Source organism: Pipistrellus hanaki, assembly GCF_964339955.1.
Source record: "Pipistrellus hanaki genome assembly, chromosome: 9".
NCBI classification, from domain to species: Eukaryota; Metazoa; Chordata; class Mammalia; order Chiroptera; family Vespertilionidae; genus Pipistrellus; species Pipistrellus hanaki.
Window position 1 is genome coordinate 45,289,519 of NC_140511.1, and position 144,179 is coordinate 45,433,697.

General features: G+C 39.1%; 14 protein-coding genes across 15 annotated transcripts in view; 4 read left to right on the forward strand and 10 right to left on the reverse strand.

Moving 5' to 3' along the window:
- Positions 1-5,281: 5,281 nt before the first annotated feature.
- On the forward strand, positions 5,282-6,229 carry LOC311627737 (olfactory receptor 51Q1-like; the record flags this gene model as incomplete). Its single annotated transcript, XM_084894297.1, has 1 exon — positions 5,282-6,229. One exon carries the CDS (start codon positions 5,282-5,284, stop codon positions 6,227-6,229), a length of 948 nt encoding a protein of 315 aa, XP_084750423.1.
- Positions 6,230-12,458: 6,229 nt separating this feature from the next.
- LOC311627712 (olfactory receptor 51Q1-like) lies at positions 12,459-13,427 on the forward strand (the record flags this gene model as incomplete). The annotated part of the gene is made up of 1 exon (XM_084894272.1): positions 12,459-13,427. One exon carries the CDS (start codon positions 12,459-12,461, stop codon positions 13,425-13,427), a length of 969 nt encoding a protein of 322 aa, XP_084750398.1.
- Positions 13,428-19,039: 5,612 nt separating this feature from the next.
- Positions 19,040-19,990, reverse strand: LOC311627734 (olfactory receptor 51I2-like; the record flags this gene model as incomplete). Its single annotated transcript, XM_084894294.1, has 1 exon — positions 19,040-19,990. One exon carries the CDS (start codon positions 19,988-19,990, stop codon positions 19,040-19,042), a length of 951 nt encoding a protein of 316 aa, XP_084750420.1.
- Positions 19,991-25,722: 5,732 nt separating this feature from the next.
- On the reverse strand, positions 25,723-26,661 carry LOC311627537 (olfactory receptor 51I1; the record flags this gene model as incomplete). The annotated part of the gene is made up of 1 exon (XM_084894044.1): positions 25,723-26,661. One exon carries the CDS (start codon positions 26,659-26,661, stop codon positions 25,723-25,725), a length of 939 nt encoding a protein of 312 aa, XP_084750170.1.
- Positions 26,662-39,090: 12,429 nt separating this feature from the next.
- On the forward strand, positions 39,091-40,029 carry LOC311627768 (olfactory receptor 51I2; the record flags this gene model as incomplete). Its single annotated transcript, XM_084894328.1, has 1 exon — positions 39,091-40,029. One exon carries the CDS (start codon positions 39,091-39,093, stop codon positions 40,027-40,029), a length of 939 nt encoding a protein of 312 aa, XP_084750454.1.
- An 8,190-nt stretch (positions 40,030-48,219) lies between these two features.
- On the reverse strand, positions 48,220-49,164 carry LOC311627746 (olfactory receptor 51I2-like; the record flags this gene model as incomplete). The annotated part of the gene is made up of 1 exon (XM_084894306.1): positions 48,220-49,164. The coding sequence occupies one exon, from the start codon at positions 49,162-49,164 to the stop codon at positions 48,220-48,222; it is 945 nt and encodes a 314-aa protein (XP_084750432.1).
- Positions 49,165-57,335: 8,171 nt separating this feature from the next.
- LOC311627743 (olfactory receptor 51I2-like) lies at positions 57,336-58,280 on the reverse strand (the record flags this gene model as incomplete). Its single annotated transcript, XM_084894303.1, has 1 exon — positions 57,336-58,280. One exon carries the CDS (start codon positions 58,278-58,280, stop codon positions 57,336-57,338), a length of 945 nt encoding a protein of 314 aa, XP_084750429.1.
- A 9,386-nt stretch (positions 58,281-67,666) lies between these two features.
- Positions 67,667-68,623, forward strand: OR52D1 (olfactory receptor family 52 subfamily D member 1; the record flags this gene model as incomplete). Its single annotated transcript, XM_084894283.1, has 1 exon — positions 67,667-68,623. The coding sequence occupies one exon, from the start codon at positions 67,667-67,669 to the stop codon at positions 68,621-68,623; it is 957 nt and encodes a 318-aa protein (XP_084750409.1).
- Positions 68,624-73,956: 5,333 nt separating this feature from the next.
- On the reverse strand, positions 73,957-75,432 carry LOC311627682 (ubiquilin-1-like; the record flags this gene model as incomplete). Its single annotated transcript, XM_084894228.1, has 1 exon — positions 73,957-75,432. One exon carries the CDS (start codon positions 75,430-75,432, stop codon positions 73,957-73,959), a length of 1,476 nt encoding a protein of 491 aa, XP_084750354.1.
- Positions 75,433-86,448: 11,016 nt separating this feature from the next.
- On the reverse strand, positions 86,449-88,473 carry UBQLN3 (ubiquilin 3; the record flags this gene model as incomplete). The annotated part of the gene is made up of 1 exon (XM_084894231.1): positions 86,449-88,473. Exon 1 carries the CDS (start codon positions 88,420-88,422, stop codon positions 86,449-86,451), a length of 1,974 nt encoding a protein of 657 aa, XP_084750357.1. The 5' UTR covers positions 88,423-88,473.
- A 7,164-nt stretch (positions 88,474-95,637) lies between these two features.
- Positions 95,638-101,624, reverse strand: LOC311627685 (olfactomedin-4-like). The gene is made up of 6 exons (XM_084894230.1): positions 101,490-101,624; positions 100,114-100,266; positions 99,088-99,309; positions 98,746-98,911; positions 98,226-98,385; positions 95,638-96,442 (listed from the first exon to the last, which is right to left on the reverse strand). The coding sequence occupies exons 1-6, from the start codon at positions 101,556-101,558 to the stop codon at positions 95,764-95,766; spliced, it is 1,449 nt and encodes a 482-aa protein (XP_084750356.1). The 5' UTR covers positions 101,559-101,624; the 3' UTR covers positions 95,638-95,763.
- A 7,674-nt stretch (positions 101,625-109,298) lies between these two features.
- LOC311627736 (olfactory receptor 52H1-like) lies at positions 109,299-111,750 on the reverse strand. The gene is given in 2 exon segments (XM_084894296.1): positions 109,299-110,749; positions 110,753-111,750. Coding segments are annotated over 2 exon segments (945 nt in total). The 5' UTR covers positions 111,209-111,750; the 3' UTR covers positions 109,299-110,260.
- A 7,412-nt stretch (positions 111,751-119,162) lies between these two features.
- Positions 119,163-125,140, reverse strand: LOC311627735 (olfactory receptor 52H1). Its single transcript, XM_084894295.1, has 2 exons — positions 124,261-125,140; positions 119,163-120,608 (listed from the first exon to the last, which is right to left on the reverse strand). The coding sequence occupies exon 2, from the start codon at positions 120,583-120,585 to the stop codon at positions 119,638-119,640; it is 948 nt and encodes a 315-aa protein (XP_084750421.1). The 5' UTR covers positions 120,586-120,608; positions 124,261-125,140; the 3' UTR covers positions 119,163-119,637.
- Positions 125,141-128,259: 3,119 nt separating this feature from the next.
- LOC311627681 (E3 ubiquitin-protein ligase TRIM22-like) overlaps positions 128,260-144,179 on the reverse strand; it is a 19,175-nt gene continuing 3,255 nt past the window's right edge. Inside the window, exons 2-8 of one of the 2 annotated variants that reach the window (XM_084894226.1) lie at positions 142,644-143,126; positions 141,984-142,079; positions 141,144-141,374; positions 132,309-132,331; positions 129,976-130,073; positions 129,669-129,695; positions 128,260-129,406 (exon numbers count right to left, since the gene is read on the reverse strand). In XM_084894226.1, the coding sequence (XP_084750352.1) occupies positions 128,811-129,406; positions 129,669-129,695; positions 129,976-130,073; positions 132,309-132,331; positions 141,144-141,374; positions 141,984-142,079; positions 142,644-143,057 (1,485 nt within the window). In that variant the 5' untranslated portion in view covers positions 143,058-143,126 and the 3' untranslated portion in view covers positions 128,260-128,810. The remainder of the gene's footprint in view (positions 129,407-129,668; positions 129,696-129,975; positions 130,074-132,308; positions 132,332-141,143; positions 141,375-141,983; positions 142,080-142,643; positions 143,127-144,179) is intronic. The other variant, XM_084894227.1, reaches the window with a different exon arrangement.

Sequence of the window (144,179 nt, forward strand, 5' to 3'; positions counted from 1 at the left end):
CCATGTCTGAGAAGCAGCCCTGGGGCATGGGCAGGCGAGGAGCAAGCCATTCTGGGCCTGGCCGCTGTTGCTCCGGGACTGGCCTCCACTGCTCCAGGCCTGGATCCTGCTGCTCCGGGCCTGGCTGCTTAAGACCCGGCTGCTCCGGGCCTGGCTGCTGCTGCTGCTCTGGGCCCTGCTGCTTCTGGCCTGGCTGCTTCTGGCCTGGCTGCTCCAGGCTTGACCGCTCCCTGCCGGCTGCTCCGGGCATGGCTGCTGCTGCTCCGGGCCTGGCTGCTTCCAACCCGGCTGCTCCAGGTCTGGCTTCTCCGGGCCCGGCCGCTCTGGGCCTGGCTAAATTTACATTTTAATGAAAATGTTCTTGACAATATTAGACATTCACAGAGTTAAATTTTTCTATTTGAAAATATGTACTGTAGTCACTATTTTAATAATTCTGGTCCTTCCCCACAGTCAACAAACGTATTTTGTTTATTGTATTTTTTTTTTTTTTAGGAAAGCATTTATATGTAAACAAGAAATTATCTACATTTATACTTTTCCTAGTAAAAATTATGCACTGTTCTTTGTTTGAGTTTTAATATACACATATATCTTTGAGATAATTCATAGCCAGTACATGAAGAGCATCATCATTTATTTTTACATTTACATAATATCCCCTTTATCTATCCTGGTACCTTGTCTTGCCAAAATTTGCTTGCCAGCTTCCAGTTGATTAATATTTAGTTTGTTTGCATTTTTTGTGCTTTTATAAATAATACTATAGTAAATAATCATTCATATATATATATATATATATATATATATATATATATATGCCAGTTTGCACACATGTAAATGCATTTGTAAACTAAATTTTTAAAAGAGGAATTGCTAAGTAAATAATTTTTGGAGTTATACTTTTTATAGCTACAGTATTGTCATGTTAGTCAGACATTAATATTAACTGTCCCTCAGCAATTGTGGAAGTACTTCTTTCATCAGACCTTGTCAACAGTCTAACATTTTTTAAACTTGGGTAATATAATGAATAAAAAACTATCCCTATTTTACTTCAATTACTATCTACTTTAAGTGAGAGTGAACAGCATTTCATAAGATCAAGAAATATTTGTATCTCCATTTATATATCAGAGGGCCAGCATTTTTTTTTTTTTTTTTTTTTTTTTTTTTTTTTGCAAAAGGCCAGACAGCAAATATTTTAGTCTTTTGGGCCATACAGCTTCTTTCAAAGCTATTTAATTATACCCTTGTATTGTAGAGGTAGCCATAGAAAACACATAAATAAAGGAATATGAGTGTATTCCAATAAAGCTTTTTATATGGACAGTGAATTTTGAATTTAATATAATTATCATGTGTCACAAAATATTGCTTTAAAATTTTTTTATTGATTTCACAGAGAAAGAGAGAGAAAAACATCAATAATGGGAGAGAATCATTGATCAGCTGACTCCTACACACCCCCTACTGGGGCTCGAGCCTACAACCCAGCCATATGCCCCAGCCAGGAACCTCCTGGTTAATAGATCAATGCTCAACGACTGAGCCACACTGGTCAGGCTGCATTTTGTTTTTATTTTATCATTTAAAAATGTAAAAACAAACAAACAAAAACAAACAAAAATGTAAAAACAATTCTTATCTTGTAAGGCATTAAAAAACACATGCATTTACTATTCCATTTTCTTAGACAGGGTCTGCACTCTTACTAAAGACAGCAATAAAATTAATGGACTTCCCAGTCCACCACCATTATCTTTCTACTACCTTATTTTTAAAACATCTTATTAGGAAAATGTTCAAATATGAATAGAATAAAGAATATTATGAAGAATTTCCATGTACTCTTTCTTCAACCTTAACTTCAAGAATTATCAATATTTTGTCAACTTTGAGATTTTTCTTTTATACTAGTGAATACAGGGTTTAGCTCAATGCTTTATTTTTCTATTTTAAATTATGTCTTTTAAACCTTAACTACAAAAGATGGAGTAATCATATACTTAATGCTACACCCCAAATGCAATATAATACTACATTCCCAACCAGATTGTGTTCTTTACCTAACTTCTACATTTCCAAGGTTTATAACTTCATAATCAAAATCTCCTTTTGGAAGCAGTGGGAATTATATAGTGATGGATACTTCTTGGAGCCAAACTAGGTGCTATATTACAGGTAAACCAGATATGGGATGAAGACAAGCCATGTTTGTGAAAACTCTGTGCCTTGGGTGGTAGAAACCAAAAGAAATGTTCATGGTTAACACCCAAACAGCTGCTGATTTCCAGTGTCCAGAGAGAAGTTTAATCCAAATAAAGTCCCATATAAAAACCTAGGCTATTTGTCTCTTGATGGCGCACTCATCACAGCCCCTTCTTGCCTGAGTAGAGATCCAGCCTTCCTGGGGAATAAGTAAAGGACAATGTATGCCAAGGCTAATAATGTAAGACACTAGAAGAGGAAATCCTATTTTCCTCATTTTACCTTTTGACTTTCCCCCAAATCTTCAAGCTATATCAAATCTGAGTTTGGTCATATTTAAGATGACATCAAAGGGTAACTGTTCCAACATAATAGTCTTTTTCAAAACCACAGAAGCTGCTGTAGGAAGCAGAAGGGAACTAATAATTACTGAAAAACATATCTACCAGAATACAGACTGTCTTTTCTATGTCATCTAGCAAAAGTGTCACATCACCACAAGTCAGCTACCTCAATTATTGGCAATGCTTAGCATTCAGTAAATGTTAGAAGTGCTGTTATTTTTCCTGGTTCTGCCCTTGGGGCCTCAGGTCTCAGAGCACAAACTCTATATTGCTGCAAGATTCCTATAAGAGCCAGAGGCTACCCCACCCACCTCCTGCATTCCATTTTAGGATATTCTGGAACATATGCAGCATTCAGCTGCAGAGAATGGAATACAAGACAAGCGGGCATTGAAAGAATAAGAAAACATAAAGGTAAGGCTGGACTGCTCTATGGATGATGAGTATTTAGGGGAGGGGGACACCTGGGAAATGAAAACGGGACATGCTCCATGGAGATAGGGAGAGAATGCAGCCAACCAATGTCAAGGATATTTTCATAGGAGATGGGATAAGGATGTGACAGGTAGGGAGCATGAAATTAATTAATTCATCAAGAGATGCATCACTGTCCTCCAACTGAGTTCAAAAAGTAGCCCTGATGCCAATGTTCTCATTTACACTGAACCTGTGGTCCTCAAAAATGAAGATTTCAGTATGTGATGATAAGCATCAGCAGATCATCTATCAACAACCCCTGCCCTAAAAATTGGCCTTTTCTGGCTGTATCCCCTCTGTCCTTATTTTTACCTGTCCTTCTCTCTGCCCTGCAAGTGGATCAACAAATCTCAGAAAAAGGTAAGTTCAAGGAAAGCATGAAAGCATCTAATAAGGAATGAACAGAAAAAGAGAGAGAGAGAAAGGAATCGCATTCATATAACTTTCATTATAGTACATTGTAGTAATTGTTCTATTTTATTATTAGTTATTGTCATTAATCTCTTACTGAGCCTAATTTATAAATTAATCTTCATTATAAATGTATATATATAAAAATTAGTGTAAAAGGGTTTGATAATATCTGTGGTTTCAGACATCCATTGGGGGTCTTAAGTATCCTTCAAGGATAAGTGAGGACCTATTATGCCACATGCATGAAAAAAAAAATTGTGCCTGTTATCTAAACAAAAAATAATGTAGGGACCCAAATTGTGGTAAAAAATTTCTGGACCAGAACAAGAATGCCATGAACAAAGAAATGTTCAATAGTCCCAAGTTATGTGGCCTCTTGTAGCATCATGTAGATGCCATTTCCTAGAGACATGAATAAGATCTGCCCAACACAGTGCTTGGATGGGCACCACCACTATTTGTCTCTAGTATGTTCTTTCTTTTATGCTTTTGCAAATAACCAAACATCTCTTTGATTAGCATGTTCTTTATTTCAGAAGTCTTAACAGCTCCAATCAAGTCCACTAAGACTCAGTGCTAAGAAGTTTTAAAAACCTTTGCAATGGCCTCTTATATTTTGATTTATAGTTTAAGTATTAAAAGACACACACATTCCTATTGTGTACTAATTTTTATTACTAACTACTCAATGGCCTCTACAATTTATCTACAATTTTGACAATCCCATTATGTTTCATTTCTAAATATTTTCCCACCTTTCTTTTCCTTGATTAGATTTTCTAGGGGGTTTCACATTACATTGATTCTTGCAAAGAATAATTTTTAATGTTTTTTACCCTTTTTTTGTTTGTCTAATTCAAATTAAATGTTCCTTTATCTTCTTTTTCATTTTTTTAAAACTTCATCTTGTATATTTCATAAATTCTTGAATTTAATGATTTTTCAGCAATCCTTAGTTTGGCTTTTATGGAAATTTTAGGGGGAATATACTTTAATTTAATAAATAATAACCCATTAATCACTTTGTGTATTTTAAAGAATAAACATCTGTATTTATTCCCTATGGGGCAGGTTAGCCCTCTTCTTTAGAACATATAATCTACAGAAATTGTCTCCAAGTCTTCAACTTAATTCACTACTCAGATTACTTTAGTTTAGCTTATTCTCCTACCATCCTACTGAAGTTCCTTCCCAAAAGATTACTACCTACATCAAAGCCCTAAATTGAATAGACACTTTTCAGTATTTATATTACGGAGTATCTGAGAAGCACTAAACTCTGGTGAATACATCTTTTATATTTTTTACTTCTATGACTTCTATTTTCTTTGTTTTTCACCCACTTCTCTGAACATTTTTTTTTTCTTTGCTTCTTCTTCTACATCTAACAAACTGCTAAGTTTTACATTTCTTTATAAAGCTGAGCTCAGTTTCTTTCTATTCTCACTCTAAATTTTTGCCTACATTAACATATAATCTCCTAACTTCTCAGCTACTCAGTATGCCATGGTCTCCCCTATGCCAGCAGGCTTATTCTCTGGCTTGGATGTCATATCTATTTGCTTAGTTTTCATTTCTCCAGAATAGCTGTTATGACCATCAAATCCAATTGTACAAACTGAACCTGTGATCTTTTCCCCAAAATCTGCTTCTACTCCAATACTCCAAGTAAAAGGAAGTGTTATTATTTTCAGTATAGTTGCAGAAGATTCCTCAGTTCTGTGTGTTACTGCTCTGGCTAACTGGATCCTGGATTCAACAAAGAATCTATGGCAGTATCACACTGAAGGAATTCTAATTTCAGAACACAGATTTTGGTTTTGCATTCGTCCATCATGTCCGAGATAACTAATACCACCAAAGGCCCCTTTTACTTCATCCTCATGGGCATCCCTGGATTTGAAGCTTCCCACATCTGGATCTCCATCCCCTTCTGCTGTCTCTACACCATCTCCATCATGGGCAACACCACCATTCTCAATGTCATACGCACAGAACCATCCCTCCACCAGCCCATGTACCTATTTCTCTCCATGTTGGCCCTGACTGACCTGGGTCTCACCCTCACCACCCTGCCCACCGTTATGCAGCTCCTCTGGTTCAATATTCGTAAGATCAGCTTTGAAGCTTGCTTTGCCCAGTTTTTCTTCATCCATGGATTCTCCTTTATGGAATCTTCTGTGTTGTTGGCCATGTCCTTTGACCGCTATGTAGCCATCTGCCGCCCCCTCCATTATGCCACCATCCTCACCAATGAAGTCATCACCAAGATTGGGTTAGCCATCATTTGCCGCTGTATTCTGGCTGTTCTTCCCTCCCTTTTCCTGCTCAAGCGCCTGCCCTTCTGCCACTCACACCTTCTCTCTCACTCCTATTGCCTCCACCAGGACATGATTCGCCTGGTCTGTGGTGACATCCATTTCAACAGCTGGTATGGATTTGCTCTGGTGTTGCTCATTATTGTGATGGACCCTCTGCTCATTGTGCTCTCCTATGCAATGATTCTGAAAAGCGTCCTGGGAGTAGCCACATGGACAGAGCGGCTCCGGGCCCTCAATAACTGTCTATCTCACATTCTGGCTGTTCTGGTTCTCTATGTTCCCATGGTTGGTGTATCTATGACCCACCGCTTTGCCAAGCATGCCTCTCCACTGGTCCATGTTATCATGGCCAATATGTACCTGTTGGCACCTCCTGTGATGAACCCCATCATCTACAGTGTAAAGACTAAGCAGATCCGCCAAGGAATGTTCCGTTTACTCTTCCAGAGGAAAGTGCACTAACTATTTGAATTTAAGTTTACAAAAGTAGTTTTAAATAAATGCATGGAGTCAAGAGCAGGAATACTACCATCAAACTGTAAGCAGCATACATTGGATTAGCTTCTGGATAAGAAGGTTCTAATATAAAACAAAATGAATCATTTTTCTTTTACTAGAAATTAAAAGACCTAAAGTTTTTTATACTTTATTTATTCTTCAATAACTATCAGACTTTGAGAAAAATGTTTTTAAAATATACACAATCTCTGTTCTGCTTTATTCACAGAGATGTTGTTATTAAGATATGGTAAAGTATAAAATTATACATTATAAATTTAAAGCTCCGGTTACTGTATAAAGATATATATGGAGGCTGTAACTTGTTCACACCTTGTAAAATTTCTTAAGCAAATGTCAGATTTTAATTAAAAACGCATGCTCTTGCAACCTCAGTCTGCCATAATAAAAGAGAACATTAATAAACTAGGAGGTCAAATAGAAAATAGAAGGACCATTGTGGACATCAGTGCTACTTGGGGGAAAATAAATATCAAAGACAAAGTGCAAATAGCTTGGGGGTTTTGAGAAACTGTTGAATTAATATTCACTGCAAAGTTCAATTAAACTCAAGGGTAGAGTTATGATTCACAGAAATGGAAACTACTGCTGAAAGAAGATAGTAGATAGAGGTAAAAGTTATGAGACAGACAATATCTGGAAGATAAACATCAAATGAGCTTGAATGTTGAGTGTGAATGTGTAAAAATAACTATGATTTGATTGTGATTAGACTTGTTTTCTGAACTGGCTGAAGTTGTACCCCTATCTTGTTGTGAGCCTTTGACTAGTCATCATGACTTGTTAATAACTGAGCTGATAGAGTTGTTTACCTCTTCAGAGTCACACCTTCTTTTATCATAAAATGTACAATTATGCCTCCTTAATTAGTATTATGAGCATTACATAGAAAACACTGGTAAACTGCCTTAAGTGTGCAGGAATACTTTTGCTAAAGGAACACGAAGTAATGAGGAGGAAGCATTCTCAGTAAAAGTGTAAATAATTTCAGACAGGGGTAAGGAATGAGGGATATATGTAAATAAAGAAACACAACTGTTTGGAATATAGAAAGCTTCAAATAAAAGTTATTTTCTTCCATTCATTAATCCCATTGAGTGATGTTTTGATTTTTACCCTAAGGTATGTGTATATACATAAAGGGTCTAGGGCAGTGTTTTTCAACCTTTTTTGGGCAAAGGCACACTTGTTTCATGAAAAAAATCACGAGGCACACCACCATTAGAAAATGTTAAAAAATTTAACTCTGTGCCTATATTGACTATATATAAAGTAATTCTCTTGAATAGGAATCAAATAAACACAAAGAAAGTATTTTATAATTACTTTATTATGAAATATTAAGTAAACAAAATAGTGAAAAATTATAAAATTCTTGTCTTGTCTGCACCTACGGCACACCAGGCAACATCTCGTGGCACACTAGTGTGCCGCGGAACAGCGGTTGAAAAACGCTGGTCTAGGGATTCCCACTAAACCAACTAGTAGATCAAGGATATCTCCTGTGTTACAATTCTTACCTCTCACTTCTCAGACACCCTAAGCAAGATTATAACAACAGAAACAATCCAGGAATAAAAAGAATTAAATCTCAGAACTATGTGTAGATTAATAATCCATGTTAAAAAAAAATAATCTTTTAAGAGTTTATAATACACTAGAGTCCCACTACATGAAAATTCATGCACTGGAGGAGGGTCCCTCAGCCCAGCCTGCCCCCTCTCACAGTCTGGGAGCCCTTAGGGGTGGGAGGCAACCCGGTGATCAGGGGCAGGCGAAGTCCCATTACACCTCTGCTGCTGCCACTGCTGGCAGCACAAGCCTTGGTTGGCCCCAGATACCTGAGCCTCCGGTGGCCCTGGGAGGCTGGACAGTCACCATCAGAGGCTTGCCAGGCTTGCCTGCACCTTGGGCATCGGCTGGGCAGCTGCCATCCGAGGCTTTCCTGCCACTCAGGCTGGCCCTGGGCAGCTGGGGGCCTGAGGGGGCTGGGGAAATTCGGAGGCAGGCAAAATGTATTCCTGCCACACCTGCCACCCCAGCAGGGCTCAGAGGACTGGGTGATGCCATCTTGTGGCTGTGTGTACCATCATCTTTGTGGGTGTGGCAGTCAATTAGTATATTACCTCCTTATTGGCTGTGGGCACAGCCAGCTTTGCGACAAAGTGAGGATCAATTAGCATATTTCCTCTTTATTAGATAGGATTTTTAAATAAGTGTCTCACCACATATTTAGGTTTGTCTCAGAATATGTTCCTATGTTTAATGAGATTTCATCAATAGAGTCAGGGCCACAATCTTAGCACCATTTCAAGAGGGATGTTTGGGACTTGAATTGGTATTAGAGAACAATTCACTTAGGATGTGGCACACATCGATTGTCCAAGACTAATGACCCATCTCCCAAGTTATGAAATCAGATTCAATAGCTCATCCTAAGTTATGTATTTTTAAAACTAAGTTTATTAAAAAGGTGTCTTTTCATCACTATATAATTTAATTTTATTGTGGATCAAAGAACAGATACACTGAAGTAACAACAATAATCTGCTGCTGAATAAAATATGCTGTTGTCACAAAAATAAAAGCATTAAAAAGATGTAATTATTACATTTCTCATGGCTCTGACTTTCTCTTTTTTCAAAGGGAGATTAATCATAATAGATTTAGCTCAGCCAGTTATTTGAGCATCAACCCAGAAGCCAAGCAGTCACCTGGTCAGGGCACATGCCCAGGTTGTGGGCTTGATCTCCCATAGCAGGCATGCAGGAGGCAGCTGATCAATGATGCTTCTCTCTCATTGATGTTTCTATCACTAAATACCTCTCCCTTACACTCTCTCTAAAAATCAATAAAAACATATTATAAAAAATCATAATAGACTTAGAAAACAACAAACTCTCAAACTATATGGGATGTCTTTGTCCCTCCTCATTATTTATATACTGCTAGTGGTACTATGTTGTTGTTATTGTTGTTGTTGCTGAGTAGGTAAGTAAGCACTGATAACTGGTATGATACAAGTTAAAGTGTTATATCATGACAATAGCTGCAAGAGAGAGAAACATATAAAATGTAAAAACTAGGAGTATTAATCTCAGGAAAGTAAGTAAACTTTTCATTGTTACACAGTGAGCAAGTGGCATAATTTTCAGGAATCACCCTGGGCCTTTGTTTTCTTCCTCTATCTTTTTTTGTTAGCAGTATCCTTGACCCTCACAGCATCAATTACTTTATAAGTATATATAACTCCCAAATCTTTATCCAAAGATTAAAATTCTTTAATGATCTCCAGAATTATATATATAATTAGTGTCCTGGTGCATGGATTCATGCACATTGAAAGGAAATTTATTAGAAGAAATATTTGAATATCACTATTCATGTCTTGCTAATCAAAAGAAAATAGAATTCTACCGAGTCTCCTATCTAGAAGTCTCCTACTCCAGGACTTCTGTGAGGATCAAATGAGATGTGGCATGGGAAAAATGCTTCACAGACATTTGGTTAAAGTGTAAAATGTTTCTACCTGGCTATAAAGCAAGCTGTGTTCCTGAGCTGAAGAAACTTTAAGGATCCTAGTCACTAGGGAGAGGAAGCCAGGCATGGATACTTGATGTCATTACTCAGCGCCCACTGCCACCGTTTCTGGGGTGGGCTGGGCTGTGGGCCGAATTTTGCGCCATGGGATCTTGGCAGTGTTGGTTGCGATTTGGTGGACTATTGCTCCAGGGTGGTGGTGGGGCTGTGTCCCACTTGGGGGAAGCCAAGTGTTGGTTTGGTGGTGCCAGGTCCGTGGTGCCATTTATTTTTAAATTGCTAGTGCACATCATGGTAGCTCCTGCATTGAGTGTCTGCCCCCTGGTGGTCGACGCACATCATAGCTATCAGTCAGATGGTTGGACAGTTGGACACTTAAGATTTTATATCTAAATATAAATAACACTAATATATATGTGTATATATATGTATATATACACACCAATCAATATATGCATATTACATGCATAGTAAATATTAATGCATATGAATATATAGATAATATTGACCACTTAGTTTCTTTCTACTTTTTTATTATTTTGTTATAAAAAACAAATAACTATTTTTAAGATAAAGTTTTAGTCTCATTTAAAATAATTTCCTCATCATTTAATTCCAGAATTGAACTTTATGACTCAAAGTGTGTGAATGATATCATATGGTAATTGTGCTAAAATTGTTTTCCAGAAATTGTTATGCATATTTTACTTCCTTAGGAAAGTACAAATACTCCTCATTATTATGGCCTTATCTGTACAGCATGATGTTATAAAAAAAATAAAAAATAAATTTTAAAAAAAGCCTCTGCTATTTTGAAAGGTTTAAAACATTATTTATAGTATTTAGTTTTTTTATTATTAAATTCTTGGGTAAGGTGGTTTTGTAATACATAGTATTATATTGTGAAGTATATTGAAATATGCTTGCTTATAATTATATTTCCCTATATGTTGTGAACTTTGTTATGGTCCTTCCTATTAATCTATTGTGCTACTAGCAATGCTAAATATTAATACATTTACTTTTTTATATTTAGGATATCAATTATTTCTGTAGCATGTTTTCATAAGTGGTTTTGAAATTGTAAATTTCTCCATTTTTTATTACAGAGAAAAATGTAATGTTTTGTGATTCCACCTACTCATCTTTTCATCTGTGATTTGTTTCTATTGCTGTTATGTTTATAGTCCTTCTCAATGAAAATTAAAATGCTTATATTGTTTCCTCTAATTTTTTTATTGAATTACATTAAATTATTTTAACCACTGGAATATAATTTTGTGTGAATCATTAAGTGAGCCACCAAAAAACTAATAAACAATTTTTCTTTCTAGTTTAGTTTTGATATACCTATCAATATTTCCTTATTGTATAAATATATTAGAAAAGTTGATCTTTGTGGTTTCCAGAGGTTCCTGCAAGGCAATTGCTTCTTGAAAGTGGTGCATGACTTTCCTTTTACCTGTAGCTATCCTGTCCCTTGTAGTCCTGCCTCAACTTCAGACTGCTTACAGAAGAAAGTTTCTTGGAACTGAATTTTTAAGAGATTAAACATTTCAAGCATCAGCATGTATTTTCAAATCATATTTTAAAAATTCTAAAAAACAAAAACAAAAACAGGACTTCCATGTGGTATTCTGATTTGCTGCTCAATGAGGATACTGGGGGCAGAAAAGGCTCTTAGGGACAGAGCTGACATCCTGGCTTCCCAGTGCGCCCCAAGTCTCAAGATGCCTCTTCATTATAAACCTAAGGGACATGTCATAATCCCTCTTCTTCTAGCCTAGAGATTTGCAAAAGCTTATAATTTAGCTATCCTGTGGGTCAAACACAGAAAACAAAATCTAAATATAAAGAAGAGGGTACCAACCACCAGGCAGGAGAAATCACAGGTAAGCCTTCTCTGTGAATGTTCAGGATAAAGAAGGAGAGGATGGTGAGTACTGTTAGAAAATGCAAAGAGTTAATACCAAGGAATGCACTTAGGGCAGTAACTAAACATAGAAAGCAATCAATAAGTGTGATAGTCCTCATCTGGGCTCTAGTCTCACTTCTCTCCTACACACTCTGACCTTTGCTTCAGCATCAGATGACATTAACTCATGAGAATAAGAAGACAGATCAGAAATTAGCACTAACCTAGAGTAAATTTGACCTGCATGTATGATGAAATGAACAAGAAATAAAGAAAGAAATAGTGATGACCTCAGAAAAAGGGAAACAGGCAAGGATGCTGTTATCCAAGAAAATTTAAAAGGAGACTCGATTAAAAACAAATATTGGCCATTACATTTTCATTTTGGAGTTAATTTTAAGTCTTTGTGAGAATTGTATTGGTAGCAGGATTTGGATGAAAGGCAGATGCCATGGTTCTAAGAACTAAACAGGAGTGGTAAAACAGAAGCAGGAGAATTAAAAAAGTGTTTCCCATGAATTAATATGTTGAGTTTTCAGGGAATAAGGTTTGAGTGAAAGCAACCTCTGCAGAGATGGACTAAAAACAAGCAAGCATTGTGTTCTTCTATCTCTCCTTAGTTGCCCAACCATTCTGAACCTTTATTTGGGAAAGTTAGGTCCAATAGGGCAAAAACAGAAATCATATTTGTGTTCTCTCTGAGCAAAGACTCTGAACATGAAGCCACATTCCTCAGTCATGTTTGAAGTGACTAACACCACCAAAGAAGCTTTCTACTTCATCCTCACGGGCATCCCTGGATTTGAAGCTTCCCACATCTGGATCTCCAGCCCCTTCTGCTTTCTCTACACCATCTCCATCATGGGCAACACTACTATTCTCACTGTAATCCGCACGGAGCCATCCCTCCGCCAGCCCATGTACCTATTTCTCTTCATGTTGGCCCTGACTGACCTGGGTCTCACCCTCACCACCCTGCCCACTGTCATGCAGCTCCTGTGGTTCAACATTTGTGAGATCAGCTTTGAAGCTTGCTTTGCACAGGTATTTTTCATTCATACATTCTCCTTTATGGAATCTTCTGTGTTGTTGGCCATGTCCTTTGACCGCTATGTGGCCATCTGCCGCCCCCTCCATTATGCCACCATCCTCACCAATGAAGTCATCGCCAAGATTGGGTTAGCCATCATTTGCCGCTGTGTTCTGGCTGTTCTTCCCTCCCTTTTCCTGCTCAAGCGCCTGCCCTTCTGCCACTCACACCTTCTCTCTCACTCCTACTGCCTTCACCAGGACATGATTCGCCTGGTCTGTGGTGACATCCGCTTCAACAGCTGGTATGGATTTGCTCTGGTGTTGCTCATTATTGTGATGGACCCTCTGCTCATTGTGCTCTCCTATGCAATGATTCTGAAGAGTGTCCTGGGAGTAGCTTCCCTGGTTGAGAGATTTCGAGCTCTTAACAACTGCTTGTCCCACATTCTGGCTGTTCTGGTTCTCTATGTTCCCATGGTTGGTGTATCTATGACCCACCGCTTTGCCAAGCATGCCTCTCCACTGGTCCATGTTATCATGGCCAATATGTACCTGCTGGCACCTCCTGTGATGAACCCCATCATCTACAGTGTAAAGACTAAGCAAATCCGCCAGGGAATTATGCGTCTTCTTTCCCAAAGAAACAGGCATTAAAGATGAAAGAATTATTGGTTAAATTACTAAGGACTTTGATTTGTAAGCTTATGGAAAAAGTACAGTAAAAATTGCTAAATGAAGACTGAGACTGTGAAATAAAATGCCACCCTATTTTTAAGGCAGTATGACATGATTTTTGCTTTCAATGGATGTTAAGCTTGGACGACCTGAAAGTAAGTATTCTATCTAAAAAAGATTCAGATATGAGTTGATTCACATCTAACCCACTTTATCAACTATGCCAGTGGGATGAGCTTCATCAATTAATATATATCTGTTTAAGTTGTGTGTGTTTTGTTTTGTTTGTTTTTTGTTTTCATTTTTGTTTTTCCTCCTGGATATTCTACTCTCCCATGGGGTTGGTTAAATAAGTAAGAAGGGAACATTTTGTTGTTGCTCCACTACCTGTTCTCTTAGCTCCACTTAAGGTGATCAGGTAAACACTAGCTCTATGGCCCTGGCTCCCCCTACTGGCGGTGTGCTTTGACTTTCTCTTGTGAAAGACTGGGAAATCTTTGAAGGAGAATGGATCCACAGGAAGTTTCTTAGCTATTCAGGTTTGCCTAATCAACAACACACATCATGATTTCAGCAGACCTAATGTCCACGTGCAGAGTCTAAATCGGGGCAGGGTGTTTAGATTCCCCACAGCTGGAACAAGATTCCTGCCTTGCTAGAAGTTCTTAGTGTATAGAATTTTTACTAAGTCTACAGATCATATTTGTAGGAATAGAAACTCATTTTTCTGAACAAAACAGATTTTTAAAAAATATCTCAATGTCCATAATAAGACTTAATTCCTAGGGGCAGGTTCCCCTGAGCATCATGGATTTTGTATTAGAACAGGCTCCTGTAAAGGGATGCAGCCTTATTGACTATAAAATTTTTGTTGAAACCAGGTTAACTCTCTCAGAAATATCCGTTTGAAAGGCAGCCACAGTAATGGTCACAACTACTCATTACTGAATTTATGGGTGTCCAATAATAGGACTAACTTATATTTGAATAAAAATATGCAGGGTTTCCATGGAAGCATAATGGATTAAGAGGTTAAAGGCAGAGAATAAGTGAAGAGGGGATCTCTTCCTTCTCTAATAACCTTTCCTCTCTCCACCTCTCTGTTCCATGTCTTTTTCCAGAGCCTAGAAATTAGCATGTTTCTTTTGAGAACAATGAATCAGCTGGTATAGGTAAATAAATTATAGAATCAAAAGCATAAGCAATGTCAGAATATGAGAAATTAGGACCAAGAAATCTAATGTCAAAAAAAGTCAAGGAAATGTATCAAATGAGACTTTTTTTTTTAATTTTTCAATGGATGCTACAGGCTTGATAATGTCCCAAAACAACATAAGGTGAAAAATACATCTTGGGATTATGCCAGTTTCTTTTTAGAAGGAGCATATGATATCAATAATAATCTCTTGTTCAGAGCTATCTATCAACTGAATTTTATTTTCACAGATCATTACCTGCAGACAATGCACAAATTTCTTAAAAATATATTTTTATTAATTTTACAGAGGAAGGGAAATGGAGAGAGACATAGAAATATCAATGATGACAGAGAATCATCGATTGGCTGCCTCCTGCATGCCCCCTACTGGAGATTGAGCCCACAATTTGGGATTGTGCCCTGACCTTGAATCCAATTGTGAACCTCCAGGTTCATAGGCTGACACTCAACCACTGAGCCACCCAACTGCACCAATGGCCAAATAAAGATTCAATCTGGAAATCGGCCCTTATGCTTTGTTCTTCTACGTTTTCTATTGTTTTCTTTCCCTAGACAAAAATGTTTATTTTCTTTTTGTGAGTTTAGGTTTACATAAATGAAGCTAAGTTCTAGTCATTAAAATCATAGTTTGTTCCTCTTTCATATATATATATATATATATTATCTATCAGATAAATGCTGATAGATAATTTCAAATTCATACTCTATTTCATTATAATTTTGTCAGTTTTCATATTTTAACTCCTAAGTTGGTGCTATATAATAAATATATAATACAAGCACACATTAGTTATAATTTTCTAGCAACAACATTAAAAAGCAAAAGAGATATAGGTAAAAATAACTTCAAGGTACATGTTGTTTAATACAATATAAATATAATGCCTTCATTTCAATGTGTAACCTATTAGAAATAATAACATATTCTACATTTTTTTAAATAATAATATTTTTTCATGTTAGGTCTTCAAAATCTGGTCATATGTCATTACTGTACATGTGAATTAAAACTAGCCACATTTCAAGGACTCAATAGCCATATATAGCTGGTAGCCACCATATTAGTCAGTGTACCTTTAAACTTAACCTTAAGGTTTAAAGGCTGCAATATCTGGATTTTTTTCATTTAGAAATTATTCCTCAAAGTCATAGTCTTTGAGAAGGTCAGAAGATAGCCATAATGATTTACTAGGTAATGTTCTAACATAATATTTTTATAATCATGCAATCATTATTTTTATTTTTCTGTCTTGAATTCTTGAACAATTATGAAATAAATCTATCAAAAACGATCTGCACTTAGTATTGCTGGTAGGCAACCATGTTTCCAGAACAAGTAACTGTGAATGTAATCTTATTTAAAATGAGAATTTATTGTATGTTCAGTTTACTCATGTATATGCTCATGCTTTTGACTTGTGACTTACATGGTATATCCATCGGTTCATGACATTTAAAACCTAGAAGGAAATATTAGACCAGGCCCAAGAAATAACTGGAACATTTATTGTTAAGTTTTTAGATTTATTCTACATTTTGCATTTAAATATAAAATATTAGTATATCTACCCTTTACATGTAATAGGTGCTCAAAAATAAGTGAAGTAAATAAGTGAAGAAAGTAGTTAATCACTCTTCAGTGAAAGACATTCCTAGCTACGCCCACGTTTTCAGGTTCCACTCCAGAATAAATTATTTCCCTGATATTTGACAATGAGATTTTGTCAGAGATTTTCCAGAACAGTCACATTGGTTTTATAGAAATTTCCACTGGTGAGTATCTAATCTAGTGGTCTTCATACTAATTATGTGTTCCCGTAGGGAAATGAGAATATACCTAGAAGTGCCTGAGCACGAAATTTTAGGGGAATTAATATTTAGATATTAAATGACCATAAAGTTTCTTTGCTTAAATTGCTTTTTCAAGAGTGTATGTACCTCTTTCCAATGTGTCTCTGTAACATCATTTGTTTCTTCCTTTACAAAATCTTATTTACTCACTTTACAAAAAAAAAAAAAAAAAGTAAATTTCATTTATAAGAAAAAAGGCTAGGCATAGTTTTCAAAGGCATCTGGAATATTTCTATGATACACCACAATGAGTAAAACTTCCTGAGACACCAAACACAGGGACTCCTGAAAATATTGGTGAAAGTTTGATAAAATGAATGATACCTAACACTGGGTAATGTACTCTAGTGTAAGAAATAGTATCAATTTTATTGTTTTCAACAAAAGATAAAGAGGGATCCCATGGAGTTATCACTTATTAGGTAATTAAAATACATGGTTCTTGTTATTTCAAAAATATTTAAAAATGGCATTGACCTATGATGAAATGATTCTCATAACATCTTATTTATGTTATAAAATTTATTTATGTTGTTACATTAATGTAAAAGACAGAAAATTAATAGAAAAATATTGCTGACTGTTTCTCATTCATTTAATAATTAATATTCATTTTTAGATAAAAAACTGTCATTCCATTAAGAGATGGGTTTCCAATTAAATTTTACTTTTAATATATCAAAAGTTACATTATGCTTATGTTATATTTGTTATGTCCTAATCAGTATTGGGAAAGTAACTCAATACAGCATATACTTTTTAAACAATTCTTTATAGGCTACCAATTTTTAAACATCAAATTTAAATATATATATATATATATTTTTTTTTTGCAAATAATTATGATAGATAGTTAAAATAGTTTCAATATAAAAATACATGATATGGTCAAAACTATTCAGTGGAAGTAAAATAAAAATTTAATTTTAAGGAGCAAAGGGACAAATGTAAAATATATGAATGTTAATGAATGTGTTATTTGTATTTTATAAATTATTTTGTCAGGTATCAAAGCATAATGTATTTAGATTCCATTGGATATTTAAATATGTAATATAACAATTTATTTTAAATTGACTACATTTACTATATATCCCAAAATGCATACTCAACCACTAGGTAAATTTATAATAAAAACTGTATATGTCAGCCTGAAAATGCATGAGAAGATACATAGGGTCCTCCCCCCTCCAATTAATTATTTTTGAAAGTACATACAAATTTGGCAATCACTATTGTCAACAAACAAACAAACAAACGATAACAAAAAACACACCACCAACAATAACAAAAATACACCACTACTTAAAGCTGCCCCTGATGAGCTGGATGAGGTTAGGAAGAATATAATATGGTGAGAAAAATATTTACATGGTCATTGGGGGACCTGGAGTGGGAGAAGCTGAAAATCTGAATCCAGTTACTGACCAACCAGCAAAATCCTATCAGTTCATTTTACATAGACCTGTGTTGCTTAAGAGGTGTAAAAAAGGTCTTTCCTTTTTGACCAAAGGTCTTCAAAAAACCAGAGGTAGCCATATGCAGAAACAAGCAATGTCAACTAGACCTATGCTGACAGAGCTAGAGGAGGAGTGAAGGAACAGATAAAAATATACCAGCCACATGGAATGATGAGATTACTGAAGCCTTGAGGGACTGGGGGGAAGAGAAACAGGAATACCCAGACACAGAGAAATCAGAGCTATTTGGCCCTAAAAATAGGGCATGAGATTCTATTAAAGCACAATTTGGTGCTTTTGCTGAGATTCCTAAGATCTTAAACCTGGGCCTTATGAGGCTATCCATATTTTATTTTGTGCCTAAATTGAGGCCACCTATTCTTCATTCTCAGAGTCCCCTGATACATAAATTCTGGGGATGGAGACCATTGTACAGTGGATCATAGGGATAGTCTGATTACTTTCATAAAAAGAAAAGCAGTTGCCTCATAGGTATTTTTCCAATATTATTTAAACAAGGACAATTTGAGAGGAAAAGGGAGTGCTGTTAATAATGATGCTGAGGAAAATAAGTATAAACCATGACTATCTGAAGCAAACCAAAAAGTATGTTCACCTAAAGTTAATCAAAGACATGTTCTTGGAATGATCTTTTATTGGGAGAGATGTTTAATCCCTGCCTAGTTCACCAAAACAGATCTTTGTATTTTTTTCATTCCAAACATCATTAAATATAAAGCCTCTGCTGTTAACTATTTGCTAGGCTTTTTGCTAGGACTTCTAAGAAGAAAAGGAAAAAGAATCATGTGATCTCTGTTCTCAAGCTTATCATATCTGTTAGAGATGACATACATATGTGCACTGACAGAGATACATGTGCTTTGGTAAGAAATGAGATGGGAAGAGTTAGGGATATCTCGTATAATTCAGATTCAACCTTGTCAACACTGAATTCCTTGTTTCTATTCTTCTTCAAAATGCCTGGTGTAGGGCTTTGTCTATAGTAGAACCACCATCAGAGTTTATGAACTGGTTCAAAGTCCCTGCCTCCTTGGAGTGATTCAGAGCAATTCTCTCTTCCAAGAAAACAGGCTGGCAATTCCCTGTTGAATTGACTTAGTCTTGACACTATAGATGATGGGGTTGAGCACAGGAGGCACGAAGAGGTAGATGCTAGACATGAGTGTGTGGACCAGGGGTGAGGCATGTTTAGCAGCGCGATGCATCACAGACACACCAATCATAGGCACATAGTACACAAGCACCGCACAGATGTGTGACACACATGTGTTGAGAGCCTTCCACCGTCCCTCCCCAGAAGCAATGCCCAGCACTGTGTAAAGAATCAGTATGTAAGAGACCACAATGAGCAGTGAGTCCAACCCAAAAGTGGCCAGGACAACGGCCAAGCCCAGGATGTTATTGAGCTTCGTATCAGCACATGGCAGCTGGATCAGGTCTGAGTGGAGGCAGTAGGAGTGGGAGAGAATGTTAGTGTGGCAATAGGGCAGTTGCTTCAAAAGGATTGGCAGGGGGGCCATGAATGTCACACTCTTCAGTGTAATGCCCAGACCCATGTAGATAATGCGGGGCAGGGTCAGTATGGCTGTATAACGCAGTGGGTTGTAGATGGCTACAAAGCGATCATAACTCATGGCCAAGAGGACTCCTGATTCCATGCAGGAGAAAGTGTGAATGAAGAACATCTGAGACAGGCAGCCATCAAAGTCAACTTTGCGGGCATCAAACCAAAGAATGCCCATGACAGTGGGCAGTGTAGACACAGAAACACCCACCTCAGTCACAGCCAACATGGAGAGAAACAGGTACATGGGTTCATGTAGCGCAGGGTCTGCCTGCACTGCTGCCATGATTAGGCTGTTGCCCACAATGGCCACAATGTACATGGTGAAGAAGGGAATGGAAAGCCAGCCATGGTGGTGCTCCAATCCTGGGATTCCAGTCAGAAAGACAGACAGGAGATCAAGACTTCCATTGTTCTTGGCTCCCATATCACCCATAGCAGAGATCAGTCTTCAACTGTCATTTGAAAAACAGAACAAAGTTAGTTCCCACCTATAGGGTCTTTTGCCTCAGCAGTCCACCTCTAAGTGTGAAGGAGGGAAGTACAAAGAGGTGGAGGAAAGCTGAAGTCATTTACATTCTTCTGGGTAAAAATATAACAGACATTTTCTTCCCACGTCCTCTTCCTTAACAGCAAGAATCCTAGAAAATGTTTGAGACTGCAAAATCTTATGATCACATAACTTAAAAATTAAGAGCAGAAAGAGAGGAATAAATCAGAACTGGATCAAAATCCACACTCAGCCAGTTATTAAATATGTAATGTGGACATCTCATTTATACTCTAACCCAAAGCTTGTGGGGTTTTTTTAACTTGTAAAGTAGATATAATAATAACACTATTCTCTTAATTTGATATTAGATGCAAGTGAGAAAATTAACATATGTTCAGTGTTTTAGAGTTCCACACTGGATTCTGGCAAACCTTAGTTTGAAGCCCAATTTACAGTTTACTCTCAGTGTGCCTTGAGCAACTATCTTACCTTCCCATGACTCAGTGCGTCCATTTGTAAACTAAGGGAGATACTAAGACAAAAAGAGCAAGAGTAAATAATGTTCCAAAAAAATAAGCATCAATTTCTTCCTGTACTGATGTTTTTGTTTCACTATGGGGATGAAAATAAAACCTGGCTGATCTAGGGAAAGTTGTAAGAAAGAATTGAGTTGTAGCTCTGCCTATGTGGGTCTGAGAAAACAGGGACCTCTGGAGAAATGGCAGTGTCTATGTGTCTGACTTTACTCTGGGGGTTGGAGGGGGGGATGTTTTGAGTGAAAGTGAGACTCTAATTTTAGAAAGTTGACAAATAGTCTACGGCCATACCACCCTGAACGCGCCAGATCTCGTCTGATCTCGGAAGCTAAGCAGGGTCGGGCCTGGTTAGTACTTGGATGGGAGAAAGTTGACAAATAGAAAAATATGAATAAGGACGATAAAGGATATGGACATTTCATAAAAATTATACTAATACACCAGTGAGCTCTGTGTTTAAAAAGAGAATTCAGAGGGGCTATTAAATAAATAAACAGTGGCTTTAAAAGAGCAGATTTAATCTAGAGCTGATGAAGAGAACAAAGACAAAGAGATAAAGGTCTCAATTAGTGGCCAAGAGATCAGAATAAAATAGTTAAATCCCAACTAGAAGGTGAAAAAATACATAATATAATACAATACAGTAAAATGTAGTATAATGTAACATCATGTAGTAAAATATAATAAATTAAATATGTAAACTAAATTTTAAAAATATGAAATAGGAAGGTAAAGTCATAATTAGTATAAAATTTGAATTATGTCCAATCATAAAATTATTCTTTAGCCCAACTTACTTGGACATAGGAATCACTGATTTGTTATCAATTCTTTATCCTGCAATTAACCAATGTTGATATGAAATGGTCCATATAGCTAAAGAATTAAGAACGTCCACTTTGTCCTCACAAAACCAGAGGTCTATAAGAGCCTCGCTGTAGTTACCTACATAGTGTTGGGGGAAGCCAAGTTCGAGAATTTATTTCAGCAAGCACAGGTAGCAGCTGATGATACCGTCAAAGTTCAAGGTGAAGCTGCCTCCCACATTCAAGAAAACACACAAGAGGAGAGTGAAGAGGAAAAGGCTGATGAAACAGATGTGGAAGTTAAAGGCACAGAACTGGTCATGTCACAGGCAAACGTGTTGAGAGCAGAGGTAGTGTGTACCCTGCCTCTGGAAGTTTGAGTGGGAAGAACAACAGTAATAATGTTTGTTGTAAATACCATTATGGAATTAACAATGTAATTATCTAAAAAATGAGAACCTCTTTTTTTCTTCTTTTTTTTAGGGGGGGGGTGTTTCTAAAGAGTAATAGCAATTTAGTTTGAAATTTGTACTGTTTCTATCATTATTAAAATTATGGCTTTTTGTGTGATGAAATAAAAGACTGCTCAAGGAACCAATGATACCTTGTTTTGAGAAAAAGATACCATAGAAGAGATGGAGATGGGGTAGGTGCAAGACATAGTAGGTGACAGATGGAAATCACAGGGTGATAGTCTGGGGCTCAGGTAAAGAAGATTTTTCTGAGTCATACTTGCACAGGAAATAATATGTTTGTGAGTGGAGATTTTCAAAGTCTGAAAACCTTTGGATAGCAATGTTTAATTGAGATTAAAGGCCCTTTCAACTCTACTTCTGCCCTCAGACCTGATGTTCCGGACTGTCAAGGTCTCTCCTATTCTGTGACACTGAGAATATCATGGCTGGGAATCTGTGTGGCCAAAACAGAGGCAAGTTTTCAGTCCCTGATGTAAGACATCATGTGCCTTCCACAGTTAAAGCAGTCCCTGGAAGCCCTGTCTGAGAGTGTTTTGGCGGCTACAAGGGCATTTTCATGAGTAGTATTCTTTTCATAGAAAACCTGCATGAAAATAAAATTTGGGGATTTTTCTATCTCCATCATAGGCTAAACAAATCATGGCTAAGATACAAACATTCACATATGCATCAATAGAAATTCACTCAAAGATACTGAGACATGAATGAGAATGAAAGAACCACACAGAGGCACAAGCAGAACTATAGACAGAAACACACTTTTTGTGCATATGCTTAGAAGACACAAATTGGTTTAAATTCACCTGAGAAAGCTTTGAGAAATGTTAGTTGGATTGGAAGAGCTCACAGTGGCTCCAGAATGGACCACTGGCAGGAACTAGCCAAGCAAAGAGGCAAACTTTTTATATTTTTGAATGAGAGCTCCCAGAGGTCAGTGCCTCCGGAGTCCTATTTTGCCTGAGTGTGATTCTGTGCTGGTGATGGGAAAAGGAGGATTAGATCTCACCTTGGGAGCAGGAAGGAAAGAAAAAGCATGTCCCCTGGAGATAATTCCCTCTCTACACAGGGAAAATCAAATTCCAACTCCTTCCTTATGATGAAGAACAGGATGGAGACAAATTACTCCAAGCTCCATAGCAACATCCTTTTCTAATTGGAATTATCCAGTCTCAGAACTGGAACTCTGAGCACAGAACCCGGAGTTTATTTTTCTGAATTCTGGGTTTAAAATCTATATTCTATGAAGAACCTAAAGCTTAGAGCCTGGTGGGAAAATTGCAAGACTGAGAGCCTGGGTAACAAAGCTTAGAGCCCAGATCCAGGCCTAGGATTTAACCAAGAGAGGATGTAACCATGGCTGCCTTTACTCAATATTTTTACTGTTCTCTATTTGATTCCCACTCAAACTTCCACCAAATTGCTCAAGATTGAAGTGTTCTCCAGGAGAAATATCCCAGGTTACTGAAAGACCATGGGGCTCAAAGTCACACAGAGGTAGATTTGAGTCCTAGCTTTGCCATCTACCAGCTTTATGGTTACAGGAGAACAGCATTTCTTCAAATTGGAATTTGATCAGTAGAGAGGATTATATTTATATACAGAGGGTAGAGGTTCAAATGGGGGGGAAAGGTGATATTTTTAATGTAATTGTACCATACATAGTTTTTCTAGAGACCCAATTTCAGATTCCCCATATAATTATTATCACAAGAACTTAGTCTTCTCATTTCATTTTACCTCTTCCTTATTTCAGTTTCAAGTATAGTATGGGTGTATTGAGGGAAGGAATGGCAGGAGAGAGAGCTCTTTTTTCTTTTGTATTAGGTGGTGGAATGTATCCAGGGAAGCAAACAAGATGGTCATGAGTAATATTTTTCCTTCCCTTTATGGAATTTTGAAATATCTCAACGAGGCAATTTGAGAACTCTCTCTACTTTTCATTTTTATAGTGACTATAAAGTGGCTAGATGACTCATCAAATTTTCTGGGTTAGCTATTTCTGTGCTATATCTGTACCAACTTGTGGAGATCATAGGCTATGGGTTTGCATTTTCCTTCACCACCAACAGCATATACCTAGAAGTCAGTTTCTCCAAGTTTTAGAAACAATTCACAATCTCTCAAGATCTCATTTCCCAAGCTTTGTCATGGAAATCTCTCTGTCTAAACAAAGCTGCTTGAAATTGTCCTAAATATTCTAGTCTGATATTCAACCTTTAATGGATATCTAAGTTACTAGGAGAAATTATTAAACAAATTACTGGACTTCACAGAATTTACAGTTCAGGATATATGAGGAAGGGCCTGAGAATGTGCATACACAACAATTTCCCAAGTGTTGCTGATATTACTAGTCTGGGAATCACACTTTGAGAATCACTTTTCCAGTCTCTTATTTAGGGAGCGACTATAGGGTTAAGCCTTCAACTGACCTGTTGGCAAAGCCACAAACAAGTCCCATGTTACAGCCCGCAGCCCTCTTAGCATAATTAGGCTTGACCTTAGGACACTCCCTAGATCTTATCTGGGTAGCTAATAGGCTGTGAGAGGTGCAGCAAATGCTGCCAAAACAAGTGAAACTCACAAAAACATTGTAACTATGGTAACCACTACCTTGTTTACCTCTGGCTATAAAATAAAGGCTCAGCTTGCCATCTGGATCTCTCTCTGTGGCTTGAACCAGGCACAGGAAGATCCACCTAGACCACATGTGTCAAACACAAGGCCCGCGGGCCAAATCCAGCCCGCCAGGCCTTGCAATGTGGCCCGCACCGCGCTGTCATCAGTGCACTCCGCTGTCAGTTTATGACATTGTCAGTTTATGACTGTTCAGTAAACCATTCGGCCCGCGATTTAGGCTGGATTTTAGATTTTGGCCCCTTCTCTGATTGAGTTCGACACCCCTAACCTAGACCCAGCTTATTCTCTTTGTCTGTCTTTTCTACATTCTTCACCACTCCCTCTCAGGCTCACGGAAGCCTTGGCTGAGTTGAGTTGGCCCGGCACACTCTTGTTACTTGTGAGTCTTGTTATTGTTGTTACACATCAGATAAGCATTACCTGAGTTGTGTTAGAAAGGAGAATCACTGTGCCTCTCAAGTTTTAATTATCCAGGAGTCTCATTCAATGCCACTTGAAATCAGTAGGTCTTGTATGAGGTTTAATATTCTGCTTCTCCAACAGGCTGCCAGATTTACGAAGGCTATTGTTTATCAGGTCACACTTGGACTAGCAAGATTCTATATTTTCTTGCCTAAATATTTTTTCTCATATTTATGTAAAAAATTATTACCTTCTCTTCCTCCTGCCACACTGTACCAAGTACTCTAACCACCGTCATTCTTTACGAGCTCCTTCACATAAACAGAACAAAATGTATCCTGCTCTCTACAAACTAAATGGGCCCTCTCTGTCACATGAAGCGCAAAGCTTACATGAAGTTTGTTTGTCTCCAGTGTTTATTATTTCCCTCATTCTCTGTGAAAACAGTTATTTCTGTTCAAGCTTATTTGAACTGTAGAACTTTCATTATTTCCACACATCAAACATTTTTCAGGGCATCTTTACTTTTTGTTTATGTTTTTCTCTTAATATGTCTCTTACTTAACAATATGTCATACTCACCATTCTAAAATTCTTAACAACTAGCACAAGGTTTTCACAGAGTAAATATTCAATTCACATATATGTCATTTTATTGTGTCAAATGTTCCTTTATTGGTTCTATATTCACAACTATAAAGATTCTGGTTCTTCTCCTCCTTGCTTTAAGCATTTTTTAAGTTGGCAAACAAGTCCAAGTTCTTTCCACAAAGGAGTTCTCTCAGGGTCTGCAGCCTTCCTCAGCTCTAGGGTTTATAACAAGCTTTGAGGATCCCTCTGCGTATCTCCTTTGTCTTCACACTATAGATGATGGGGTTGAGCATAGGAGGTACAAATAGGTAGACGTTGGACATCATGACATGAGCAACAGGTGGGGCACTTTTCCAGAAGCGGTGGATCATGGAGACAGCAATTATGGGCACATAGAAAACCAGCACTGCACAGATGTGTGATATGCAGGTGTTGAGTGCCTTGAGCCGCTGCTCCTGGGATGCAATGGCCAGCACAGCTCTCAGAATCAATGCATAGGACAACAGGATGAAAGTTGAGTCTATGCCATAGGTGAAAATGACCACAAAGAGCCCATAGATGTTGTTAACACGGACATCTCCACATGCCACTTTCATGAGATCTGGATGGAGGCAGTACGAGTGATGTAAAACATTGCCCTTGCAGAAGGGAAGTCGTTTCACCAGGAAGGGGAAAGGCAAGAGAGTAGTGAAGCTCTTGGCAAGGATGCCCAGGCCCATAGCCAAGATGCAGTTGTTGGTGAGCACAGTGGCATAATGTAGTGGGTCACAAATAGCCACAAAACGATCAAAGCTCATTGCCAACAGTATGCCTGATTCCATGAAAGAGAAAGTGTGGATGAAGAACATCTGAACCAAGCAGGCATCAAAACCAACATGGTTGTAGTTGAAGCAGAAGGTAGCAAGCACAGTTGGGAGTGTTGAGAAGGACACTCCCAGATCATTGAGAGAGAGCATAGAGAGGAAGTAGTACATGGGCTGGTGTAGAGCAGGTTCCCGAAACACCAGAGCAAGGATGATGAGGTTACCTGCAATGGAGATCAGGTACAGGATGCAGAAAAGCAGGGCAACCCATGCTTGGTCTGTCTGCATCCCAGGAATACCTGTCAGCTGAAGTGTATCTGGCTGGAAGGGGGTGCCATTGAGTCCCAACATGGCAGGCAGTTGTGAGAATATAGATAAGAATGAGGCCAAGAGGGTGTTTTGAGGAGTTCTTCAATTTCTTTCAGACATCCTGTCTCCAACACAAAAGGTCAGAGATTAAAAGTGTTTGTCACTGTTCCTGCTTCCCCTATTAGATTACCAGCTCTTTAAGGATAGCAACTGAGTTCTACTCATTTCTATGTCACCAGTGCCCAGTACCCTGTCTAGGCCATAATAGAAACTCTGTTAAGGTGTGATGAGCAAATGAGTGCCCATATCATGATAAGGCAACAAGGTAGGAGTTATGATGAAAAAGCTCCTAATTCTCACCTTTACTTCCCCATTTTACCCCAGAAGCCACATTTGGGAGTTTGGGGGGTAGGGGATTAGAGATTAACACAGACAAGGAAAGAGAAACATTGCACACATCTTTGGAAGTCCTTTGGTAGATGCTGTAGATGAAACTTCTACAGCAGTAAAATTGCAGTTTTAATAACCTTCACTTCAGCCTCCCAATCCTTCCCCATCAGCCTACCTCTGAATAGGTTGACACCAAAAACTGCTCCACCTTTGAGAATCTTAAATTCCATTTTTTTAAACATTCTGGCCACATCTGTCTATCTTCTAGCCCTCTTACCTTCTTGTGTCCATGCACTTTCTTTCAGGGTCTTGATAATTCTTCTTTTCCCCCCCAAACCCCCCACCCTCATCTCTTTGTCTTTTAGCACTTTCTTCCTCACTTTTTGCTGACCTACTCTCCCACAAGAGCTGGTATCTTCATCTCATCTTTGCTTCTCCTTCACATTCATACAGCAAACCCCAACTTTCATAAATTCTATAATCAAACTGCATGTGCAGCTGGATAAAACCAACAAAGCAAATGTTTTGTTGGGGGGAGAAAACATAAAACACCTGATTATTTACCACTGCCTAAATTTTAAACTTATTTACATCTTTATCCATTCTTTTCCCCTGGTTCCTGAGAAAGAGATGCCCCTCCTTCTCCAAGAATAGCACTCCACCTTCAGGATTCCATTTCCTGCCTTCTTCTTCAGAGACCTTTCCCTTTAGTCCATTGTATGCATCAGCCTCTCCCTTTATGCCCATTTTCCTTCAGGCAAAAAGCATGGGCAAGACCATCCCATTATAAAAACAAAAGCTTTCCTTCCTAGCTGCCATTCTATTACCCTTACTCAATTTTTAGTCAAGCTTCTTGAAACACTGTCTCTCCAGATCCAAAGGAAGGGAAGCTTGTTTATGTTTTTATTTCTCCAATTTTATTTTGAAATTCTCACTGCTCAGTGTATTATAGTGAGGCTTCTATATTTCATCTTCCCAACTGAAACCAATTTCTCTATGGTCACCACTGACCACCTTGTTTAAATCTAATAATAAATATTCTCAATACTCATTCATTTTGCCTCTCTAGCAGAGTTAACTTTGTTGGTAACTCACCTTTTTAGAACTGCCTTCTTACTTCGGAGGCACCATTTCTTCCCATTTTTCTCTTACATTGATATCTCCTTTTCTACCTTCTTTACTGAATCATATTTCTCTGTTATCCTTCAACAGCATCAGATTAACTCCAGGAAAAGTAAGCAATATTTAGAAGTGTGCAAACTGATAAGCCATATCATAAAGAACTTTTTCTCAGCCTTTGTCCAAAATATATCTGTAACTGTATTTCCATGGTACCAGGTATCTCATAGCTAAAGCTCTATTCTGGAAGTTAGGTACAGTGGTTCTCTTATTCCTTTCAATTTTCCTGGAGTTTTCATTCTCTCTTAGTAAATACAGTGAAAGTAAATGGCTATAAGAGGTTGGATACTGCTCAGATATCATTCATAATCCTGAAAGTATGAGCCATGGGAAGGAATTTATCTATTTGTTTTTTCTCCCTTCCAAATGAAAATTCAAATGAACTCATCAATCAGTAGGATTTATTTTCTATACTCCATCTCTAACCTCTCCCTTACTCCCAAACCAAGATTAAAAACAATGTTCCAAGAATCTTCTTACATACAGCCTATCCAGATCTACTTTTTTCTATAATCTTCACTCTAAGATTATCTTTAGGTTCTGAAGAAATGGAAAGGCACTCAGAGCATCAGCAGATACTAAGGACTCTCCTACAAGATAAATTTACCCCACTAGTCTTAATCCCTGATGTGTAAATTTAGGTATTCCAGAAGGTCATATTTCTTTCATCCATGCTCCAGATTTCCCTCAGTATGGAAAGTAACTTTGAAAACTTCTTCCCCCAAAGAGAACAACCTTCACCAATTTTTATTTGCTATATGGGTGTCAGTTAAAACTTCCTAAATGTAACTTACTCTAGGATGAAACATTAAGACGATGGAGACAAACACAAACAATAACCTTCTTTTACACAGCATGTACATGAGCATGCACACACACAAATGGTCACACAAAGGTACTAGCAAATATACATCTCACACTTGTACACACAGTTACCCATTCAAGGTATTATCTCACATCAAACAGTCAGACATTATTGTGTTCTTCCTTGGTCACACATAATACTAGCACAACCACAGAACTTGAGAAGAGTAATGCTTACTCATCAGTGTTATACACTGTGTTTCAGTTATCTTTCCTTGTTTATAGCAATCTGAACTCATACTTATAAACATACCCACACTGCCAAAAATGCACAGTATTAACAGACTCACAGTCGTACTCCATCAATTAAATTCTCATGATCTACTCACTTGAAAATGCAGTTAATATTGAAGATCACATTGTTGAATAACTTCAGATCACTTGGTTCTGTCTTTTTTTTTCTCCAGCTGCACACCAAGACTTAGATATTTGAGGGTATTTTTTAGGGGGAAGTCTAAAATGCCCTCAAAACAAAATATAGACCTAATGAGTCAGCCCTTTCATTGTGATTTGGTATTAGAATTTTGATTCAGATGGGTACCTGGCATCAGTGTCTGTATTCATGGGCTTTGGAAGGGAATAGATTTGTCTCATGCTTGGAGGAGAAATATGGGGGTCAGACTCAGTCTGGGGTTGCAATTAGAGTTTTCAAGTTGGGGATAATTTTCGGGAAAAGGCCCAAGAGGGCAATCTGAGGAAAGGGCACTCACTGGGTGGCAGACGTTTTTTCCTCCTGTAGTTGGATGTACTCACTGTGGGTCCACCGGGTAGAGTGGCATCAGCTTCCTCACTAAAGAACTCATAAATTTATGAAAACCCCAAGAGTCTCTAGGGTTTGTTTGTGGTTGGAGGAGGAGAGTGGAAATAATGGAGAGGGTGGGCTCAATCAGAACTGTTGGGCCTTAGGAGAATTGGTCCTAGAAGGATACCTTTCTTGGCTCCATTAATCCCTGATGTCATCATCTATATTCATTATTATGCCTCCCTTGATCAGGGAATGCAAATGGTTCTATGCACATAAACATACCTCCTCATTGACAGCCCCCAAAATACTCTTTTAAACATATTCAACTATTAATTTTTTTGCTAACATTGGCTCTTTCAGATCCATATGCATACAAATAGATAAATGCAAACACTCCCATACAACTGCCCAATAGATAAGTGACTAATCACATATCTTAATACATCAAACACATACTATAATCTGTACATTCTTATATTGATGAAAGACACTGATATAGATTATAGAGAGCATTTTAGAAATAGTTAGAGATTCATCCACATATCTGAAAAAAGAATCAGGTATGTTTCAAATATACTCCCATGCTCACATATCCAAAAGTATATTTTTTAAACATATGTCCATATTCTCATTAATAAATCATTAACTTATATCACAAATTTATATCCCTATATCTCCTCATAGATTCTTGTATGGAATTTAAATCCATTGTAAATTTTTTGGTAAAAATGCATGTTAGCATCTATATAACATGCATTCTTTTTTACTCCTCCACTCATAAATTTTACAAACTTAGTTCAGTTCAACTAAGACCAAACAAAAGAATAGAAGAAAAACACATTTTTAGCATGATTGTACTTCAAATATTATTCTCAGCTTTCATTTTACATAGAGCAATAAAGACATAGCACCTAGCCCTAGCCGGGTTTGTTCAATGGATAGAGGGGTCCTGGGTTTGATGAGCATGCAGAAAGCAGCCAATCAATGATTCCTCTGATCATTGATGTTTCTATCTCTCTCTCTCCCCCTCTCCCATCCTCTCTCTAAAATCAATTAAAATACATACTGTTCTTTTTTAAAATATATTTTTATTTATTTCAGAAAGGAAGGGAGAGAGAGAGAAATAGAAACATTAATGATGAAAAAGAATCATTAATATACTGCCTAGGGTCAAACCTGCAACACAGGCATGTGCCCTAACCAGGAATAGAACCACAACCTTGAGGTTCATAGGTCAACATTCAACCACTGAGCCACACCAGCCTGATGTGTAAAGTAGACAAATATTAAAAAAACAAGCATTCAACATGCTACTCAAATATGCCTCCAGATGCTACTTAGAAATATGCCATAAACTTATTTCACAACAAAGCCAATGCTTTAGTCTGAACTTATCTAATGTGCATGTACAATCTGTATATTATATGTTTGAAAGAAATAAAATAGCAATATAAAGAATTAAACTTCAATTAATTATATGAATGCTGAAATATTTAATAGAAAGTGTATTGATGTTGTAACTTAATTTTGAAACACATTGATAAAGTAAATGAATTGATGGATGAATAGAGGGATAGACACATGGGTAGATATATGATAAAGATAGCATAATAAAAAGTATTAATAGCATGTAAGTTGTGAGTATACTGGTGTTTATTGTAAAATTCTCACAAGTTTTCTGTTTGTTTAAAATTTTTCATGATAAAATGTTGGAATAATTTTAAACTTTGTTATAAAAATATAGTTGGCATAAAATATTACCTTACTTTCAGGTATAAAAGATAGTGATTCAACACTTATACACTTTATAATGTGATCACCAAACTAAGTTTAGTCAATTTTTGTGGGGGGGAAAAACATACAGATGGAGCAGGACATAAACCATTCTTCTAAAAGCACAAAGTATGTTCAAAACTTCAATGAAATTCAACCAAATGCAAATTATCTCAAGACATAGTTTAAAACAACCCTGGGCATCTTTTGTATGAACTCAGTATTAGTAGAATTTATGGAATGAATTTTATGTATTTGACATAATTTATATCTTATCATATGGTTAAAGACAAGAATCAAACTTCACAGCTGCATCTTGTTTGTTTGTTTGTTTGTTTGATTGTTTGTTTGTTTGTTTGTTTTACCAAAGCTAACAGCTTATGATTAAGAAAAAAGCACTCATGTCAATACTTATGCCCCATCATAGGGCCAACTGGTTCTTCCCCCAGAGTATTCTTTCTCCCTTGGAAGCTACAGAACCATGCAGAGTCAACTATAATAGAGTGTGATCAATGCTTTCATGGCAGAAATGAACAATGTTACTAAAGGCGAGTCACCAATTCTACTTGAGTGGCTAAGGTTTTAGAAATAAAGATAGGTTTTGATTGTGTGACAATCTTGATGAAGTCCCCCTCCAAAAAAATTTGGCTATCTCATTGTGAGACAAATCATTTAACACAACAGGATTTCTACTCCTTAGAATGCAAGTTCAATGACTCTCATTCTCATCTTTCACAGACTACAGTGAATTATACCTTACATGGTGCTGACTATGAAGGTCAAAGCCCATGGGAGATTACTTATTTTACAATGCTAGTGATGCATGAAGGATGAGGTGAGTGGCTGAAATATGCTTCCATTCTGTACCAAGAATATGCCTGAATAAGATCCACTCCTACTCTCCTGCAACCATTCTATATAGCATAGGTGTCAAAATAGTTCTTGAAGAATATCCCAATCCCCAGTGAGTGGACTTCCAGATAGGTTCAGCTGTGGGGAAGCATTGGCAGACAGAGGATATGTCACTCTCTCCACTCTCCCACCTACAGCTGGGTCTCTGGTAATTGTTTGCCTCTTATCCATGGTCCCAGCTTCTACTGGTTGAGATCACCTTGGACCCAGCTCCAGCAACACAGCCTTTGACTCTCCAGCCTAAAGGTGGTGGTGGCTTTCTGCTGTTGCAAATATCTGTGCTGTATTAGCATCCGATCATCAGTTTTTTAGCTCTTTTGATACCACGTAAAGAATTTCCAGGATTGCCCTAACCAGTCTGGCTCAGTGGATAGAGTGTCAGCCTGCAGACTGAAGGTTCCCAGGTTTGATTCCAGTCAAGGACATGTACCTTGGTTTCAGGCACATCCCCGCTAGAGGTTGTGCAAGAGGCAGCTGATCAATGTTTCTTTCTCATTAATGCTCTATCCCTCTCTCTTCCACTCTGTAAAAAAATCAATAAAGTTAATGGGGGGAAAAAGAATTCCAAGGATTAAGTTCATTGTTTCATTGTGTTGGTTATCATATTATCTCCTCTCGATCTCAATCTCACCTTTTATATTATTAATTGTGATACGGGGGGCTGGGCCTCTGAAAACTGTATTTCTTCTTTGCCAAAGAGCTCCAACAATCTGCCAAAAGGGCAGAGGAGTGGCAGGAGGCTCTAGAAAGCTGAGGCAGGAAGTAGAACTTGCTTTCTGTTGCTATCAGTGTTACCTAGTAAAACTTATTCACCCAACAACCAGTGGTTAATTCCAGTGATATTAGTTGAGTCCATATTGCAGCTTTTCAACACTCCAGGAAACAGTCTTCCCATGATCTCCAAAAGACCTTAGGACAAGCCAGAGAAGTCCTCAAGTCTCAGAGGTATAAGTCTCAGTTATTCTGGGCCTATTGTATTTTATAAAGTCTGAAATGGGGGAATATCAAGGACCCAGAATCTCATAACAAAGCTCAAGTCATTAGGGAAGAATTACATAGCAGAAGAAGCTTATAATAAATATTATACCTGTAGGATTCACCAGTAAGAGTGTGTTTTTTAAAGTAATTTTTTCAATTATAGTTTACATGCAATGTTATTTTATATTAATTTCATATGTACAACATAGTGGTTAGACAATCATACACTTGATACAATGTTTTCATCATTTGAAGTTCCTACCTGCTACCATATATAGTTATTACAATATTATTGACTACAGTATATTCCCTTATATGCTGTACTTTAAATCCTCCTCTCCCCCAGTGACTACTATTTTGTAACTCCCCATTCTTAATCCTTTCATCTTTTTCACCTTTCCCTTCTGGCAAACATCCTTCTATTCTCTCTCTGTATCAATGAGTCTGTTTCTATTTTGTTTGTTTATTCAGTCCTTTAGATTCTACATACAAGTGAAATCAAAAGAAAGAGTTTTAAAAGGCAGAATTCTGCACACTGGAAAATGATGTGGACAAAATCACAGAAGCACAAAGTCATGAAATAGAGTGTTTGAGAATCTGTAGAAGGTCAAGAAAGACAGGAACAAATATTGTGAGGCTTGGAGTGAAGAGAGACCATTGGAAAGGAAAAACCCTAACCCTAACCCTAACCCTAACCCTAACCCTAACCTTAACCCTAACCTTAATACATATTCAACAGCTGCAAATCTTGCAAAGGGAATGGTTTAAGAACAGAGAATAGGCAAATCCCAAATTGCATAATTGCAGCTCAGGGGAAAAAATGGCCTTTTGAGAGGAGAAATGCCAATCTGCTAACAGTTTGGGTTATACTTGTACATGGAACACAATTTGAAAGTGGATTCTTCCTGTTTCAAAATGGCTAATACATGAAGACAATGGATGCTGTTATCTTAATGGGCAGCCACTAGGAAATTTTCAATACGTTTTTAGAGAACCAGATGGCTGACTTATAAACTCCTCCGAATTTGGTAGTTCTCAATTAGGGATGTATTTGTCCCTAGGGCACATTTGGTAATGTCTGAAGGTATTTTTGGTTGTCATTAGTAGGGTGGAGCACCTACTAGGTAAAGACCAGGTGTGTTGTTAAGTATCCTATAATGCACAGGACATCATATCACAACTAAAGATCATTTAGCCCAAAATGTAAATCTTGCTGAGATTATAAAAATCTGCCTTTATTAATGTTCAACTGAATCATGAATTAGAGAATTTAAATAAAGATCTCTGGAGAGATCCCTTTGAAAGAACTAATTCTCCCATCCCACACTCAAGAGAAAGGAAAGAGTGGTACATTTCACTTTACCTTGAGTCAAGAGAGAGGAACCTCAAGGTCTTTGCTCAGGAAACATACGTCGCTGAAATTAGGGGGAGAGAGAGTCACAACAGACTCTTGCCTGGGAACCTAAATGGAGAGATAAAAATGTCCTTGCTGTTCTGGTGGCAGAAGTGAACGGGACACTGTTGCTGTCTTGGTTATGGCATTTATTGCAGTAGGGGAAGGCTGACCATTTCCTGATGGGTTACATGCTAGAAAGACATTGCTTGGTGTTGTCTTCGAGCCTGTCCTGAAGAAGGCATGAATCTATAAGGGGGATCTGGGTTTTGGATGGAGTCGTAAGCAACCTACAGATTCAAGATTTTTTAAAAGTTCAAATCAAGTGAGAAGTAAAAGATGGGGAGATGTTTCTTTGAATGATCTCTGAAAGTACTCAATGCAAGAAAGAGTCAGTTTTAAACAGTTATCATACCTGGTAAACATGATAGTAGCTAACTGAAGCACTAATGAATTATGAAGCTTTCACCTCCCGGAGAGGTCAGAAACCGTGGTTAGCAAGTGAGGATGGGAGAACTGGAAAGGCTATAATCTAGTACTGGGAAGCTTAATTTACAACCTGAGTTTAGGTATTCTAATTACTTACCAGTAATTTATTATTTGAATGTGATGAGAAATCTCAGGGAGCTCGATTTTCAAACAGGAGTAAAGAAATACCTAGCCTTATTTAATACAAGTAAAAGAAAAAGAAAAGTAAACATAGTTATTTTATGATTATGTCTTATTTGTGAGCTTGGTCAAAATGTTAAGTAACTCTGAAATCTCTCATTATAGTGTCTGGACATCCATCACCAGAGGGTGTCTTGTATTGGGTATTGAACTGGTCTGGCAAATTGCTGAGTTATTTTTCAGCTAAAAGAGCTCATGCTTTAGTCTCAAAAGTCATTAAGGACCTCAAGAGACTAAAACCTGATGCATTTTCTCACACAGAGTCCGCATCAATCCTCTCTCTCCAGAGGCTTACAGTGAGATATAAAAGTGGCAGGCATGAAATCATCTTAAGAGACAGAGAGAAGGATGGACTGTTCTGTGGTATCTCTCATCTGACTTTCTCCTGGTGAGTCTCCACAGTGAGCTAGCTCACTTTCCTGATGTCTGTTCCAAGAAAGAGTTAAATTGGGACAAGAGTAGGAAGGGTGAGGGAGAGACTTGGTGGGGGTTATTTTATAGCAGCATCTTAGAGTGATCAGAGCAGGTGGCAAGGTCCTTTGTCTTGGGTTCTTGTTTGCAAATTGCCACTAACTGACTTTGTAAATATTTATCTGGCTAGCCCACTTTTCAGAGTCAATTCCTTGGGATCAAGGCTTCTATGATTTATTAACATTGTTGCAAGGTCAGGGAGGTTCAGAAATCCAGGAGCCAAGTGCTCAGAACCTATTATTCCACGACTCAAACTAACAGCTTAGCCAGGACATGAGGTCAAAAACTGCTCTTGCCTTATCCATTTTGAGATAAAATATGTACAAGTCCCCCAGGAAATTAAAAGAGTAGAATAAATCAGCTAGTCATAAACTTTACGTGAACCATAAATAGCTAAGCATTTCTTTTATTATGATCTTTAGAGGAGCCTCTCTCTCTATCCCTCCAATGACTACCTTATTTTGCCTTCATTCAGCATCCTTAGCAAATCTTCTTAGGCCATTCTTTGCTTGACCAAATATTAAAAACTAAAATAAAACACCAGAGACATAAAGGATCTTAGAATATGTCCATAAAAAAAACAATAATTACAGATAAACAAGAGGCCTCTGAAAGGAGAATCCATTTTCCCAAGCTTATACACCAGAGCCTGTGGAATCAGGGTTAAATCTCAGTCCTCTGGATCCCCAGCCCGGGTTCGTGCCCCTAAATCACTCTGGTTCCTATGTGACTTCAGTTAAAGGAAAGGTTATGGAGTCATACATATTCCAACATTGGAGAGACAATTGCTTTTTGTGTCATTTTAATCACATTATTCTGACTTTAGCATTCCCTTTGTTCAAGGACACCTAAGATATCTCCATTCAAAAATGTGTGCTTGTGTTTTTCTTTTCTACTTCTCCAACACCTTAATGATATCTCAAATATCTCGATAAGATATTAGAAAGTCTTACAGATCTTTTTTAAGTTGAGATTTTTATCACTGACTTGCCACACACCAGGAGGCAAGCTCACTTCAGTGTCGACACCTAGCAAGGATTAAATGAGTAACAGGCTGCAAAGGTCCTTGCAGAGTGTCTAGGAAATCACATGTACTCAATATGCATTGTTTTTTATTTCCTCACTGTGTTCTTTTTTTCATATGCATACAAACAAACAAGCAGGCTATTGGTCCAGGTAGCCTTGTTGCCATTAATCCTAAAACTAAGGTTTTTATACCCAGAATGGCTTTGGCCTTGCCTTTCACAGAACCCTGCTTTTATTGAAGCCTACTTCCTTCTCCCTTCTCTTTAGATTCCCTTTAACATTAGCTCAGTTCTCTTCTGTTTTCTCTGATCACCAATATGAGACTCTGTATTTAAAAAAAAAGTGGGAATTGTAGCCAGGTGGGAGAGATAAGAAACAAACAAGGTCAGTCCTGGATCCTAAGGAATCAATTCTGGGTGGGAGAGAGACATCCAGGACCAGAAAGGATACACTCAATCTCACAGAGAAGTGGCCACTGACTTTCTGAGACCCACAGGACGATCTGAGTTCTGAATGCCAGGGGAAATCCAGAAAGAGGTCCTGGAGGGCTAGTGCTGCATCACATGGCAACTCTGTGGCCTTCTAATGCCTAGGGCTCCCAGATACCCTTCCTCCTCCTACAGCCCCATCAAAAGGTATCTGAGATCATGCTATGGCCTTGCTTTGGTAGAGGTAGGAGAGGAAAGAAAAGGGGTGAATAGTGGTATGTGTTTCTGGAACTCCTCTTCCAAAAGAGGGTGCCTCACAATCCTCAAGCATGTCTGCCAGGTGAGAAGCCTCTAGCAGCTAGAGTCTAGCTGCTCTATTGTCATCCATAATGAGGAAATGAACATGAAAGGGGTTCCAAAACATTTGAGTGAGAGAAGAATAAAATATATAATCACTTCCAAAAGGAAAAGACTATGAGTTAGCCTCTAGGAATTGAGAAATATGTATAAGAAAAACTGACAGTAAAGGCAATACATGATGGAAGGAAAAGTGCCTAAAGGTTGATGAGTGACTTCATAATAGTGGACAAGTGAAGTCTACAAATATGCACTTGGAAGTGTCGTGTGAGGGCGTGAACCTATGTGTAACCTGAGTGTTATGGATACATAAATGCTACATATATGCCAGTATGGGATGAACAGGGATAGGGTGTGTGCATGTCCAAGAGTATAAAGGTCAGGAGGCAGTGTGTGTACATATTTGTATAATAAGAGTAAGATGGCAAGAGAGAGAGCTGTCAATAAGTATTGTAAGGGTATGAATGGGATCCTTTGTAAGGCATGAGTGTGTCTATGTGAATAATGAGCATGTTGAGAGTATATGACTGTGAAAGTCTGTATCTGGAACAATGTCCTTCCATAGGCTGCATATCAGGGTACCTATAGAGTATTGAGGGGAGAATTCACATGTTTTTAAAAAGGATGAGCAGCTTTGTGCCTTGGCAGAAACATGTGGTTTCTTTGTTGCTATTTTTGCAGCAACTCTGACAATGAAATGATGATGTCCAGAGGCAACAATTTCCTCCGCATCCCACTGCCCCTCCCTCTGCCACTCCCTTGGTGACATACATAACTCAAGCTCACTCTGGGAGATGCTCTCATTAATCAGTCACACATCTGAATTAAACAATATTTTCAAGAATATATTTGAATAAATACTTCCAAGAGCTATTGAAAGTTCAAATTCCTGGTGTCCTTTTAGCAACTATCTATGAATTACAGCTAAAACATTCCCATTCAATTATGCTTATATGATGTTAAACTTGTGAAAAAGTACAGTTGAAATATTTTCCTTGTAACTAATTGATATTTTTGAAGTATTTTTCAAATGTGTTTCTTCTCCCATTCAACAGAGGGAAAGAGTAGCCCAGCCGGTGTGGCCAGATGACCATAAAATGTAAAGAAAGGATGTTTGCCTGCATTTTCCCCCAAACAGTGATTGCATGAACGCATCCATTTCCAACTGAGAAGACATCGTCTGAGGTGTCTCTCACTCCTTGGTTCCCTCTCTTCCACTAAATACAACTCTCAGAAATCCCCAGATCAGAAGGTCTCCCCTGAAAAGTGTTCTGCTTCCTCCTGCCATGGGATTATTCAATGTCACTCATCCTGCTTCCTTCCTCCTGACTGGAATCCCTGGTCTGGAGAGCTCTCACTCCTGGCTAGCTGGGCCTCTCTGTGTGATGTATGCCGTGGCCCTTGGGGGCAACACAGTGATCCTGCAGGCTGTGCGAGTGGAGCCCAGCCTCCACAAGCCCATGTACTACCTCCTGTCCATGCTGTCCTTCAGCGATGTGGCAATGTCCTTGGCCACACTGCCTACTGTGCTCAGAACCTTCTGTCTCAATGCCAGAGACATCGCTTTTGATGCCTGCCTAATCCAGATGTTTCTCATTCATTCCTTCTCCATGATGGAGTCAGGAATTCTCCTGGCCATGAGCTTTGACCGCTATGTGGCCATTTGTGATCCCTTGCATTATGCCACTGTGCTCACCAACGGAGTCATTGTTGGAATGGGTGTAGCTGTTACTGCTCGGAGCTTCATCACCCTCTTTCCTCTTCCCTTCCTCATCATGAGGCTGCCTATCTGCAGGTCCAATGTTCTTTCCCATTCCTACTGTCTGCACCCAGACATGATGAAGCTGGCCTGTGCTGACATCACTATCAACAGCATCTACGGACTCTTTGTTCTTGTATCCACCTTTGGCATGGACCTGTTTTCCATCTTCCTCTCCTATGTGCTCATTCTGCGCTCTGTCTTGGCCATTGCTTCCCACCAGGAGCGCCTCAAAGCTCTCAACACATGTGTGTCCCATATCCTGGCTGTACTTGCCTTTTATGTGCCAATGATTGGGGTCTCCACAGTGCATCGCTTTGGGAAGCATGTCCCACGCTACATACATGTCCTCATGTCCAATGTCTACCTTTTTGTACCTCCTGTGCTCAATCCTCTCATCTACAGCGCCAAGACAAAGGAGATCCGCCGAGCCATTGTCCGCATGTTTCGCCGCATCAAAATGTGACTTTCCCATATGGCTTTCAAATATGATGTTTATTGTAGCTATAGGCTGCCATCTATGGTATCATCATGCTCATTGTCATCATCGCAGTGTCACCATCAAGAATAAATAGATATGTGTCCTGGAGAAAAAAAGTAAAAGATCAGAAAATGGAATGACAAAATTTGTAACACATGACAGATAAAAGTACTTTCAGCAAGTATGGATGGCATTATTAGAAAGATAAATATTAGAAGCCATTGAGAGATTTGACAGAGTTTTATAGAAGAAAATTAATCCAAACTAAGAATCATTTTCTACAATAATAAATATTACTAATTTATGCAATAAGCCTTTAAAATGCCAGGTTCCATTCCAAATTACTTTTGTGCATTAATTCACTTATTCATTATAGCAGTCCTATGAGGTACGGAGAAATAAGTAAACTGTTCATAAAAACACAGATAATATGCCATTCAGAGGAGATTCAATATGAGTCTGGTTCCAGTATTTGTAAGCATTATAAATACTGCCTTTCTAATAGCATCAATATTAACATTACCATTGCTTTCACCACCATTTTCACTCCCCAAAATTCATGAGCTGTTTTAACTTCACAATGTGAAATTTGATGTACTGTCAGAACTTGTAATAAGATATATGAACAAAGGTGATCCAGGAAAACTGATGGAGTTGGCATCTAGAAAAAAACTCTATCTGTCCACCATGTATTGTAATTCTCCCCCAATAGAAGCAATGTTGAATATATGAATCATAAACTTCTTTTTGACACTGTACTAGATACATGACTTACCTTTCTCTTCCTTTTCTGGGATTTAAATGTACTTCCATACAATGATATGATAATAGATGTTAGAAATTTTGTATTTCTAGAATTTCCAGTTACAAAAAGGTGTGAGATAGACTGAATAGAACGTTAATGATTTAAACACCAGAAAATAATTATTTCAGACTTTCTTTAAGATTTATTTCCCTTCCATTCTCTTTCTTTGATATCAGAGAAGTAGGGTTCAGTAAAAATCCTTGGTAATTTTAGTGGTCTCAAATTAAATTTGGGCTGAATTCTAAACTAAAATAAGGGAGATGTCCTACAGAGTGCAACCTAACTCACCAGCAAAACTGGGCAAGAGACCCATACCATTAGAGCATATAATCATCTAGAGTTTTCTTCTCTATAAAATGTTCTACTGAGAAAATATCAAGGAGAACTGTCAGGTGCCTGAAGGAGGGAACTATTTCTGAATGAAGATAATGTAAATATTCAGGATTCTTGTGTTTCCAAACGATGTTTAGAAATTCACTAAGAGACTCACAATATATATGTGGTTGTCCACTAAAGAAATTATTTTGGAGAACATGATTAAATAACATAACGCAGCATATATATATATATATATATATATATATATATATATATTATATATATATATATGATAAATAATTGAGGTATTAGATGTCTAGAGTCAGAATATGGTCTTAGTTAGTTTCTAATTCATGCAAGAAACTATTGCAACATAAAATAATAATTTATAATACCTTGAAAGTTTAGTTTTAAATAAATTTATAGATAGATAGAAAGGCGAGGCTTGGTATAGCTACTATATAAAAGCAAGGGAAATACTTCCTTCCAAGGAAAAGAAGGGAAGACATCCTTTTGACCACAGGAAAAACTTTGAAATCCAATGATATAACAGCAAAAGAAGGAACAGCAATATGAGCCTTCTAAAAGACCCTCTGGCTCCTCTCCACTGTTTCCTTTCTTTCAGCTCCATCATTAATTAGAAATGTTGCTTATCAATAGAGGATAAAGGAAAAAAAAGAATTGTTAGTTTTTTGTCTCGAATTATGAGGCAGGAGCTATTAGAAAACTTTAGTGCCACTCCAGCAATTTCCATTGTAAAAAGGTCTCAGGTAAGTCCTGTATTTTTGGTTTGTTTTGTTTTGTTTTAAGTAAAAACTTTATTTTAACTCCCTTTATTTAAAAAGATTTTCTTGAAGTCAACGTTTTTCCCTATTGATAGTAAAATGCTTAGACTTTGGCCTAGTAAATGGAGAAAATAAATTCTTTTATTTATTTATTTACTAGTGTCCTAGTACACAGAGTCATGCACATTGAAAGGAAATTAGAAGAAATATTTTAATATTGCTATTTGCCCTTTCTCTATATTAGAAGTGTCAATCAAATTCATGATAGACAATGACAGATTGAGACACATTATGATTGGTGCCAGTGAGAGCTTTATATGTATCACACATGCGTGAGTCAACTTAGCCTTTTATAGATGGAGAATAAATTTGCTTAATTAGACTTGCTTTCTGATTTAGCTAAACTTTTTCCAGCACAGTGAATCAACCCAACTTCTCTTTCAGGTAATTGTCAGAAATACAGCAGTAAATATCAACATGAAGCAGATTATTATTGTAGATCACACAGATAGAACATAGAGTAAAATATTTAACTGTAGCAGTGTTTGACTATATTCTGTGCAGTGAGAAAATGTGAAGTCATTTTCAAGTTCCACCATTTCTTACTTCTTTTCAGTCAGGTTGAGTTTCTAAACTTTCTAGATCTCCATTTTCCAGCTAATGAAAAGAAAATAGGATTCTACTAAGTCTCCTATAAACCTACTCCAGGACTTCTGTAAAGATTAAATGAGATGAGGCACATAATGTATCAAAAACATTTGGTTAAAGTGTAAAATGTTTGTACCTTACAGATGTCGTGTTCCTGGGCTAAAGAAACTACAAGGATGCTAGTCAGTAGGGAGAGAAATCCAGGCGTTACTATGTGATGTCATTATACAGCACCCACAGCCACCATTTCTGGCCTGGGCTGGGGTGTGGGTCACAATTTGTGCTGCCATTTGGTGAGGTGTCGCTCCAGAGTCACCACTTGGGGGAATCCAAATGTTGGTTTGTCAGCGCCAGGTCCGTGGTGCCATTTATTTTTAAATGGCCAGTGCGCATCATGGCAGCTCCTGCATTTAGTATCTGCCTTCTGGTGGTTGGTGCGCATCATAGCTACCAGTCAGACAGACAGATGCTTAGCCTTTTATATATATAGATTGTTTAAAGTATTACATATCTCTCCTATTTCCCTGATTGACTTCCTGCCCCCAGAAATGAAATTCTTATGCTTGTTTTATTTTGAGCCCCATAGGCCTACCTCTAAACTAAGAAAATGACATACTATGCCCTGACTGGTTTGGCTCAATGGATTGAGTGTCAGCCTGCAGACTAAAGGGCCCCAGGTTAGATTCCAGTCAAGAACATGTACCTTGGTTGTGGGCACATCCCCAGTAGAGGGTGTGCAGGAGGCAGCTGATCAATTTTTCTCTCTCATCAATGTTTCTAGCTCTCTATTTCTCTCCCTTCCACTCTGTAAAACATATCAATAAAATATATTTTAAAAAAATGAAAATGACATACTAAACATAGTTCAGCTATGCCTGTGAAGGGACTATTTTCAAGTTTATGGGGAGGGAGAATCTCTGCATGAGAAAGGTCATTAGTTAGTTAATCTTTCCTTGTCATGGGAGTATCTCTCATGCTCTGGGCCCATGCCGGGTGGGTTGATGGAGAGAGAAGAACCTAGAATAATATTTTTGGTAAGATAGTATACATGCTCTTTGTGCCTCACTGTAAAACTCATAGAAAAGTTAATATAAACAAGATGTGATAAAGAATTTAAAAAGCACAGATCCATATTATATGGATTTATATTAAATTAATTTTTGTATGAGTCCAGGAAGTGGGACAACCTTCATAAAAGAGAGCATGGTAGAAGAGAGTAACACACAAGCCCTGAGTGTGGCTATCAGTCTTACTTTCTGAGTACCAGTCCTGCCTCATGAAGCCATCTCCAGACCTGATCAGATTTGCTCAGTCAAGGTCACGATGCTGCTGCAGTTACAATTCAGTTGGACAAGATGTGCACTTCATCCAGAAACTGTTTTTGAAAGATTAAATAGGAACAGGGCTCAGAGGGTCTATTTTCTGAGTTAGGTTGTTCATTTGATTTGTCAAAGTAGGAGTAGGTGTATGTGACTTGTGTTCATATTTATAAGTTGTCTTTTTCTTCTATCATCCATGAAAAACCTGTTTATTAACTATATTAAATAAATACAAGAGATAAATTATCCATTAATTATTTTATTAGGTTTTTGTACATGTGTAACTCAGAGGTCACTGAATATTTGATATTTGATTGCATGAACTTCCAATACTCTTCAAATAGAAAATATAATCTCCTGCCAAAACTTTTATAAATTTCTGGTTATGTTTCACTTATCTAAAGCACTAGTGTGTTACAGGCTTTATTAAAAGTTTAAATGACAAAGAGAACTCAGCTAATATAAATGCAAAAATCAGAATCAGTTATTACATAATCTTGATATTACATCATTTACTGCCAGCCATTTTGCTCAGAATATTTGTCTCCAAACTGTTTTTCAGCCTTCATCCTTCCTAGCAGAGATATGTAGTTACAGATCTTTATGCAATCCCAGGTCTAAAAATATGTGGAGAATTTTGGAGGGGAAGGAATACAATTTTGGTGGAAACTATTTTTCTTACAAGTTTTTTTGTTTGGTTATAATAAACATAACAGCTCACTTAATTACTTATTTATTTATTTATTCACTCAAAGTTTATTAAAACCTAAATATGGCAAGCAGGGTATTAGGTGTGAGGGCTCAATGATTATGGAATATAGTGACTAGGTTTTATGAGAGAAACTTACCTGAAGACAGATGGAAGGGTTATAGCAAAGGCTCCTGAGATGTGTTTAATAGATACATTTTTTTTTAGTACCTCTTGCAAAGCTGAGCTGTGTTTTGAGTGGGTGAACTGTATGGAGGAATGTTACTGCTGGAAATGTAGTACCCATCCATGTAAACTATTTAAAGGCTACAGGTTTAAAGTAAACCTCCCATATTGCTGGGCTAGGAGAAATGAGCTTCCTGCATGCCAATCTGCATTTTTATAATGAAAGACAAACTCTAAATAACCATGGATCAGAGTCAACTTTAATTATTAGTTTCAATAGTGACAGAGACAAATTATTCTGTAAATCTTAAACAATTTAGAACTGATAAGTGGCTTTTCCTGTATTTGACATAGCGTTATAGAAACAAATCTTTTGTGTAATATTAATACAAAAAATATTAGTGTCACCAATTTAATAAAAAAATCCTTATCTAAGTGTAAAATATGCAAGTAAAATAAATCTGAAATTCAAATAAGAAACTCCTCTTAAACAGATCCAAACCTTATATAACTGGGTTAGAAACACTAGGTTGAAAATATTTCCCATGTCAATTACTCAGCTTAGGAATGGAGATAGATGGTACATTCAACAGGACATATCACTCAACATTTAGAATTCAAATATCTACAAGAACATTTTTACAAATGAAGTAGAAAAATATGTTCAGGGTTATTAGGGGGAAAGAGATTTATAAGACACAAGTCAGGTATAAATGGACAATAAGGTACTATTTTTAAACCAATCCTGATCTATATTCAATGTAATATCTTAAAGAGCCCCTTTGCCTTCAGTTCACACAAAAATATTATAAACAAGTTTATAATTTGTCATTTATTTGAATGTCAGAATACTACTTGACATTTATACAGTTTGAATAAATATAATTTATATAGTTTGAATAAATACAATTTATCTCAAAAAGAAAAATACAAACAAACTTTATTTCTAAGTCTGTCATTTTTTTAAAATTGTCAATATTTCTTAGGCAATAACAAAACATATATGTATACATACCCATGTATAATGGATTGTGTTTTTTTTTTAATATTAAGAAAATAACAGCTTATAATTTTCTGTCTGATCAACATAAATTTCTATAATGTATATTCCACATAAACACACTAGTCTTTATCCAACTACCAATTGAAGTGTGAGTGCTCTGTAACACTGAAATAAGTTTCTATCACAGCTTTGTGCAGTGATTCCTTATTTATTCAGAGCTAAGCTCACACATTTGTATTCAACTGGTGAGACACAAAGAAACATCTCCCAAAGTCACATGCCCTTTGCTATCAGGAGCCAGGCTCTATCCGTCTCCACATTCCCAGTGCTCAGCATTGAGCTAGGCCCATGGTCGTCATCTCATGTATGTTTGCTACATGAATCAATAAGGGATCACTGCACAACATGCTGACAGAAGTACTTACTGTGTCACACTGGTAGTCACTCTTCCCATCCTCATGTCTTATTCTGTGACTTTTCAATTCTGTTACTGATATTGAAATGTATTTTTTTTTTAAAAGCCTAAAAAATACTGAAGTCAGCTATGTGGTTTCTAATATTCAGATATAGAAACTGAAGCATGAGGATATAAAAACATTTTTTTTTCCTTAAAGAAGGAAGATTCGCAGAGTAAGCATGACTCTAAGGGCGGTGGGTCAATTTTTGTCCTTAATTTTTTTCATTTATGTTTGTTCAGAACTGTGTACAGAGTTAGTTCACATCTGATTTTTGTCCCCAAATTTAAGCCAGGATCATTTTGCAAGGTGACTGGGGAGAGGATTCTCTGGACTGAGGGGATGGCAGGGTAACTTTTTCAGCTCCTGGGCTTTAGGGCTCCCTCAGCTATTGGGCGAATACTCAAAATGGCCCTTCTACTTGAGGACACTTCTCTGTCTCAGAGCTAAGTCTGTTTGTAGAGGATGCTTGGCTCCCTCCTTCTGTTCTAGCCCTAGATCTCTACAGGCCTTTCTTCCAAGCAATTCAAACAGCTTGAGAAGGGGCAGATGGGGATTGAGAAAATGAAAGAAAGAGACAAACACAGACCTAGAAGAAAAAAGCTGGGACCGGGTGGAATAGCTGTTCTCTGATGAAAAGACAGTGACCCAGAACCAATATAATGCATTTATTTTATACAGAAAAATACCAGGAAGTTTTACTAAAGCCCAAGACAAAGGAGACTATGTGCCTTCTTGTGGGAAGGCCCAAATAATCGTCTAATTTCTGGGAAGGCCCAAATAATCGTCTTTGTTCCTGGTGCTTGGCAGGACTTAGATAATAAAACCCACCTGCCTCAGGCTAGGTGTGTTTCCAGGAAGTGGCTCTGCCAATGCCATTGGATTCAGCTGACAAAAATTAAAGAAATGCTCATGTGCCTTCCCAGGAGCTTTCTACGGAAAGAAATGCTTATTTAAAAAAAAAAAAAAAAAAAAGAAGAAGAAGAAGAAGAAAAAAACTTTTGTCCCAGTGTCTGCTTTCCCCAATCATATAATGAAGTTGGATTATTCCTTGGCCTGTCACTGCCCAGGGAAAGTCCCCACATCATGTGCTTGCTTACCTTTGTCAAGTGTCTACAAGCCTGAATGGTCTATGTTGTGTGTGCTTTGCATAAATTTGCAGAGGATTCCTCTTTCTTTATGACTGCTCTCCAGAGATTATATTTTGTGAATTCCCTGATATTTTTCAGGCACCTCTCCTCTGCTCTAGTTTATGCTGAAGACTCTGAGCTTAGATTCACTAAAGACCATGAAAGTCTATACTCCAGCAAATCATGAGTTAAACTTTTAATGCCTCTTGACACACTTTGCCATCAATAACTAGTATTTATTAGCCTTCCATTTGAAGTGTCTACTAGAAATTTAATTGTCCCCCTAGTAATGCTTGAGGATGGCAACATATAATTTTTTTAATAAGACTTTTTTTTTCCAGTTTTAAGCTTATTAATTTCAGGTAGTTCATAATCAATATGACAAAGACATGTTTCATTTTATAAGACTCCTGCATGCTCTTATTTCAAAAGTGTAAAATTAGTTACAGCTATCATATTCTTTAATATTTAAAGTTTAAAAGTTACTAAAAATATTATTACTTTAAAAAGTATTGGGTAATACCTATTATCTCAAATAATAATACCCAGTCATTCTATGGTTGATATATATGCATTAGTTTTTGAAATGTATTTGACTAATAAAATTGGCAACCTGAGACATTTCATTACAATGTAAGACAGCTGATATTTTGAGTTAGGTTTTCGCTTGGCTATACCATACAACTAATGGCAGTTACCCAATCACAGGTCCATGCATAGCAGGAGATTGAAATCCTCCAAAAAAAATAGCAGAACACACACACACACACACACACACACACACACAGCAATAACAAAAAACATAGGGTACATGAATTTCCAGAAGCTTTCTTTCTGATCACAGCTTATATCCCAATAACATTTTACATAGCCTCCTACGAATCTCCTTAGTCTTAATGGAATAAATAATTGGGTTGAGCATTGGAGGCACAAAGAGATAAACCAGGGACATGAACTTGTGCACATGCTCAGAGGAATGCTTCCCAAATCGGTGAATCATGGACACGCTAACCATGGGCACATAAAAGATAAGCACAGCACAGATGTGTGACACACAAGTGTTGAGTGTCTTAAGTCTTTCTTCCTTGGAGGCAATGGCCAACACAGAGCGCAGTATGAGAACATAGGAGAGAACGATGAGCACTGAATCCACACCAAAGGCAGAGATGACAATGAACAGGCCATACATACTATTGATGGTGGTATCTCCACAAGGCAAGCGGATAAGGTCTGGGTGCAAGCAGTAGGAATGGGTCAGCGTGTTGGCCTCACAAAACGGCAGCCTCCTCAGAAGAAAAGGCAGTGGGAAGACCATGCAGAAACTGCGGATGATGATGGACAGGCCTATGTGAACCACACGGATATCAGTGAGCACCGATGAATAACGCAAGGGGTTACAGATGGCCACATACCTGTCAAAACTCATAGCCAGCAGGATCCCAGACTCTGTCCAGGAAAAAAAGTGGATGAAGAACATCTGGGTTAGGCAGGCATCAAAGGCAATCTCTGGGTCATGGAAGCACAAGACAGCCAGTACAGTGGGCAATGTAGAAAAGGACACACCCAAGTCATTGACAGATAACAGAGACAGGAAGTAGTACATTGGCTGGTGTAAGCTCTGCTCCTCCTTTATGATGAAGAGAATTAGAATGTTGCCCAGGACAGAGACAGCATAAAGCAGCAAGATGCAGGCAGTTAACCAGTGCTCCAGGCCCTCCATCTCTGGGAAGGCGGTTAGTGTGAAGCTGGTAATGCTTGAGATGTTAGTCCCAAAATTCTTCATGAGGTCCATGAGAAGCTTTTAAGGAAATATAACCAGAGTGAAGTGAGGTCAGACAGTGGAGGACGTAAACACCAAGAGTGATCACTGTACTCAAGATGGAAGGGACAATGACATTTACATTTGACTAGAGGCCCAATGCATGAAAATTCATCCACTCAGGGGCGGGGGTCCCCCAGCCCTGCCTGCACCCTTTTCACAGTCCAGGATCCCTCTGGCAGTGCGAGGAGCGGGCCTAAGCCACAGTCAGACATCATTAGTGCTGCCGTGGAGGTAGGAGAGGTTCCCTCCACCACTGCTGCACTCACAGTCATCAGACTGGCTTGTAGCTGAGCAGAGCTCCCACCGTGGGAATGTACTGACTATGGGGCTTGGTGGGGGGTGAGGGAGGGCAGCTCCTGCATTGAGCATCTGCCCCTAGTGGTCAATGTGCATCATAGCGATCAGTCATTCCCAGTTGTTCTGCCTTTAGAATCAATTTTCATATTATCCTTTTATTATATAGGATACCAAAGATCATGAAAGGGTAAGGAAGAACTGGGTCAGGGCTCATTGGCTCTAGCCCAGTCATATCCACAGATGGGCCATGGACTCCAACTCCTTTCCCACAAAAATCTTTTGATTCTTATTTATTTATTTATTTATTTTATTTATTTTTATTTTTTTACATTATCTCATTCTTTCTATCTCTGCCTTTTATACAGAAATATTCAAATCTTTTCCAGTGGTGGAAGATAGTTTTGCCCTTTTCCTCTACATAATGTTATCCACCATCTTCTTCAAGAAACAAGATACAAGCCTAACTGGTTAAGCATCTGCACTCAGAGGTTTGATTCAAGTCAAGGGCACCTACTTACCATACTTCAGTTGCAGGTAGACTCAATCCCTGGCCCACATTCTGGGTGTGTGTGTGCGGGAGGCAACCAATCAATGTGTCTCTCTCACATTGATGTTTTCTAGCTCTTTGTCCCTCCCCCTTCCTTCCCCTCTCTCTAAAAAATCAATGGGAAAAAAATTACGCTCAGGTGAGGATTAACAAAACAAAATAAAAAGAAGCAAGATACAATATGTCCTCCCTGGAGTTCTCCCCCCCCCCCCCCCCTTATATTCTGAGCTGAGTCTCCTCTCTTGCTTGTCCTAAAACATCACTTCTCACCCTCTCTTTGTTCCTTGAGCTCTTCAGTTATTCACCGAGAGTCCAGGGCTTCTTCATCCCTGGTTGTGCATGGTTTTTCTTTCTGGCATGTTTACATCTATTTTTGCTGTTTAGATTAAGGATTCTCAAATTGTGCTGCATGTTGGAATCACTTGAGGAAGTTTAAAACCTTTTTTTTTTTTTTTTTTTTTTCATGAGCCTTGCTCTTATCAGTTAAATCAGGAACTCTAGCAGTGGAACTCAAAAATCAGTATTTTTAAAAACTTCTCAAGTGATTCCAATAGGCAGGCAAATTTGAAAATTAGAGGTTTACATATATCCTACCTCACAACAATTTTTTCTTTATTGAGGATTAATTTCAGGATTAACTATCATAAGAAACAAGGACTAACAAAAACCCCCTTTATTGCCCTCACATGCTCTTTTGGTAATCACTCATTTCTCTGCTCTCTTTATAACTAATATCTTCAAAACTACTTTCCACTCATAATGTCCTTCTAATCTCTTCTCTGTGTGTCAATGATCTCTAGCTCAGACTTCTCTCCTAGCTCTAGTCTCAAGCATCCAACTACCTATTGACAAATATGAGGTTGAACTGTGAAGTAGTCATCATACTTGATCCTTTCCAATATGTATCATCTTATAAAAATCCATCACCAGGCAGAAAAACCTCTGAGGCATCTCCCACTTTCTCTCATTCACAGATATAATTGACCTATAACCACCTTTCCAAAATATACTAAGCACTGGCTTTCCTCTCTATTCCATTTCCAACTGTAATTCATTCCTCAGCATCTTTTACCAGAATTTCTTCAAGACTTTCCTTGGTGATTGACCTACTTAACATCATGCCCCTCCCTAATGCATTATCCACAAAATAGCCAAATTATTTGTTCATAATATAAATAAAATGATGTTACATTATTATTGAAAATTTTTCCAATGGTTTTCCTTCCTTTCTGAAATAAAATTTAAATAGAATTCAAGCATCTTTACTATGGCATACAGCAGCATTAACACTACCTGGAAACTTATCTTCCAATCATTCTAATTATTCATTGCATCCCTGCTCAATGTCATATTTCCCTGTTGTCTATACTAAGACATATTTTTCTTCATGACATCTATCACTCTTTAGAATTATAACGAATAGTTATATATGTTTGGTTATTTGATTATGTCTTTCCCCCTCAATAAATTGTAAGTTCCCATCATTGTCTGTTTTCCTTCTTATTTTATCTTCAGTGTCTTGCCATGTCACCATGCTTAGAGCCCTGGATTAGGACTCAGGGATTACCAGCTCTAAGTTCTAGTCAACAAATACTGATTACACAAATAAATTACTTTAGGAAGAAGGTATTATGAGCTTTTTCAAATATTTGTACCCTAATTACTACAGAACTTTGAAGTAAAGAATGAGATTTCTACAGACCTTCACGAGGGAAGAGCTGAAATCCCCATTTACCTCTGCAGGGCAGCTCTGGTGGGTGGAAGGAGAGATGTAGGTGAAGTGTCTACTAGGGAAGAAACACTGAGAACTCTGTACACTCTGCATACAACCTCCCTGCCAGCCTCCACCCGCTCCGTGCCCTGCACTGTAAAACTGCCTCTTACAAGTCCCCTGAGCTCAGTATATCCCATGGCTCAGAGGCGGCTGGGGCAAGAGGGAATACAAAAATTGGGGGTAGATGGCTCCTCTGTGACTTGCAATTTAAGGTCTTTATTTTATAGAAGAGGACATGATGCCCAGAAATAATCCATCCAGCAGGTGAAAACCGGAGCTGGTTTGAAGCCTAAACCCTCTGACTCCCACAGCAAATTTGAAAGAAATGCAGTTTCTGTCATATTTTTTAATTCACTTTTCAAATTACAAAAGTGCTTTTAAATACAATTACATCATATTATTTCCATTACCTGTATGATCAAGTTCAAACGTTTATATGGGCCTGTGCTGTGACGACTGCCTTCCTTTCATATTTTATCAGGAGACATTTTCCCTTTGTTTCTTTTTCTAATGCAACCATAGTCATCTTTCAGTGCCTTGACTATGCAAGGCTTACTCCTTCCTCATGGCCTTAACAAATCTACTTCCCATGTCTTGGAAGCTTTTCCGCATTTATTTCCCTTCTCCTGGTTAGCTTCTTATCCATTAGCTAGCTCTTAGCTTGAACTGTCCTATGGAAGATTCCCCTAACCTTTAGCCTAATAAATATTTGCCCTACATTCTGCATTGATCCTTTCTAGCACCTGCAGAGCTGTGATTATTGATTTAATGCAAACAATAAATTATGTATTTGGTGCCTCTCCTACATTACTGTGTAAATTCCATGAAAGATGAGGCTGTGTCTTTCTTATTCTTTAATATACTCAAAGCACTCAGCATAGGGTATAGCATGTAGAAAGCATTCAAATAATACTTTTGCCATAATTAACACTATCAGTTTAATAGCATCAGCCATCTTTCCATCTGGAAAACGGGTTGCCATGGTATTTGGTGAATCATGTTTTAGGGTGCAAAGAGCATGAATACATCTATTCAATTTATGTTGTTTTGTCAATGTATCTAGATTCCTATCAGCCCCACAGTACATAATGACCTGCATTTGGTTGTTTACTTAAAAAAAAAATTACGTATTTTTGCCCAATCTAAACCAATTTTCCCAAATCTATTCATTTCTAGATAGAATCTTTATAAAGTAATTGTATCACTTCCTACCTTAATTAATCTAAGCTAATGTGCACCAGAGAAACCTTTGACCCTACAGGCTGTGTGAACATTTCCCTTTTCTGGCCTACCACATATAGTAATCATAGCATCTTATGTCAGTAGGTGATAACTATTTCCATTCATGTATACTAATTGAGTAGTTCATGTGTTGGTCAGCTCCACTAATATATTTAAACTCTACAAAAGCCTTATAAAATGGATACTACTGTTTTGCTATAAGAAAACTGAGACACACCAAAACTGGTTTAGCTCAGTGGATAGAGCATCGGCCTGCAGAAAAGAAAACTGAGACATGCTGACTTAAATAATTTTTCCAAAAAGTGTAAGTGGCAGAACTGGCATTTAAATCTAGGCACTCTTTTCATTTTGTTTGTTAATTTATTTTGCTCATTTGATTCCACTTAATAAGTGAAATCACTTATGCTTATTTCACTTAGTATAATATTCTCCAGGTCCATCTATGCTGTTGCAAAAAGTAAGATTCCTTTCTTTTTTACAGCTGAGTAGTACTCCATTATGTAAGTATATCAATGGATTTTTTTATCCACTCATGGGCATTTAGGTTGCTTCCAAATCTTGGCTATTCTAAATAATGCTGTAATAAAAATATTCCTTCAAAATAGTGTAACAGCTTTCTTTGAAGTGGGAATGCTGAGTTATAAGGTATTTCCATTTTTAATTTTGTGAGGAAACTCCATACTATTTTCTACAGTGGCAGTACCAATATGAATTTTCACCAACAATGCTTGAGGGTACCCTTTTTTCCACAATAGTAGCACTTGTGTGTTGATTTATTTGTGGAAGCCATTCTGGCAAGTGCGAAGTGATATTGTAATTTTAATTTGCATTTCTCTGATGATTAGTGACTTTGAGCATCTTTCTTTTTTTTTTTTTTTTTAATATATTTTATTGATTTTTTTACAGAGAGGAAGGGAGAGAGATAGAGAGCAGCATTCTATTGGGGATGTGCCCACAACCAAGTACCAGAATTGAACCTGGGACCTTTCAGTCGAATGGTGAACACACAACACATTATACAGTTTATGTATAATGTATACATTATGCTGAATTGTATACTTGAAACCAATATAATTTTATTAACCAACTAGAGGACCAGTGCACAAAATTTGTGCATGGGTGGAGGTTCCCCTCAGCCCAGCCTTCACCCTCTCCAATCCAGGACCCTTCAGGGGATGTCCAACTGCCCCCAACCAGCAATCAGGCATCCCTCTCACAATCTGGGACTGCTGGCTCCTAACTGCTCACCTGCCTATCTGCCTAATTGCCACTAACACACACACCCCCGCCGCCAGCCTGATCATTCCTAACTGCCTCCTGCCAGCCTGTTTACCCCCAACTGCCCCCCTCTGCTGGCCTGATCAACCTCAGGCCATGCCTGCCATCCTGGCACCGGGCCAGTGGACCTGAGGCTATGCCCTCTGCCCAACAGGACTTGACAAGGGTGGGACTGGCCAGGTCTGGATCTCACAGGATTTTGAGGTGCATGTGGATGGGCGGGGACTTAACTCTGGGTCCCATGGTGTGCCCCAGACTCTGACAGGAGGAAGGTTTTCATATACATTTTACTAATTTTCTTTGATCTCTGACACTTCTATTATAGATAAAGGGCAAATAGTAATATTAAATTATTTCCTCTAATTAATCCCCTTTTAATATGCACAAATTTTGTACACTGGGTCACTAGTTACAAATAAAGGGATAAAATAAAATAGCTCATTTTTCTCTCAAGGTTTGTTACATTACTGAAAGATCCCTCTAAAAAGTAGTAAATAGCAAAGTCCAAAAATGGCAAAATTGTTTTCCCTTCATTTTAACCAGAAGACACTTTAACATAGTAATTAAATATACAGATGACATTTTATTTTTATAGAGGACAGACTTTTTGTTTCATTATATATCTTTTCTGAAAGCTATTGTTTACATATTTTTCATTATCTTGCTCATTAACATAATGGGCTATATTGAGGGATTTTTGAAAAATGTGTCTCTTTTTTAATCCTAGGATGCATCAACTATTCTTTGTCTATATTGCTTAATTGCATGTACAACTTTTAGTATTTATACATATGTTTTCATTATATGCTTAATCTATAGAAATTTTGTTGATACATTTTCTTTTCTGTACTCTTTATCAGGACTATATTTGACCTTTTACAGTTTTCAAATTTTATTTTTGATTTAAAATTTATAAGAAGAGTAATCTATTTCTTAAAATTTTTTGGGAAAGTAAAGAAAAATATATTGTACTATAGTATGTTGGAGATGGTGGGAGTATAGTTGTCAACTTCCATTCTTTTTTCTCAATTACCACTTAATTCTTTCTTTGTTTACATTTTATAATTTGTAATTGTCCTAAAAATACCAATTTGTTCAAGATTTTGAATTAATTACAGAATATTCTACTATCATTTAAAAATAAATCTAATTTACTAATATATATGATTGTTTAAGTTTTATTTTCCATTTGATTTGAATTTCCAGAGGTTGGTGTATTCTGTCAGCTTCTTAAAGAATTAGTCATTGGATTACTTTCACTCTTTTATTCACTTCTCTTCTTTCATTTTTTTAATTACTTTATAAAGTATTTTAATTTTATAATGTCCTTAATTGAATGCTTCATTTCTTAACTTTTACTCTTTTGTTTTTTATAAAAATACTACCCAAATTTACCAAGTTTAAATATTACTGAAATTTATATTATTTAATACAGTTTATCTGCAATTACATTTATTTCATCCTAAAAGCTGGGTGGACAGTGTATGTCATTGAAATAAATATTTACATGTATAGCTATAGCTATTATAGCATATATATTATTTTAAACAATATTCTTTTGACACAGTTATTTTATTTTATTGTGATAAGGACACATGAGAGCTATTCTCTTAACAAATTTTAAGTGTGCAACACGTTATTGTTGCCTATAGGTACAATGTTCTATAGTAGATCTCTACAGCTTATTCACCTTGTTTAACTAAATCTTTATGCCCATTGATTAGCATCTAACTCCTTATTTTTCCTCCTCCCCAAGTCCTTGATAACCATTATTTCACTCTTTGATTCTATCAATTGGACTATTTTCTTTACTTTACTAAGTGCAATTATGCAGTATTTATCTTCCTGTGACTGGTTATTTCACTTAGCATTATATCCTCAAAATCACCCATGTTGTTGCATATTGCAGAATTTTATTTTTAAAGGCTGAACTAATATTCCATTTTACACATATAGCATATTTTATTTATGTGTTTATTGGTTGATGAATATTTAGGTTGTTTCTACACCTTAAATATTGTGAATAATGCTGCATTAAACATGGAAGTGATAGTAATTCTTTGAGATCCTATTTCAATTATTTTGGGTAAGTATATCATATGGTTATGACACCAAAAGTACAGCAAAAAAAAAAAGTAAAAATAAAAATAAACAAGTGGCCTACATCAAACTAAAAAACTCACATACAATAAATAGAATAATCAAACAGTATAAAGGCAACCTATGAAATGGAAGAAAATATTTACCAACCATATATCTGACAAGGGGTTAATCTCCTAAATATATAAGAAATGTACAATTCAATAGTAAAAGAACAAATGGGCCAAGGAGTTGAATAGTCATTTCCAAAGAAGACATACAAATGCCCAAAAGGTATATGAAAAATGTTCAATGTCTCTGATTATAAAGAAAATGAATATTGAAACTACAAAAAAATATTTTATACTGGTCAAGTTGGCTTTTAGCAAGAAAACAAAAGATAACAAGTCTTGACTGGAGTGAAGAGGGGTCTGGACCTTACACACTGATGAGAATGTAAAATAGTGCATCTCTTATAGAAAATATGATGAAAGTTCCTCAAAGAATTAAAACTAGAACTATCTTCACCATCATACTGGGGAAAAGAATCCTTCACCCATTGTGGTACTATTTCCACAGTAATAAGTAGTTTAGTTTTCTTTGTGATAATTCACTTTAAAGAATTATAATAAAAATATATTGTGACAAATTTGGGGACTGATTATGAAGATGTGCATTTTTTAATTAAAAAAGAAAAACATTTTTTGCTAAATGATAACCTGGTTTATCTTGCCAAAACATGTTAATTAGCATCTTAACTAGTGCCAGGATATCATTAAGCATCTGGTGGCAGAAATCCTAATAGGTTGGTGCCAAAAAAAATATTTAAAAGCCTTGTTAAAATAAGTTTAGGAAACTCAAATTTGGGTAACAGTAAATATCTTCTGAGTCTTGGCCTTTCACCATGATTCCTGCTTAAAACTTGGTTCCCAGTAGTATTTTGAAAAGCCTCTGACGAATCTCCTTGGTTTTGATGGAATAGATGACAGGGTTGAGCATTGGAGGAACAAAAAGATAAATGAGGGACATCAGTGTGTGCACATACTGTGGAGCATGCCTCCCATAGCGAGCTGCCATAGACACACCAACCATGGGCACATAGAAGATGAGCACAGCACACATGTGTGATACACACGTGTTGAGTGTCTTTAACCGTTCCTCCCAAGAGGCAATGGCAAGTACAGAGCGTAGTATCAGCACATAGGAGATGAGAATTAGTGCAGAGTCCAGGCCAAAGGTAGAGATGACAATGAATAGACCAAAAATATTATTGATGGTGATGTCACCACACGGCAGGCGGATAAGATCTGGATGCAGGCAGTAGGCATGAGAGAGTACATTGACCTTGCAGAAAGGCAACCTCTTCAGAAGGAAAGGCAATGGGAAAACCATACAGAAACTGCGAATGATAACAGACATGCCCATGCGTGCCACACGGGCATCAGTGAGCACTGTGGCATAGCGCAGTGGGTTACAGATGGCCACATAGCGGTCAAAGCTCATAACCAGCAGGATTCCAGACTCTGTGAAGGAGAAGAAGTGGATAAAGAACATTTGAGCCATGCAAGAATCAAAACTGATCTTCCTTAAGTGAAAGCAAAATGTAGCCAGAACTGTGGGCAGTGTGGAAAAAGACACACCTAGGTCATTAACTGACAGCATGGACAGGAAATAGTACATAGGCTGATGCAAGCTCTGCTTCTCTTTGATAATAAAAAGGATAAGGGTATTGCCCACAATGGAGACAATATAGAGGGTACCAAGGAGCAGAAACATCCAGTGTTGGGAGGTCTCCAGCCCTGGAAGACCAGTCAGGGTGAAAGGTGGAAACTCTGAGCTGTTGTGGGGGTGACCTCCCATAATGGGGCTATTTCTTAGATTCTATGACCACTCTCCTGTAAAAAAAGAAAATAATACAATTTTATCAATGGCCTGAGCCTAATATTTTAAGACTCTTAGATACCATCCAGCCACTTACTTAATGACATTAGTCGACTTTCTTTCATTCATTCTTGTCTCTCATTGTCACCAAAATTTCTGAAATTGTCTGAGTTTTCTCATTTTTTTCTAGCTGGCTAAACAGATTACATTGCCTTTTCTTTACAGCTCTGCCTATTGCCACTTTGTTCTTTAAAAAATATATATATATTGATTTTTTACAGAAAGGAAGAAACATCGATGAGAAAGAAACATCCATAACATCCATTCAGCTGCCTCTTACACACCCCCTACTGAGGATGTGCCCGCAACCAAGGTACATGCCCTTGACCGCTGAGCCAAACCGGTTTCAGTGGAATTACTTCTTATCCATGTTATCGATCTCTCTAAGTAATAACATCATTGTGACTAAGATTAAAACTCAAAACCCAAACATCACTGACTCTTTGCTTTATGTAATACATTAAACTGAGTAAAAACTGATGAAATACTGATGCCAAACTGCCTCTGCCAGTACCTTTTTTCAATTTCTTCGGCCTTCACTTTATAATTCAGAACCAAGAAAATTCATTCTTTTGCCGTTATAACAGCCTCCTAATAAATCTCATGCTTATCTTTATTTCATTCTCTAAATCTGAAAGACTAATATTATATATATATATATATATATATATATATATATATATATATATACCATTGTTCTGATTAGAAACTTTTGCATGTTTCCTCATTGCCAAGGGATCAAATCTAAACTCATTAGCCTAGGATTAAAATTCCTCTATGATCAGTACTAAGTCAATATTTCGGGTCTCAAATCTCAGAATTTCCTTCCTTGTTCCTCAAGATACCCAGATAGGTCTATTTTCTGTTATACAAATGTGAACCACAGCTCCTCAGCTCCCAGAGGTTTCCCAGAATGTGCTTACGCATTCAAGCCGTCACCCAGGCCCCAGGATCAATGATGCCCTTCTTCATGAACACTTGGCTGGTCATGGCCAGTGGGTGTAACTTCTCCCATCATTTTCACAGTTCTAATTTGCATCTCCTTCTGTAATTGATTCTCTCCTTGCCTTGCATTGTGTGAGTCCTACCTTTCTACTGACTCACCAGAAGCAAGAACTCAGCCCTATCTCTTGTTTGGTGTTTCAGTCCCGGCCATGGTTAGTGCAAGGTCTTGATGAGGAGATGTACTAAAGTCTCTGATCCCTTCTTGGTTTTCGCTGTCTTTGTTGTAAATTGCAGATATTAAGAAAGTTAGCTAGAGAGGTTATGTAGGTCCAAGGGGTGGATGGTTGCATCTCTGAGTTGCATCTCTGAGTTCTAAAGCCTGACCTGCACCTCACCTTCAGCTTTTCACCTGCCTTTGCTTCTTTATTTGCATCAGGACTTCTCTATCCTTCCTTGTCAGGATGCAATTTTTTTCTCCATTCCATATTCTTAAGACCACTGTGCTTTCTCTGATAATAATTCCTAAACATTTTTGGTCACCTCTGTGTACAATATGCAGACACCCTCCATTTGGAGTCTTTTAGAATGAAGTAAAGTCCTGCCAAGGATCTTCCAAAGCAGCCAGTGTCTTTTTATATACCTCCCACACCAGATTATCCTGAAAATGTGTGTGTGTGTGGGGGGGGGGGGGGTATTTATTCACTTCAAGGCATCTATATCCAAAGTACAGCCTATTAAAGTGTCTCTGCTGGGAAAGTGGCTTGAAGCAGGAAGCATGGCAGGGTTTCAGAGAACAAGAGCAACAGATAGAAAATATAGAACTGGGAAGGTAATAAAAGTGAAAGCATGCAGGAAACGCAACAAAAACTAAGACCTGACTCAGATTAGGGTCAGTCTTTCCTCCTTTATACTGTCATATTCTAGCACTCAGTATTTCTAAACTGGATACAGAGTGCCTTAGTCCTGAATCTAGAGGGTCTGATGCCCCGATTTACCTACCTGGGATAGCTCCGTGCATGGAAGGCACAGAGAAAGGGAGACCAGTAGTGAGGGTCCTGCATGCCCTGCCCATAGCTTCCAGTTACCTCTGCCACCTGCTTGGCCTGAGCCATATAAGGCTGCCCCCAGGAAATCTCTTGAGCTTATAGCAGCTGAGGAGCTCATGGGCCACTGGGAATATGGTGCATCCACAACGCTCCAGGACTCTCTGATTTAGCATTTCATCACTCATATAGGGGAGTAGGAATGATCAGAACTAGAGGGACCTGCAAGAATATTTTATATAGCTCCCATTTTAGATAAGAGATCATTATAGCCTAGAATGAAAAAGTGACACCTCAAATTTATATAGCTTGTCAGTGGCAGAATATTTAAACCTAGGTCTTCTAACTTAGCTTTTTTACTCTGTAACTATGAACAATATCTATACGAAATACTGAGTCCTGTAAAGAGTTAAGCCACGTATAAATTAATTTCAACATCTGAATGTCTGAGAACACGTGAAATTCTAACCTGGATCGTCCATAAAATTGATCCCAAGTATAATAAGAAGCACTGGTATATTGTGACCACACACACAGGTTAATTACAAGTCAAATTATATTGATATAATGGGTTTGCCCAGGTTAAGAAGGTATTGAGGGCACTGTAGTATGCTGCCTTCTTCATTTTTTATTAATTAGGCACTATGTTTTTTATTTAAATGCAATACTTTTTTCTCTTTTTTCCAGCTGTTTGTAGAGGAACTTTCCTGTGCCATACACTTGGCGAAGCACCATAAAGATCTGGTACCAATTTCCCTGGATATGCTTTGGAGGGATAATAGAGGGAAGGGAGAGGGAGAGATAGTTTTCCCACTCTCCTGACACTAATTGGATGTCCTCTGATTCAAATAAATTCTGACACTACCTGCCCCGAGATAGCATCAGATCCTACTGCTTAAGGACTCTGTCCCACAAGATTGTCCTCCTCTGATCAATGAAGAGGCTATGGTAAACCATAATATTACCCTGTTGGGAATTGGCTTCTCATGGTGAGATCTGAGGGGATGCCTCTTGCTATCTATTTCCCATGTGCGATTGAGACCTGTTTGAAGAGGCAAGGCAATACCTCCTCTCCTCTCCTTCCACCAAAGCACGGCTGACCTGCCCCCACACCATGTTCTCTGGCTCCTGAGATCCTATCAAGGATGGGTCCTAAGAAACCTCTGCCAGATGGAGAATGTGAGTGTCAAAGATCCTTGTGCTAGTACATGGTAAACCAGGAATAAAATTCATTCTTCTTGACTTTTAGCTCCAGGGTTTCTTTACCTCAAGTCAAGTCCCCACTACAGGGCCCTCTACCTAAGGGACTTACAGAAGCCAAAATGTTGGGTTGGCTAGAGTTGAAGTTAATAGAAATATAATCATTAATGATACTCAGTATTCACAATGTTTCCTCAATTTCAAAAATTCTGTGGTCATTGTTTCTTTCAAATCAACCAAATTTAGAGAGAAACACTCTCTACCCATTTTACAGATAAGAAAAAATAGATTCAGAGATATACCACTGAGTGGCAGAGCTACATTCTTACATAGACCATTCATTTACTCAACATCATCAGAAAACCTAATAATTTTTATCCAACAAAGACCCTTGAACATGCCTCATCTATTTGTTAATCCTTACTACCTCTACCTTTTTTTTTTTTCCTGTTTATGCTATCTTTACTATTTTATTGTCTCTCTGTCATTACCTCTCTTTATATATACCCCTCAAAAATAAAGAAGCCCTGGTTGAGTAGCTAGGTTGGTTAAAACACTGTCCCCATAGGTCAAAGTTGCAGATTCAATCCCAGGTGGTCAGAGCACATACAAGAATTAACCAATGAATGCATAAATAAGTGAAACAATGAATCAAAGTTTCTCCTTTTCTCTCTGTCTCCCTCCCTCTCTCTAAAATCAGTAAATTAAAAAATAAAGGAAAAGAGAAAAGGAAACAAAAGAAGCTAAAAAAAAAAAAAGTCTCACTCATCCTTGTGACTAGAAACTTCTGACCTTCCCTGTGGCCACCTGTTAGAGCTGAGAGAGAAATCGGACCCCTTCCTTCGTACCCCACTCAGATCCAGTGCTTGTATCAGCTTCATCTGTAGGCCACAGAAACTTTTAAGTCTTAATGATTGCATAATTCTATTGTTTATTTATTTACTTACTTAGTTATCTCAAAGAATAATCCATTGATTTTATAAAGAGAGAGGTAGAGAGAAGGAATATCCTTGTGAGAGCTCAACACCTATCTGCTACCTCCTGCACACCCCCTCTACTGGCAATCTAGCCTGCAATTTCTCTATGCACAGGATGACACTCAACCAACTGAGTCACACCAGGCAGGGCCATAATTCTATTATTTTTTTAAAATTGGTCATCCTATCTAACAAAAGTGTAACATGCAAATTTACCATCACTCCAACACACAAGATGGCCATCTGCCTGTGGACATAAATGACAGCCATAAGATGGGCAGCAGTGAAGGGCAGTTGTGGATGATCAGGCCTGCAGGGGAGGGCAGTTAGGGGGGACCAGGCCAGCAGGGGAGGGCAGTTGGGGGGGACCAGGCCTGTAGGGGAAAGAAGTTAGGGTGACCAGGCCTGCAGGGGAGGGCAATTAGGAACAATTGGGCCTTCAGGGGAGCAGTTAGGTGTTGATCAGGATGGCAGAGGAGTGGTGAGGGGGTGATCAGGCAGGCAGGCAGGTGAGCAGTTCTGAGCCAGCAGTCCGGATTGCAAGAGGGGTGTCTGACTGCCGGATTAGGCCCAATCCCTGTAAACCAGCAGTAGGACATCCTTCAAGGGGTCCCAGATTAGAGAAGTTATAGGCTGGGCTGAGGGACACATAACTCCTACCTCCTTGCATAAATTTCATGCACCAGACCTCTAGTTTATAATAATTCACATACCATAAAATTTAATTAGTGTACAATTCAGTGATTTTTAGTATATTTACAATGTTGTACAACCATTATCAATATCTAATTTTAGAATATTTTCATCATTCTAAAAATAAGTTCCATAGAATACAATTAAAAAACTTAGGTGGTAGTTTCATTTTAAAATATCAGTATTTACAAAGACTAAACATAATACCCTTTTCTGCTATTTAGATAGTCAATTACATTTTTAAGTGTGAACATTTTTGAGGGAGCATATACTATTTCAAAATTGTTTTAGAAAGTATCTAAGCAAAAATTGTGAAGACCATTGTTTTGGGAAAATGTGAGAGGATATAGATATATAGGTATAGTAGTCCCCTCCCCCCCATCCATGATTTTGCTTTTCATTATTTCAATTATCTCTGATCAACTGTAGTCTGAAAATACTGAAAATACTAAATGGAAAAATTCCAGGAATAAGTAATTTGTAAGTTTAAAATTGCACCATTCTGAGTAGTGTGGCAAAACATTATACCATCTTATGGGGGCCTGAATTAGCCCCTTTGTACAGCATATCTACACTGTATACACTTCCTGCGCATTGGTCACTTAGTAGCTGTCTCTGTTATCAGACTGACTGTTGCACTATCACAGTGCTTGTGTTCAAGTCCTCCTTACTTTACTTCGTAATGGCTCCAAACCTCAAGAGTAGTTTAAACTTTATCACAGGTACATATGTATAGAAGGAAAAAAAAAGTACAGTATGTAAAGTTTTGGTACTAGATGTGGTTTTAAGCATCCACTGAGGTCTTGGAACATATCACTCACGAATAAGGGAGGAAACTACCCTATGTACAAGGGAAAGTTATACAGTACTTTGAAGGCATTGATTGAAGAAATCCTTGATGCAAAAACTTGATGTGTCACTAATGTAAAAGAATATAAAGGGATCTCACTAGAGGACTGATACTGTTCGCTCCCAGGGCTAGCTTTGTGGGCATGACACCTGGACAGTAGCGTAAGGCCCATGCTCAGAAGGTTCCTGGGTTCACTTCAATGTCCTGCTTTCATGCTCTTGAAATTCTTAATTTTGAACTTTTATTTTGTGAAATCAAGTCTGATAGGACAATGGAGCATAAAAAATGTCCACTGCCATTTCTTGTCACCCTATTTGCATATAACATTAGTAATGCCCTCTATACACAGACTACCATGGACCTACAATGTATGAAAATATAGTGATATTTAGAAGGAGAGGAGAAAGTCAGAGATCATCAGGGAAGAAAACAAAAATTGCTAAATTTTATTTTCACCTTCCTTGAAATTTTTCTAAGGATAGCTTCCCTTCTTCATTTCTTTCTCCTTTTATCAGTCCTCGCCCCCCCCCCCTTTTTTTTTTCTCTACAAATGAACACCATGGCTAAAATCCCTAGAGTAGATCTCCCTAGGGTTTCATACATGAGAGTCGCAAAGTCAATAAATAACCTCGCTTACTAAGCCCCTTCACCAGTGGAGGCTGGGACTCAGAGCTAAACTGAAGCCACTCACTGGGTTCACAAAACTAAGGACAGATTACACATTTCAACCCAGACATATCAACACTCAGACACCATTATCGTCCAAATTACATGCTGCACAAAAACAGTTTTTACAGCCTGCACAAAAACACTTTTCACATTCCTAAATGAGCCATTTCACTCATGTATTCAGCATCTGTACAAGATGTTACTCCGCCACGTACTCTCATGCAGCCTCACAATCACATATGACACGGGTCACAGCTCCAACCTCAGCATGCTCAACGTGTGAACACCCATCGGTCACACAGGTATGTTCTTGAAATCAGATTCTTCAAAAATCTGTGTATTAAAGTCTAGGTCTCAGAGGGAACTCTGAAGAACTTCACTATCACAGTGACCCAGAAACAAGGCTGAGAGAGACAAATTTGGGAGGATGCCTTATTCCACCCAGAGTGATCCTGGGGCTCTCTATCCTTTCCCTATGCATTTCCATGGAAAACAACTTTGCTTGTACCTAATCTTCCTGGAACTCCCATCCGTACAGGCTTCCAGAGTAGCAGCTTCCTTATAATAACTATTTGAAACCTTCCTTTGCAAGCAAGAATAGGCTAGGGGAAAGGGGGAAAGGCAGATATAGTGACTCCAACCCTCCACTCTCCACCACGAAAGCTTCTTTTCTCTAGTGGCTGGAGCTATTTGTGGAAGTCTCCAGGCAAACCAGAGGGACGCTCCACTTTGTCTCTGGAATTCAGATGAGTAAAGTGATTGCAGCATTAGTTACTGATATTAGAGTGCCTTTGCAAAATAATAAAATAAAAGTAGCAAATTAAGTGTTGGCCATACACATGGACAGTTAAGTGAGATGAAAGCAACCAAATGTTAAATATGAGATCTAAGACCTAATTTTAGTTCTGACAGTAACAGGCTTTGTGATCTGGATTACATCAGCTCACTTATCTGAACTTGGACTTCTTCTTGGCAAGACAGAGGTGAGTATAATTATTATATTCTGTATCACTCCCAAATGCAGCTATGAGAAAGAGTTTGTAAAAATGTGGAGGGCATTGTTTTTGGTGTTCAAACTTAAATTTCACGTACGTTACTCTCTCAAACACAAAAGCTGTGTGAAATAAGCCAAGTGTTGTCATTCTCAATTTAGAATTGAGAAAATTGAGTCTCAAAAAGTTCATGAGACTTAAACAATGCTAAATAATGAATAGTAGAAAAGCTGTGATAAAAATTTCAGAGTTCTTGTTTTTTTGTTTTCCAATTACAGTTTACATTCAATATTATTCTGTATTAGTTTCAGATGTAGAGCATAGTGGTTAGACAATCATGAATGTTACAGAGTGGTCCCTCTGATATTTCAAATACCACCCAGCCTCAAAGAGAGTTATTGCAATATCATTGACTATTTCCATATGCTGTAATTTAGATTTCTGTGACAATTCTGTAGCTACCAAGTTGTTGCTTTTTATAAATCGAGACTTCCCAGAGAAGGGAAGGAATTGTCCCAGTCATATAACACTCACACGATAGAATCAGAACTAAAATTCAGGATTCAGGCATCCCACAAAGGATTATTTTAGGTATATAATATTACTGAGGGAGGATGTACATAATACCAGTACATAGTTTCTACAACAAAAAATAATTCATTCTTCCAGGATGTCTACTGTTGGTAAATTCTAGGACACACCACTCGCTCCCTCAATCTGCCTCTATTATCAATTGATATTTTGATGATGCCATTAATCCAACAATTGCATTGGTGAGTGTGCAGTACAAGGAACTGACTTTATCATAGTTAGCAGTTCTGTCTCCCTAGCTAGCATGTCTGATACATCTTTCACTTTCTTTCATGGTGCCTTCATGCATGGTCAAAACACTGTAGTTATTTAACCATGAGGCATTTGAGTATTTTCAAGTTGCTTAACCTCTTTGTAGGCACTATAAGTGAGATATAAAAACAAGCCATTTGATATATATCTGGGCAGACATGTTACAAACACAGGTTAAGACATTAAAAATATGGCATTAAGCCGAAACCGGTTTGGCTCAGTGGTAGAGCATCGGTCTGCGGACTGAAAGGTCCCAGGTTTGATTCCGGTCAAGGGCATGTACATTAGTTGAGGGCACGTCCCCAGTAGGGGGTGTGCAAGAGGCAGCTGGTCAATGTTTCTCTCTCATCGACGTTTCTAGCTCTCTATCTCTCTCCCTTCCTCTCTGTAAAAAATCAATAAAAATATATTTTAAAAAAATTTAAGAATATGGCATTAAGGCAGACATCAATGGTTTGTTATAAAGTTATCAGAATTGACTCTTTTAGTGAATACTGAGCAAAGTGTCTAGGTGCAGATAGAGCCATGTTGTATGGAGGTTGCAATTGTGTAAAGACAGAGTACCAAGTTCAACAGACTTTTGCAGAGTAGTGAATGAATAAAAAATATAAAGAAGACTAAGGACTAAATTAGAGTGGTAAGGCTTCTGAGAGACTTGCCTGATACTTTAAAACTAAAAAGGTAATAAAATATAAAAAAGGTACTCCTTGGAATGGAATACCATACACTAAAAAAAGAAACAAGAATTTTTTTTTTAGATGTATGTGAACAAAAGAGAGTAAATGATGTGGGGATGTGGTGAGAAACAAATCGGAAGGATTAGACAAAGAAAACGCTTTTACTCTTAGCTTGGTACTTGGAACATAGAATTCAAAACATGAATTTTTAATATAGAAAATGGCAGATGACAAAAATGGATTATATGTAATAGTATCTGTTAGGGTTCTTGAACACATTAATACCAATACATATTTTTCTCAGACTAAAAAAGGTTATGCACAGAAGGATCATCATTTTATGTGAATGAACCAAATACTTTCTGTTGTAGGAGAGGCACAGTATCACCCCTTGGAGTCTTTAATTGCCAGGCAGAATGTCAACTTCCAACATTAGTGATGACAGTCTCCCAGCCATGCTCTTTCTGACGGGGATCCCAGGGCTGGAGCGAGCCCACATCTGGATTGCCATCCCCTTTTGTGCCATGTATCTGGTAGCCCTGGCTGGGAATGCTGCCCTCATCTTGGTGATTGCCACGGACAAGGCACTGCATGCACCCATGTACATCTTCCTTTGCCTTCTCTCATTCACTGACCTGGCACTCAGCTCCACTACTGTACCCAAAATGCTGGCCATTTTGTGGTTCCATGCTGGTGAGATTTCCTTTGGTGGCTGCCTGGCCCAGATGTTTTGTGTCCATTCTATCTATGCTCTGGAGTCCTCGATTCTTCTTGCCATGGCCTTTGATCGATATGTGGCTATCTGCAACCCACTGAGATACACAGTCATTCTCAACCACACAGTCATAGGCAAAATTGGCCTCGTTGGGCTGTTTCGTAGTATAGCCATTGTCTCCCCCTTCATCTTTTTATTGAAGCGCCTGCCCTACTGCCAGCACCGTATCATGGCACACACCTACTGTGAGCATATGGGCATTGCTCGACTCGCCTGTGCCAACATCACTGTCAATATTGTCTATGGGCTGACCGTGGCCCTGCTGGCCATGGGCCTGGATTCTATTCTCATTAGTATCTCCTATGGCTTTATACTCCGTGCTGTCTTTCGTCTTCCATCCCGAGATGCCCAGCACAAGGCCCTGAGTACCTGTGGCTCCCATCTTGGGGTCATCCTAGTCTTCTACATCCCTGCCTTCTTCTCCTTTCTCACCCACCGTTTTGGCCAGCACCGAGTCCCCAAGCATGTGCACATCTTTCTGGCTAACCTCTATGTGCTGGTGCCTCCTGTGCTCAACCCAGTCATCTATGGGGCGAGGACCAAGGAGATTCGGAGTCGACTCCTAAGACTGCTTCACCTGAAGAAGATTTCAGTATGAATTCTGAGAAAACGTTGGAAATGAGAATAATAAATTTGTAAGGTAGCTATCTAGATGCATTTACACGTGCAGAGACCTATCATATGAGGAGAATATTTTTGAACACTGTTATTTAAACTTATACAAATATGCCCTGCTTTATTATATGTGCATGATCTAAAAAAGAAAAGGCCAGGTGATCTGGAGATATCAATAATCAAATTGAAGTATGTTTTTTTTTCCCTGTGGCTCCTTGAAGAGCTCAGAAAGGTGATTATATTTTTAATTTTGTCTCAAAGGTATCTATGAATTACTAAAGAGGAAGTGAGTTGCTGTACTGAAAGGAGTCTGGGTTTTATGGTGGAGTTATTCTACTGTGAGTTCAAGCAGAAAAAAAAAAGAATATTTGAGGCAAATTGAACCTGAGTTTTAATATTTTGAATGATTCAGTGCACAAAGTCAGAATGCCTGGATTTGAATCCTGGTTCTTTTACTTGTTTTGTGGCCTTGAGCATATTGTTAAATCTTTCTATGCCTCAAATTGACAAACTGTTAAATGGAGGTTAATGACAATATCTCTTAATGTTGTGGTGAAGAATAAATAAATAAATGGATGTAAAAAAAACATACAATAGCGCTGAATATGTAACCTGCTCAATAAAATAAGTATAAGATGATAAACTTATGTAACCTTTCTAAATATTATTAGCCAAGTTAAAATTATTGAAGGCTTTTTATATTATGTCTCTTCACAAGCTCATTATTATAACTATATAGCAACTTTAAAATAGACAGTGATTGTGATATGACTAGTACTCATTAAAACTGCATTTTTCTCTACCTCTCTGATCTTCCATTTTGAGATCCTTTTCTTTTCAGGCATGAAGTAATTTCTTATTAAGAACTCAAGGGAGATGGCTCAGGGTCCAAGTGTCTTTTAAAATATTTTTTATTGCTTAATAACCTCAATTCTAAAATGCACAAGTCCACAAATTCTCCTCCCAGTGGCTCAAAAATATGTTGTGATTTTCTGCATTTTAAATTAAGAGCCTGTGATTTAGAGAGGCTAATAGTCCTAAGGTTATGCATTTGTACTGACATATCACATATTATCCAGTGTTTTATAATAGAAATAAATGTGATGTGTGGATACAGATAAACTTGTACTTAAATCTGACTTTCTTATCTACTACTTACAGGTGCATAAATTGGGGAATACCACTTAACCAACACCAGCATTAGGAATCTTTGTGCATTCATCATTGTGCCTGACATAAATTAAGCTCTACATAAAAATTGGTGATAGTTGATAGTATTAGGTGGAGCTCAGTGACTGAGTGTCAACTCATGAACCGGGAGGTCTTGGTTTCAGTTCCTGGTTGGGGCACATGCCCAGGTTGTGGTCTTGAATCCTGCCATATTGGATATTCTTGTTTCTTTTTGCCCTGAGTCTAGCTCTTTCAATGTGTGCTGAGGAGACTTTGAAATGGACTTTGATTCAGCCCTGGTGAGATCCTGAGACATTACCCTGCTGAGTTCTCCCCTGTGTCATAGCCATTTCCAGGACTAGAATTCACCCACCCCACCCCCAAACCCCCGCCACTCCTGTCAGTCTGCATATATCTCATACAACACACATACACGCACACACACACCTCTTACAACACACACACACACACACACACACACACACACACACACATACACACATATATGCACACATTCTTGTATATGTACAATTTAAAAAGAAAAACAAATCCTTTTCTCTGAGCCCTGAGGAAACTCTTCTTATTACCTCTTTCTACCTCCTGCTTGACTGCCACATTATCTTATTTGTGCTTATTTTAAGTAAGCATAGGTAATTTTATCCTTGTGACTTGGATTGTTCTCTGAGCTCTTCCTCTCTAAATGAGTTTCTAAACTTCTAAAGAATAGGAAACCTAAGTTGTTCCTTCCTCTGTGCCAGGGTCACACAGAAAACACTTCCTGCTCACTGACTTCATGGGAACAGATTGATCCTAGCTCTGGGACGATGTAAAGCTAAGAGCACAAACTCTAGAATCAAAGAGCTTGGGTTTCTTTATCCCTGTCAACCACAAACTGTGTGACCTTGAGAAAATTACAAATCAAATAAGGCATGCTCCAGCTGCCTACACCGTGAGTCACCTCAAATAGAGCAGAGGTTTACAGGGATAATGGGTGGATTGGGAGAGTATTGATGGAACTCAGTAAGATATTGGGACCACAGAAGTTAGAGTAGGAATTGGAATCAGGGAAAAGATGCTGAGCTTTATTTGGACAGGCTGGGCCTGGGGTTCCTCTGGAATACCCCAAGGGAAGGCTAATAAGCTTTGGAAAGTACAAGTAGATGCAGCTTTAGGAACCATGCTATTATAAGTAAGGACAAGAATCAAAAAATATGACCAAAGCCTTTGGAGGATGAATAAAGAAAGACTTGGTATAACATACTCTCAGGAGGCACCACTTTGTAAGCCAATGTGTAATATAATAGATTAAGTGAAGCAGCTTAAAGAAAGAAAGACCAGGTGAAAGAAATAGACCTACAAGTCCAGGAGTGCAGAGAGCTCCAAACAAGATGAACCCAAAGAGGCCCATATCAAGACACATCGTAACTAAAATGCCAAAGGTTAAACACAATGAGAGAATCTTAAAATCAGCAAGAGAAAAGCAGTTAGTTACATACAAGAGAGCACTCATACAACTGTCAGCTGATTTCTCAATAGAAACTTTGTAGGCCAGAAGGGAATGTCAAAAAATATTCAAAGTGATGAATAGCAAAGACTTACAACCAAGATTTCTCAATCATCAATGCTATCATTTAGAACTAGCGGCCCAGTACATGAAGTTTGTGCACAGGTGATGGGATTGTCCCTCAGCCTGGCCTGCACCCTCTCCAATCTGGGACCCCCTCAGGGGATATCTGACTGCTGGTTTAGTCCCAATCCTTGTGGATCAGGGACCTCTTGCAATCTGGGATCACTGGCTCCTAACTGTTCACCTGCCTGCCTGCCTTATTGCCCATAACCACTCTACATTCTGGCCTGATTGCCCCCAACTGTCCCCCTGCTGGCCTGCTCACCCCCAACTGCTCCCCCTGCCAGCCTGCTTGCCTCCAACTGCCTCCTCCTCCTCCCCCGCCAACCTGATCAACCCAAATCTGCCCAAACCTGCCTCTGCCTCAGCCCAGCCACCATGCTTTGTTTGGAATGTTTCCTGGTCTAATTAGCATATTACCTTTTTATTAGTATAGATTGAAGGTCAGAGGGCTTCACAGACAAAAAAAAAAAAAAAGCTAAAGAAATTTATCACCACCAAACCACTATTACATGAAATATTGAAGAGCATACATGGAAAAAGAATAAGAAGGAGAAGGAGAAGAAAAGAAGAAGAAGAAGAAGAAGAAGAAGAAGAAGAAGAAGAAGAAGAAGAAGAAGAAGAAGAAGAAGAAAAAGAAGAAGAAGAAGAAGAAGAAGAAGAAGAAGAAGAAGAAGAAGAAGAAGAAGAAGAAGAAGGAGAAGAAGAAGAAGAAGAAGAAGAAGGAGAAGAAGAAGAAGAAAAGAAGAAAAAAATGGCAATAACTACATACCTATCAACAATTGAATCTAAAGGCTGGAACCAGTTTGGCTCAGTGGATAGAGCATCAGCCTGCAGACTGAAGGGTCCTAGATTCAATTCCAGACAGGGCATGTACCTTGGTTGTGGGCACATCCGCAGTAGGGGGTGTGCAAGAGGCAGCTGATCGATGATTCTCTCTCATCGATGTTTCTAGCTCTCTATCCCTCTCTCTTCCTCTCTGTGAAAAATCAATAAAATATATTTTTAAAAAAACACAACAATTGAATCTAAAAATTAAAATAAACAAAAATCTAGTGAACAAAATAAACTGATGAATAAAATAGATCTAGAACAGTGTTTCCCAACCTTCTCTCATGATGAGAATCACCTGGTGGAGTTGTTAAAACAGATTCCTGAATCCCAACTAAGAAGTGCTAAACTAGAATTTTTGGGAACATATAGGTAAAATTGTATACTTAACTAGTGCTCTAAGACAGATTTTATATACAGAGCACTAAGTTAGGTATGCAATTTTACCTATATGTTCTCAAAAATTCTAGTTTAGCACTTCTTAGTTGGGATTCAGGAATCTGTGTTTTAACAACTCCACCAGGTGATTCTCATCATGAGAGAAGGTTGGGAAACACTGATCTAGAAGCATGGAAACATGGAATAAACTGATGAATCTCAGAGGGAATGGGAGTGGGACAGTGGGAGGAGATTAACCAAAGAATTTATATGCATATATGCATTACCTATGGACACAGATAATAAGGTGGTGAAGGCCTGGGGCAGAGCAGGAACCTGGTGGAGGGGGAAAATGAGGGGATATCTGTAATACTTTCAACAATAAAGATTTTTAAAAATGAAAAAAAGGTCAGCATATGAAATTCCATAGAAAATTTTGGGAAGATCAAGAATGAGGAACAGTTTTGAGAAAGTTTCTGCACCATCCTGGGGATAAGTCAGAGACTGCAGAGGTTGGTGAAACATAATCATTGGAAGGGCAGGCAGAATTAAGAGATAAAATTTAGTAATCAGTAAGGCATCAGAGTCAAGCATTTTGTGGCATAAAGGGAATAGGTGGGGAGAATGGACCTTCTGAAGTAGTGGAGCTGAAGGAACCTAGGCCTCTAGTTTCCCCATCAATCTTATAAAAGCAGAATCCTGGCACAGGAAGATATCAAAGGAAGAGCCCTAGCTGAGAGGGAAGGTAAACATCTTTTCTGTAATACCAGGAGACTGGACCTAAACAGAGAAACATGGTCAAAGAGTGGGTGGCTTCCGGAGGCTGTAAAAAGAGCCATAGCTTCTTGGGGGAGCAAAAGCCAGGATTCCTTCAGAGTCACTCAAGTTGGAATAGAGGAGGCTCACAGTGATGATGACAATGTTGGTGAGGAACTGTGCTGCCAATTGAGCAGGAGAAAAAAAATACTGAAAAAAATACAATTTCCCTACTTCATTTTCAAATTTGGAAAATACTCTGAGATTACGGGTATGAGAAGATAAAGCCCAAACCCAAGACCATATAACATGGTTATTTCCTCCCCAAAACAACATTCTCTTTGCCCACCTACCTCATAACTGACATCACACATGTGATCCGAGCAATCATTTTAATGTAGAACAGGCTTCGGGATTGAGGAAAGGACTGTTCCCGTATGCACATGATCTGAATAGGAGGAATTCCCAAAATAAGCTACTTCCCCTCCCTTCCCCTTTCCCTTTCTCCACCTCCCTCTCCATGGGGTGGCATGGTGAGCATCAGCTGAAGGGACCTAGGCCTCTGGTTCCCCCAGCAACTTCTCAATGGTAGCAGGGATGTCTCCATCGGTGGCCATCAGGGCCTGCAGGTTGGCATCACGATTAGCAAATCCCATGATCTTCAGATACTCCAGTTCTTGCTGGTACCTGCTTTCAGCGGGGAGGGTTGCAGATAGTGAGGATTGGGTGGATTGGGAGCAGGCATTGGCCAGTGCATGGAGAAGCTGGAGAACAGCCATAGTGGGTTGCACAGGGTCTGTTCTGTGACCCTGGCCTGCACCCCTCATTTCAGGGGCTCCTGTAGCCTCCTGTGGTCTACCAGGGCCCAGACTGGGCACCTCCCTAGACAGTATCTGCAGGCCCTTTTCTATCTGTATCAATGCTTGCAGTGCTCGTGGGTTGGTGAGGATAGGAAGTAATGGCATATGATGTCGCAGAGGGCTGCCAGTGGCCAGCTGGTGTAGCAGACCTGGATTTTGTTGAAGGACATGCATGGCTCTACGCAAGACAGAGGGCGAGGGTCTCAGCTGATTGGTTAGAGTGGCTTTCCCTGTGGGCTGCTGGCCATCCTGGGAGGAGATATCATGGCCTGAGTATGAGTCCTGCATACTGGCCCTATACCCTGAATTGGCCTGGGTTGAGGCCATGCCCTTGGCCTGGGCAACTACTCCTGCACTCACCTCCTGGGCCAATGGCCTGACAGGCACAGAGGCAGTGGTGGTGTCAGCGCTGCTGTGAGCGTTGGCCTCCCCTCGGCAAAGTCCTGGACCTGGGTTATGGCCTCTGGTAGCAACCAATGGGGCCAGAGTGAAGAGCATGAGCTGCCAGATGTCAGAGTAGATGGGACGCATAGCATTATCACCACCTGACACTGCCTTCAAGGCCTCTAGCCCTTGCTTGTCTAGAGCTGGCTCTGGTTTCTGTACTGGCCTTGAGGATTCGGGAACGTGGCTAGTATTGGCTGGTTTCTCACTTGCCACACCTTGAACCAGAGGGTCTTCCAAGAACTGCACCACAGGCTCAGGCGCAGCCAACAGGAGTTGAGCCAGCTGGCCAAAGAAGTCAGCCAGATCAGGTGAGCTCCGGGCTAGCCAGAGCAGCCTGGCTACCATCCCAGCACTCTCTGAGGTGGAGGTTTCAGAACCACGGGTACAGTTGCCGGTGGGGTCTGGCAGAGTTCCTGTACTGGACAGAGTTCCTTTCAGACGGGTCCTAACCACCAAGTGAACTATAGTTCCATCAAAGATGCCACGTTGGCTCAGAATATCTTGATCCCGGAGGATCTTTCCGTTGTAGATGAGCACCAGCCGGTCAATGTCACAGTGAAGGCGCTTGGAGATCTGTTTCTTAAAGTGACAGACACTGCTATTTTCTGCCAGCATAAATTCCTGACAGTCCTGCGGGGTCTTGACAGACACTCTGATGATACGTGATGGCTCTCGACCAGACACCAGGTGGCTGTCCCCTGCTTCTTCCCTAGCCTGTGCCATATTTCCTCTAGAGAAGATGCAGGGCTACTTGAGGACCTTGTATTGTAGAATCCTAGATGTAGCACACCTGGGGACAGGGACCAGTAGGTGTTCAGTGATGTCCTCTCACCCACGTCCTATAAACTCCACCTCCAGTTTACTTCTGCAGCCGCCTGGCTCCCATGGGGTGGCAGCTGCCCTTCTCCAGAGCCAGCCTTAGGGGATATGATGTCAGTGATGAGGTCACAGTTGAGACTTGAATGGGGGAAGGGCAGAAGTCTCTACCACCTGCCTTAGTTTGGCTCTCTTTATGATTTTGATAGGAGCAGAAATAGAATATTGGAGACCAGCTATAATTGTAAGAAATATTAATCATGTTCTGTTAACTGTGGTTGTTTTGTTCTGATTAAAGAAGGCGTATTCTAACTGGGCTAGGTGTGTTACGGGACCTGGGAGCTCACCTGGAAATACAGCTCCTCCTCCCCATCAGGGAGCTGCCTATTACCATGGAAAGATTAGCAACCTTGTTGCAGAAACCAAAAATGCTGGTCCTTTGAAGACTTCCAAGCCTTTGCATACCCGCAGGCCTTCACAAATATCCAGACCTGCAAACTGACTTCCCCTTGTAATTTTTGTCTTCTACCCAATATAAGCAGTTAGCTTATTATGGTGGGGTGCAGAGCAGGCTTTTGTGGACGACCTGCTGCTCTCCCATACTGCCATCAGTACTGGAATAAACATATGATTCAACTCTGTCTCTGCTTAAGCAGCTCAAGTAGTGACAGCAGTATGGACCCATTGATTGCTTACAATTTTAATTAAATAGAAATATGGAAAAAGTAATATTTCTTTTTAGAAACATGTTTTACCCCAGCCTATTTTACTGTTGAAAACCATATCAACTGAGTTGGATCAACAAATACAGCTGACTAGAAAAGGCAACTGTAGAACCAGCTTTAAAAATACTGATTATAGTCACCTAACCTCACTAAATGACTATCTACTGACCATGAACTAGTCAAGACCAGGCACCCACTTCTATATGAAGAGAATGAAGACATGTATAACCAGTCCATCCAGCCTCAATTAGGGTCTTGTGGGCAGCTTGCATTTTTGATAACTACAAAACTGAGTAACCCATCTGTCTGGTTCTAAGCATCATGTTCCCCAAGAACAAAAGATAAACTATGATTTCAACTCTCACAGGATCAAAACTGAAACAAGAAAAAATGTGAGAAAGTAAGAGTTTTATTTCAGGTCTTTATGACTTAACAATTAGATTTAAGGTATATTTGAAGAGGAGATTTGTCACTGGGGAAGGTACATATTTTGGCTCTCAGGAAACAGGGACCTCTCAGACACTGTCTTGACCACTCCGGGCAGGTGGGCCCCAGGGTAAATTGTCTAATCCCTGCAGCAATTATATATTTTTTACTATAAAAATGAATACATCAAGCTGTTTCAATGTTTGCCATTATAAATAGTCAGAGCTGCCATCCCAGGGGAACTTCCTGATATATCTTTTTTATTTATTGATTGATTATGGTATCACATAATTATCCTCATCCTCCCATTCCCATCCCAAACCCCTTCCCACATATGCCCCTACCCCCCTGTTGTCCATGGCCACTGGTTAGGCTTATATGCATGCACTCAAGTTCTTTGGTTGATCTCTCCCCCTACCCCCACCCCACCCTACTTTCCCTCTGAGATTTGAGAGTCTGATTGCTGCTTCTTTTTCTCTGGGTCTGTTTTTGTTCTACAAACTGATTCATTTGCCTTCAGCATAACCATATGGCTTATGCTGCCTGGTATATCTTACTCCTCAAACCTTTGGAATCTTTGAACTGGGCACAATAACCTTTGGACTGGATCAAACACACACACACACACACACACACACACACACACACACACCAAACAAACAAACAAAAAAATCAGTGTCTTCCAAAAAAATATTTGCAAAGCTAACAGGAAAGCAGACATCCTGAAAATGAAAGGCATTCTTTGGAATTAGCATCTCCAGGTATAGCTAAAGAATAGCTTAATTGTACCTATAGAAATTCCTTTCTTGACTTATTAACACCAAAAGAAATTGATTCCTTCTATTGTGTAAGTATTCCCGTTCCCTTTCTCAATAATACCCTTGACTTCACTTCCAAATGAATTAGTGCTTCCCAGAATTGCAATTCTTTTTTTTTTTTTTTTAATCTCAAATAAGCCCTTGTTGCTTTTCACTTTGGCCTTTTATTTTTAGGTTATTTTTATTTGTGGATGTGGAGCAAGCACATATTAGAATCCTTTGCTGTCATGATAAATAATATATAGCAGTGAATAAGCTCTAGACCAGTGTTTTTCAACCTTTTTTGGGCAAAGGCACACTTGTTTCATGAAAAAAATCACGAGGCACACCACCATTAGAAAATGTTAAAAAATTTAGCTCTGTGCCTATATTGACTATATATAAAGTAATTCTCTTGAATAGGAATCAAATAAACACAAAGAAAGTATTTTATAATTACTTTATTATGAAATATTAAGTAAACAAAATAGTGAAAAATTATAAAATTCTTGTCTTGTCTGCACCTACGGCACACCAGGCAACATCTCGTGGCACACTAGTGTGCCGCGGAACAGCGGTTGAAAAACGCTGCTCTAGACTGTCTCCTCACAAACCTGTTTCTTCCATAGTCTTCTGTATCAAAGCTAAATTCACAGCCAAGACAGTTAATGTCAGAACAGAATCTCAGATTTGCCTTTCCCTCCAGTTCCTTTCCCTCTTCAAATAATATGATCATTCAACCAGTTGTTCAGCCCCAAAACACAGGAATCATCCTCTGTCCATGTCTAATTTATCGACAAACATTACAGGCCTTTTCTGCAAAATTTATCCTGAATCTGATCACCTCGGTGCTTTCAATACTGCGATCGTCTGCCAGCTGGCATCCCTGCCTCCTTTCTTGGCCCTCAGTTTGTATTGGCCTCATCCTTTCAATAACCATCATTGTGGCTGGATAAGCCCTGTAATTCTTTTTTTTTAAATATATTTTTTATTTCAGAGAGGGAGAGAGAGAGAGATAGAAACATTAATGATGAGAGTGTATCAATGATCAGCTGCCTCCTGCACTCCCCAGACTGGGGATTGAGCCTGCAACCTGAGCATATGCCCTTGACTGAAATCAAACCTGGGACCTTCCAGTCCGAAATCCAATGCTCTATCCACTGCACCAAACTAGGTAGGATGGGCCCTGTGATTCTTATCATGATTGCAATATGACCTCAGCAATAGCCTTCAGGAAACTTGGAAAGAGACAGTTTTATTTACAAGTCCTGGAAGTTACATGGCACCTTTGGGGCCACATTAGCAAGAGAGAGAGGTGGGGGAGGAGGATGGGTTTTACTTCTATTGGGGTCAAGAGTGGGGCATTCAGTGTTTTGTGAGTTTACTCTTTATTGGTGGATTTAAAACATAAGAGCAGGAATTTAAACCATAGCAAGAAAAAAAAAAAAAAAAAAACACTGACAAATGATCAGTTAATGGAAATCAACCATACTCTTTCAAACAAAGGCTATCAGAATGGAGGGAGTGTCCTGGCTCCTTATCTAATCCTGTGGCTGGAAATGTGTTTTTTGGACACAGCGAACTTTGAAGTGGATGCCCCTTTGAAGTGGATGTTTGGGAAATTAAAGCTCAAATCAGGCACTTGCATTACAAATAAAGAAAAAGCACTGTCAGGGCTTAACTTTGCAAAATAGTGAATGTGATATTTTAAAAATATAGCGCACTTAATCTCATCTCTTTACCCAAAACCACCAAAGATTTTTCTATTATATTTTAATTAAATCTAAATGCTTTACCAAGACTAAAATGCCCTAACAATCTGGCCCATGCCAGCCTCCCAGGCCGCATCTCTGAGTATCTGCTCCTGTCACAGCAGACTACTTGTGTCCCTGGAACACCCCAAACTGGTGCCTGCATTTTAATTGATGTCCCTTTGACCTGGGAACTCTTGTTCCTGACCTTCGTTAAGTGCCTTTATTCATTACATCTCTGCTTCAATGGTGTTCTTCCTGATAACCAACCAAAAAGAGTCCACCTGTGGATCTCTGTTTCTTTCTCTCCTTACTTTCTTCTTAACCTCTCCCTTTGCTTTCAATTATATTGATTGCTTGGTGCCTGCCCCTTCTGTATTGGCTTTTTGAAGGCAAGACTTTGTGTCTAGAATGTCTCCCTTCTCCAGCACCTAGCACAGGACCTGGCATAGAGAGGCTGTTCAATTAGTATTAGCTGAATTAATAAATCCTCACATCTCCCTTCTTTTAAGTTTGCACATCCAAACTTATCAGAAAGTTTTATAAATTCTCTCTCCAAAATATATTTTTTAGTTGTCCACTTGTTGGACATACACCCTTGTGGAAAACCCAAATCTCAGGAGGCAACAGCATCTCTAGCTGGAATGACTGCACAGGTCTTCCAATTGGACGTGGCTCCCACCCTTGCCACTCCCTCAATCATGCTCCACATGAATTCAGGATAAAATCTATAGTTGTACACATTAACAAAGCCCTGTGCCATCTTGCACTCCACTGTCTTTCCCACCTCACCATGACACACTTTCCTTATTATTTGTTGTTGTTTGTTGTTAATCCTCACTTGAAGATATTTTTCCACTTATTGTATGGGGAGTGGAAGAGAGGGGAAGAGAAAGAGAAACATCAATGTAAGAGAAATATCCATTTGGTTGCCTCCTGCAGGAGTTCTGACCAGGGCTTGGACCTGTGAGGAGCCTGCAACCAAGCTACCTGCCCTTGACCAGAGTTGAACCTGGGACCTTTAGGTCTGCAGCCCGATGCTCTATCCACTGAGCCAAACCAGCCAGTGCGACACACTTTCCCTTTTATTCTTTACACTCTGGACACTGAAGGGAAGAAGTTTTTCACCCCAAAATGTGCTTTTAAGGGTATTGATTATTTTAAGCTGGCTAACTTTAAGAAGCAAGACACAGAACTAAAGGAATTCCTGCTTGAAGAAATGAAGCTATCACCTTAACATAATATGAACTCTGTGAGACAGAGAAGAATCACGCCAAGTTTGTTGTACTCCATGTTCCAATATTTGGGTGGCCCCAGCAAGACTTTGTTGACTATGCTTTTTCTCAATGCCTGTGAGTTGCCTACTTTCCCTTGGAAATCCCAGCCTTTTGCTTCCTTTTCCTTAGTTCAGAATGGCTTATAAGCCTCAACTGCCCAAGGTGTCTCCAGGCCCCTGTTCTTAGGGAACCCCCATATGTACTTACATGATACATTTGGTCATTTTCTCCTGGTAATCTGTCTTATGTTAATTTATTAGTTCAGCCAGAAGAATTCAGAAGGGTAGAGGGAAAAGTATTTGTTCCCTTTTAAACACACTAGTCTTTTTCTTCTTCTTTTTTTTTCTTTTTCTTCCAATGTGTCAAACTTTATCCAAACTCAAGGTCTTTTTTTAATTCTTTCCCATATGCTTGAAACATTCTTCACCCAGCTCTTTGAGTGTCTGGCTTCCTCTTACCCTCCAAATTTTGGCATAAATACTCCCTCCAGTGAGATACACTCTGACCACCCATTTAAAAATATATCCCCCTTCCCTAACATAAACTAGAAACATATCTTGCTTATTTTCTGCATGAAATCTATAATAATTCAATTTTTTATATAATAGAAACTGACATAGAATAGAGATCAAGAGTGTGTCCTGTAAAGACAATGGTTCAAATCCAAGCTCTGGCTCCACCACTTACTAGCTGTGTAACCTTAGATTAGACACCTGACAATATTATTCTTTACTCATCTGTAAAATGGGTTTAATAATAGTACCTACCTGCCTGGCTGGTGTTGCTCATTTGGTTGACGCTCACCAATGAGCCAATAATCAGTATTCCAAGTCTAGATCAGGATGCATGCCTGCATTGCTGCTTGATTCCCAGTAGGGGGCATAAAGAAGGCAACTGACTAATGATTCTCATTATTGATGGCTCTCTCTTCCCCTCTTCCTTAACCTCTGAAATCAATAATAACATATTTTTATAAACTACCTACCTTATAGGGTTCTTTTAAGAACTGAGTATGTTAATATGCATAAGCTTAAAGAATAGTATCTAATTCTTGGTGAGTGCTCTGTGTTAGCTGTTACTTCTATTTCTTGTTTGTTTGAGGTCCGTTATCTCTACCATATTATATGCTTTTTAAGGCAGGAACCATTTCTATCTTGTTCACTATTATATTTCTAACACTGAGCACAGTTTCTGACATATGAAAATTGTTCAGGAAATACTTATCAAATTAATGAACTATAAAAGGCTACTTAATAAGTTGGGGAAAAGATTTATACTAGATGATCAAGTTGAAAGGCAGGCTATAAAACATTATGTACAATATACTGTAATCACAGTTTTGTAAAATATGTAAAAGGATACCATCATGGTATTAGCAGTGCCATCTAGGTAGTGGAATTATTGATGATTTTTGTATTCTTATTTTATTTATCAATGTTATCTAAATATTTTTAAATATTAAAACTTGTAAATAGAGCAAACAAGTCAAGTTATGTTTTTAGAAAAGAAGAGATTTAACTACTAGAATAATGGGTGTTTTATGACTATCAAGGAAACATTTGGTTGTGGCATGAGAATCAATGAAAAATCTCTCTGAAATAAAGATCAAAATGTAACAGCACAGTTTCATCACAGCAATATCTAACCATAATGAAAATAATTTTACTCCAAATAACCAAAATAATATAATGTTTAAGTAGAGCCAAATATGTAAAAGCTATATAAATAAACTAAGCGGAAATATTTTCTATTCTAAAAGAAAAGACTGTCTGATACATTTCCCTAATTTTTCTCTAATTTTTAAATGTCAGGGAAAACCACCTAAAATGTCATGTGTCCTTTTCTGAATTTTGATATCTATTATAAAGTGTATTCAGAAAAATCAACAAAATTAGACAAGAGAGTTTTGCAAAGGAATAATGAGTCAAGCATTGATCTTTTATTAAATATTTCATTAAATATTTTATTAAATAATTTAAGAAGTTCGACACAGAGAACAGACTGATGGTTGCCAGAGGGGAGGGGTTGAGGGACTGGGTAAAAAAAGATGAAGGAGTTAAAAACTGCAAATTAGTAGTCACAAAAGAGTCCAGGGAGGTAAAGTACAGCACAGGGAATATAGTTGATAATAGTGTAATAACTATGTACAGTGTCAGACAGGTACTGAAAATGCCAAAGGGACTGCTTTGTAAGGTACATGATTGTCTAACCTCTGTACTCTACCCTTTAAACTAACATTAGAGTATTGAATGTAAATTGTCATTGAAAAAAATTTAAAAAGCTAAATAAATAAAATAATTGAAGAAGTGTGGTACTAGTAGATTAACATTTTTAAAATAGAGATATACTCATCTGAGCAACATGGTAAAGAAGGTATTTCAGCCCAGTGTAGATAATTGCAAGAGTCAAGAGTGCAAAATTTCAATGAAATACCACAAACTCTGCCCCTTTCACTTTACTCAAGTAAAGATTAAAGTATTAACCTCATTCAGGGCAGTGTTTAAGAGTGTGGACTCTGGAAAGAGATAATCTAATTTCAAATTCTGGCTCTACTATGCAGAAGCTATATAACTATAAAAGACAAGTACTTCCCCTCTTCCTATGCCTCAGTTTTCCTCATCTGAAAAATATGGATAATAATATGACCTGCGTTAAAGAACCATCGTGTGGCTTCAGATGTAAAAAGTTTGGGCTCAATGGAAAGAGCATCAGCCTATGGACAGAGGGATCCCAATTTCGATTCTGGTCCAGGGTACATGCTTGGGTTGTGGGCTCGATCCCCACTGGGGGGTGTGCAGGAGGCAGCCAATTAAGGATTCACTCTCATCATTGATGTTTCTATCTCTCTCCCCCTCTCCTTTCCTTTCTGGAATCAATAAATATATATTTATTGAAACATATATATATTTTCCTTTCTGAAATCAATAAATATATATAGCTTGAAACAGAACCTAGCATGTAGGAAAACCTCAAAAAGTGTTAACTATTATTAAAATTAAATGTAATTAATGCAACCCTAAAATATCTATGGAAATGTGGAGATATATTTATAACATATATTAGAAAAATATCTAATATCTAAATAATATTATCTAAAAAATAAAGAACACAGATGTCAAAAATTACTTTCCATTGTTTGGATAGTGCCTTTCTTTTAAAATGCCATTCACCTACCTGGCTGGCTATCTGTAATACAAATCATCAGACTTCACTGTTTTGTTCTGTTTTTACTTTCTAGCAAACCTCTTGGTTTAAAGAAAGGGCACATTTTGTGAGGCTCCAGGCACCAAGCCAAGTATGACCAGACCCTTTTTCTATTCCTCACCCACACAAACTCCTATTGCAGTCCTTCCAAGGAGCAGATATTCACTTGGAGCACTGAAAACCAGCCCATGGAATGTCTCTGGAGGCCTTTTCTTTCAGTAACATCAGCCCACAGAAATCTCTCTTCCCAAACCCCAACAGTTTTTATTTTCACAAACACAATCTCCAGCCCTGTGCTTTACTCTATTTGATTCATATCTACCTGGTCTCATCAACTACTTTCTCTAATAGTTGTTCATTTTCTCACTCCCCATTCAATGTTGTCTCAGTGAATGATTTATTGATTGCTTTCCTATGCACCAAACCCTGTGTTAGCTGCTAATGGAGAACAGTGACGGTGCCTGACCCTGGAACCTCCTCCTCCTGGAAGTTCACCACCTTCACCATGGAACGGGGCATGGGACAAGGGACTGATGAGTTGTCGCTGATGAGGCTATAGCAAGGATTCTCACCATCTCATCAACTATAGAGGACTCTTAAGAGGATATGGACAAAAATGAGTCCACTTCCCAGGACTTTTAGAGGGAAATTCCCACCTGCTGCCTGCCCTAGTAAGCTTGCTTTCCTTCGTATGAAACCTTATGCTTCTCTTTCCCATAGATAGATGAGAACAGCAACATTTATTTCCCTCCCGTCCTCTCCCCCCCGCCCTCCACTCCCACCCTCACTTTTTTCCTCATACCTAAGTGGTTTTCCCAGGACGGAATTAGAGATTGTGCATGTACATCTTCCCCACTCAGAGTCAGTCCCAGAGCACTATTTGGCTTGTTACTTTCAGGAAACAAGAGGCAAGACTTTTATCTTTGTTTCCCCAGTACCATCTTAAACTACAGTTCCTTTGATTTGGACAAGAACTCCCCCACTGATGGGGAGCAAAGTGGGTGGTAACGGGGGTTCTGAAGTTTGGTGCTACTCCTAGAGACTGAACCCTAAAATAGTGTACCCAAAAGTTCTTTTTATCTCCAAGCTAAAAAGTAAAGAGAGTTTGGTCCAAGTATCCTGAGTTCCAGACAGAAGTTCTGTTTCTCCCAGTCCCTGAAAGGACCTCCCACACTGAGTCTCTGATGTTTAAACACACCACAGCCACTTGTATGGTGGCCTCTACCAGAGGCACTTTTGGTATCCTCTACCATAGACACTTTTCTTTCCCTGACACAATTTTTTAAAAGGTTTTACTCCCTTTCTGTGGTAAATCTCCAAAAAAAACTGTGTTGTACGTGTGTGCTTATACACGCACACATAGGCATGCCCATGTGAAAGTGTATTTACCTGTGCATATGCACTGTGTGTTGGGACATTTCTTACAGTGTGAGTCCATGGGCACATTCATGTGTATGGGGAATGGAAGGTATGATTCACTCGCTTGATTTATAAATTGTAACACTTTGACCCTAGAAGTACATGGTCAACAGGAAGCATTTAAGTATAAATTAAAATTTAGCCTAAGATTCCTTGGGCCCTTCCCATGTGTGACATACATCCTACCTCAGTGCCTTTGTATATAATGACTCTTCTGCTGAAATACTCCTCTCCCTTCTCAAATCTTTACCTATTTCGTTCTTACTTTCCAGGTAGTAGCATAGAGCACATATTCACAGCAGTCTTCTCTGTCTCCCAGAATAGATCAAGCCTGTGATGCTATTTCACACCCCCCTTCTCTTTCTTCTGAGCATTTATCATAGTTTGTAATTACAAATGAGCACTCTTCAAATATTCCCAATTTGAATAGTTCCTGCTACCAGATGATAAACTCATGAGGGCAGGATCATATTTCTTACTTACATTGAATTCCTAAAAGTGAATGCTAAGGCCAGGATTCAACTTCAGAGCTAGAAGTTGCAAGAAAGACAAAATCCAGGGCACACATAGCCTGTGTCAATGACAGCAACTCTCCGAGTCTGGTTACTAGGGATGATAACTTAGTAAATCTGACAAGATGGAAGATGCTTAGCCACAATCCTGCTCTATCTCAGTCCACTCAGGGATCAGCATTGAACTCAGAAAATGAGAGCCACCCGTGAGATAGTCTTCAGCAGAATAAAAATAAGCAACTGTGCCCACTCTCACTCTTCAGACAGACTGGTGGTAGAGGCACCAAAGAACGGAGTACATGGTGGCAGCTCCTACAGGACCCAAAATTTGAGGCACCTCTGGAAGGACACCAAGAAAGCTGCCTCAGCTCTCCCTGCTCTATTCTCCATGCCTCTGAATTTTTTTAACTTCGAACATTCAGTTTCCCTTCATGCCCTCATATCCATGCAGACATAGCTCTAATCATCACCTCTTCTCCCATGTGTTCCCCTTTTCTCAGTGCCCACAAAGAATCAGACTCAGGCAGCAGCTGGAGATTGGATGTAATTGCATCTCAAGACAAGCATTTGCAGAGCTCACACTGGGGCCCCATCATTGTGCAGTGGCAGGGGTGGTTGGGTCACTCAAAGCACCCCCACCCTGTTTGTGGCCCTCTTTCTTCCTCATCGACTCTGGAATGATATCGTCTCCGCAGTAAAGGGCATAATAGTAAATTAAGTTCATAGTGCGGCTGCATTCAATAATGGGCGAGTGGGGCAGGGAATATGGGGGAAAGGGCACAGAGGAAAAGATACAGTCTGAACTTGGGCTCCTATGACTGCCTCAGCTTCTTTACCGCAGCATCCACATCACCTCCCGTGGCAATGAGGGCCTGGAGGTTGGCTTCGGGATTCAGAAAGCCCATGGCCCGCAGTTGCTCTAGCTGCACCCGGAAGTGAGCCTCGGGCTGCAGCTGCTGGGAATTGGTACCAGCTAGGGCTTGCAGTATCTGGAGGATGGGACTAGAATGGAGGCCTAGCTCCACAGAACCCTGTTCTGGGGAAACCTCAGGAGCTGGGGCTGGTGGAGGAGCCTCAGGCATAAGGGCGCCCTCTCCAGGCTCTGTCTCTCCTGCCATGTTTCCCATCCCTGCTAGGCAAGGCATGAACCAGAGGAGGAGGTGAGGTGCCTCAGTTGAGAGGACCTGCAGACCCTGCTCAATCTGAAGTAGGGCACGCATGGCACGAGGGTTTGCCATAGCTGCCTGAAGATGCAGCAGCAAGGGCAGCTGCCGGCGTATCTCATCCTGTAATTGTGGGGCCTGGTTCATGCTATCTGGTCGCAGAGATCTTTGATAAGCTGATGGTGGCATCCAGGAATGATCAGGGATTCCAGAGGTAGCTACCATTGGGGACGGTGGTGAAGGACCAAATGGGGCCTTGTTGGCAGCAACCCCCAACCCTGAGATAAGATCAGGCATGCTGGTGCTGTGACCAGTGGAGCCATTCCCTGAATGATCTTGGCTTCCGCTTTGCCTAGGACTACTGTCTGTGGGGTATCTCAAGAATGCTGGGCAAGAGGATTTGCCTTTGACTGCCACTGACTCCTTAGGGCGTGGGCGGCCTGACTCTGGTTTCTGGGATGAAGCTGGGGGAACTCGAGATGAAGTTGGGGGAACTCGGTTTCCTGGTTGTGCCTCCTGGCTTGGATTGAGGGTGGATGCAGCCCCCTGCAGGTAGGTTCCCAGGGACAGAGGGGTCTCGTGTAATTGTTGGAGGTAGTCATAGAGCCCTAAACTGCCCAGAATGTTAGGAGCCCTGTTTCTAATCTCAGACATGTCCTGGTCCCCAGACCACCTGCCCTGCCTGCCACCTGAGGTTCCATTTGTGGAAGCCCAGGGATTGGGAAGAGGGTCACAGTTCTCCATCCTTGAGGGTTGGCTGTTGTTAGTGGTAGCATTAGCAGTAGAGGTGGCAGCAAAGGGGTTGCCACCAAACTGCTCCTGTACCGCATTAAGCATCGGGTCCATAATGTCTGTGTACATAGTTCGAAGCACATTGTAGCCACCGGGGATGCTCTCCAGGTTACTGAGTGCCCTGTCCTGGCTCCGCATCATTTCTTGCATCATGGCAGGGTTGCGTAGAAACTCCATCGTTTGCCGCATGATTTCGGGATTGTTGAGGATATGCCCAATCTCAGGGTTGTGCTGGATCAGCTGCTGCATATGGGGGTTGTCATGAACCAGCTGACGCACCAGGCCTGTGTTGGACAGCAGACCCTGGATGAAAGGCTCGTCAATGATCTGAGCCACAAACTCAGGCACGGATACATTCTGCCACGTCAGTGGGCTTGGCTGGTCGGGGAAACTACCAGAAGTCAGGCCCAGCCCACTGAGGCCTGTGAGGACACCTAAGCTAAAGGTGGACGGCCCATCTGTTGGGAAAATGGAGCTTGGCTGAGGGAGCAATCCAGGGGCTCGACTAGGGACGGAAGCATCTGGAGAGTCAGTGCCCATGGTACGGCGCTGCATCTTGATGACCAGGTGGACGGTGAGGCCATCTCTCACTCCACACTGTGCCAGTGAGTCAGGATCCTTGAGGATTTTGCCAGCAAAGATTAAGACCAGCTGATCAGGGTGAGCCTTAAAGCGCTGCGATATCTCTTTCTTCAGCTGCTGGATGGTGCACGTGTCTTTAACTGAGAAATCCTCCTTGTCCTTGGGTGTCTTCACTGTCACTTTGATGAGGTGGGGATTCTGGACTGGTGCTGGACAGCCCTGCGGCAGGGCCTCTCCGCTTTTGGCCATGGTGGGCAGCAGAAGGCCCGGGTCTGTGGGGACACAGCTAGGGGATGGGAATGGGAGACCAAAATCATCTTTTGGAGCAGTGGAAAAATTAGAAAGGTGAGCAGAAAGAGGGCCTGGGATGTCAAGGTGGGAAAACTAGAGGGTCTACCTAGAAGGTTCAATGAGGTCTCTGGGGTAGGATGCTTTGGGAGGGTTATGGGTTTGAGAGATGGTATCGGGGAAAGAACACTTGAAGACATGGGAAAGGGTGCTACAATGGATGAGTAACTGGGCAAGGAAAAAGGATCCAATTTGGGGAATACATACCAATCAGCTGTGACCCCGTCCTTCCTTTTATACAGGGCTCCAAACCACCCTCATCTTGCTGAACAGCCACCCCTGAAGCTTTCTGGGCTGGAACCCACTCTATCAGCTCACCTCTGTGACCTCACCAATGACATCACAGCCTCATAAAATGGATTTTGAGATTTCTCCAAGGTACAGATCCCTGGGAACTGTTTCTCCCAACCTTTAACTTTTCCATTTCCTATCTCAATTACCCTTTTCATAGTGAGGGCCCTTAGTTGATCCTCTTTCTGAGTCCAAGAGTCCTGATTCCACAAGCACTTGTATGTGGCATGTGGAGACTCATTTGGTTTAAGACTCGAATTCAGCTAATCCCCAGTCAACCTTCTTCCTGGAATTTTATGTTCCAGTCTTTTCTCTGATTCAACATTAGCTACAAATTATTTATATATTTTCAAAGTATTGACTTTCTGATAGGCAGAAGCTAAGATATGAGAAGGGAAAAATCATTATTACCTACCCTACAGAACTCAAAAGAATTGACTGGCTAAAAAAAAAATTGAGATTAAAAAAAAAAGGAGAAGGAAATTGAGATTAAAAAAAAAAGGAGAAGGAAATATGATTGTTACATAGAAAATTAAATAAAAGTTCAGTTTTACCTATATCTAAGATATCTATTTTATATTCAAGTACAAATGTAGAGAGGTAATTCAATATCATGAATCTAGACTTCATCCACATTGACAAAGTATTTAGAATCATAAGCTTTGTGTATCTAGGAAAAGGGATAGAGGTAAAAAGACTGACTTATACACCCTACAATATTTAGAAGTCTGGAAGATTAAGTGAATTCAACAAAGGATATTTAGAAAAAAATAAAACATTAAGTCAAGAAAAAGCAGAGAGAGATAAAGAGATTCAAAAAATAGAGAGTAACCAAAGGTGTCAAATGATATTGGTGAATCACTGGAAGGAGAACTGAGAATTGATATTGGATTTGATAAGAGGAAATTTAGACCTTGATGAAACAAGTTTTAGAAAAGTGGTGGGTACAGGAAACCTGATGGACTGGGTTTAAAATCAAATGATTTTTTTAAATTGGATCCAATAAAAACATTGTAAATAAGAAAAAAAGGATGGTGGCTGTAGGGAAAGTGACAATAAAGGCTTTTTTTCTTAAGATGAGAATATTACATATTTTTATTTTGATGGAGGCAATACAATGAGAAAAACATGAAACGAGAGAGAAAATAATTTCAAGAATAAATTATGGAGTAGATAAGTGGAGAGTTTGATTTAAGAGCATGGGAAGTTTATTCAATACAATAGGATGAAGAGTAGAGTGTATGAGTACAGATGAAATTAGTTGGTAGATTTTGTGATGGACACAGGTGTAAGTCAGTTCTGATCACTTTTATCTTCTTATGAAATGAGCAAATAATAAGAGAGTGTATTGATTAAGGGCATTGATTCCAAGTGTGGTTCCCCAGACCAGTAGCATCAGCATCAACTGAGGCTCCACTCTAGATCTACTGAATCAGAGCTTCTAGGAATGAAGCTCAGAAATTCATGTTTTGACACACTCTTCAAGTTATACTAATGCAGATTCTGGAGTAATATTGAAGTAGAAAAATGTCCAAGTATCACTAACAGACCAAGTAAGGCCTTTGGTAATGCTAGAGGCCCCATGCACGAATTTGTGTAAGGGGTGAGGTCCCTAGGCCGAGATCATGGCCAATCAGGGCTGTCTCACCCAGCCCCAATCAGGGTCAGGTTGATTGGGGACAGCTGATTGGGGCCTGCTGGATGGGGGGAGGGATAGGAAGGAGGAAGTACCACGGGAGGTTGGCCACTGGCTGGGGGAAGGACAGAGGGAGGTTGGCCAGTGGGCCAGGGGTAGAAACCGACCAGGGGGAGGGACCACAGAAGGTTGGCTGGCTGTGGAAGGTTGGCTGTGGGAGCACACTGACCACCAAAGGCAGCTCCTGTGTTGAGCATCTGCCCCCTGGTGGTCAGTGCTTATAGCAACTGGTTGACCAGACCTTCCAGTCATTTGGTCATAACAGTCACTTAGGCTTTTAAATGTATATTTAGATGACATTAGTCAGCACAGTTGTCTGCTTTCCTTTGCCTACACAGAGATTAGGCAGAGTTGGGTAGACCATGGTGAGTTTGGTAGGTGAGTGCTATGCCAGAATGATTATATTGACAGATATGGACTAGTTTTGAAGCTACAGAATTGTGGTCAGAAAGCAAAAGATGATGCAAGAAGGACACTTATCACACTTCTAATTCCATATCATTCCATATCATTCCATAGGGAATGAAGCAAGCAACCAGCACTGCTAGAGAAGCAATGTTCTCAGTAGACAACCAGCATTCCATTACAGCAAAAAAAGGTAAAGGTGCATTTGAAAAGTTGTAGGTATAAGGATTTTGATATTACTAAATTATGAGGTCTAAGTGGTAGGATGGAAAGGTTTGGAGGACTGATGATGAGTGGAATATTGAGTCAGATAAGAAACAGTCAAGCATATTGGGATGAGACTTAAAGATGACCCGGAGAACCTGGGATTTTTATGTAAACAGAGTCAAGCAAGATATAAGGCATAATTGAATTAACAAAGTTGTCCTATTGGGGAGATAAAGCATCAGTTTTAGCTATAATTTCTTTCTTGAGATGTACTTTTTTGATATGTTGTGGTGGTGGTGGAGTAGGAATTTTTTAAAATATATATATATATATAATTTATTGATTTTTCACAGAGAGGAAGAGAGAGGGATAGAGTCAGAAACATTGATGAGAGAGAATCATCAATCAGTTGCCCTTTGCACACCCCCTACTGGGGATGTGCCCTCAACCAAGGTACATGCCCTTGACCAGAATCGAACCCAGGACCCTTCAGTCCCCAGGCCGACGCTCTATCCACTGAGCCAAACCGGTTTCGGCAGGAGTAGGAATTTTTAACAGTATGTGTGCTAGATGCTCTTGGAGTTTTATGGGCCTGTCCTTTGCTCTTGCTGATGATGTCATAGCTGGAGGATGGGTGGCCTGTGGGCAGCACAGACACCTCTAGATCCAACTTGCAGTCCAGAACCAGAAAACTCTTACCACCTCCACCCATCCCACCCTAAATTCAGACCTATCATCTTTAACCTGCTTTATCACAAAAACACCTAGCAGTGGTTTTTGTTTGTTTGTTATTATTTTTTAATATTTTTATTGATTTCAGAGAGAAAGAAAAAGGGAGAATGAGCGAAACATCAATGATGAGAGAGAATCATCCATCCATTGTCCCCTGCATGCCCCACACTGGGAATTGTCCCGCAATCCAGTCCTCAATCTGAGCACCTGGATTGAGGAATTGAACCATGATCTCCTGGTTCATAGGTCACCACTCAACCCTTGAGCCATGCCAGCTGGGTGTGGTTTTAATAGTAAAATCCAAAATCCTCACGAGACCTACAAATCTCTTCATGACTTCTCTTATGTCCTTCCCTGACCCCATTTTCTTATTCACTCCAGCTACATGATCTCATTATTCTTTAAACACAAGGACACTCCTACCTGATGATTTTTATTTTTATTATACAGCCTTCTTATGTTTCCAGAAGATTCGGGGGTATGGGTTGGGTGAAGATTTTCTCTATCCTAGAAGCAGGAGCAGGGCCAGCCAAGGAGGCTCCCATTGGGGGCATTCCAAACTAAAGTTTAATAATGTGCTCCTTGCAAAGTACTTTTAATTCACTTATTAATTGGTCTTTTATATATGTTATTATAGCAGAATTATTAGGATGATTTATTTCAGTGTTCTTAAATCTCTATCTTTGTGTTGAAGCATTAAGGGAAAAGATGTCTGTAAACCAAGAAGAGAGAGTGAAAGTGGTTAACAGTGAAATTCCTGAGAAGACAGCTTTAGGCAACTAAAAAGCCAGATTCTCAATTCCGTTAATTTTTATTTGGGTAGCATATGAATTTTCTATTAGAGGATAGGTTAAAATGTATATGTATGTCTATGTTAATGTTTGGTGTGTATGGAAATGTTGTTTATGTAAACATGATAATGCATATGTCTTTTTGGATAAATATTTGTGCATGTATATGTGTGAAGTATAAGCATGAGGCAGTGTTTGTGAACTATTCCATTGTCTGGGTAACTGTGAAGACTTCAGGGTCTTGTCAGAAACTGATCATTGTCTCACTAATTAGAAAGATGTGGACAGGGAACCTGGAAGGCTGGTCAACCTTAATTGCTCTGAAAGGTCAGAGCTAATCACTCATTGTTTAGTTGAGACATTGTTAACTGAAGCAGCCTCCACCTGTTAATGGAAATTTATACTGATTTGCTATTATTGGAATTTCCTGCCTAAAGGCTATGGGTGTATCCCATAGTCTTAATAAAAGGGATAGCAAGGCCAGAGCTGGATGTAGTTCTCTCTTGGGCTCCCGCCTGGCCCCCAATATTCCCAAATTAATACTTTTCTATGTCTCTTTCATTTGTGTGCGGCCTCCTCCAGAAACCAAACCCTGAACCCCACAGGGTGTGAAAGGGGTTCCAACAGGATCTGAGGCATTGAACATGTTAACAAAAAAACCGTTGAAACCTGTAAAGAATTTTTTAATGAGTTTATTTGAGCCAAAAAACTGTCGACAATTGCCGGGAAGCAGAACCTCAACGGATTGAGATAATGCTCCGAAGAATGGCGAGTTACATTTCTCTATTTATACACTGAAATCAAAGGAGGGACATAGGTGGGTTACATGAAATTCATTGGTGATGGAGTAAAGAGGCAGGAGAAAGCAAAGCAGTGGGAAACTCCTGGGATTGGATAAAAAGTAAAATGATGGACGTGTACTCAGGTGAGTGCAGGAACAATTAACATGATAAAGAAGGAATTTGAGGCATCTGTCCTGACTCCCACCACATTTGGTTGTTCCCCAGGGGCTCCAGAAAAAGGGAAGTTACAAGTTACCCAGACATCTCACAGATATGTTATCTTAGAGGCAAAAAGGCAAACGGGCTCAGTAAAAAGATCAAAGTTGATCTTTGCTGGGAAAATATCTGGGACATGACTACTGTTAACGAAAAAAAACATTGAAACCTGTAAAGAATTTTTTAATGAGTTTATTTGAGCCAAAACTGTCGACAATTGCCGGGAAGCAAAACCTCAACGGTTTGAGATAATGCTCCGAAGAATGACGAGTTACATTTCTCTATTTATACACCGAAATCAAAGGAGGGACATAGGTGGGTTACATGAAATTCATTGGTGATGGAGTAAGGAGGCAGGAGAAAGCAAAGTGGTGGGAAACTCCTGGGATTGGATAAAAAGTAAAATGATGAGTACAGGAATAATTAACATGATAAAGAAGGAATTTGAGGCATCTGTCCTGGTGCCCACCACATTTGGTTGTGCCCCAGGGGCTCCGGAAAAAAGGGAAGTTACAAGTTACCCAGACATCTCACAGATATGTTATCTTAGAGGCAAAAAGGCAAATGGGCTCAGAAAAAAGATCAAAGTTGATCTTTGTCTGGGAAAATATCTGGGACATGACTACCTACTATAACCTGTTAGATATTTAATTTTCAAACCATCTTTTGTGGTTATCTTAGGTCTCTGGGTTTGCAAGACTGCCAAGCAGGCCTTCCCTGAGCTTGTCAGGTTAGCATGTGGCTTTTTTCTTTCACACTACCTACTATAACCTGTTAGATATTTAATTTTCAAACCATCTTTTGTGGTTATCTTAGGTGTCTGGGTTTGCAAGACTGCCACACAGGCCTTCCCTGAGCTTGTCAGGTTAGCATGTGGCTTTTTTCTTTCACAAACATTTCATTCACTTGCCTAGGCACAGTGTTTCCCAAACTTTTGACATATGTGTACCCTTTCTATAATTTTCGTAACGCTGAGTACCCCTCGTACTCATGAGAATGTAGAATTAGGCACAGCTAAGCACGGTGCAGTGCATATCCCCAACAAACTCTGGTGCAACGTGTACCTTCAACAAACTCTTTCCGTACCCCTGGGGGTATGCGTACCACACTTTGGGAAACACTGGAGGGGATAGGTGCACCATACAGATAGATGCATCAAGCAGAGAGATTGGGCCCATATGTTCTCAGTATGTTAAAGATAAGCAAAGAAACTATAGTCAGTTGTTCAGGGTGCTGGGATTGAGGTGACTCAATATCTACACTAAAGGATATTCTTTATTGAGAGTGTCTTCACCTTCACCCCAATCCACCCACAGCCCTTCTCATCACTGGCAAAATATAAGTCCTTCCAGGGACATCAGCATAGGAGAAGTAGGTGTTGTAGGTGGTCCCAGACAACAGGTTTCCCAGCCTGCCTCATGCTCAACTATCATGCACTTCCTAGGATATTCTTTATTGAGAGTGTCTTTACCTTCACCCCAATCCACCTAGAGCAGGACTCAGACCTAAAACTCTCCCCAAATTACACTCAAAAGAGAGACTTATTCAGGAGAGTGAAACGTTGATTATCACACCAAGACACTGCTCCCTTTTTCCCAGGTACCCTACATGTGGTTGGAAATAAGAAAGGGAACTTATACACCCCACCCTAATGACGAGCTCCCCTGATCTTTTACAGGGGAACAAGAGGATTTCAACCTGAAATAATTCTAAACCTAGCTCGGACAGTCCTACAATTGTAGGAGCTGGATTCACAGTTTCCAAAACACAGAATATGAGGGGTGTGTGTGTGTGTGTGTGTGTGTGTGTGTGTGTTTAAGTCTAGCTCTTGCAATTCTAAGATTCAGGTAAAGGGTTGGGGGGTAACATTTTCCAACCTATATTTTGTTTCCCAATGAAATCCAACTAGACCATTATTAAAGAGAACAAGAGAACTTTAATTTGATGATCGAGATATAAAGTATAAAGGACTAACTAGACATAATCAATGCCACCAATCATTAAGGCTAATGGCCATTTTGGGGAACCATCCACCTGGAGGGTCAAGAGGAGGATACACTTTTACAAATGCTCTTCCCATTGGGTCTTAGGACTTATTGGGTTTGACAGCTTTTGCGGGAGCTCAAGCCTCATAGGGCTTTTTGGTTGGTGGTATTGGTAGCCCATGCTTCAGTGGCAGGAAGCTGAGGTCATAATTGACCAGGTAGCCATCATTGTAGACATACAACTTGTGATCTAAGGAGCAGTAATTGATGCCCTGCAGCGTTTCCAGCATCTTATCCAGCAGGATGCTGAGATGGTGCTCCTTCCCAGTGGCAGTATCAAAAGCATAGAAGATCTCCTCTTGGCGGGTGCTCAGCGAGCGTAAGGCATAGAGCACCCCACAGGCCATGAAGGCCCCTGAGAGGGCTGGTTTGTACTGGCTGGTGCGCCAGGTTTCTTCCACATCGAGGGTGCTGGGATTGAGGCGACTCACAACCAGGTTGCCCTTACTCTCTTCTGTAGCATAGAGTACCCACAGCCCCTTCTCATCACTAGCAAAATCTATGTCCTTCCAGGGCACACCAGCATAGGAGAAGCGGTTGTTGTAGGTGGCGCCAGGCAATGGGCGCCGCAGAACCAGGCTGTTGGTAGAAAGGTCCACCTTGGCTATTTCACCTGTGCCATAGTAGTTAAAGTACATGGAGTTCTTGTACACAGTATTGCCACTGCCATCACCAAAGCCCATCTTCCGCTGCTCATAGTTCTTCAGCAGTACCAGGTCATCATAAGACTTGTACAGTCGGTAGTAATCAAAGTACCTAGGCCAACAACCATACCAGAATCGTCAGATGACAGGAAGAAGCAGGGTAACAAAATGGTATTGAAAATGATCAGGCTGGCATTCTAATTAATAGTGAGGGACTTTGGACTCAAGCAGAATTGATTTTTAATATTTCCCTTTTTACTTACAATATGCTATGAGAATGAATAACTGAAAAAAATAACAGTAATAATAACATCAACAGCAACAATGCCCAATAGGCACTGTACAGGCATTATCTCATTTAATTATAACAAAGTTACTTTTGAATAGGTTTTATTCCCACAGGCCAGGCAACTAGGTCTCAGGAAGGTTAAGTAATTGGTTTCAGGTTAATCAACTCAAAAATAAAATTTGTTTAAAAAATTTACCTTCTTGTCAGGAGTAAGATGGTGCAAATAATATAATTACTAGAGTATTCATCTCAAAGTAAGCAATCAACAAGTGATAGCTATTACTTTTTCTTCTTTATGGATAATCTCCTTTGCTTATAATTCTCTGCCTCCCACCTGCTCTTGAGACATAGGTGTGCTGTAATAGGACAGAGTTCTGAAGCTGGGTTCAGGAAGATTTATGCCCAGAAGGTCACATTGGAAAAGTCCTTTACATTATTCCTGACTTATCAGTATTGCCATCTCTTAAGATTGGCCAGTTAGTCCTGACTTACAGAGATTTTGAGACAATTTAACAAACAAAAGCATGTTCTGTCTACTGGAAAATACTTGTTGAAATTGTGAGCATTATTATCAGCAGAAAGCTTATCATTCTGAGATAAGCTTCAACTGGGATTCCTCAACCACTGGTTCAGCCCACGTTCAACCCTCCCTCCTATAACTGCCTTCTTAGGTGAGCCTATATCACATTTCCATATGTGCTGATTTTAAAGACCTTGTCTGTGAGTTGTGTCTGTCTTTCTTTCCAGGCTGCCAGTTTATTGAAGGGCTCATTCATCTACTCATTGATTCATTTAGCCATTCTTTCACAAATATTTATCTGCAACTATTATGTTGCCCACACTTTTCTATGTAATCTCATATGATACTCTCATATATTACTTATATTACTCTGATTTTATAGCTGATTTTATAGCTGACTGAGCGATTCTGAGATGTTAATTCACAAAGTCACTTATCCTAGCCCTAGCTGGTTTGGCTCAGTGGATAGAGCATCAACCTATAGACTAAAGGGTCCTAGGTTCAATACCAGTCAAGGGTACATGTCTGGGTTGCAGGTTTGATTCCCCAGTAGAGAGCATGCAGGAAGTAGCAAATCAATGATTTTTCTCTCATCATTGATGTTTCTACCTCTCCCTCTCAGTTCTTCTCTGAAATCAATAAAAATATATTTAAAAACAAAACAAAGTCATATATCCTAAGTGGTAGTACTGAGACTCAAACTTGGATATATTTGACTCCACATGTCAAGTTTGGTCAAGTTTATCCTCTGAACTTTTTCTGAGCAGAAGTTAGGATTATGAGGCCCAAATATAGAAGAGTTTGTTGTAGAAATATGATTAAGCTAGGAATAGAATAAGCTCTAGATTACCATGGGATTAAAAATTTCAGACAGTGAATTTGTGAAGGAAATTTAGGGCAGTCTGGTCCATCCTTAACCCATGAGAGGAGCACTAGGAAGTAACCTGTCAAGCCTAGACTACATAAGCCCGGGGGTATGTATGAAATAGAAGAATCTGTAATGAGACCACAAAGAGACCTGGTAGGATAGCAAAGGGAACATTTGGAATGAACATGGTAGAAGAAGAGAAATCATCTTGGACTCACCTGCCATCTGTACGCAGAGGAGCCACCCAGTAGAGGGAAGAGGATGAGTTAGGTGCTGAGTCTCGGCCCCAGGCTCCTGCCTTGTAAGAGAAGCCTCTCCAATTGAGCTGCACCACAATGGGTCTGCTGACTTTCTGGAGCCCTCCGTGGGCACAAGAACCTAGAAAAGAGAGCAGGCAATATATGAGATAAGTGTGAGGCACATGACCCAGAGAGAGCAGAGTATGAAAGTGTAATAACCATGTGTGCATTTGAGTGTATGTTCATGTATAAGCAGATGTAATTGTGCATGAATGGACTAGTGTGTATGTCTGATTATAGGTGTCTTTTCACATCTATGTATCCGGCTATGCCCTTGTGTAAGAGTGTAGCAATCTCGGTATACATCCCTTAGTGATACACCCACGACAAATAAAAGACTTACTTTATATCAAGATCTTTACTGTCCACCCCTCAGTACACCATAGTCAACCCTACATGCCCAACCCTGTCACTGGGGAAATTCAGTCTGGAGCCTCACCTGGGGGCAGGGGTTTGTCGGGGTTTCTGGAAGTCTCTTCTTGCTCCTTTTCCCTCTCACATTCATTTATACGGCTCTGAAGGACATCCACTTCCTGGCGGAGAGCTCGGAAGCTGCGCTGGTCAGAGTCAGCCAGAAGCTTGAGTGTGAGGCTGGCATTAGCCACCTGAGGAAATGAGATGCCAGAGATGTGGGTCACTGAGTGTTCTTAAGCTCCCACAGTTCTCAGCTTAGTCTCCCTCCCTCCCCCACCCCAGAATGAAGTGATTTTGGGACACTGTCAAATTCACAGTTATCTAGAGGCTAGAGAGGAGAGAGAGATTCTTAAATCTACCCACATACCTGGCTCTGGAGCTGATAGAGGATGTCCCCAGCTCTAAGCCTTCCCTTAGCTTTAAGCTGGGCCACCAACTCCTGTGCTCCCTCCAGCTCCAGGCGCAGCAGGTTGAAGGCTGGGGACTCATAGGAGACAGCAGGGGCAATAGGATTTCTGGCCTTCAGGGCGCCATTCACTTCTAGGATCTGGTTGTCATTGTCTTCAATGGTGCGTGCATACTCACTGACCTGGACATGGGAGGGAGGGGGATGGGATGGACAGGCAGTTCCCAAACCTCAACAGCTATGGCTCTTTCCATCTATTTACATGCCTGCCCAGTGCCTCACAGCCTACAAAATTCTCTCATATCCCTCACCTTATTTGCTTCTACTTATAATCCCTGAGGTGAGCATTACCATTATCCCTATTTCACAACTGAAATAATAACATCCTTTCACTGCAAGAAAAAATAAGTCTTTCCTCTACACTACACTGATTCTTTCTTTCCTTTCCTGTTTAGAGCCGCACACTCCCATGAATGCTTTAATGTGAGTGAATGAATGACCTGACTTATAGATTCCAGTCTGGCCTAGGAGCTCCACTAATGACCATTCAAAAAAGTACTGCCCACACCACACTGCTGATGTGACATTTCTTCTTACTCATCCTTACTTACAGCATCACTTCCAAGCTCACTAACGTGGCCCACACATCTCTCCACCAATTGCCCCTACATTAACTCTCCTTCCTCCTTTGCATTAGTCATCCCACTTCCAAGCCTTTTCCTGTTCTCTATCCTCTTCCCATCTCCCAGTGAATCCATACTCACTAATTCACCCATTAATGTAGGAAGCACTCCCTCTATAAGCCTCTATGTTACTACTCCTGGGATTCCCCAATTTTTCCTTTAAACTAAGGATTTGCCGCAAAGATGATGCTGTGCTTCTTTCAGCTCCTTCTTTACCACCAGTGCTCATCCTCATGCTATGTTCTGGAGAGGCTGCACCTGTGCTACCTCGTGTTCCAGCCACAGCCACAGCCCCAGCACTCACCCTGAACAGCTCCTGCTCATACTTGCTCAGGAGCTCTTCAGCTGCATCCTGTAGCTGTTCCAACTGTTTCAAGGGGATGATATTGTTGGGCAAGTAAACCACACAATAGCAGAGGCCATCTTTTTCTATGGAGCCTGGCACACGTCTTACCACCTGCAAAATGATAGTTACAGGTACATTAAGAATATATATTGGAACACAATGTACTTTTAGGCAAGATGTGGCAGGAGAAGAGGCTGACCCTGCTCTGGTGTGCCTAAGAAGTTGTTCTTGACCCTGCACAAGAGGTTGTTCTTAACTGTCTGGGCATTCTTCTGCCATCGGTTTGAGTGACTCTTTCCTTGACTTCTCATAACGGAAACCACAGTCTTCTCTAGCTCCTATTGCTACGGCCACCATCACCCTACCTCATATGCTGGCTTGATCTGCAATTCCCACAACTGGAAGCTGACCTTTCAGGATGTTCTGTGGGACAGAGAAAAGCAACTCTGAAGAGACCTATTAGGGGATCCGTTTAGGGGCTGCAGTTCTGGGCATTACCCCATTATAGAGATTTAGTAGATCCCCACAATTTTACTTTGTCTTAAAGAAGCAGGTTCAGAGAATTCCAAATTGTCAGATAAAAAATTATTAGCAGCACCATGGGGCACCAGAGACTAGATTGCTTTCACCATTCACAAGAATATGACCAGGTAGAACTTGTTGCCCACGTTTTATAATTTAAAACCCAGAGGTTCTGAGAATTCTAAAAAATAATATGCTAAGTCACATAATTAATAAGTGATCAGGTTGCATGTTGCCCCAAGGTCTCATGCTTATTCTACAACCTGTGTTGATGTACTAGGGAGCTGCAGAGCTCCCAGCTGAATTGGGGTGGGTGAGCAATGCAGGCCAAAAGGATGAGGGTGGTAGGCATTTGCTTTGCCTCAGCTAAACAAGTGAGGGGAAAGGTTCTAGAAATTAAAAAGACATAATATTGGGGTCTCTTCTCTTTTACCTATTATCTTATTTATAAACCTACTAATTCTAGAGCCAGATTGTTTGAATCTACAACTGGCTCTGTGACATTGTGTGAATTACTTTACTCTCTGTGTTCCAGTGCCCTTGTATGAAATGAGAAGATTCATGAAGAACAGTCGACAGCCCAGAATTCTATCCACTCACTTTCACCCTTGATTTACCCTCTCACCCTATGCTCGCCCAACCCCAGGGATCCAGAGCAGGCAGGGTACTCCATCCTTCTTCCATCCATCCCTGTCCACCTTCATTCTCTCCCAGAATCTGGGGTTCTTGAAAAGAATCTAAGCAATGAGGGAGGCCAGTCAAAAACACAGAATCATCTCCCTCCCTCCTTGTGATCCCTCCACCACCTGTACCTGAGACTGTCCTTGGATAACCAGGGGCAGCATCAATAGAGTAATCAGAAGAGTTGGAGCCGGTTGCATCTTGCATCAGCTGCCGGGTTGATTAAGACCTCTGAGTTTCCCCAGGCTTTTATCTCTGGTCCAAGTGAACAGATTTCGACATCTAAACAAACTGAGGTTGGGAGAGGGTGTGGAGAAGGTGTGGGAGTAAGGGGTGGGAGAGAAAGGTTGTGACAGACTGGTGCCGTCAAATAGGGGGTGAAAATGTTTCTCACTACGAACAGGGTCTTTCTCATCCATCCCCAGGCTGAGATCTGCCCTTGTCCTGCTTGGCCACCCTGTCCAAACAGATTAAGGGGAAACTGATACATTCGGGGCGGGGGGGGGGGGGGGGGGGGGGGCAGGCTTGGAATGGGTCCCTTTCAGGATGGATTATAGTATTTTCTTCAGTCTTGAGGGAGGAACTACTCTAGGAGGAAATGCAACTCTACCTGCTTCATCTTGAGGATAGAGCCATTAACTTAACCACGTGCCCTTGGATGAGGACCAAGCTATATATCTTGGGGGCTTGCTACACTGTACTGGTTGGTTGATTCTGTTATGTGTCCTGCCTCGAACCTAGAAATCTGTCTCCTCCATGGTTATAGGCTTTTAAACATTTCTATCTTACCCCACTATTTAAATGTAGTCCCTATCCAAGCTCCTGATGCCAGCAGCCAGCAGTTTCTGTCCTTCAAAAAAATTCCCTTCTGGTTCTAAATAGCCATAGGAGCCTGTTGAACTTTCAATCCCCTGGCCCCCCAGCTGGGCTTCCTACAGAAAAGGAAGAGTTTGGGCCCTTGAGTCCTGGATAAGAAGTCACAGATTCGTGTCCTTGATGCTGTTATGCCTCTTAAGTATTTCTCACACCTACTCAAATGCCAATGTGGATGTCAGACTTTCTGTCACCCCTTATTTTTCCATTGGGGAATGTGGTCTTTGTAGCTTCACTGTTCAAATCCTTTGTTACTTTCCAACTTCAGATATTAAGGGCATTCAGCATAAAGGCCCTTGCTTACTCATCCCATGCTTTAGGGTCCCTTGCCCAGCATGCAATACCTGGTAGGGAAAGGCATATGAAACCTACACTTCTTTTAGGGAAAGGGTCAGAGAGCTTAGGTGAATATATGACTCCAGGGAGACATGCCCTGTGCTTTGCTGGGAAATAATTAATGAGATATTATACCTAATCTTGCTTTACATATTTGCACCCTCTGATTTCCTGCCCAAGACTGGGGATTTATTCTCTAATTCCTCTGGCCTGGTATGGCTTTAAAATCTGGGGTCTGGAAGAACCACATAGATCAGGGAGGAAACAAATGAGTTGGAAACCTAAGCTGCATGAAATTGACTTCTATTCAGATTCCGTGTCTAGGTGGTTGCTACTAGAACTTAAGGGTAGAGGGTATGGGGGGAAGGATGGTGGGAAAACAGATTGAACATGAAACGTAAAAACTGGTGCTGGGGTCATCTTCCTATTATTTGGAACGTGAAACTAGCTAGTGGTACTAATTGGAAAAGCAGGAGAAGGCTCAGTGTCTGAGCTAAATGGGGAAGTATTTCAAGGAGGCAGCCATGGTATTATCCACTGCCTTGCCTTCCAGAACCAACAGCTCTCCCCTATTTAAGTATTAACTACCCATGTCAGAAACCAGATCAGTTTCTAGAGCTTTGCTCTATTTTATTCACATTTCCCCAGACCCTTCTGTCTTCATCCCTTCAGCAAACATGGAGTCCCTGCTTAGTGTCACACAATACTTTCTCCCATCTGCCCCTATCCTCTGACATCCTTCCCACTCCCACCCCCACCCAGCTTTGATGTACCATAACTCTGTGCACCTGAGTCATAGCCTGGCTGGTGTTGCTCGGTGGTTGAGTGTGACCTGTGAACCAGGAGGTCACAGTTCGATCCCCAGTCAGGGTATATGCCCAGGTTACAGGCTTGAACCCCTGTGTGGGCTATGCAAGAGGAAGTCAATCAATTATTCTCTCTCATCATTGATGTTTCTTTCTCTCTCTTTCTCCCTTTCTCTCTGGAATCAATAAAAAAAATTTTAAAAAATAATCTTAATTCCTCCATTTACCAGTATAGATATCCATGTCCTGACTCAACTTGGTGGCTCTTTTCATTCTGTCTTTTGTCCATGGGAAAACTATTGGATTATGCAGAACTCATCTTGGAAAGTTCTGATTACACTGAGAGTACAACAGAGCATCCAGTTTAGGCTGCAATAGAAGCAACTGGGTTCAGTTTAGATGCCACAGTAACAGTGCAATTGGTGGTCAGGTCAAAATGGTGGAGGCAGGAGGACCTTACTTATCTGAGTTTAAGTGGGTGAAAAGCAGCCTAGAAGAAGACTTTTTATGCTCCACCTAAAGACCACAGTTATGTCCTTGAACTTCATGAGATATAGCATCTGGTATTTTAACCTGGTCCTGGGCACTGAGGAACCTGGGGAAGGTGAACAGAGAATAAGGTCTCTGACCCTGGGTGATGCTATCAAGCTTCTGTGTGTGCTCTAGCTTTCTCTGTGGCACTGCTTCTGGGCCTTCTCTCACATCCCCACACTTCAACTCTTTGCAGAGTAGGGTCAGATAATAAGCCAGGCTAGACTTTTCTACATGGGAGTCTTGTTGGTTTAGAAACCAGAGCTTCCTTCTAAAGGATGAGGCTTCACCAAGTCATGGGGCCACTCTCACAATGGGATCCCTTGTGGGCTCCTTGAGAACATTCTGTCAGGACCACAGGACTGGCCCAGCCTTTACAAAAGAAGGAGGATATGTCAAATCCCTGAGAGCCTGAGAACGTCTCTCCCAAAACCACAGGGCAAGCACAATGTACACAGGCAGGGGCCTGGTAAGAAAGTTCTGTACTCAGGATGAGGGCCTTTTAGCACAGTTCCTCTTGGCAAAATTCCAGGAACAACTCCCCGTTTCCACCATGTTCTCAGCCCCCACCTCTGCTCTTTCCATTTCCTCCCATAGGCTAAATGACAGGGAGGAGAAAGAATCCAGGACCCATTTCCCACCTTCCAGCCTTAGCCTCTGTTCTATGTTTGATTCTCTATAGGCGCAGCTGCACCCTTCTCATCGTCCACCTGCCTGCTTTGCTCTCCTTGCCCGCCCAGTCCTTCACCTCATCTCCAAGGTCAACATGGCCCAGCTTCTTCTGTATGTCAGGAGTTCAGCAGAGGACACATTGAGGGAGAAGTAAGGTGGGCTCTCTGGTCTCCCTGAGCTCCCAGGCACAGGACTGTCTCTGAGCTGTGTCTGGAGTCCTGAAGCTTCTCTGCGGTGCTGGTGTACTTCAAGGGTGTCACACTATCGTGTGCCCATGTCTATTGTCTATGATCAGGAAACTGATGTACAGAACAGATAGAGTCACATAGGAATGGGACCAGGAACAAGAGCTCCTGGATCCAAGCCCAGGACTAGTTCCTCTCCTGGAATTTTTGCCTAACTCCTAAATCAACAACAATTTTCTTCTTGACAGGAGAAGCTGCCTTTATAGCTTACACCGATTTGGCAGCTCTATTTGGCCTTGAGTTTCCACTCCCACTCTGAGGGAGCCCTCATTCTAGATTCCATTCACACTCCTTCTTCCTGACATGAGCTTTTGGGGCCACTGGTAGTATACAGAACTGCATGAACCAGTCATAGACGGGGACTTGTCTCCCACCATCTGCTACCTCCTTTCCCTGGAGTTACAAGCCAGAGTTCATCACCTCCCTCTTCTTTTTTCATTGATCCTTCTCAGGGGACCGGTCTCTGGCTCCTCAGAGACATTCTACTCAGAATGGCTCACATATTGTATCCTGCCTAAGGGACCTGAGGGAGAAGGTGTTTCCTTGAGGAAAGAGTAGAATATCAAAGGACATGTTAAATGCACCAGGAAGCATTATGGAAGGGGGAAAAAAAAGGTCAAGAAATAAACTCAGCCAGGCCAGTGTGGCTCAGTGGTTTAATATCAGCGTATGAACCAGGCTGTCACAATTTGATTCCCAGTCAGGGCACATGGCAAAATTCCACGATCAGCTCCCTGTTTCCCCATGTTCACAGCTCCCACTTCTGGCCCTGGGTGATGTTCAATGATTCTCTTTCATCATTGATGTTTCTATCTCTCTCTCCCTCTCCTTTCCTCTCTGAAATCAATAAAAGTATTTTTTAAACAAAAATGAACTCAGCAATATGGATTTGTTATATTATTTAGAATAAAATAGATTAATCATTTTAAACTTTAATTTAAACAGAATATGTGGCCGAAACCGGTTTGGCTCAGTGGATAGAGTGTCAGCCTGTGGACTGAAGGGTCCCGGGTTCGATTCCAGTCAAGGGCATGTACCTTGGTTGCTGGCCCATCCCCAGTAGAGGGTGTGCAAGAGGCAGCTGGTCGATGTTTCTCTCTCATCGATGTTTCTAACTCTCTATCCCTCTTCCTTCCTCTCTGTAAAAAAATCAATAAAATATATATTTTTTAAAATAAAAATAATAAAAAATAAATAAATAAATAAATAAAATAAACAGAATATGTGGTTCCCACCTTGATTTTGGAGGAGGAAGAAGATGTGAGAGGGAAACGTAGTTCAAGGTTATATTTTTCTTGTTTCTGTTTATTCTCACTTAAGCACAGGGGTTAAGATCCAGAGCAGGCTCTGAAGACTGATTATCAAGGTTGAAATCCTATTTCTGCTACACATAAATTGTGTGACTTTGGACAAGATACTCAGTTTCTCTATGCCTCAAATTCCTTATCTCTAAATTCAGGATAATAATAAATATGCCTACTTTATAGGAATATTATAAGGATAAATAAAATAAAGTATGTAAAGCATGAGAAGAACTCATCTAAAGGTTTTTCTCTACATATTTACAGAGATATGCATATCTATATTTTTTAACCAATGGTTGCCTTCTGCAGAAAAAATGAGTTAATGTGATTGTACTGTGAATCTTCACTCACTCTTGTGTATATCCTCCAAAATTAAGAGTTGGAAATAAAATAGTAAAAAGCATAAATAAATAAATAAATAAATAGCCAATGTGAATATACAGTCATATCACATTCTTAAATTAAATACTATTAGAATATTATTTTTATATCCATCTGTCTGCCTCTTATGCCTATATTACAACTAGTTTGCAACAAGAAGTAGAGAATGTGTCATTAATTATTAGCTTTCAAGTGCCAACAATTGCATCAAGCCATACAATTTACAGACCTTATCTACTGATATTTTGGTCAGTTCCCTACATCCACTAAAGACTAGTTTTTGAGCTCCCATGTTTCTCACTGACCAACCCATACAATCCCCTGAACAATCCCATCATCACTAGAGATGGTTTCCACATCAGCTTGGACTTGCAGATCTTTGAAACACTTGGTTTCTCACCCAGTCTCAGGCAAATTCCCTCTGGTGACAGGTTCTGTTCCCCCTATTCTTGGAGCTCAGTTGTTGTGCTATTCTAGATAATCACAGAAATGAACTCCTCCTGTAAGCTTTCCTTGACTCCAAGAAGTGGTTGATTAGGCTTCAATTGTGCTTCCTTAATATTCTACCCCAGTCACTGCAAACATAAAATAATCTGAATAAATCTACATATGAATTTATTTGTTTAGCCCCTCCTGGGACTAAACTATAAACCTCTTTATTGTTCCCAGTATGTGTATTCGCTTTAAATCTCTACATCCATGTGTGTGTTTTCTTTTATATAAAAGGTGCTTTGTGAATGCTCCTAGACTAAAATTATGACATAAATTATTTATAAATTTATTTTAGTAATATAAGCTCAAAAAATGGCAGATACAAGTCATTAAAAAACTACAACTGCCTTTTTTCTTCTAAGGCAAGTGTTATTAATATGTTTTGTTACTCACTTTAAATACCCCTACATTATTCTTCTGAACACAATAACTCTGTCTAATTGTCATTAGCATATGACATTAAGAATCTATGCAATAACAGGTCTAGGTACAAACTACAAGTATCTGGCCAAGATGGGGCAAATGAGTTGTCAGAGTGAATGTGGCTAAAGATCTAAAGAATGGTTAGATGTAGAAAATCTAGAACAGTATGAGGAACATTTCATGATACCTATTTTTTATAGAGTTAGTTCTAAATTCTTGGGATGGGGAGATAAGTCAATTCTCTTATTGATAGGGTATATCTTACTAGCTTATATCTAATATAAGAGATGTGGATTCACAACAAGGAAAAGATATAAGATGAGGCAATTTTTGTGTGAGAACATTACCTGCTGAATGTTGTATAATTATTCCTTTTGAATCTGAACCAAAACATGTAATTTCATTCATGATCTAACAATGGGAAAGAATATTTGCAACCAGTCACACCAGAAAGAGTCATTGGAAGCTATGGTAGTAAACTTAAACTTGAAGGAAGAGCATAAATAATACAGGGGAGGGAGAACTTTATTTTATTTTATTAGTTTTTTCAATTACATTTGGCACTCAATATTAATTTTAGATGTACAGCATAGTGAGTAGATGTATACAACTTACACTGGTCACCTTGATCAGTCTAGTGGATACCATACATAGTTATTGCAATATTATTGACTTACTCCCTATGTTGTGGAGTAGGAGAGTTTAAATAATAATGGCTCAGATATACTAGCAAATGTGATGTGTCCTAGATGAGAATGACAGTTGTAATTAGTAAATATACTAACATAACAACTAACATTGGAATCGCATTTTCAAATCTGCAAAGCATATTCATCTACAGTGGTGTGTTTTTTAACCTAGTACTAACTCCCTGAGGTAGGAAAGCAGGTAATGAAATTTAGAAGGAAGATCATATATAAAAACTGAGATATAGTTACAAGCCAAGAGTCCACAAAACCAGAGAAATAAATAAACTCTCCTGGGAAGGGTAGAAAAATAATAACGAATAACTGGGCCAAAGACAGGGGTTGGAGAAGGAAGTGGAGACAGTGCAAGACACAATCCCTTCCTTTGTTGTTTTTCTAGGTATAAGCTTTGATGGAAGTCATTGGTGCATGTCAGTGAATAATCATGGGTTTGAGTTTCTACCAGAATGAAAGATGTATGTACTTTTAAATTATCTTGGTCCAGACTCTATTTATTTATTATGCCATCAGTAAACTTTAAAAATATCAGCTGTTGGCCAATTCACATTCTCAGCAAAATGAAAATTACCACAAGAGAATAAGAGATAATCTCTTTGGATATTTGTGAGTATTTTTAGCAAGTTGGCACAGAAGGCAGAATCCTTGGTTAGACAAATGTGGCTTAATTTAAGACGACTAGAGCTCACAAAAACAGTAAAAAGACAGGCTCGGGTATTTTTTTTCCTTCCTGTATACACAGGAAGTGAGTGGGGCAGCATTCAATGGGAAGGAATATCACTGCACTAGGGGGTAAGAGATTCTATTCTGTCTAATTCCACATGTAAGACTTCTTACCGTGTGCCTAGAAAAGCCATTATTAATTCTGTGTTCTTCAGTTTCCTCTTCCAAGAATGAGATTTGGCTAATTCCATTCCCACAAGATGTGGCCCTGTTCCTCCTCACCCCTCATCTCATATTCCCATCTCACACTGCTCCAGACACATCAGCCTCTTCTGTCCTTCATGTCACCTGTTTCCAGCCCAGGGCCTCTGCATTCGCTAGTCTCACTGTCATTCTTATTCTCATCCAGATTTATTCACCACATATTCTGAATCCTTAGAATAATGTTTGGAATATAGTATCTGCTCAATAATTACATATATTTTTATATACCTTTTTTATCACAGCATATAGTATTTGCTCACTTCTAATGCTTGTGACATTTATATGCATCTGACCATGAATGTTATTTTATTATAGTCTAGCCCTCTTCATCCCCTTTCTCACTGCAGAAGTGTGTCTTCTAATTGATTTTCTCTTGCAATCTAGAAAATACATTCTATACATAAGAGCTCCACTAGTCCTCTGGACAATGAAGTGCATTTTTAACCTCAGTGTTCAAATGAACTTTCTGGAAGTCTCATCTATGTATAATGAGGAAGGAGGCCATGGTTTTTTAAGCACCCACAATGATACATCCAGTGCTTTGCCTCGCTCTTCAACTATTTTATATCCTACTGGGGAGCTCATTTTCTCAATGTGTCTTGGAGCCTAGAAACTACTCTACTCTTCCAGCACCAGTGTCAATAGCCCTGGCATTGATAAATATACCACTTTTCTCATTTCTATTATAAGACTACTGATAGAAATCACAGTTTATAGCATAGTTTTACTAAAAACGTTTTGTGTACAGGGATGGGACATTTAAAGTCATTCACAATGAAGCATAACATGGAAACTAATTAGAATAAAATATTATTATAAATGTTCTATGTCCATCCACTAACCCCTAAATAAGAATTTTTGATTGATATTTTTACTTTTAGTCTCTGTTCTTCTGTGTCTCTATCTCACTTAACACATTTTCTTTCTCCAAAAGTCTGAGTCTCAATTTTCAATTTTTTTTTTCATTTGGAATAACTCAGCTCTCTATTTTCATCTCCTTTTTCTTGATCAAACACAGTAAAATTTCCATGAGCAAACAACTCATCAGGTACTTTTTCTACATAGAATCATCTCTCTTATAGAGGTCAGACCATTTTTCCTGGTATGCAAAAGTGCCTGCAGGCAGTTCTGACTTGCAATAGTGTTTGCTTTTATTAGTTTTGGTATATTAATACACTATACACTTACCCTAGCTTTTCCATTGTGCATTATTCTATACCTTTGGTAGAAAATAAAAGAATGACCTTATCTCTGATCTGTTTGGTCTTGACTCCATACACAATGGGGTTGAGTGCAGGTGGAATAACTATATAGAGGTTGGCAAACATGATGTGGAAAGTCAGTGAAACATTATGCCCAAATCGATGAGCCAGGATGGAGAAAAAGGCAGGTGTATAAAACATGAGAATGACACAGACATGGGAACCACAAGTGCCAAGGGCCTTCTGCCGGGCATCTCTGGAAGGGAGGCGAAAAACAGCACGGAGAATAAGAGCGTAAGAAACAGCAATGAGAATCACATCTGAGATGACTGTCATGATGGGAACACAGAAGCCATACCAGATGTTGATGGAGATATCAGCACAGGCAAGCCGGGCAACACCTATGTGTTCACAGTATGTGTGTGGTATGATGCGTGTCCGACAGAAAGGCAGGCGTGTGAGCAAGAATACAACTGGCAAGATGATACAGAAGCTTCAAAAAGAGATGCTCACAGAAATCTTGATGATCATTTTTGGGGTCAAGATAGTGGTGTATCTTAAGGGAGAACAGATGGCCACATAGCGATCAAATGCCATAGTCATCAGGATGGCTGAATCCAGGACGAAGCTATAGTGGTGGAAGAACATTTGTGTCAGGCACCCTGGGAATGTAATTTCTCGAGCCCCAAGCCAAAAGATGCTGAGTGTTTTAGGAACACCAGATGTGGACAAGATGAGGTCAGTCATAGCCAGCATGGAAAGAAAGAAGAACATGGGTTGGTGAAGGCCACGCTCCACTGCGATGAGGTAGAGAAGGATGCAGTTCCCCACCACAGCCACGATATAGATGATACAGAAAGGAATCCCAATCCACACGTGGGATTGCTCCAGGCCTGGAATCCCCACCAGGATGAAGGGTCCTGGGTTGTAACTGCTCAGGTTGAAAGTGATCATAGCAGATCAAAATGGCCCAGATCCTGAGGACAGAGGGTGATAGAAGATAGTTAAGGGTCACTTGGTTCACTCTCACCTCCAACCATTCATCATTATCGATTCCTAAGGATAAACTGATCATATAATTTATCATCCAAAATAGGAGTTTTCAAAGTGAATAAAGATTGATATCATAATAATGGCAGGTAACATGCATAAACCACTATTATCTTTGAAGCATTTGCAATGTATGATTGTTAATCTACTTAAAGAGAATATCTTCTCTTTTTTTTCTGCTGATTTAAACAACTTTTCCCAGGTAACCTTCCAAACTGGCTACAACCACTCTTTTCATTATACAGTATATTCCTAATACAAATTAACAAACTATAGAATATTCTTTTTCATAGGTTGGTGGATTATAGATAGCATGACTTTATGGACATTATTGGTTAAGATCTGCTTTTTCTGTCATTGTGGAATATCAATCTCTGCCTCTGGGCAATTACTCATAACTACCCTGTGAGTGTGACTTTCAGGTTTGTAAGGTCAACAACACCTTATTGCCATTCAAAAACCTAAGTTTTAAAAAATACTAGCTGAGTTCCAACAGTATGCTTGACAATCAGGTGTGTTTTGTTTTGTTTTTTCAGTAGTTTAAAAATCATTTATTTAGAATGTGGCATTTTTAAACAAAACAAAATAAAAATAGTCATTCTCAAAAACAAATCTCTTTATAAAGTTAATAAATTGGTGAGTATCCGTGTTCTCCAATTTAGCTTCGTGTTGGCTCTCTTGTCCATTTGGGTTCCCAGGCTCATCTAGTGTCAACAGCAAAGATCTGATTGGGATATTGAAACCTCTCTTCTGTGCTCCTTATGTATTCCAACAACATATGGCATCAGCCCCTAAAGTTATATACTTTGAATCACAGCTCTTCCAGCTTGTCTGAGGTCATCCTTCTTTTATACACATGTAAAGAAAAGTTTTTTCTAGCTTTTATATTTTTATGCACTCAGACACAACAGATGTTTATACAGTCATTCAAAAGTACTTACAAACATCCATGGGCACACATTAAGAAAGTTCATCTGAAGCTTCTCATTCTACAACAAATTCACAATGTAGAGCAATCTACAAACAGTTTGGTTTTTGCAATAAGTCAATGACATTAAAAAGAGTTGGGGCTTAAATGAGGAAAATGCAATTCCTGACTGGATTCTGATTAAATAAGCTAGGTATAAAAGAAAAATAGTGTATAATTGGGTAAATTTAAATATGAAGTAGGTATTAGATGATATGAAGTAATTAGTATTACTTTTGTTAAATGTGATTATAATATTATGATATATACACACATACACAAGTTCCCACAGAATCTTAATAAAATATTGGCAAAGAGTATATGCTCTGGAGCCAGAAAAGTAGGCACATAATTGACTAGTTTTGTGCATTTGGAACTTGGGCAAGCTTACTTGAACTATATGATCCTTGGGTTCATCATTTTCAAAAAGGGCCCAATATCTTTAATTTTTGCTGTTATTATTAAGATAAAATAAGACACTCTTAAAATCACATTTTAGTGTAGTGCCTGGCACAAAATAAGCATATAATTTTTACTTATATTTATTAGATTATATTTTATATCATTAGCATTATTACTAAAAGTCAAACCATGGAGTGAAAAGGAGAATCAAAAGAGACAGATACATAAAAACTAAGGGCACCTTTGAGCACACAAAAAACCCACAGACTTAGTTCCACTCTTTTTCTTTTTCTTTTTTAATTAGGAGTCATCTTTATTACGTGCCCGTTCAGAGCAGAATATCTCTGTCAAATTCTGAACAAACAAAAGAAGAAGCATTCTCTTTTTATATCTTTTCAGTTCTTTGGGTATGTTATTTTTTAAAAATATATATTTTATTGATTTTTTACAGAAATGAAGGAATAGAGATAGAGAGTTAGAAACATCCATGACAGAGAAACATTGATCAGCTGCCTTAGTTCCACTATTAAGTTAGGGCTACAGGTCCTTGTCAGATATTTGATAAAAAATATCACTTACAATGACCATTCTTAACTCAACTATATAATTGTCCACTTATTCTAATCTTTGAGTCCCATTGATGAAGCAAATACAAGTCCCATTGGAGAGATTGACCTGGGCTTATAGTTGGGAGTTGCTCAAGAAAGGAAGGTATAGTACTTAGTTCCTGGCTCCTGGAAAATGAAACACAGAGTTTTTCATTCCCTCCCCATTTCTCTCCTAATCTGAATCCAAACCACATCCCTTGGAACAGCCAGGACTCACCTAATCTTCAATAGAGCCAAATAGAGAGAAGAAAGATTGTTCTAAGCAGCACACAGAGGATCTACAAGAGGGGCAGAGCCACCAAACAAAGAAATAACTGAAGGGGAGAAGAAGGGACTGATGGGCAGGTGATTCCCTGCTCATTTATTTTTTTCTGATAACTGCTCAATGTGGGGAAGAGGTAGATATAAGGACCTGAGGGACCCTGACTCTCAAGGGAAGAGTATAAAGAAGCTTATTTTAACCCTGCCCATGATTGTGCATTAACATTGCATCAGGGTACATTTTTGTTTTTGTATTTGTATGTGAGATGATGTGCCAGTGGGTGTGTAGTTGGGTGTGTATGCATGCCTATCACATCACTACGTTTTGAGCCCATGCTCTTAATTACTAGATAAAAGATTTTGGACAAGTTTTCTATAAAAAGTAGAGGCCTGGCCGAAACCGGTTTGGCTCAATGGATAGAGCGTCGGCTTGGGGACTGAAAGGTCCCGGGTTCGATTCCGGTCGAGGGCATGTACCTTCGTTGCGGGCATATCCCCAGTAGGGGGTGTGCAAGAGGCAGCTGATCAATGACTCTCTCTCATAGATGTTTCTAACTATCTCTCTCCCTTCCTCTCTGTACAAAATCAATAAAATATATTTAAAAAAAAAAAAAAAAAAAAAAAGTAGAGGCCAGGTGCATGAAAATTCATGGACTGGAGGGGGAGGTTTCTCAGCCCGGCCTGCTGCCTCTTACAATCCAGGAGCCCTCAGGGGCAGGAGGCAACCTGGTGATCAGGGGAAAGCAACACACCATCACATCTCCGCTGCTACCACTGCCAGCAGCACAAGCCTTGACCAGCTGTAGAAATCTGAGCCTCGGGCGGCCCTAGGCAGCTGGACAGCCACCATTTTGGGTTTGCCTGTGCCTCAGGCCAGCCCTGCGTGACTGGAGGCCTGAGGAGATTGGAGGACATCATAGGCAGGCATGCTGCAAGGCCTTGCCACGTGTCTGCCACCCTGGAAGGACTGAGGGGACTGGGCACCACCATCTTGTGGCTATGGGTGCTGCCATCTTTAAGGGTGGGGCTGTTAATTAGCATACTCCCTCCATATTGTCTGTGAGCACCACCATCTTTGAGGACAGGGAAGTCAATTAGCATATTCCCTCCTTATTGGCTGTGGGTGCTGCCATCTTTGCAACAGCATGAGGGTCAATTAGCATATTCCCTCTTTATTAGATAGGATGTGATCATCTAATGCCTCCCTATCAAGGTTATATAAGGATTGACTAATTAAATAGGATAGAACATGTAATTTGTGAAAATTATTAGCAGTGAACCCTTTAAAATTAAATGTCTCTCTTCAAGATAGTCTAATACTGTTAGAGTGAGAGCACATGTTCCACACTAATAAGCTCTACAGTGGAATTTTGCACTGTTTATGTTTCCCTAGAAGACCAGTTTATATGTGTATGTAAGCATAAAGCATATGCAGCTCAGCCTCCAGCCCACACTTAGGATTTAATGAGGAAAGTGGTTCAAATGTATTTTTGATCAATACTCAGGTGACCCCTAGTGGAAAAATGTAAAATTTGTGTATATTCTAAATTCCAGGTCAAGATAAAAGCAAATAAGCACCTTCATAGCAAGAGTTCATTGTTTCTGAGAATATTTAATATAGTACACAAATCTAAAGTTCTACATGAAATCACTTCTATAATTCTCTTAACAACCCTATGAAATAGGTAAAACATTTATACTGTTTTAAAGATGTAGAAACTGGGGCACAGAGATATAAAGTAGCTTACCAAGCATCACACAGTAAGAAAATAGTAGAGCTGAGGCTCAAATGCAAGGAGTCCTAGACTTCTGTGCACATAACCAAAATTCTCTATAGAGTATGTGGCATGTGGCATGTACATGATATCTTGATAACAAGTGATATAAAATTAAGTCACATAAAGGAAACAGAAAATTGACTACATGAAACAAATTAGCATCATAAAATCAAGCACTTCACTTAGGTTACAGTTATATATTGTTTGAACTTCCTAGCACTGAAGTCTTATAAAATTAATTCTGATTATATGTTGATCACATGAGAAAGATCTAAAACAGACAGACAAGTGTACTTCAGACAATTTTAAATATAAATGTGGGATGTAAAACAAACCCACAGACACAGACAACAGTACGGTGGTTACCAGAAGGAAAGGGATGGGGAATAGTAAAGGGTAAAGGGCCAAATATATGACGACAGAGGATGACTTGACTTTGGGTGATGGGTACATAGTACAATATACAGATCATGCATCATAGCAATGTACACTTGAAAATTTTATCATCTGATTAACTAATATCACCTTAATAAATTTAATAAGAATAAATAAATATAAAGGAAGAAGCATAGCAAAGTAAAAATCAGAAAAGGGAAAATTAAACTTGTGGTGACAGGCTCTGTTCCCCTTATTCTTGGAGCTCAGTTGTTATGCTATTCTAGATAATCCAGAAATGAACTCCTCCAGTAAGCTTCCTTTGACTCCAAGAAGTGGTTGATTAGGCTTCAATTGTGCTTCCCTAATATTCTACCCCAGTCATTGCAAATGTAAAATAATCTGAATAAATCTACATGTGGATTTTCTCCTGGGACTAAACTATAAACCTCTTGATTGTTCACAGTTTGTGCATTTGCCTTACATCTCTACGTCCACTTGTGTGTATTTTCTTTTATATAACAGGTGCTTTGTGAATGCTCCTAGACTAAAATTATGACATAAATTATTTGTAAATTTATTTTAGTAATATAAGCTCAAAAAATGGCAGATACAAGTCATTAAAAACCTCAAACTGCCTCTTTTCTTCTAAGACAAGTGTTATAAATCTGTTTTGTTACTCATTTTAAATACCCCTACATTATTCTCCTGAACACAATAACTATATCTAATTGTCATTAGCATATGACATTAAGAATCTATGCAATAACAGGTCTAGGTACAAAGTAGAACTATCTGGCCAAGATGGGGCAAATGAGTTGTCAGAGTGAATGTGGCTAAAGATCTAAAGAATGGTTAGATGTGGAAAATCTAGAAGAGAGTGTTTGAGAGACATATTCATGATCACTATTTTTTATAAATAGAGTTAGTTCTAGATTCTTGGGATGGGGAGATAAGTCAATTCTCTTATTGATAGGGTATATCTTACTAGCTTATATCTAATATAAGAGATGTGGATTCACAACAAGGAAAAGATATAAGATGAGGCAATTTTTGTGTGAGAACATTACCTGCTGAATGTTGTATAATTATTCCTTTTGAATCTGAACCAAAACATGTAATTTCATTCATGATCTAACAATGGGAAAGAATATTTGCAACCAGTCACACCAGAAAGAGTCATTGGAAGCTATGGTAGTAAACTTAAACTTGAAGGAAGATCATAAATAGTAAAGGGGAGGGAGAACTTTATTTTATTTTATTTTATTTTATTTTATTAGTTTTTTCAATTACATTTGACACTCAATATTAATTTTAGGTGTACAGCATAGTGAGTAGATGTATACAACTTACACTGGTCACCTTGATCAGTCTAGTGGATACCATACATAGTTATTGCAATATTATTGACTTACTCCCTATGTTGTGGAGTAGGAGAGTTTAAATGATAATGATGGCTCAGATATACTAGTAAATGTGATGTGTCTTAGATGAGAATGACAGTGGTAATTAGTAAATATACTAACATAACAACTAAAATTAGAATCACATTTTCAAATCTGCAAAGCATATTCAACGACAGTGGTGTGTTTTTTAATCCTAGTACCAACTCCCTGAGGTAGGAAAGCAGGTAATAAAATTTAGAAGGAAGATCATATATAAAAACTGAGATATAGTTACAAGCCAAGAGTCCACAAAACCAGAGAAATAAATAAACTCTCCTGGGAAGGGTAGAAAAATAATCACGAATAACTGGGCCAAAGACAGGGGTTGGAGAAGGAAGTGGAGACAGTGCAAGACACAATCCCTTCCTTTGTTGTTTTTCTAGGTATAAGCTTTGATGGAAGTCATTGGTGCATGTCAGTGAATAATCATGGGTTTGAGTTTCTACCAGAATGAAAGATGTATGTACTTTTAAATTATCTCGGTCCAGACTCTATTTACTTATTATGCCTTCAATAAACTTTAAACATATCAGCTATTGGCCAATGCACATTCTCAGCAAAATGGAAATAACCACAGGAGAATAAGAGATAATCTCTTTGGATATTTGTGAGTATTTTTAGCAAGATGGCACAGAAGGCAAAATGCTTGGTTAGACAAATGTGGCTGAATTTAAGACAACTAGAGCTCACAAAAACAGTAAAAAGACAGGCTCCGGTATTTTTTTTTCCTTCCTGGATAGTCTGGTTTCACAGGAAGTGAGTGAGGCAGCATTCAATGGGAAGGAATATCACTGCACTAGGGGGTAAGAGATTCTATTCTGTCTAATTCCACATGTAAGACTTCTTACCGTGTGCCTAGAAAAGCCATTATTAATTCTGTGTTCTTCAGTTTCCTCTTCCAAGAATGAGATTTGGCTAATTCCATTCCCACAAGATGTGGCCCTGTTCCTCCTCACCCCTCATCTCATATTCACATCTCACACTGCTCAAGACACATCAGCCTCTTCTGTCCTTCATTCATGTCACCTGTTTCCAGCCCAGGGCCTCTGAATTCCCTAGTCTCACTGTCATTCTTATTCTCATCCAGATTTATTCACCACTTTACTCAGCTTTATTTCTTATTGGTTATGTTACTATTTTAAAACAATGAATATTTATATTCTCACTTCTTATTTGGTACACTTCCCAGAATATAAGCTCCATAGAAGCAGGAAAGGTCCTTTTTCATTATTATTGACCTCATATTCTGAATCCTTAGAATAATGTTTGGAATATAGTATCTGCTCAATAATTACATATATTTTTATATACCTTTTTTATCACAGCATATAGTATTTGCTCACTTCTAATGCTTGTGACATTTATATGCATCTGACCATGAATGTTATTTTATTATATTCTAGCCCTCTTCATCCCCTTTCTCACTGCAGAAGTGTGTCTTCTAATTGATTTTCTCTTGCAATCTAGAAAATACATTCTATACATAAGAGCTCCACTAGTCCTCTGGACAATGAAGTGCATTTTTAACCTCAGTGTTCAAATGAACTTTCTGGAAGTCTCATCTATGTATAATGAGGAAGGAGACCATGGTTTTTTAAGCACCCACAATGATACATCCAGTGCTTTGCCTCGCTCTTCAACTATTTTATATATATCCTACTGGGGAGCTCATTTCCTCAATGTGTCTTGGAGCCTAGAAACTACTCTACTCTTCCAGCACCAGTGTCAATAGCCCTGGCATTGATAAATATACCACTTTTCTCATTTCTATTATAAGACTACTGATAGAAATCACAGTTTGCTGCAGGGGTCCTCAAACTTTTTAAAGTGGGGGCCAGATCACGGTCCCTCAGAGAGCTGGAGGGCCGGACTATATGAACTACTAATTCCTACTGTAACACCTTGGCTGCGCTCACTGCCCAAAAAACCTGGCGGGCAGGATCAGACTCCCCTGGGGGCTGCATATGGCCCGCAGGCCATAGTTTGAAGACCCCTGGTTATAGCATAGTTTTACTAAAAACGTTTTGTGTACAGGGATGGGACATTTAAAGGCATTTACAATGAAGTATAACATGGAAACTAATTAGAATAAAATATTATTATAAATGTTCTATGTCCATCCACTAACCCCTAACTTAGAATTTCTGATTGATATTTTTACTTTTAGTCTCTGTTCTTCTGTGTCTCTATCTCACTTGACACATTTTCTTTCTCCAAAACGGTAAGTCTCAATTTTCAATTTTTTTTTTTTTCATTTGGAATAACTTAGCTCTCTATTTTCATCTCCTTTCTCCTGATCAGACACAGTAAAATTTCCATGAGCAAACAACTCATCAGGTACTTTTTCTACATAGAATCATCTCTCTTATAGAGGTCATACCATTTCTCCTGGTATGCAAAAGTGCCTGCAGGCAGTTCTGACTTTCAGTAGAGTTTGTTTTTAACAGTCTTGGTATATTAATACACTATACACTTACCCTAGCTTTTCCATTGCGCATTATTCTATACCTTTGGTAGAAAATAAAAGTATGACCTTATCTCTGATCTGTTTGGTCTTGACTCCATACACAATGGAGTTGAGTGCAGGTGGAATAACTATATAGAGGTTGGCAAACATGATGTGGAAAGTAAGTGAAACATTATGTCCAAATCGATGAGCCAGGATGGAGAAAAAGGCAGGTGTATAAAACATGAGGATGACACAGACATGGGAACCACAAGTGCCAAGTGCCTTCTGCCGGGCATCTCTGGAAGGGAGGCGAAAAACAGCACGGAGAATAAGAGCGTAAGAAACAGCAATGAGAATCACATCTGAGATGACTGTCATGATGGGAACACAGAAGCCATACCAGATGTTGATGGAGATATCAGCACAGGCAAGCCGGGCAACACCTATGTGTTCACAGTATGTGTGTGGTATGATGCGCGTCCGACAGAAAGGCAGGCGTGTGAGCAAGAATACAACTGGCAAGATGATACAGAAGCTTCGAAAAGAGATGCTCACAGAAATCTTGATGATCATTTTTGGGGTCAAGATAGTGGTGTATCTTAAGGGAGAACAGATGGCCACATAGCGATCAAATGCCATAGTCATCAGGATGGCTGAATCCAGGACAAAGCTATAGTGGAGGAAGAACATTTGTGTCAGGCACCCTGGGAATGTAATTTCTCGAGCCCCAAGCCAAAAGATGCTGAGTGTTTTAGGAACACCAGATGTGGACAAGATGAGGTCAGTCATAGCCAGCATGGAGAGAAAGAAGAACATGGGTTGGTGAAGGCTACGCTCCACTGCGATGAGGTAGAGAAGGATGCAGTTCCCCACCACAGCCACAATGTAGATGATACAGAAAGGAATCCCAATCCACACGTGGGATTGCTCCAGGCCTGGAATCCCCACCAGCATGAAGGGTCCTGGGTTGTAACTGCTCAGGTTGAAAGTGATCATGGCAGATCAAAATGGCCCAGATTCTGAGGACAGAGGGTGATAGAAGATAGTTAAGGGTCACTTGGTTCATCTCACCTCCAACCATTCATCATTATCGATTCCTAAGGATAAACTGATCATATAATTTATCAATCCAAAATAGGAATTTTCAAAGTGCATAAAGATTGATATCATAATAATGGCAGGTAACATGCATAAACGACAATCGTCTTAGATATATTTGCAATGTATGATTGTTAATCTATGTAAAGAGAATATCTTCTCTCTTTTTTCTGCTGATTTAAACAACTTTTCCCAGATAACCTTCCAAATTGGCTACAACCACTCTTTTCATTATACAGTATATTCCTAATACAAATTAGCAAACTATAGAAAACTCAGTTATAACTAACATATAACTCAGTTTAAAATTAGAAATGTTTTCTATAGCTATTGCAAAATAATAAAAATTAAAAATTGTGCCGGCGCCGGTTTGGCTCAGTGGTAGAGCGTTGGTCTGCGGACTGAAAGGTCCCAGGTTCGATTCCGGTCAGGGGCATGTACATTGGTTGCGGGCATATCCCCGGTGGGGGGTGTGCAAGAGGCAGCTGGTCGATGTTTCTCTCTCATCTACATTTCTAGCTCTCTAACTCTCTCCCTTCCTCTCTGTAAAAAATCAATAAAATACATTTTTAAGAAGTTAAAAATTGTTTTTCCAGAACCTTATATGCTATACAGCTGTATAACAATCTAATCTTTTGGACTTAATGGCACTATTAGTCAAGATTGCTGTCCAAAGAAAATTTTTTCCTTGCCAACACATATTCTTGAAATAGACAATAGACTCCCAGTACACATACTTTCTCAGATACAGGCACACACTTAATACTTAGAAATATACTCTGAACTATATTTACATTCTTTCATTCATCTTACCATCATATATTTACCTTACATTATCTTACACAAACATAACCCTCCCTCTCTCCCTCTCTTTCTCCCTCCCTCTCTCTCTCACACTGAACTTATACATTCATGCACAAATACACACACATATGCACACACCAGACACCTATGCACTACACACATACACACCAATGAAATCACACCAGACATATATGCACTGCACACACACAACAGTTAAATCATAAACAAAATATTCTATGATTGGATTGATTTTGGCACTTCCATTGTTATATAACTGCCCAAAACCTTTACTTGAAAAATTTCTTTTTTTAAAGACTAAGCTCCAATACCTGCTTCCTTCTCCAGTAATGTGTAATCTACAGATAACAAACTACACCAAGGCCAGGGATTCCCAAGGTCAGAACTAAGAGGAAGCATATGATGGCCATATGCCTCAAGTTCCAAACCTGACAACTCACCTTCAATCTTATCTCTACCCCTACTTTAAATCTCATTCTTAGGTCCAGCTCACCAAACCTTCCATCTCCCAGACCAATACTTAATTTATCCAGTCTTCTGCTTTTGCCAAATGAGGAACAGGATGCTCTCTTCTTTTTTTTTTTTTATGACCATCCCTTATCTATAAATAAAAACACTTTCTTACAGCAACTCAAAACCTTCCTCTACTGTGTCTTCATAATCCAGAGCCTGTAGGTTCTGAGAACACAGCTCAGAGTTCAGGCTGTGGGCCAGGCAGTCCAGCCCCATCTGCTGAGTATCTGTGTTCTCCAATTTAGCTTCATGTTGGCTCTTTTGTCCATTTGGGTTCCCACGCTCATCTATTGTCAACAGCAAAGATCTGATGGGGACATTGAAACCTCTCTTCTCTGCTCCTTATGTATTCCAACAACATATGGCATCAGCCCCTAAAATTATATACTTTGTATCATAGCTCTTCCAGCTTGTCTGAGGTCATCCTTCCTTTATACAAATGTGAACAAAAGTTTTTTCTAGCTTTTATATTTTTATGCACTCAGACACAACAGATGTTTATACAGTCATTCAAAAGTGCTTACAAACATACATGGGCACACATTAAGAAAGTTCATCTAGCCTAGGGGTGTCGAACTCAATCAGAGAAGGGGCCAAAATCTAAAATCCAGCCTAAATCGCGGGCCGAATGGTTTACTGAACAGTCATAAACTGACAATGTCATAAACTGACAGCGGAGTGCAGTGATGACAGCGCGGTGCGGGCCACATTGCAAGGCCTGGCGGGCTGGATTTGGCCCGCGGGCCTTGTGTTTGACACATGTGATTCTAGCCAAAACTGGTTTGGCTCAGTGGATAGAGCGTCGGTCTGCGGACTGAAAGGTCCCGGGTTTGATTCCGGGCAAGGGCATATACATTGGTTGTGGGCACATCCCCAGTAGGGAGTGTGCAAGAGGCAGCTGATCGATGATTCTCTCTCATCGATGTTTCTAACTCTCTATCCCTCTCTCTTTCTCTCTATAAAAAAAACAAACAAACAATAAAATATATTTTTTTTAAAAAAGAAAGTTCATCTGAAGCTTATCATTCCACAACAAATTCACAATGTGCAGCAATCTACATGACAGGATGCTTTTTGCAATAAGTCGATGACATTAAAAAGAGTTGGGGCTTAAATGAGGAAAATGCGCCAAAACCAGTTTGGTTCAGTGGTAGAGCGTCGGTCTGCGGACTAAAAGGTCCCAGGTTCGATTCCGGTTAATGGCATGTACATTGGTTGCAGGCACATCCCCGGTGGGAGGTGTGCAAGAGGCAGCTGGTCGATGTTTCTCTCTCATCGACGTTTCTAGCTCTCTATCTCTCTCCCTTCCTCTCTGTGAAATATCAATAAAATATTTTAATTTAAAGAAAAATGAGGAAAATGCAATTCCTGACTGGATTCTGATTAAATAAATGAAAAATAGTGTATAATTGGGTAAATTTTAATATGAAGTAGGTATTACATGATATGAAGTAATTAGTATTACTTTTGTAAATGTGATTATAATATTATGATATATACACACATACACAAGTGCCCACAGTATCTTAACAAAATGTTGGCAAAGCGTATATGCTCTGGAGCCAGAAAATTAGGCACTTCAATACCACTTCTATAATTAACTAGCTGTGTGAACTTGGAACTTGGGCAAGCCTGCTTGAACTATACGATTCTAGACTTCATCATTTTCAAAAGGGGCCCAATAGCTCTAATTTTTACTGTTATTATTAAGATAAAATAAGACACTCTCAAAAGCCACATTTTAGTGTAGTGTCTGGCACATAATAAGCATATAATTGTTTACGTACTTATTTTTATTAAATTATATTTTATATCTTCAACATCATTACTAGAAGTCAAACCACTGAGTGAAAAAGAGAATCAAAAAAGACAGATGCATAAAAACTAAGGGCACCCCTGGGCATACACAAACACACAGACTTCATTCCACTCTTAAGTTAAGGCTACAGGTCCTTGTCAGATATTTGATTAAAAATATATATATCACTTACAATGACCATTCTTAACTCAACTATATAATTGTCCACTTATTCTAATCTTTTGAGTCCCATTGATGGAGCAAATACAAGTCCCATTGGAGAGCATGACCTGAGCTTTTAGTTGGGAGTTTCTCAAGAAAGAAAGGTATAGTACTTAGTTCCTGGCTCCAGGAAAATGAAACACAGAGTTTTTCATTCCCTCCCCATTTCTCTCCAAATCTGAGTCCAACCCACTTCCCTTGGAACAGCCAGGACTCACCTAATCTTCAATAGAGCCAAATAGAGAGAAGAAAGATTGTTCTGACCAGCACACAGAGGATCTGGATCTACAAGAGGGGCAGAGCCATCAAACAAAGAAATAACTGAAGGGGAGAGGAAGGGACTGATGGGCAGGTGATTCCCTGCTCATTTATTTTTTTCTGGTAACTGCTCAATGTGGGGAAGAGGTAGATATAAGGACCTGAGGGACCCTGACTCTCAAGGGAAGAGTATAAAGAAGCTTATTTTAACCCTGCCCATGATTGAGCATTAACATTGCCTCAGGGTACATTTTTGGTTTTGTATTTGTATGTGAGATGATGTGCCAGTGGGTGTGTAGTTGTGTATTTATGTGTGCCTATCACATCACTAGGTTTTGAGCCCATGCTCTGACTTATTAGATAAAAGATTTTGGACAAGTTTTCTATAAAAACTAGAGGTCCAGTGCATGAAAATTCATGGACTGGAGTGGGGAGGGGTCCCTCAGCCCAGCCTGCCCCCTCTCACAGCTTGGGAGCCCTCAAGGGTGGGAGGCGACCTGGAAATCAGGGGAAAGCAACACACCATCACACCTCTGCTGCTTCCACTGCCTGCAATGCAAGCCTTGGTCGGCCCTGGTTACCTGAGTCTCAGGTGGCCATGGAGCAGCTAGGCCTGTCCGGGGGTAGGCCCAGCCTTGCCAAACACCTGCCATCCTGGCAGAGCTGATAGGATTGGGTGCCGCCATCTTGTGGCTGTGAGTGCTGTAATATTTGAGGGTGGGCAGTCAATTAGCATATTCCCTCATTATTGGCTGTGGCTGCAGCCATCTTTGTGATAGCATGAGGGTCAATTAGCATATACCCTCTTTTTTAAATAGGATGTGAACATCTAATTCTTGCCCGTCAAGGTTATATAAGGATTGACATATTAAATAGGACAGAACATGTGAAAATCATTAACACAGTGCACCAATTAAAATTACTAAATGTCCCATTTCAAGATAGTCTATAGATGGATATAAAACCCATATTAGTCTAATACTATTTTTCAGAGTGAGGTCCCAGGTTCCACACTAATAAGCTCTACAGTGGAGTTTTGCACTGTTTATGTTTCCCTAGAAGACTAGTGTATATGTGTATGTAAGCATAAAGCATATGCAGCTCAGCCTCCAGCCCACACTTAGGATTTAATGAGGAAAGTGGTTCAAATGTGTTTTTGATCAATACTCAGGTGACCCCTTGTGGAAAAATATAAAATTTGTGTACCGTATTTTCCGGTGTATAAGACGACCCCCCAATTTTACAGTTAAAACATGGGTTTAGGCCTATATTCGCTGTATAAGACTACCCCCCACTTCCGAGGCAACACCAGTTCTTTTTTTAATAGACTGCCTCTCTGACTCTGGCCAATCTGAGCAGGCTTTTTACCAGAACACAGTGTACATGTTCTGTACGCCGGAAAATACGGTATATTCTAAATTCCAGGTCAAGATAAAAGCAAATAAGCAACTTCATAGCAAGAGTTCATTGTTTCTGAGAACATTTAATATATATAGTACGCAAATCTAAAGCTCTACATGAAATCACTTCTATAATTCTCTTAACAACCCTATGATTTTAAAGATGTAGAAACTTGGGCAGAGAGATATTAAATACCTTACCAAGGGTCACACAATAAGAAAATAGTAGAGCTGAGGATCAAATGCAAGGAGTCCTAGACTCCTGTGCACATAACTCTATAGAGTATGTGGCACGTGGCATGTACATGATATCTTGATAGCAAGTAATATAAAATTAAGTCACATAAAGGAAACATAGAAAATTGACTACATGAAACAAATTAGCATCATAAAATCAAATTCCTCACTTAGGTTACAACTATATATTATTTGAACTTCCTAGCACTGAAGTCTTATAAAATAAAATCTGATTATATGTTGCTCACATGGGAAAGATCTAAAACAGACAGACAAGTGTACTTCAGACAATTTTAAATATAAAGGTGGGATGTAAAACAAACCCACAGATACAGACAACAGTACGATGGTTACCAGAAGGAAAGGGATGGGGAATAGTAAAGGGTAAAGTATCAGATATCATGACAGAGGATGACTTGACTTTGGGTGGTGGGTACATAGTACAATATACAGATCATGTATCATAAAAATATACACTTCAAAATTATATCATCTGATTAATATCACCCCAATAAATTTAATAAAAATAAATAAATATAAAGGAAGAAACCTAGCAAAGTAAAAATCAGAAAAGAGAAAATTAAACTTAAAAAATATTAAATCAAGCAAAAGATATTTCGTATTGTTAAAAGAAACACACCTAATGAACATGTTGTCATATTCAGATGTCTCTTCTTGGCACTCTGATTTTAAATAAATAAGTTCATAAATAAATAAATTTTCCTCTTTTTAAAAAATATTTTTCCACAGGCCTCCTTCTAATTCTCTTTATTCTTTGAAAACAACAGACAAACTGTCACCCACCTATTCAAAACCTTTTCCTCAAGGAGCACAACATCCTGAGTGATGTCATTTTGTTACTAAAAGTCAGCCACCTAATTCCAGGGCCATATCTTGAAGGCACTGTAATCCAAAATTGGCTAACCTCATAACTCACACAGTTAGACATTTTACTTTGGATTTATCCAATTGTATGGTTCAACTATTTCTAATTTATTCTTCAACAACCTCGAGCTCCCTAGGGAAGTGAATTTTCCACTATTCATTCAGTGCCCAGGTGTCTTTGCATTCCTCTTTATCTAAGTTAAAGATAATTCATCTTTTCAACTATTCCTTAATATATACTTGTTTTACCAACTTCCTACCATATATGTGAGATAAAACTCAGTTCCTAGATTAATCAACCTAATGTCCCACAGCTAGTGAGTGGAAGAGCACCCTGGTCATGAACTATTCAACTTAGTTTTAAACATTACCATGAGCAACTCCCACTTCATTAATATCTACATGGATTGAGCACATCAATCACTATCTCCTGGCACTAATATTATCCCATGATGTTCCAGGTTCCTCGGCATCTCATGGGTTTTCTCTCCTACCCAACATCCTAGGGAATTTGGCTCCAATCTTTCCTTGGGGAGTGAAGTGCAGAAAGGACATGTGAGCTGAAGTATCACGTATCCCATTCTAATCTGGTCTCTTCCACTAATTAGCTGTGAGACTTTGGGACATACCTCACAAGTTTATAAATTTCTTTAACTCCCTGGAGGAATTCTTTCTTCTATGATATTTTTGAAAATTAACTTGTATAGATATACTCTCTTTGTATCTATACATAGATACATAAATATATATGTGTGTGTGTGTATAAATATAAGTGTGCATGTACATACCTTTCGCAGGATGAGTACTTTTCTTTTAATTCTACTGAAACAAGTTATTACCCCTCTATATCTTGACTTGGGTTCTGTGTTGTAGCTGCCTTAATTTATGTGTGCTTCTCCCAGAAAAGTTCCTTTACTATCCTGGGTGAGTCTATTCCTCATCAAAATTTGAAACAAATTTTAAAAGTAAAGAAAATAAAAGGGCCTTGTACAGTATATAGAATGTAATACTCAGATCTATCTTTTCAGCACAAGGACAAACTCTGAACACCAAAAGACTGTCCCTAATAAGAATGGCTGTCCCTATACATGGCTCCCTCTGTTGGACAGATCTTGGGAACTCATATATTTGCTTTTTTTTCTGACTTATTCCCAGTAAAGAGTCTTAAAACAGTCCCAGCCTCGATGTAAAAAGATCTGTGACACAAGCCTGGGACTGGAGTAATCTTGACATCAGAGTCTGGGAACTTGACAAATTAGCTTCAGTAGAATCATTTTCTCTTCCTCTGAAGGGCACACATCCATTATACAGGACACTGACACTGTTCATACTTTTTTGAGATCATGAGAGCACACATTTATTATATTGTTGCAGAACCCTTAAGGAGGTGCTTTACATTGAGTGACAGTTTCACAAAAAAGATCTTTAAGAGTTAGATGCAATTTATAAACCAATTTTTATTTTATAAGAAGAAACAAAAATATAATCCATCGTTACACACCTTGTAAGATAAGAGACAGGATTTAAACTCAAACACCTGAACATAAAATGTTTACTCTGGGTACATATATTACATTTGCCCCCCCCCCCACACACACACACACACACATACACACCTCTCTGGACAACCTGCTGTATGTTGTGCAACAAATAGATGTACACTCAAATACCACTTAGTTGTGGGGTGGTTATGGATTGTCCTAAGGTCATGGTTAGTATCTCTTCAAGTTAGGGTTAAAGGAAAATGTGGAAAAATAGGAGGGTAGAGGAATTATACTTTTCTGTTGATAGGAGGAATTACATACCTTTTGCTAATAATATAGGAAAGGGTGAGTAAATAAGCTTCTCTTCTAACCCCAGAATTAATGTTCTACAGAAGGAAGACAGCAAGGAAGAGAAGGTCTGAATGGAGCAGTGAGCTCAGATGCAGGAGATGAGCCCAAGACAAGGGTCACTACACAGAATTGGGTGAGGGAAGGAGAGTATATTCAGGAGCTCGGTGGGCACAGAGTAATGGGAACTGGGCAATTCCAAGGATTGAAATAGGGATAAACAGTCTGAGAAAAGTGACATTTAGAGAACTTGTAGATAAGTGACCCATGATTTGTGACATTAAAAAATGTGACAGTGCTTGCTTCCTGGTCTAGGAAAATGCCAACTCGATGAGGAGGAACAGCGATGAAAAGAGTCAAGATCTTGGGATCAGTGGTGGAAGAGTCCTCAAAGGCATTGTACTCAGATTGATTCTGTAACCCTACAACCCAGTAGCCATTTTCAGGTCTGAATCTGGAGTAAGCATTTGAATAATTTGGTTTTGGGGTAAAAACAAACTCAAAGCTTTTATTTCTATTGAGATTGCTTGTTTTACTGTATACCCCCAGAATCCAAGCAACTTTCCCAGACACATCAACTTCCCAGTAATATTTCCCTGAAGAGAAATTTTGACTGCTCTGTACATCAAAAGCAGAAAAGTTACGTGGGTATACATTCCGAAACATAAAATCACTCCCAATAGTCACTTGTCTGTGATCCTCAGAAACGACAACATTCGATAGATCATTGAATGGATTCAGGGTCAAGTCCACTGTAGGAAAAAAATTACATAGTCAGGTGAATTAAATATGGCACGTATCTTGTGTATCTTGTGACATTTTGAGAAGGAATTTGGGAATTGACTGGGAAGAACATGAGTTAATGGGTCAGGAAGAAGTAGATCAGTTAAGAACTGCTGTATGTTTATCTGTTTGGGTAGAACACAAGTAACTGAGATCATGGGACCTAAGATTAAGCACAACTTCTGAAAAGGGATCAGAACATGAAGATTTGAAGAACCTGTAATTTCTTACCCCAGTGGCTTTGGGCTTCCGCCAGCTCTGAAATGACAAAAGTATCAATGTTGTTGTTAGAAGCAAAGGAGGAACCTCTGATACCTATTCTTGCTCTTGAGTGGGAGGGGAAGCCTCTTGAGGTTGTCCACTGGTGAAGGAGGACACCTGGCCATTCCCACTCAGATGTGTTCACATCTTCAGCACAGGGTATCTATGTCCTCTTGTGAGGCTTATCTCCTCCCTTTTGTCCTCATATAGAAATAGCATCCATTCCTCCATGTGCTCTGGTACTGTAAGAATACACCCTTCCTCTGGCTTTCCTCACCTTTAAAGGCTTGCAGCATCCCATTCAGATCTGGAAATCGGAATGTACTCAGTTTCTTGGAAACAGTTTTTGGCTTCTTCAAGGTCCAGACCTCGCTCCTAAATAAGACAAAATTGATTCCTCACACTTCTTACCTTTTGTCTCTCCAAGACCATTGTCTCTCTCATCTTTCATTCCATTGATGCCTTATCACTTGAGTCATCTTCCATGAAGAGCCTGAGGGGGTGAGAGCCTGACACTGCAACCAGAAGGAATGTCTTCATGTCTACCTTTCTTTTTTTTTTTTTTTTAAATATATTTTATTGATTTTCCACAGAGAGGAAGGGAGAGGGATAGATAGCTAGAAATGTCGATGAGAGAGATACATCGACCAGCTGCCTCTTGCATATCCCCTACTGGGGATGTGCCCGCAACCAATGTACATGCCCTTGACCGGAATCGAACCCAGGACCTTTCAGTCCGCAGGCCGACGCTCTATCCACTGAGCCAAACCAGTCCCGGCCATGTCTACCTTTCTATCTACCCTCTGTGTGACCTTGGAAAGAACTCACGAAGCTCGTGTTCATCCTTCCAAAATGAAAAAGAAAAAAAAAATTAACTCCATACTTTCTACCTCTTAAAATAATACACTATTAGATGTAATGGCGGTACCTTTAAAAGTTGTCTGGTGTCTCTAATAAAAAGCATTTCACATATGAAAGAGTTACTGCCATCTCAGTGGTTCCTCCAGGAAGAGGAAGGTCTCCAGGCAGATGCTTAGTGGAGAGGCTCTAGAACTTGGCTACTGAGAGCTTTAGGTTAGCAAGTGTGGGGCTTCTGTATTGAAAGTCTGACGTGTTTTCTAAGTCTATTAACCCAATACAGATGCTGAGCATAAAATAGAATGTCACTTTCTTTGGGGAATCATTACAAATATTTGAAAAAGGAGAACTTAATATATTAAAATTAATAGTGGTCTGAATTTCACGTGCTTGATGCTGCCAAGTATGTGTTCAACTTTAGACAAATAAAGCCACTTTCCTACAAGTTGCTAATATGTGTAAACAAAAAGAGATTTATTATTGACACCAGGACTAAAAGCCATTATTCCCTGAGACTTGAATCTTCCTCTTTCTTTCTTTCTTTCTTTCTTTCTTTCTTTCTTTCTTTCTTTCTTTCTTTCTTTCTTTCTTTCTTCCTTCCTTCCTTCCTTCCTTCCTTCCTTCCTTCCTTCCTTCCTTCGTTCTTTTCTCTCTCTCCCTCCCTCCCTCCCTCCCTCCCTCCCTCCCTCCCTCTCTCTCTCTCTCTTTCTTTCTTTCTCTCTCTCTTTCTTTCTCTTTCTTTCTTTCTTTCTTTCTTTCTTTCTTTCTTTCTTTCTTTCTTTCTTTCTTTCATCTTCCTTTATTTCACCTATTTTTTAATCTTTCTTTTTATTTATTCTTCCTAAACAAGACTCTTTAATATTTCAAATAGTACTAGTTTGGTGATGATGAATGCATTTAGCTTTTTCTTATTTGGGAAGCACTTTACCTGACCTTTAACTCTAAATAATAACCTTGCTAGGTAGACTAATCTTGTCTGTAGGTCCTCAGTTTCCATCACTTTGAATATTTCATGGCACTCCCTTCTGGCTGGCAAAGTTTCTATTGAGAAATCAGCTGAAAGACTTAATGGGAATCCTCTTGTAGGTAAGTAACTACTTTTCTCTTGTTGCTTTTTAGATTCTTGTTTTGTCTTTAATCTATAACATTTTTAGAAATTTAATATACAATATTTTTTTATTATTGACAGTATTATAGATGTCCCCCATTTTACACACTTTACCCCCTCTCTACCCATTGCAGGCCTCCCCCACACTATTGTATGTGTCCATGGGCTATGCATATAAGTATGTAAGTTATTTGGTTTATCTCTTCTTCTCATCCCCCACCTTCTAAGAGATGTCAATGTGGTCCAAGTCTCCATGCCTTGGTTCTTATTTTGATGGTCAATTCATTTTGTTCCTTAGCATTCACAAATAAGTGAAATCATGTGATATCTGTTTTGCTCTTATTAGCTTATTTCACTTAGCGTAATAGTTTCCAGTAGCATTTTAATTAAGATGTGTGTTTGTGTAGGCCTCTTGTTTGGGACTCTTATTTCTAATGCTCTATTATTCCTAACTCTGTGACTTCCCACCACCCAAATTCCATACCATTACACAGTGTCACCTGTCATCAGCAGGTGAAATAATGTAATAACCAAGTTTTCTATATCTATGATTGTTTAAAATTATGATTTATTCAAGATTACTCATAGTTATAATTCTGTCATCACACAAAAAGGACCATGCCTGGTCTCACACACACACATACCTTCTTATGACGTTAATTATATCCTGGGGAGAAAAAAAAAAATACACATATAAATCAAGAGGAAAGTTGACAGATTTAGAAAATTAAAATGGCTAGTTAAAATTTAATTTTGAAAATATCACAAATATGTTTTAGTATAAACATGGGCTCTATAATATTTAAGATACTCTTCTGCTAAAAAATAATGTGTTATCTGCAATTCAAATTTAACTACGCATCCCTTATTTTGTCTGGGAACCCTTAAAGGAGTGATAAGCCCTCCTACCTATAAAGTTTTACTCACCTTCTTCCTCATACTCCTAGTACCTTTAATATGGCTTGAATAAATAAATAGTCAGAATAAATAGGTGGTGGGGGGTGGGGGGGACTTAGAGATAAGACCCAAATCAACCATCCTAGAGGACTCGTGAGGATGTTGGAAAGGTGTTTCTAAGATCTGGAGATGGAATATATTTAAAAGGCAGAGAGGGGAGCAGAGGAAGCCAGGAGTGCAGGCACACAAACACCAAGACTGACCTAGACACCATTCCAGACCTGTGCAGGGGGCCACTTGCCAGCTGTAATCTGTGTGGGACCACCACTGAACCCTGGAAATGAGTGGTGCAGTACCATCATGCGGACTTCCAGATGTCTGCAGTGAGTGCTCACCACAGAGACCTCCTACACCACGCCTCCTTGTCAGTGCTTCCTGACCTCACACTGTGAGGCAAGCCAGGGGAACTCTGTGCCCCAGTCCCACTCAGGCCTCAGGTCTTCACTGTTTTAACCCAGAGCCACCAGCTGTGTGTCCCTCCTGGGCCCCCTGGACCATGCTGCTGGTGTGACATGGAGACACCTGGCATGCTCAGCCCTGAGTCACAGGACCACCTTGCCAGAGTGAGCTGAAGCAACCTGGCACTCAGACCAGGCCTTAGGACAGCACTGCAAGTGAGCTGCTGCAGAGAGACTAGGACACCATGCTGCCACTGTTGCTAGGTCTGTACATGTCAGAGGGATCTGGGTCCTCATAGGGAGTCGCACACAAGAGGAACTGTACACACACCCCTGCCCATCCTAAGCACCTGCAGCAGACATCAGAGGGTCCAAATCCATGGGAGAGGGGAGTACAACTCAGAGCAAAGACAATAAAGATGTAAGACTCATGGCAAATCCAGCCTCTGAGCTAGGAAATCCACGACCATTGGACCACTTGGGACTTCAACCTCTCAGACCCAAGCAAGGTGCTCAGGGGCAGAAAGAGTAAGAAAAAATGGGGAAGCAAAGAAACAATCCACCAAAGGAAAGAAAAAGAGGAATCAACGGAAAAAGAAATAAATAAAATGGAGGCCAATAACATGTCATGGAAAGAATTCAGGTTAATGATTCTAAGGATGCTCAACTGTCTACATGAAAAATTCATCAACATTTGTAAGAATCAAGAAGAAATGAAGAATGACATATCTGCAATAAAGAACACCATGAAAAGCTTCAACAGTAGACTTGCAGAAGTAGAGGACTAAAACAGAGAGTTAGAAGACAAGATTAATAAAAACACTCAATCTGAACAGCAATTGGGGAAAAAATTAAAAAGTGGGAGAGATAAAGGGAGCTTTGGGGCAGCATGAAAGAAAAAAACCAAACAAACAAATCTGCATAATAGGGGTGTCAGAAGGATAAGAATCAGAACAAACCTATTGGAAGAAACAATGACAGAAAATTTCCTTGACTTGTGGAAGAAAAAAGTCACATAAGCACAGAGTTCCAAACAAGATGAACCCCAAAAGACCCACACCAAGACACATTGTAATTATAATGGCAAATGTTAACAATAAAGAAACATCTTAAGGGCTGCAAGAGAGAGAAAGTTACCTACAAGGGATCTCCCACTAGACTATCAAATGATTTCTCAACAGAAACACACCATGCCAGAAGGGAATGGAATGAAGTATATAAAATGATCCAAGAATACTCTATCCAGCAAGGCTATTAGTCAAAATTGAAGGTGAAATCAGGACCTTCACAGGCAAGAAAAGGCTAAGGGAGTTTATTACCACCAAGCCAGCAATGCAAGAAATGTTAAAGAGACTGTCGTAAAAAGAAGAAATATAAAGGGAATAAGAAACACAGGCATAAAGAATAAAATTTTAAAAAGGCAACAAACCAATAGCTATCAATAATAACCTTAAATGTAAATATATGAAATGCCCCAATTAAAAGATACGGGGTAACTTAATGTATAAGAAAATATGACCCATATTTATGCTATCTACAAAAGATCCACCACAGAATAAAGGACTCACACAGACAGAAAGTGAAGTGATGGGGAAAATCTTTCAGGCAAATGGAAAAGAAAAAAAAAAAAATCTGGGGTAGCAATTCTTATATCTGACAAAATAGACCTCAAAGTGGAAACCATAATAACAAATAAGGAAGGCCATTTTATAATACTAAAGAGATCAATTCAACAAGAGGATATAATTCTGTTAAATATATAATGTACCTAATACAGGAGCACCCAAATACATAAAAATACTTCTAGAAGATATCAAGAAGGAGAATGATAGCAATACAAAATAGTAGGGGGTTTGAATACCACATTTACATCACTGGATAAATCTTCTAGACAAAAATCAATAAAGAAACAGCAATCCTAAACAACTCACTAGAGCAGATGGAACTAATTGACATCTTCAAAACATTTCACCACAAAGCCATGTAATACATATTCTTCTCAAGTGCACGTGGGTGATTTTCAAAGATAAATCACATATTAGGACAGTCTCTAAAAATTCAAGGAGACTGAAATCATATCAATCATCTTCTCAGATCACAATGTCATAAAATTAGAAATAGACTACAGTAAAAATAATAAAAAACAATCAAACTCTTGGAACCTAAATAGCATTCTATTAAACAATGATTGGTTACCAAAGAGATCAAAGAATAAATAAATAAAAATCTTGAAAAATAAATGATAATGAAAACACAACAGTCCAAAATCTATCAGACACAGTGAAAGCAATCTTGAGAGGGAATTTCATAGCACTACAGGTTTACCTATAAAAATAAGAAAAGCGGGTGACAAATTATCTAACCCTACAACTTAATGAATTACAAAGAGAGCAACAAGAAAATCCCAGAGTAAGTAGAAGCAAGGAAATAATAAAAATTAGAGCAGAAATAAATGACGTAGAGACAAAAAAAAAAAAAAAAAAAAAATAGATGAATAGAACCAAGAACTGGTTCTTTGAAAGGATAAACAGGATTGATGTACCTTTAGCCAGGCTCATCAAGAAGCAAAGAGAGAGGACCCATGTAAATAAAATAAGAAATGAAAGAGGTGACGTAACAATTGACTTCACAGAAATACAAAGGATTGTAAAAAATAATAAATAAATGAATACTATGAACAACTCTATTCCAACAAATTGGGCAACCTAAGTGAAATGGATGTATTCCTAGAAAAACAAAATCTTCTCAAATGCTATCAGGAAGAATAAGAAAAACCTGAATAGACCAATAACTACTGATCAAATTGAAGCAGTAATCAACAAACTTCCAGCAAACAAAAGCCCTGGTCTGGATGGCTTTACAGGGGTGTTTTACCAAACTTTCAAACAAGAACTAGCACCTACAGACTATTGTAAAAAATTCAAGAGCAAGGAATACTTCCAAGTTCTTTCTCTAAAGGCAGGAATTACCCTAATTCCAAAACCAGAAAAGTACACTACAAAAAAAGAGAATTACTGGCCAATATCTCTGATGAGCATAGATGATAAAACCCTCAACAAATATTAGAAAATTACATCCAGCAATACATTAAAAAGATCATATCCCATGACCAATTGGGATTTATCCCAGTGATGCAAGGCTGGAACAATAATTGCAAATCAATAAAAATGATACATCACATAAACAAATTGAAAGACAAAAACCACATGATCATACCAACTGATACATAAAAAGCATTTGACAAAATCCAAAACCTTTTCTTGATAAAAAAAAAAAAAAACCCTCATCAAAATGGGAATAGAAGGATCATACCTCAACATAATAAAAGCCATATATGATGCTATAGCCAGCAACATACTCAATGGACATAAATTAAAACCATTTCCCCTAAGAACAGGAACAAGGCAGGGATGCCCACTCTCACCACTCCTGTTTGACATAGTACTGGAAGTGCTAGCTACAGTGATCAGACAAGAAGAAGACATAAAAGGCATCTGAATTAGAAAAGAACTGAAATTGTCATTATTTGCTAATGACATGATATTGTACATAGAAAACCCTAAAGATTCCATAAAAAAACTACTAAATTTAATAAATGAATTTGGCAGTGTAGCAGGATACAAAATTAACACCCAGAAATCTATGGCATTTTTATATACCAATAATGAACTCACAGAAAAAGAAATTAAAAAACAATCCAATTTACCATTGGGGGAAAAAAATAAGATGCCTAGGAATAAACATAATTAAGGAGGTAAAGACCTGTACTCAGAATACAGGATGTTGAAAAAAGAGATAGAGGAAGATATAAAAAAAAAAAGTGGAAGAATACACTGTGTTCAACATCATTGAAATGTCCATACCACCCAAAGCAATCTTAAATTCAATGTAATGCCCATTAAAATACCAACAGCATAGAACAAACTCTCCAGAAATTTATATAGAATTAAAAACAAAACAAATAGCTACAGTAATCCTGAGAAAAAAAGAACAAAGTTGGAAGGATCACAATACCAGACATCAAGTTATATTACAAAGCCATTGTTTTCAAAACAGCCTGGTCCAGGAGCAAGAGCAGACATATAGACCAATGGAATTGAATGGAGAACCCAGAAATTGGCCCAAACCACTATGCTCAATTAATATTTGAGAAAAGAGGCAAAAGCATACAATGGAGTCAAGGCAGTCTCTTCAATAAATGGTGTTGGGAAAATTGGACAGACACATGCAAAAAAAAAAAAAAATGGAACTTGACCACCAACTTACACCATATATAAAAGAAAACAACAACAAAAAAAACTCAAAGTGGATAAATGACTTAAATGTAAGATGGGAAACCATAAAAATCTTAGAAGAATCCAGAGACTGCAAAATATCAGACGTATCTCATAGAAATTTGTTTACTGATACATCTCCTAGGACAATGGAAACTAAGAAGAAAATACATTGGATTACCTCAAAATAAAAAGCTTCTGCACAGCAAAAGAAACTATCAACAAAATAACAAGAGAGTCCATTGCATGGGAGAACATTTTTTGCTAATGTTACATCTGATAGAGGTTTAATCCCTAAAATTTATAGGGAAGTCATACAATTTAACAAAAGAAAGATAAACAATACAATTTTTAAAAATAGGCAAAGGACCTAAATTGATACTTCTTGAAAGTCAATGTACAGAAGGTCAAAGACATATGAAAAAAAAATCACTAATCAAAACAACAATGAAATATCACCTCACACCAGTCAGAATGACTATCAACAAATCAACAAATGACCAGTGCTGGGGAGGATGTGGAGACTAGGGAACCGACCCTCCAGCACTGCTGGTGGGAATGCAGACTGGTCCAGCCTTTGCTGAAAACAGTATGGAGTTTTCTCAAAAAATTGAAAATGGAACTCTCATTTGACCCAGTAATCCCATTGCTAGGAACATATCCCAAGAAATCAGAAACACCAATCAGAAAGAATATATGCACCCCGATGTTCATAGTTGTATAATTTACAAAAGCTAAGATTTGGAAACAGCCTAAGTGCCTATCAGCAGATGAGTAGATTAAAAAACTGTGGTACTTCTACACAATGAAATACTACACTGCTATAAAAAAGAAAGAACTCTTACTACTTGCAACAGCATGGATGGACCTGGAGAGCATTATGCTAAGTGAAATAAGCCAGTCAGAGAAAAATAAGTATCACACAATTTCACTCATTTGTGGAATATAATGTACAACCTAAACTGATGAATAAAAATAGATCCAGAGACAGAATCATTGAACAGACTATCATGCCTCAGAGAGAAGGTAGGGGAGAGTGGGCGGGAGTTGCGGGGAGGAGGGGGGAGAAGGAGGGCGGGGAGAGATTAACTAAAGAACTTGTTTGCATATAATCATAACCAATGATAACCAATGGACATAGACAGTGGGGTGTGAAGGCCTGGACTGGCAGGGTCAGGGAAGGCTGGGAGAGACAATGGGGAAAAGAGGGACATATGTAATAATTTCAACAATAAAGAATTAATTTAAGAAATAAAAATAAAAATCATAGAGGAGGCCTACTATTTCTTTTAAAATATTCATGAGAACACCCCTTAATTCATTATGATTTCATGTAGTTGAGTGACAAAAGGGAAATCTATTTCGTAGACATAATTCCATGCTCTGCAGAATAAAATATGAATACTTAATAATTACATTTCTTAGAATGGATATTTTATTTTGCTCTAGGGGCAAGCAAACTAGCACATCAAGAAAATGTTTTTCTCCAGCCTTCCTCTACTCACTCTATGTACATTCATCAATGTATAAGTGTGAAATAAGCCAGCAGCAGAGAAAGTCTAAAATGTAATTGACTGTTTCCCAGATATTTACATTCCATTTTCCAGAATGGTATTAATATCCACTTTATCACTGTCTTAAAAAGTATATCTTACCTTGAATTCCAATATTGTATTAAGCCAACCCAGTCCATATGCTAAGCTTCTTTTAGCCATCTTCTCTTCCCTGTCATAATATTATTTGCCTTATTTCTTTAAACATGATTTCACCAACAATTTGGTTTCCCGCTTTAGTCTAAACTTTTTCATATAAGCAAATCCCTGGCCTCTAGTTGGCTATACTCCCTCAAAATTTTTTTTTACTCTCTATATTGTTTTTATTGTTATTGTATATAACAAAAGCCTAGCTAAAACTAGCTTAAATTTAAAAGGAAAAAAGAGAAACTCAGGGGGGCAAGCAGAACTTTTGCATTAGCTAGATTTCTAAGAAAAATCTTCTCAGGATCAGTTCTCTCTTCTCAAAATTCTATTTTCTACTTGCTTATATGAACTTTCTTTTCATTCTCTATATGGTATCAAGTTCAGCATCCTGGTTTAAATAATAATCCTTAATATATCACATAGTGGAAAAGAGAATTTTTCTTTCTAGTCATAACAATAACCTTCTAAGACATACAAATCATTGCCCTGAATAGGTCAGGTGCATATCTTAAAATAATCACTGCATCTTTGGTAAACCTATAGAAATTAAATATGCTGATGTACCTAGAACTGAGAAACATATACATCCCTGGTGCTATTAATAGTGGTTTTATCAATTCTAACCAATTGCATGAACTAAAATTACTCAAAAAGTAATTCAACAGATGGTTATACCCCCCCCCCCCAAAAAAAAAAAAAAAAACACAAAAAAAAACACACACACAACTGTCCAATGGGGTCTGCCCTGTGGTTTGTTGTGGATGAGTAGCATCTTTGGCCTCTACCCACTAGATGGCAGTAGAATTTTCATGATCCCTGGGGCAGAGGTGCTTCAGTCTTAAGAGATATTCCAACTTAAAATAGAATTGTTTTTGAAATAGAATTGAATTGCTTTTATTGGGGGGGGGGGGGTTGTTTTGAAATTAAATTGAATAGAATTGTTTCACTAATCCAAAAATATAATAGAGCAAATTTATTTTTGACAAAGATGCCACAATAATTCCGTGGAAGAAGGGAGAGATTTTTTTCAAAAGTGTTGAACTTGTTTGGACACAGTTTAACAATTCAACATATTTACTAAAAATATTTGAGTTGTATATTTACAAAGGGTATATCTTTTAATGCAATTTGTACTTCAAAAATATGTTTTTTGAGGAAGAAGTAAAGACCCAGCAGATGGAAATTGGTTACTTTGCTATTGAAACCAAAGTTAAGAAATTCCTATTCAACTAGCAAAAAAGAATGGCAAGAAGTCAAGCAGAGAAAATTTGAAATTTCCTCAGCTTCCCAATATGTTTCCTAGCTTAAGATTAGTCATGCAGCTAATTCCATGGAAAAAGAATAACTTTGGTACAATTTCTTTATCAAAGTGCTATATTTATCCCATCTTTCTCTAGCCAGCACACACACGCACACACACACACACACACACACACACAAATGAGTATGCATAAGCACATACACATGGTCATATATTCTCATCCCTCACACAGGTATCACATTTGCTACCCCTTAACAAAACAACAAAACCTAACATAGAGATATGAGTTGCTTGAGTAAGCTGAGTGAAGAAATGCCTTACAAATGCTAGATCAGTGTTTCCCAAACTTCTCTCATGATGAGAATCACCTGGTGGAGTTGTTAAAACACAGATTCCTGAATCCCAACTAAGAAGTGCTAAACTAGAATTTTTGGGAACATATAGGTAAAATTGTATACTTAACTAGTGCTCTAAGACAGATTTTATATACAGAGCACTAAGTTAGGTATGCAATTTTACCTATATGTTCTCAAAAATTCTAGTTTAGCACTTCTTAGTTGGGATTCAGGAATCTGTGTTTTAACAACTCCACCAGGTGATTCTCATCATGAGAGAAGTTTGGGAAACACTGTGCTAGATGATAATAGAATATAGCAAGAAATCCTCTCTCAAATTTTTGCATGGCACTTTATAAAATAATAATGTTTCCCTTGTCATTTGTACATTGAATTTTCCTAATGACCCATAAAATGAATGACAGAGAAGGAGCATTTAAGGGCCAAAGGAACTTTTCAATAAGGAAGAAAGTGCAGGGACCCAGAGGGAAAAGAAGCATAATCTCTATGATTCCCCCAAATCTCATATGTAGGATCTCCATCCTAAGTATTACCTGCAGAGTGTCCATTGATGCTTCATACATATGACGTTGGAGATCTGAGATGAGCTCTCTCATGTACTGGCTCTGCTGGACCATCTGGTCTTTAGCCACTGCCAAGTTATCCAGCACATGCACTTCGTTGTCATCCAGCTTTTGCAGCTCCCTTTTCTCTTCTCTGTCCAGGATGCCTCTCATTTCCTCAAACCCCTTTAAAATCCTCTCTCTTTCAGTCTGCATACAATACTTTAAGGATGAGAGTAAAAAGAGGCAGTCAGAAAGTCTAGCTGAGGACCTACTTTTTATGTGCCTTGGAAAGCCAATGCAATAGTCTCCTCAGGCACTTACAAGGTAAAAGGAAGGGAGCCATTTCAGGAAAAGGCATTTTTCCTACTGTTTTCCTTGAGCTGTTCCCAAAGCAATTCCTTCAAGTCTACTTTCTCATGGCCCACCAGGAAATACATGTGCTACCTGGATGAGGCTTGGATAATTATGCCACACTTTATATGGAACTCCTTCATACATATCTCCAAAAACAGGGAATCCTTGGCCTTCCTTAACATTTCTTCTGGCAGTATCAGAACCACAAACTTGATTATAGAAATGGGACATGGATGCATGAATCGCTTTTACATCGGTTCTCTCTTTCTTTGCCTCCAAATAGTCGTTTTCACTTGGGAGTGTCTACTCTGTAACTCCCAACCCTCAATAGGAAAGGAATTGAATGAGGACTAAGCACAAGTCTTCTGGACTCATTAATTCTGAGGTAACAAGGAGGAAAGGGCCCCTTGTGATTGGATAAGGTGCTGCCCATTTTGATGTTTCAGAACTGCCTCAGGAATAATGTGGTTTTACCTTCCAGGTATCTCTCTCTTCATTGATGACAGCTTCCAACCTCTCAGCTTCCTGCTGCTCCTGTGTCAGCCTGTCCACAACCACCTGGAATTTCTCCTGTGAAAAAGGAACCACCAAAGTCAAGCTACGAGCTTTCTAAGCACCTGTATAGAGGATAAATGGAAAAATCAGGGTCATCTAAGAAGAGACTAGAATTTCAGAACTGAAGCTAGGCAACAGGACTGAGAAGGCAGACAGAAATCTGAGGAAGTATGTGTGTCCTTTATCCCAGGATGATGCAAGTTTCCATCTCTGTATCAAGTAGTTCAGATTTCTCTTTTCCTAGAGAAAGAACTGATCCTGCAGCAAGCAAAGTCCTTTCTCCTCAAGAACACTCTTCCCAGATTTAACCATGTTCCCAAAAATCCCGTCTGTTCACGGGGCAACCAGAACTTATCTTGAAAAGTAACTCACTCATAGAACTTCTCTTGGATGTGCATATTATTGAATAAAATGAATGAATGCACAACCATATCCCTCAGGCCTCAGAAGCTGAACCAAGGATATCAAAGAGAAAGCAGCACTCAGTTCTACGATGACAAGGGAAAGAAATAGGATTAAGCAGTAAAGATTTCACTTCAGGTGACATTCTGCCCAATGTTTTCACACCCTGGGGCCTACCTGACATTCCTTGACCACCTCCTCCACGCTATATATTTGGTGGCCTTGGTGCTGCTCCTGGACACAAAGGCTGCAAATGGCCTTCCCATCCTCCTTACAGAAGAGATGGCAATTTTCCCCATGGTGCTCACAGAGATCTCTCCTCTGCTGCTGGTGGGACGACATGTTGGCTTCTCTGATTTTCTTCACTCTGTCGGTCAACTGCTGATTAGGCAGGAGGTTCCAAGGGTCGTATGGGCTCTGGCACACAGGACAGCGGCATTGCCCTCCAAAGAAGCTCTCTGACTCATTGGCAGAGATGCAGGCTTGGCAGAAGCTGTGGCCACAGTCCAGGCTCAGGGGTTCTGTCAGTAGCTGCTGGCAGATGCGGCAGATCAACTCCTCGATTATGCTCCCCTGTGATGAAAAATCCATTGCTGTGCTCCTCTGGCTTCTTCCTGTCCTGATTCCAGAGGCTCTTCTTGCTCACAGACTCCTGCAAGGCTGGGAATATTAAAGAGGGCAGGATAAGAAAGACAGGAATAGAAAGGATACTGGTTGGGCAGACATTTAGAGTGGGACACTTTAATATTCAGTAAAAAAAAGGAAAAGAGACGAAGAAGAAGAGTAGTCAGTGACAAAATGAAGAAGTCCCTTTGTAATAATTTCAAACACTTTATCTTAGTTTATGTCACATGACAAATTTCACCCTATCAAGCCAATACTTGCTGTTTTCTCTTTTTCTACTAGATGGAGGTCAACTTGAGGCCCTTCCTACCAAGAGCTTTATGTTACGCATCCATTAGTCTTATCTATTATTTCTCACCTGCAAACACATCCAACAGGTTAGATACACTAACCCAGTTGTCAGCAAACTGCGGCTCTTGAGCCACATGTGACTCTTTGGCCCCTTGAGAGTGGCTCTTCCACAAAATACCATGGCTTGGGTGAGTCTAGTTTGAAGAAGTGGCATTAGAAGTTTAAATTTTAAAAAATTTGGCTCTCAAAAGAAATTTCAATTGTTGTACTATTGATAATTGGCTCTGTTGACTAATGAGTTCGCCAACCACTGCACTAACCCCACTGCAGCCCTCTGGCCTTTTACACTTGCATGACTTACTATATTTGAACAGTTTTATTGAGTTATATTTACATTGATGCATTTATTTTAAGAGTACAAAAGTTTATAATACATTTATTAAACAGAATAACTATCACCACAATCTAATTTTAGAACATTTCTATTGCTTGGAAACAAGCTTAATGCCATTAGCAGTCACTCCCATTCTGACCCCGAGCCTTAGTGTCTTTACAAAATTTCTTTTTCTGATCAATTCTTAACAGCAAAAAATATAATATACTAAAAGCCCAGTGCATGAAATTTGTGCATGTGAGGGGGGTTTTCCTCAGCCCAACCCACGCCCTCTTATAATCCAGGACCCCTGGAGTATGGTCCCTAGGCCTGGCTGGTGATCAGGGCCTTATGGGGGCTTTTCTCCCCCTGGTTGCCAGCAGCTGACCCACCCCCACCACTGCCACTGCTTGCCACCTGTGTGA

Excerpts from the sequence above, each read along its gene's own strand:
- LOC311627685 (XM_084894230.1), bottom strand. The coding sequence starts at position 101,558 with ATGCAACCGGCTCCAACTCTTCTGATTACTCTATTGATGCTGCCCCTG. Across the intron at positions 99,310-100,113 it reads ATGAGCAGGAGCTGTTCAGG|GTCAGTGAGTATGCACGCAC; the intron begins GTGAGTGCTGGG and ends TCCCATGTCCAG. Across the intron at positions 96,443-98,225 it reads CCTCTGCGTACAGATGGCAG|GTACTTTGATTACTACCGAC; the intron begins GTGAGTCCAAGA and ends TTGTTGGCCTAG.
- LOC311627735 (XM_084894295.1), bottom strand. The coding sequence starts at position 120,585 with ATGATCACTTTCAACCTGAGCAGTTACAACCCAGGACCCTTCATGCTG.